Source organism: Mirounga angustirostris, unplaced genomic scaffold, assembly GCF_029215605.1.
Source record: "Mirounga angustirostris isolate CCGP_5_RB_7025 unplaced genomic scaffold, mMirAng1.0.hap1 SCAF_16, whole genome shotgun sequence".
Lineage (NCBI taxonomy): Eukaryota > Metazoa > Chordata > Mammalia > Carnivora > Phocidae > Mirounga > Mirounga angustirostris.
The window spans coordinates 49715915-49841648 of NW_026991724.1; the positions used below are offsets into that span (position 1 = coordinate 49715915).

Below are 125734 nucleotides of genomic sequence, written 5' to 3' on the forward strand. Positions count from 1 at the left end.
AAATCAAAGTAAGAGCTCAGAGAAAGGTGGCGTCGCTTATGCAAATTGCATCCCTGTGCCCCTTGTTTCATAAAAGGGGAAGAATGCAAATTTTTTCTCCGTCAAGATAAAAAAGCAACACCCTGAGCAGGTCCTGTTTATTCCCATCACTTTGCGGCTAGAGCTTCCATCACTCCATCTCCTGAGGTCCCTGCCCGGACACAAGTGTAGTGTCTATCACCAAGCATCCCTGAGGGTCAGGGAAGGCTTCAGAAGGGGGGTGCCTGAGCTGAAACTGGAATCACAGCTAGATGAAGAGTTAGGGGGAACAGCATTCTAGGTAGGGGGACCTGCATGTGCAAAGACCCGGAGGCCAGGGCAACTGCACAGAGTTCGGTCTGCCTGATGCAGACAATGAGGGAAGAGTGGTGAGAAGAGTGTGGAGATGTAGGAGGGTGCCAGGCAAGGGGATCTGCGCTGTGTCCTGAGAGCACTGGGGAGCCACAGAAGGCTTATGGACAGGGGAATAGAAAAGTCACACCAGGGGCGCCTGGGTGGCTCAGTCGGTTAAATGTCTGACTCTTGATTTTGGCTCAGATCATGATCTCAGGGTCGTGAGATTGAGCCCCATGTGGGGCTCCATGCTCAGCGGGGAGGCCACTTGAGATTCTTTCTCTCCCCTTGCCCCTCCCCCCAACTCTCTCTCAAATAAATACATAAATCTTTGTAAAAAGAAAAATGACACCAGCTGCCGACTCAGAGATAAAACCAGTGGAGGTACGAGGAGGGCAGTGAGCCCCCCTCACCCACCCAGAAGGCCCTGTAATGGGACAACTCCCAGCTCTCCACTTTTGACCTTGGCTCTGAGACTCAAGCTCGCTGTGCCTCAGTTTCCCTGCCTATAAAACAGACTAGTGCTGACCTCAGAGTTGTAGAGGGGACCAGTGAGGTCGTGGTTGGGAGAATCTGGCACAGTCCCTGGCACACAGCCAGCATGGGGTGTCAGCTGCCCCCCTCCCCCAGAAGCTGCCCTTCTGCGACCTGTCACACCCGGTTCCAGAGCCCAGCACTGTCTGTATCTGGTGCTGCTGCCCTGGGAGTCATTACCCTCGCTACCACTTCTCATTCCAGGAGAGAGCTGATGTTTTCACGTCTGTTCTGTAAGTGGGTATTTCTGATCCTTAGAATGTAACCACTTACCGTATTGCTTTTGTTTTTAATCTTTAAAAGACATATTTACAGCACCCCAAGGACTTGCAATTACAGAGGCAAGAATGGTAACAGTGATGATAATTATAAATGTAATGTCAAGCATTGATTTGGCAGTCACCTTGTTGGTACACTGTTCTGAGCACCCTTTATAAGCATTAGACCAGGACCTTCTCAACATCGGCACTACTCACATTTGGGCTCCAATGCTTCCTTGTTGCTGGGGCTGTCGTGAGCATGGTAGGAGGCTGGTCAGTCTCCTTGACCTTTACCCACTGTGTGCCGGTAGCATCTCCCCCACCCCACGTCATGACAACCAGAAAGACTTCTAGACATTGCCAATGTGCCCCGAGGGGAGCAAATCATCCCCAGTCGAAAAATCACTGAAGGCGGGCACCTGGGTGGCTCAGTCGGTTAAGCGACTGCCTTCGGCTCAGGTCACGATCCCGGAGTCCCGGGATCGAGTCCCGCATCGGGCTCCCTGCTCGGCAGGGGGTCTGCTTCTCCCTCTGACCCTCCCCCCTCTCATGTGCTCTCTCTCTCTCTCATTCTCTCTGTCTCAAATAAATAAAATCTTAAAAAAATAATAATAATAAATAATAAAAAAATAAAAAATAAATAAATAAGGGGCGCCTGGGTGGCTCAGTCGGTTAAGCGACTGCCTTCAGCTCAGGTCACGATCCTGGAGTCCCTGGATCCAGTCCCGCAAAGGGCTCCCTGCTCAGCAGGGAGTCTGCTTCTCCCTCTGACCCTCCTCCCTCTCATGCTCTCTGTCTCTCATTCTCTCTCTCTCAAATAAATAAATAAAATCTTTAAAAAAAAAAAGAAAGAAAAATCACTGAAGGCATCATCATTCCCATTTTATAGATAAGGAAACTGACGCTCGGAGAGGATAAGTAATTTTCCCAAAGTCACCAGAGCTAGTAAGTTTTGGGACTTGCTCACTGGCAGTCCAATTCCGGATCTTACATTCTGGTGTGTGTGCATTTTTTTTTTAAAGATTATTTATTTATTTATTTATTTGAGAGAGAGAGAATGAGAGACAGAGAGCGTGAGAGGGAGGAGGGTCAGAGGGAGAAGCAGACTCCCTGCCGAGCAGGGAGCCCGATGCGGGACTCGATCCCAGGACTCCAGGATCATGACCTGAGCCGAAGGCAGTTGCTTAACCAACTGAGCCACCCAGGCGCCCCATCTGGTGTGTGTGCATTTGTGTGTGTGCACATGTGTGTGTGTGCATGTGTGTGTGAAAGACTATTGAGAACATTTATGCTCTCTTATTTCCTTTATTCAAATTTTACTCAATTTTTGAATGGGTTGTATATTGCCACGGTTTAAATCTCAAAGATATAGAAAAGACCTTGAGTGAAGTCTCTGTCCTATCCACCCACCCAGTTCTGAGCCTTCCCTCCCCGCCATCACACACAGAGAACCACTGTTTTTGTGTATCCTTCCAGGGTTTCTTTGTGTGTTTATAAGAAATGCAAATATATATTTACTTTTCTCCTGTTTTTACACCAAAGGTAGCATACCATAAGAACTATCCAGCAGCATGCATTTGTAACTTAACTACATACTCTGGAGATCTTTACTTCTCAGTTCATGCCATTCCGGAGTTCTTCCTCATCCTTTTGTACAGGTGTATCGTTCCACTGTGTGAATGGACCATAATTTATTAAATTGGTTCCCTATGGACGGGCACTTGGATATTTCCAATCTTTAGCCATTATAACTAAGGTTTGACAAATGACCCTGCCCGTTAGTCTTTTTTTTTTTTTAAGATTTTATTTATTTGAGAGAGAGAGAATGAGAGACAGAGAGCACGAGAGAGAGGAGGGTCAGAGGGAGAAGCAGACTCCCTGCTGAGCAGGGAGCCCGATGTGGGACTCGATCCTGGGACTCCAGGATCATGACCTGAGCCGAAGGCAGTCGCTTAACCAACTGAGCCACCCAGGCGCCCCCCCCCCCCCCGTTAGTCATTTTATATTGAGAAAGTGTATCTGTAGAACACATTCCCTGACGTTTAGTTTCAGGGTCAGAGGATATGGAGGGCACCCAGGTGGTTCAGTCAGTTAAGTGTCTGACTTCGGCTCAGGTCATGATCTCAGGGTGCTGGGATCGAGTCCTGTATCAGGCTCCCTGCTCAGCGGGGAGTCTGTTTCTCTCTCTGTCTCCTGCTCCGCCTGCTTGTGATCTCTCTCTCTCTGTCAAATAAAAATACAGTCTTTAAAAATAATAATAATAATTTGCATTTCTCTTACCATGAGCACAGCTGAATATTTGACATTTCTATTTTATTTTATTTTCTATGAATGGCCTACCCATATCCTTTGTATATGTTTCTGTTAGGTTGTTGGTATTTTTCTTATTGATATCTCAGAGCTTTTTACATATTAGCAAAATAAGCTCTTGGTCTGTGAGATCTGTTGCAAATCATTTTTCCCGGTATGTCATTGTTCTTCTGACTTGGTGGGTGGTATTTGTTTTTTTCCACTTGGCTGAAGTTCTTTACATTTTCATCTCAGGTGTTTCAGTCTTTTATGGCTGGACCTTGTGTTCTTACTGAAACAGCCATCAATCCAATGAGAGGCAGAAGAGTGGGGTGGGTAAGTGCATAGGGTCTGGAGCCAGACCCTGAGAATTTCACTCCAAGCACTAAGCCATGTGGAAATTTAATTAAAGGAAGTGAGAGCAACTGGGGATGGTGGGACACACTCACCAGTCTACTTTACTGACAGAATTTTGCCTGCCTGGGTGTGGCTCACAGCCCTGCTGTTTATCACCTATGACATCCTAGACAATGGTCTTCAGTTCTCTGAGCTTCCATTTCCTCAGTCCTCCTGGGGGTATAATAATTGTGTCACTCAGGGTTGAGGTAGGAAATGGTCTACTCAAAAGGAGTAATGACGGGGGTTAATAAAGGGACTATTTGCAGAGGTGTGGGCAAGACATAGGTAAACCCACCTGAGATTGTGCAACACCCAGGGACTAGCCACAGCAGAAAGCCGTTACTACCTCTGTGCTAGAAGCCGTGTAAGAGGAAGAGCAGACCCCCAAAACCCAAAGACAGTGGTGTATGGAGAGGGACACCAACGGCAGCCTTATTAGAGGGACAGAGCCGACCCATGTTGATGGAGCAGGGAGGGAGCTGTGGGACCAGCTACTTCAAGGTCACTCCCATTGGCAGAAGCCAACCCGAAGCAAAAGACATGGGGACCTGATGATGCAGCTCAAAGAAGTCAGCCTTTCAGGAAGCAGAGCAGGGCAGAGGTCAGAGAATGGATCTGCAGGATACCCTGAATAATGTGTGCTTGGTGGGGTCGATGAAGGAGTAAGTAAGATAATATATGTTCATTGCTTAGAAGAGTGTCTGGATTGTAGGAGGTGCTCAGTGAATGTTCCCTTTTATTTCTTTTTTTTTTAAGATTTATTTATTTGAGAGAGAGAGAAAGAGAGAGAGTGAGCAAGCAGGGGGAGGGGCAAAGGAAGAGGGAGAGAGAGAGAATCCTCAAGCAGACTTCCCGCTGTGTATGGAGCTCGAGCCCAGGACCCCGAGATCATGACCTGAGCAGAAATCAGTAGTCAGACACTTAACCAACCGAGCTACCCAGGCGCCCCCCCTACACTATTTCTGTCATTATCACTGTTATCAGCTCTTGATGTGCCACACTCCTCGCCAGCTCGGGAAGGTTTATTTGCTGGGGCATCATCTCGCCTTTGGTCCCATTTGCTCCCTCTGCTCTCTCCTCTCCTTTCCCACATCCTCCAAGGCATCCTGATTGCATCCTGCACCTGTTCTGCCTCCTTGGACCTGCCTGCCCCCGCATCTCCAGACCCCTTGACCGAAGGAGCCAGTGCCCGCCTGCCTGTCCCCAGAAGCCCGAATGGTGTTCTCTCCACTTCTTGGTTCCAAGGGCACAAGTCCCGGCCAGAAACCATGATCTTCTCCCCTGAGGGCTACCCAGGGCCCAACCACATCGGCCAGGAGACACTGGATACCCAAAGCAGCCTGAGCATCGGAAATGCAACAGCTCAAGACACAGTGCTGGAAACCAGCAGAGGACACAGGAGTGCGACAGAGCAGACACTTGGCCAGGGTGAGTGGGGCCGAGAGGGACCGAGTTCTCAGGCAGAGAGAGCAGCGTGGGCAAGGCTGGAGGGGCAAGAGAGATCTGGAGAGCACAAGAAATTGTGCGCAGAACCGTATAGGGGGTGCAGGCCATGCGAGGCCATTGGCTTTTCAGCGTGACTTGGGAAGGCAGGTAGAGCTGGTGGTCTGCAGGGCTGGCCTGAGATTTCCACTCAACAAAACACTTACCGATGCTGATTCTTACATATGCATCAAATCCTTTTTTAGTGCCTTCTCTGTCCTGGGTGGGGCTGGGCTCGTGGGCAGGGACATGCAAGAACCTAGTCTAGGAGACAGGTAGGGCTCCCCAGAGGAGGGGCCATCCGAGCTGGGACCTGTAAAGCCGATCAGGAGTTTGCCCCGTGAAGAGTGGGAGAAAGTTCTCCTTTAGAGAGACCAGCTGGAGTCAACACCAAAAAGCAGGAAGGACAGGCTGCAACTTACTGAGCCCTCGCTACTCACCAAACACAGGGGATTTCACAACGACCCAAGAAAGTAGATGCTCCGAGCACCAACCCCACTGCACAGGTGGGGAACTAAGACCGAGAGGTGATGTCAATGGCCTGTGGTCACCTAGAAGCAAAAGGCCAAGCTGGGATTCTACAGGACTCTCTATGGTCCTGGAGCTTATCTCCTTTCCCACGGTCTCTCTAGCCCAGCACCATCTTCAGGGTACCAAAGGTGGGAAGAGTTCCCCCACCTCCCGTGCCCAAGCCATGCTCAGCCTGGAGCTTGTGCAGCCTCTGAGATCAGGACAGCCTTGCAAAGACGTGGCTGCCCCACCAGTGACTTGTGTCCTTGCAAAGGTACTTCCCATCTGTGTACTTCAGTGTCTTCATCTGTAAAATGGACTCATGGTAGAACCTACCCCATAGGGTTGTGTTGAGGATTTCAGTGAGCAAATCTGGTGTTTTTTAAGCTTTTTCAGTCATGACCCACAGTGAGAAATGAACTTCACATCATGACCTGGTGTGTACTTGTATACACACACACACATGCGCGAGCACGCGCACGTAAGACACATGTCATAAAATAACAGTTATTGCTACGAGCAATGCATTCTGATATTTTCTATCATAGTTCATGTCACATTTCAAGTGCTGGTTACAACTTTCTTTTTTTTTTTTAAGAGTTTATTTATTTATTTGACAGAGACATAGCGAGAGAGGGAACACAAGCAGGGGGAGTGGGAGAGGGAGAAGCAGGCTTCCCGTGGAGCAGACAGCCTGACGCGGGGCTCGATCCCAGGACCCTGGGATCATGACCTGAGCCGAAGGCAGACGCATAACGACTGAGCCACCCAGGAGCCCCTGATTACAACTTTCCAAATGATTTCGTCCAAGCATGGATGGGTCTCACTCACTCATAACCGGCCATGAGTTAGCATGTGTTTGGAATGGTGTTTGGCTTCTAGTAAGAGCCAGATCCGAGTGGATATTACATTGATTCTTGTTTCTACACCTGGTGGGCTCTTTCTCCTCCTGCCAGGCTTAGCTGATTCACCACCTCCTCCAGGAAGCCTTCCATGGGTTCTTGGTTTGAGCTAAAGTTCTTTTCACTTTATCATATTGCATTGAAATTGGAAATCAGCTCAGTGTGGAGGCTCCAGGTACTCACCACGACATCAGACTTCCAGGCTCAAATACTCGCTGTGCCTCTCTCTGACCATGAAGCCTGAGCCTAAGAACCCCTGGACCTCAAGTCTTTAACCTGGAAAGAGAACTATTATGGATGCCCCATCTCTGTAAAGAGGGTTCCCAGCAGCCAGGCGCAGGTCCCGAGCCTTTGGAGACCCCCTCTTGACTCCTCTCTTTCTCTCCAATCCATCAGCAAATCCTGTGGGCTCTGCTTTCAAACTAATCCAGAATCCAGCCACTCCTCCCAGCTCTTCGGCCTCACCCTGGGTCAGCTGAGGGCTGGGCAGCTGGGATATTTATATACCAGCCCATGCCAGTCATCGCGTAGCGCCCTGGCCTGCTTCCACCTTGGCCAGAGCAGGCTCTGGCAGCCGGAGAAAGTGCCCAGGCAACAGGTGCAATGTGGCAGTTGGAAGCGGTGAGGGTGAGGGTAAACGCCCCGTGTCTGGAGCAGCACTGGGCACCCATCAGGAACTCCAGACACATTTGTTGATGAATGAATGAATGAATGAATGAATGTCCCTGTGTTGGACAAAAGGAGTGCTCAGCCTCTTTGAGGGGCCTCCATCCATGTGGCCTTGCTCTCTGTTTGCACAGCCAGCTCCAACGGAGTGATGCTGCTGACATTCCCTTATGTCTTCGAGGGCGTTATCCAGAGTGACCTCAACTACTCAGTGATCCTGGAGTGCCTGGCTCCTTCTATCACCCCCAAGCCCACGCTGCACTGGACCTTCAACGGGAAGCCCTACAAGACTGGGGCTATGCTGATCATCCGGAGGTTGTCCCTGGAACATCTGGGCACCTACGTGTGCACGGCCAAGAACAGCCAGGGACAGTGTTCCTCCTATCCTGTGACCCTCTCGCTGCCACGTGAGTCCCCCCGCCCCCACCCCAGACTTCTGCATCCTTGGTTGCATTGAGCCACCTACAGAGCGGTCCACTCTGAGCCCCTCTCCAGCCAAGATGTCATCCCGTCCTTCCATCTGCCTGGCAGAGTGGGGATTATTAGCCCATTTTACAGAGGCTGCAGCTGACAAAGATGAGCTCGAACAAAAGCTCAGCTCAGGATCTGGAGCCAGCGATCTGGATCCCGGCTCCAACTATTGGCTGGCTGTGTGAACTTAACCTCTCTAGGTCTCAGCACATACCTGCAAAAAAAAAAAAAAAATGCAGGTGATAATGAGTGGTTCTGAGCACAGGCTTTGGAGTTTGAATTCTGACTTCACCACTTCCTAGCTGTGTGACTTTAGACCACTGCCTTGACTTCTCTGTGCCTCAGTGTCCTCATCTGCAAATTGGGAAAATAATAGCGCCCACCCTGAAGTATAGTTGTGAGCATTCAATGAGATAAGGAGGTGAACAGCTTAAAATAGTAGAGCCCAGCGTTACTGGACACGAGTGAGTGCTCAGAAAGCATGAGCTAGTATCGTGGCTGCAATTACCATTATCCATATTATTATTAATTTTGTGACTATTACTGTATGCGGTGGCACGTGTGGAGCCCCAGGGGGCAGTAACAAGAACAGCCTGTTGGGATCAGGAAAGTGGTCTGGGAGCTGGTTAAACCTGGATTCAATTCCCGCCCTTGTGCCTTCCTGGCCAGGTGACTTAAGATAAGTGACATCCCTTCTCTGAGCCTCTGTTTCTTCCTGTGTATAATGGGGGTGACTGTGTATACCTCTGCAAGATTGTCATAAGGAGCAGAAATAATACATGAATGAGGCCAGCAGAACACCTGTTGGAAAGGAGGTGCTTAAAGGGCACCTGGCTTGTTCTGTCGGGGGAGCATGAGACTCTTGATCTTGGGGTCGTGAACTCAAGCCCCACGGCGGGCGTGGAGCCTACTGAAAAAAAAGAAGAAGAAAGAAAGCAGGTCCTTTAAATAGCAGCTATCCTCATGAATATTATTTTTCGTGTATTTATGCATGGAGGACGAGAGGCCTGGAACCAGCTAAAATGGTACAGAGGACCTGGCCGGTAGAGAAGTAGGGGAGGGACTTGGGCAGCAGGGAACACATGAGCAAAGGTCCAGAGCATGGAAAAGGCAAGGGTGATGGAAAGTCTGGCTTGGCTGGGTCCCAGAGAGCTGCCATTTCTTCCCAGCCAGGCTCTAGCAGGAGCTTCAGGATTTGGTTTGGGGGTGATTCACTGGGAGAAAAAAGTTTAAATCCTGTAGCAGCAGGTGACTCTGTTATGTTCATTGAGAATGACTTTCAGGTCCCCCTTTATTCGTCCATCAACTATTCTGGAAATGTTTATTGGCTGCCTACTACCAGCCCGTGCTGGGTGGTGTTGGGGACATTCTGGAGACAGCCCGGGCCCTGTCCCCAAACAGTAATGTTTGAGTGGGGGACAGACTGGTGGGGGACAGACCCGTCCACAAACAGTAATGACCAGAGTGGGCAAGACTGGGGTGGGGGAGCCAAGGGGCCACCTGACCCAGCAAGCGGGTCAGGGAGGGCTTCCTGGAGGAGGGGACATCTGAGCTGGTACTAGGATACATAGGAATTATCCAGGCCAAGGGGAGGAAAATGGCATAAATAGCATTCTAGGGGGTACAAAGGCCAGGAGGTAGAAGAGAGAGGTGAGCTCAGAAATTGAGTTGAGTCCCATGGAACTAAGTTAACAAGGTAGGGAGAGAGAGAGAGCTGAGGCTGGCCGAGTGGCAGGGCCTCAAAGGCCAAAATGAAGGATGCTTCCTCCCCAGGTCCTGGGAAGCCACAGCAAGGTTCTGAGCCGGGGACGAACAGGGTCAAGTTTGAGCTTTCCACAGACCCCTCTGGCTTCTAGGGGTGGGGAGCTGGGAGGGGAAAGGACTGGGGCAGCAGATCCAGGAGGAGGCTGGGGTGGAGGCCAGAGGATGGGAAGGAGAGGGTAGACTGAAGACATGCTCAGGAGGTGAAATGGTGGGAGGCGGCGGTGTGGAGGGAGGATGGCTCCTCCAGTCTCGCCCCTTCTTGGTCCGCAGAAGACAACGTGGATCCCACAGACGCTCAGCCCATCGAGCCAGACCCCGTTCTCACCGTGTCAGGAGGAGCTGCTATCGGCCTCCTCGTGGCTGGAAATATAGGGGCCATGATGCTGATAGGGGGCATAAGCCTCACCATCGTCCAGAGCATAAGGTATGTGCTGCCTTTCACCTCTGTCCACTGCCTGACATCCGCTCAGCCCCCACAAGACACAGCTCACTCTGCAGCAAGACAGAAACCCAACCAGCAGCCTCATCCAAGAAGCTTTAGACTCAGGGAGGAGGATACCTACCCCTGACGCATGCACCCGAAGTGACACCGGGGAACAAAGAGACAGAAAAGGATTCCGGAGCTCATCTGCCTAGGTTCGAATCCTGGCTCTATTCCCTACCCGCAGTGAGGCCATGGGCAAGTTGCTCCCACTGTCTGTGCCTCAGTTTGCCCATCTGCAAAATGCCATCCTTGAGGCTGTTGTGAGGATGAAACAAGCTACTATTTCTAAAGCATCCACACCTGTGCCCGGCATGTGGTCAGTGCTGTATTCAGTCCTTCTACACATATCAATCCAGTGCACACCCTGCTGGCGCTGGGGAAACCCTGGGAATAGCAGCCGGAGTCCTGGACCTCAGGAACTTGCATCCTAGTCAGAGACACCAGCAATTCACGTGATGACCAAGTAAAATATTTTTTTTATTTTATTTTTTTAAAGATTTTATTTATTTATTTGGCAGAGAGAGTGAGAGAGCACAAGCAGGGGGAACAGTTGAGGGAGAGGGAGAAGCAGGTTCCCCGCCAAGCAGGGAACCCGATGCGGGGCTCAATCCCAGGACCCTGGGATCATGACCTGAGCCGAAGGCAGACGCTTAACCATCTGAGCCACCCAGGTGCCCCGACCAAGTAAAATATAGATAGCATGTTGGATAATGATGAGTGCTAAGCAGTGGAGTAAGGCTGGGAAGTAAGGCCAGGGTTGGGGTGGGGTAGGGTTTAATTAAGTCAGTGAAGGCCTCCCCAAGAAAGTGACATCTGAGCAAAGACACTGAGCAAAGGAGGGATGGATGTCAGTGGATGCCTGGCAGAAGGGCATAGCCAGCAGGGAAAATAGCCAGGGCAAAAGGCCCTGAGGTAGGACTTCCCTGGTGTGTTCAAGCAAAAGCAAGGAGGGCAGCGTGCCTGGAGTGCTGTGAGGAATGGAAAGAGAAATAGGGCATGAGATCAGGGAGGGAATGGGGGTGGGGGTGGACAGAAAGTGTAAGGTCTTGCGGGCCATATAAGGACTTGGCTTTTGTTCTGAGTGACATGAGAGCCACGGAGGGTTTAGAGCAGAGGAGGGACGGGATCTGACTTTTATCCGACTTGCATTTCATTCCTAGATGTATTAGCTATTACTGTAATACTATAATATCTTACCATGTATTGAGCACCTATTATGTGCTTGCTAAACATTATTCTATTTAATGTCCACAAGAGCTCTGCAGGTGTTGGGGGGAAGGGGGAGGGGCGGTGGTGGATAAGAAAGAAAATCTTGTTTTTGTCCAAGAGGAAACTAAGGCTCAGAGAGAAGTGACTAGCCCCAGACCCCACAGCTAGAGAGGAATTCAAACCCAGAACCCTGCCTCATTCCTAGTTCTCGCCCCTAACCTCAACTGCCTCTTCTCCTGCCATAACAACACAAGCCTTCATAGCTTATGTACTGCACGCTGACATGGTTTGCAAAGGCCTTGTGGATCAACTGGCAGAGGCTGGGGCCAAGTCTCCAGTCCCTGAGTCCCATGTGGAACCTTCCAGGGGTGAGGCAGGGCCAGGCTACTGCCTGAATCCCCTGCATCCTCCTCCTCACTGTAGCAGCTGCAACTTCCTGGGCCCTCAGTAAGTGCCAAGAGCCCTCAAGTCACAACTACTCCAAGGGATGGGTACGTTCTTGTCCTCATTTTCCAAGTGAGTAAACCAGAGAAACTCACCTTGCCCAGGGACACAGCTGACAAATGGCTGACCCTGAACCAAACCCAGATTCAAATCCAAAATCATGTTCTTAGAGGGGAAGGATGAGACATCCAGTCCCTGCCTCCACGAGCAGGCAGGAGGGGTCATTTCCTGTCCTCCCACAATTTTGGCCAAGACGTATGATGACGGACGGACGCTGACGGCAGCCAGGAGGAACCAGCCTCTTCCAATCATGGCAACCTTGGAGATGAGGTCATGAGGACAGGCGTGGCTGTCTTGTCCCTCCCAGTGGGGAGGAGCAGTCCTCGGGAAAGAGGGGTGTGGGCTGAGGGGAAGCCCCACACACATCCACCACATCCACCAAGGGCCAAAAGAGATCCCTGTTGTTTGCAGTTAAGGCCCTGGGCCCTGAAGCCAGGCTAACTAACCTCCTACCCTATCTGTAAAACAAGGATAATGGTAATTCCTACCTCAAAGGGAAAGTGTGCAGATTACATACATAGCAGGGGTAAAGCACTGCAAATAGTACCTGGCAATGGTAAACCTTCAAAAAGTGTCAGCCACATGATGATGATGATGATTTCTCTCTCTCTCTCTCTCTCTCTCTCTCTCTCTCTCTCATTATAGGACTAACAGACAAAGAATACAGATATGCTGCTGAAGTGGGCACTTGTCTGTCAGCCTCAGAGGTGATGCTGGGAAGGGCAGCAAGAGAATCCTGGGGCTGGGACAAGATGAAGTTCCTGGGGGCTCCAGATGAGACCTCCTCCCTCCTGATCATTTGTCTTTGGGATGTTCTCATCTTGCTGAGAGTCCCAGAGACTGCCTTTCTCTCCCTCTCCCCAGCTGCCAGTGTCCCACCTGCCCAGCTCACCAAATGCTTGGAAACCACCTACACAAGCAGTCCATATTTCATAGAATTTGTGGGCTGAGAGCAAAGGATACTCACTTAAGTGGGTCAATAAAAACAAAAGGAGGAATTTAATACAAGGATCCAGGAAGACTTCCAAAACTCCAAGGGTGTATCAGTTAGCACCTGCTGTGTAACAAACTATCCCCCACCAAATTTAATGGCTTGAAAAGACAGCCATGGATTTAGCTTACAATTCTGCAGGGTTATCAGTTTGGGCTGGGCTCAGCTGGGCCGTTCTTCTGGTCTCTGCTGGGCCCACTCATGCACCTGTGATGAGTTGGCAGTTACCCAGGGGCTGTCTGGACTAGGACAGTTGTCTGGAACAATTAGCCTGTCCTCCATATCATCTATCATTCATTGCAGGCCGACCCAAGCTTGTTCACATGACAGAGGTAGGATTCCAGGAGTGAGAGCAGAGGGGCAATGCCTTTTAGGGCCAAGGTTAAGAATGGCACATCATCATTTCTGGGGCACCTGGGTGGCTCACTTGGTTGAGCAGCTACCTTCAGCTCAGGTCATGATCCCAGGGTCCTGGGATCAAGCCCCATGTTGGGGGGGGGGGTCCCTGCTCAGCAGGGAGTCTGCTTCTCCCTCTCCCTCTGCCTCTCCCCGCACTTGTGCTCTCTCTGTGTCTCAAATAAATAAAATCTTAAAAAAAAAAAAAAAGAAGAATGGCACATCATTATTTCTGCCACATTCTTCTGGCCAAAGCCATTCACGTGGCCAGCCCAGATTTGAGGGTTGGGAAATGGACAACACTTCTTGATGAAAAGGAAAGAATCCGTGGCCATTTTTTTCAAGCTCCCACCGAAGCCAGTGTGTGATCAGAAAACAGGAACGCTGCTGGAACCAGGGCAGGGCAGTAGTTTGCTGCCCCTCTCGGCCCCCAGCCCTCGCCCCTTGTCATCCTCTTCTCTGGGTACATGGGATTCCACAGTTCTCTCTCTGTCTCTCTCTGCATGTGGGTGCTCAGTGTTTCTCCATCCACGTGGGAAAAGACTCAATCCCATAACTTCTAAGTCCACAGAATCCCTTTGCCTTGCCCCCAGAACCCCTGGAGAAGGCATCTGATTGTCTCACTCGGGTCAGGTGTCAACCGTGGTCCCATTCCTGTGGCTGGGATGGGGGCCGGGAGGATTCGTATAAGCAGAGTTCAAGGGGCTTAGCCCTGTCTGTGGGGGCTCGTTGCCCAGAGAACAGGAGAGGTTTTGCCTTGTAAACTGGACAGACACCCCAAAATGTCTTCTAGACATGCAGCTTATTTTTGCTACTTTTCAAAAAAGAAAAAAAAATAAACTAGAGCAGAGAAGTGGGGGAGGTGGTTACAACCCTCAGAAGTCCATGGCCCATTTGTAAATAAGATTGACCACTTGATTTTGAGCTGTTGGAGAATCCTGGTAGATGGCAGGCTGAGGGGAAAGGCGTATGGATGAAGCTCCGCTGTGGATGCATCTAACATCTGAGGAACATCAGTGCTTTTGTGACCAACAAAAAGCCACCTATCACGTCATGATGATTAGCAGTAATAGGAGCAGACCTGAGTTCAAACGTTGTCTGCCAAGGGCTGTTTCTGTGTCAGCCCCTACACTACATACCTTAGGTGATTCAAGGGTCATATCATCTTCACCGAACCCACTGAGGAAAGGAAAATCCACCCCCATTTTCCTGACAAAGCAGGGGAGGCTCAGAGAGAGGGTAAGTGACTTGCCCAGGGTCACATGGGTGGCAAAAGGTGGGGAGCTGTTCTCCAAGCCAGGTTGCCTGGCTCTGTTTCCAATCACCGCACTTTCCTGTTGCTCGCTCCTTGTGGCCAGAGTCCCCTTCCCCTTCTTTCATGAGCTCCCACCTACTGTATCAGGTCGTGGTCATTTTGCTCGCGTACACAGGATAAAAGTGATGCTCAGAAAGGACAAGTGACTCACCTGAGGTAACACAACCATGCATGATGCCAACTCGAGTCTACCCAATTCCAAAACACGTGCCTTAGACCAGTGCTGTCCAATAGAAGTCTCTGTGGTAATGGAAATGTTCTATACCTGCACCGTCCAATACATGTGGCTATTGAGCCCTTGCAATGTGGATAGTGTAACTGAGGAACTAAAATTTTTACTTGTTTTTAACTCAATTTAATTTTAATTTATATTGCCACCTGTGGCTAGGGGCTATTGTACTGGACAGTGCAACTCTAACTCCTCATTGTTAAAAATAAATAAGCCCCCCAGCACCCATATGTGTAGATCACTGACTCTGGGGTCCTTGCCCTGGTCTGTCCAAGGGTTCAGATTTGCTTGGAAATCCCTAATATCTAACCAGTTCCTTTGTCACCTAAGGCATCCTGCTGTACCCCCTTCTCTCCTCCCTTTTCCCTCCACTGTTAAAGAAGAAGTCAGTCATTTCCTGCTTGCAGGGTGACAGGTTCTTGCAGCACCAAGTCTGGCCAGGTCTCAGCAATGACACTGCAACCACCCCCCAAACAAGCTGTCCTCCAGCCAAGCCTGTAGCAAGTCTGTTTCCCTTGCCCGCTGGAACAGCTGAGAATTTTTGTGAAGTCCCTCCCCACTCCTAAAGATAAACTGGGCACATTTCCTCAAAGAGACCTCCTGACGACCCCTGTTATAAATTCAGTCTGCTGGTGGAACTCTGTCCGAGCACTGTTCTGCTTAATGGCATTTAACCACATTATGTTGTTAAATATTTATTGGTGTGAATATTTAATATTTATCCCATCCACTAGATTGTCAGCTCTGCGATAGCAAGATCTGTATCTGTTACATGGTATGCCTTGCTACAGCAGGCTCACCATGGAAATCAGGTTTTGTGTTGTTTTTTGGGGTCTTGGGGGGGTTTTTTTGGAGAGAGCCAATTTACCAACACCCCACTGAAAAATGGGTGCCCAGAGACTTCATGAAGCCATCCGGCTAGCCCTGTTTGAATACCTCTGGATTCTTTGTTTGGTTTTTTTTTTTAAGATTTTATTTATTTATTTGAGAGAGAGAATGAGAGAGAGAGAGCACATGAGAGGGGGGAGGGTCAGAGGGAGAAGCAGACTCCCCGCTGAGCAGGGAGCCCGATGTGGGACTCGATCCTGTGACTCCAGGATCATGACCTGAGCCGAAGGCAGTCGCTTAACCAACTGAGCCACCCAAGCGCCCAGCCTCTGGATTCTTTGTACATGAAAGAAGAAACACCCTCTTTCTTATTTAGGCCACTGTTGCCTTAATTCCGTGGTTCCTTGCAGCCCGTCTAATACCCGTGGATACATCTAACCCTAAGATTTAAGCAATAAAGTCAAGGATTTAAATGACACTTGGTAAAACAAAGCTTGCATGACTAGGAGGGAGCCTGGACCACACGTAGGTGTGGAGGAATTGGGCCACAGTGAAAATGTGAGCCGAGAACAAGCAAAATCATACCCCAACGTCCCCCCAGGGGGGGTGGAAAGTGCTGTCAAAAGTAGGAGACGCAGGATAAGAAAATGAAGAATCCCGCACCTGTTCTTATTCTGTGACTGTGTAGACACCACACACTTTGTATCCAGGTAGAAGACACAAACAAAGAAAACCTGGAACTTTCCTCCTCTCTCCAGGCATTCCATACATCCCAGGCAGCCATATCGGTTGTCTTGAGGACCACAGGAAGAATCAAAGAAGGAAGAAGTGGAAGAAGGGTGATAGAATTTCTAGCTGTAACCTCTGGCCATAATTCCTCACCATTTTCACATCCATTTTGCCAGGGTGCATTCCTCCTCAACTACCACTTTTTTTTAAAGATTTTATTTATTTATTTGACAGAGAGAGCACGAGCAGGGGGAGCAGCAGAAGGAGGGAGAGAAGCAGGCTCCCCGCTGAGCAGGGAGCCCGACGTGGGGCTCAATCCCAGGACCCTGGGATCATGACCTGAGCCGAAGGCAGACGATTAACCAACTGAGCCACCCAGGCGCCCTCAACTACCATTTTTGATAGATTGGAGTGGCTACTCTAAGTATACTGAGAGTTCTGGAAACCCACCCATGCTCCCCAGGAAGGAGTGCTGGTACCAAGTATCAAGACTGATGTTCCTGGGAGCCTGGAATACAGTGGTGACGGCAGTCTCGTATTTGTCTCCCATGCTTACCAGCAATGAGTCAGACTCTCTGTCACCCAGAAAGGGACAAAAAGAACTTACTTCCGGTTCAAGACCTGCCCAAAGTATACCATGATCCACAATTATAGAGGCACAGCAAGATTCCTAGGCTACTTTAGCAACATCTTGTTCATTCATTAACCCAACAAATATTTATTGAGGATCTTCTGTGTGACTAGATGCTGGACACGGCCCAGAACAAGACAGACATGGCCTCTTGCCCTCACAGAGTTCAAAGACTCCATCTCCAAAATCCAAAACTCCAGCCCATTCCTTGCTGAAGTCCTCAGCCCTCCCTGCTTCCCCCCACCATCTCTTCCCTCTTGGAACATACCCAAACTCTCTTCCTCAAGCTCTCAAGCTTGCACTCTCCCTCTCTCTCTCTCTGTCTCACACACACACATACACACACTACTTTATAAGTAAGTTTCCTCTAAATTCCAGTATTGACAGACAACATAATTGTATGTGCTAAGGTGGGAAAGAGGACTAACAGACAAATAACAGTCAGATCAAATAATTGCTAAAGCCATTCATTCATTCATGCATTCATTCATTCATTCAACATGCCTTCCTCCGGCCCCTGGTCCATGTAGAGCCCTGTGCTGGGTAGCACTGGGGACCCAGGACTGACCACAGCAGCTGCAGCCCTGCCCTCCCAGGGCTCACCATACAGTGGGGGAGACAGAACCATCCCCAGCAGTGACAACCCAGAGTAGTTCAGGCTGGGATGTGGGAGCCCAGAGGGGCCTCCAGATCCAGCCTGGGGGTCCAAGAGGGCTTCCTGGGGAAGGGGTCAGCTGTGCTGGAGAACACATTAAGATGATAAACAAGAGGGTGCCTGGGTGGCTCAGTTGGTTAAGCGACTGCCTTCGGCTCAGGTCATGATCCTGGAGTCCCGGGATCGAGTCCTGCATCGGGCTCCCTGCTCAGCGGGGAGTCTGCTTCTCCCTCTGACCCTCCTCCCTCTCGTGCTCTCTCTCATTCTCTCTCTCGCAAAAAAAAAAAAAAGATGATAAACAAGAGCAACCATGTCCCTAGAAGGTATTATTTATGCTAAAGGGTTTTAATGCATCATTTCTGTTTATTAACCCAAACCCTGGAAAGTGGATGCTATTATTAGGTCCATTTTATTTATTTATTTATTTATTTATTTAAAGATTTTATTTATTTATTTTGAGAGAGAGAGAATGAGAGAGAACACATGAGAGGGGATAGGGTCAGAGGGCAAAGCAGACTCCCTGCCGAGCAGGGAGCCCGATGCGGGACTCGATCCCGGGACTCCAGGATCATGACCTGAGCCGAAGGCAGTCGCTTAACCAACTGAGCCACCCAGGCGCCCCTATTAGGTCCATTTTAGAAATGAGGAAGTTGGGGCGCCTGGGTGGCTCAGTCAGTTAAGTGTTCAATCCTTGATTTTGGCTCAGGTCATAATCTCAGGGTCGTGGGATCAAGCCCTGCGTCTGGGGCTCTGAGCTCAGCGGGGAGTTTGCTTCAGATTCTCTCCCTCTCCCTCTGCCCCTCCCTGTCCCGAGCTCGCGCTCCTCTCTCTCTCTCTCTCAAATAAATAAATACATCTTTAAAAGAAAATAGAAATGAGGAAATTGAATTCTCACTATCCTGGGCCCTGCCTCCATGGAACTTACAGCTTAGGAGGCTCAGGAACACCAGAGGAGAGATTGTTCAGCATGGGGCACCAGGAAGGCTTCCAGGAGGAGGCACCGGCTCAGTCGTGAACTGAAGTGTGAGTAGCCATTGCCAGGTGGAGAACAGAGGAAACGTGTCCCGGTCTGAAGGTGAGCAAACACATATATTTAGAGGGATGGCAAGGGCTTTGGTCTGGCTGACTTGTAAAGTGGAAGAAGAAGTGACATCATGCTGTCATCAGGGGCCAGGTCATGTGGGAGCTACAATCCAGACCTTGTCCTTCGTACAACAGAGAGATGCCTCTCAGAGGGTATGGCTCTGATCAGTCACCAGTGGTAGAAGTAGGCTGGGAAGGGCAGGTTTCATATCCTACCTTGGGCTGTGAGAGGCCTGCGGGATTTGGAAGGGAAGAAAGAGGGAACCCCCTTGCGGAGAGGTACCACTACACCCCTGCACCTCAGTGGACGTGGGGGTGGGAGCTGGCCGGAGATGACAGAGAGGAAATGCCCACTCTGGTGGCCAGCCTGTTGTTGGGGAAGGACAGGCAGGGTGGTGGCGGTTTGGAGGTTTCTTTCCATCTTTTTTCCTTCCTAACCTCAGAGTGTAGAAGATGAAAAGTCTGCCCCGGGACACCAAGAATAGTTTCTGCCGTTTGTGGAACACCTGAACAAATTTACTTGTTTAACCATATAACTTACTTTCAAATAACTTATTTAACCATCACCACGTGGTTTTTAGATTCCCCTGTTTTACGGATGAGAAGAAAGGAGGCAAGAGAAATGATCCGGGTTGTTGAGGATCACCAGCTACTCCTAATTGGTGAAACCAGAATTTGAAGCAAAAGAGTCACACTCCGGACCCCCACTGCCTCCCCTCCCTTCCCTCTCCATGCTCTCTTTCCCTTCCCCAACTCCTCCCCTCTCCCCTCCCTCTTCTCTCCCCTGCCCACTCTTTCTGCCCCCCTCCCTCCCTCTCCCCCCCTACCCAGCCTCCAGTTCCTAGATCAGACCCTTGGGACAAAGCTTCGCATCTGAAATTGTAGAGGCTCCAGTTTACTGCCTTGAGGGTCTCCAGGGAGTAAGCACTGCACCGCAACCCTCTACCTTGCTGGCAAGAGCACTGGCTAACAATTTGGCAATATCCTCCCAAACCACAAATGTGCATGCCCTTGGACCCAGCCAATCAGCTTCTAGGAATGCGTGGAACTGATTCCGTCCCACAGTCCCACACCGGGCAAATGGCGTGGACGTGGTTACTCGGGGAGCCACCCTCTGCGCAGGCAAAGCATTGGAAATACCCAAAAGGCCCATGCACTGAGGATAGGTTCAAAACTGATGGTGTGTTCATGCACAGGAACACTTTGACTAAAGGAGAGTGGTCTCAAGGAGATCCCAGACCGCCCCCAGGGCTCAGAGGTGGGGAGGGGTTCCAGGAGGGGCTGTCTAGGGAATGGTAGAACATCTTGCCTCAACCCACCCATTCCAACTGGCAACAATCTCCCCCCATCATGCCCTCACTGAGGTTCATCGAGACCTGAAAGAAGACATTTACCTGAATTCAGCGATTTTGATAGCATGGTGCTTTTGGCCTTCCCAAGTATTTATTGACCCAACTTTTTGGGGGTGGGGGCAAGGGAAGGCTAGGAATACTAGCCACCGAAGGCCCTCCCCCTCCCACTGACCCTCCACTCATCCTAGCCCCATCCCTGAGACCCTCCCTTTTCTTGACCCTATCTCTTCCTGCATCCTTAACCTTCACCCCATCCCTGACCCCGGGCTCTGCCTTGACCCCACTTTTGAGCTTCTGAGGGCCTGTATCATTCCCTTTACATGACTTTGTTTAAGACCAGGGCTCTGATGGCTTGTTTTCAGACCGAGGCTCCGTTCCTGTCAAAGAGGAGTCAGATGTCCAGTGGAGAAGGGTATGGGATGAGTATGGGAAGTATGGTGGGCCCCAAATCTGAAGCTCAAACATCAGTGGAGGAGGGGGCAGCCTCTGACCATCCAGAGCTCTGAGAGGAGGCTCCCCATGTGCAGTAGCTGGGGAGCCCTGGAGGAGGGGGAACCCCAGAGAGAGACAGCATGGTCCAGAGGAGGAACAGAGCAGGGGCCACAGGTTCCAGATTCAGAGAGAACTCAGCACACCAGAACGAGAGTGCCAGAAAATTCAGAGATTTCCCAGAGACTACTGTCTATGTTTCCATTCAGAAATTCACCTACATCCAGGGCGAGAGACACCAGGCATCAGAACCACCCTCCCACAGCCATGCGCCATGAGTGGGCACCAGCTCCAAGTCAGAGACATCAGCGGGAGACAAAACCCTCCAAACTGACCAAAGCCTAAAAGGGGAACTGTCCAGAAAGATAGAGGGATGTCACAGAACAAGGGTCAGAGCTGCTAGGGGGTACTGGTGGGGACCATAGCCAGGATGGGCACAGCTGGGGAGCAGGCAGTCTCCCAAGCTCTGTGTCTGAGTACTTGGCGCTCTGGGTCTCTCTGTCACCTCTCAATTCTCTCACATCTCACTCTCTCTATGCTTGTCTTCCTCTCCTCTCTTGGTCCCTCATATGCATCTCTTTCTTTGTATCTGTTTCTCTCTCTCCCTACCTCCCAATCACTGCCTCTGAGTGTCTCTATTTCCCTCTCTCTCTCTCTCTCCCTCCATCTCTCTCTCATCCTTCTCTCTGTTGTATGTGGCTCTAGGACCATCATCATCACCAGACAGGATGGTGTTCTCTGCATTAATCTGTTAACATCTGTTTCCCTCCAGTAGAAAGTGGGCTTCACAGAGGCAGAGATTTTTGTCTGTGTTATTTTCTGCTGCCTTCCCTGTGCCGGGAATAGTGCCTGGTTCAATAAATTTATGTTGAATGGAGAATGGGTGAATCATCATTCTCACCAACATTATTATTCAGTGATAATCTGTAAAAACATTGATACTAGTTGTTATTGTTACAGCTACTGTCTATTGAGTACAAACTGTAATACCTGGAATTGGGCGAAGCAGTTACTTGCTTAAGCCTTACAAACCCTCCCGTGAGGAGAGTACTGTTATCATGTCCATTTCTCCGAGGAGGAAAGCGAGGGGAAGCAGTTTGCCCAGTATGAGCCCAGGCCTTGTCTGCCTTCAGAGTCCAGAGGGTTTAGGCCTGTTGGTTAAGAACTCGGGATCTGCAGATGCCTGGGTGGCCCAGTCAGTTAGGCGCCTGTCCTCGGCTCAGGTCATGATCCCAGGGTCCTGGGATGCAGTCCCACATGGGGCTCCCTGCTCAGCGGGAAGCCTGCTTCTCCCTCTTCCTGCAGCTCCCCCTATTGTGCTCTCTCTCGCTCTGACAAACAAATAAATTAAGTTAAAAAAAAAAAAAAAAGAACTCTGGGATCTGTCCTGATTGTAGGTTGGAATGTCAGCTGTGGCACTTAGCCGCCTTGACCTTTAAAAAGTGAAGTCAGGGGCGCCTGGGTGGCTCAGATGGTTAAGCGTCTGCCTTCGGCTCAGGTCATGATCCCAGTGTCCTGGGATCGAGTCCCGCATCGGGCTCCCTGCTCCTTGGGAGCCTGCTTCTCCCTCTGCCTCTCTCTCTCTCTCATGAGTAAATAAATAAAATCTTAAAAAAAAATAAATAAAATAAAAAGTGAAGTCAGTCAGAGAAAGACAAACACCAAATTATTTCACTTAGGTGGAATTTAAGAAACAGAACGCCCGTAGCGGGGAGGGAAGCGACAGGCTCTTAAATACAGAGAAGGAACCGGGGGCTGTCAGAGGGGAGGTGGGTGGAGGGGGGATGGGGAAAACAGGTGAGGGGGCTTAAGAGTACACTTGTCGCGGTGAGCACCAAGAAATGTCGAGAAGTGTTGAATCCCTACACTGTACACCTGAAATTAATACAACACTCTGTGTTTCTTTATACGTCACGGAGAAAGAAGAAAGCCCCCGCCCAGTCCGCGGTAGCCTGGGCGGGTCTCTCCGGCGGCGGCGGCGCGCAGGCGCGGAGGCGGCCCCGCCCCCGCCCCGCCCACTCGCCCCGCCCCGCCCCCTGCCCCGTCCGGCCGGGTCTGGCGGTGAAAATCGGGGAACTTCCCACGCGCCTGTTCGCTACCGCGGCTGGGGTGCTGCGGGTTCTAGGCTGCCGCTCCCAGGAGGCGGCGGCGGCGGCCGAGGGAGAACGAGCCCAGCAGACCAGGGAGGAGGCTCGCCGGGAGCGGCGACCCAGCCGCCGGAGGAACCGAGCATGGCGTGGCCGCCGCTGCTGTGGCTGATTCTGCTGTCGCTGCCCTGGGTGCCCGCGGAAGCCGGTGAGTGACCCCCCCCCCCCCCGCCCCGCGGCACGGCGGCCGCTGCTCCCCCTCTCCCTCCGCACTGGCGGGATGGTCGGCCTCCCCCGGGGCTGGAGGAACGAACGGGGCGGGGGCTCAGCCTCCCAGAAAGCTGCCGGAGTTCCTTACAGTAGAGCCATCAGTCTAGGAAAGTCCTAGCCCACAGCGGAGAATGAATGACTCATGCCCAGACACCTCACCTCCCGCTCCTGCTCGCCTTGGCCAGACCCCAACAGGCTGTGCCCGCTGACCTCGTCGGAGAATGCTTTAAGGGGCTGAGTCAAGAGGGCGGGGCACACAACCCGTTCCCCCTTCTGACCCCAAATGTATGGTTCTAAGAGCATGGCCATTCATTCCTTCCTGCATGCATGCGTTCATCCCACACTCGTTTACTGAGCGCTTACTGTGTGTCGGGCAGTGTTCCAGGCCCTGGGGATACAGCTCTGAAGTCAGACGGCCCTGGTTTCAAGTGGGCTTTTGGCATTTAATACCTGTGTGAGCTCGGGAGAGCTTCCTAAGCTCTCTGTGTCCCTAAAATGTGTTGGGGATGGTGGGGGGAGGTGGGGTGGAGATTCTACCTACCTTGTAAGACTGTGTCTTGGGAGGATGCTGAGCAAAGTCGGATGCACTCAGTAAGAACAATAATGATAATGATAATTCATATGAACATTATTAATACTGAATGCAGACTTGGGGAAGCCACAGTCGCTCATCTCATCGTTTCACAAAAGGTGATTCCAAGAACACCAAGCACTTCTCCAGAAAAGAGGGGCCTGAGGCTTGAGGAGTTCACGGAGGGCCACCAACTCAAACCTCTCAAGGAGATTCCCAGTATGAGTCCCACTGTAACCTCCGTTTACAGATGAGGAGACTGAGGCACAGAGAAGGGAAGCGACTTGCCCAAGGCACCAGCAAGAAGTAGCAGGTCCAGTGAGTGAACCAAAATAGTGGACAGAGCCCCCTCTACCAGGACAGGAGAGCCTGGTGCCCAGGAGCCAGGGCGCAGGGTAGACCTAGGCAAGTGGCTTGACCCTCAGAGGTGCGCTTGACCTCTCTGTCCAGTGGGGATGAAAATATGAGTGCACATCTCATGGGGCCGTGGAGAGGGTTGCAGGAGGCCACTTGTAAGGAAGCAGCTCAGTGTCTGGCACAGAGAAGGACCTGAGTGTGGCCGTTAAACTTCACCCAATGTTATCTTCATGGCAACCTTGCCAGGGAGGAGACCTGCCATCTGGTGGATGAAAGCACCAGAGAAGGAGCCCCACATGCCTAGGGCCACGCAGCACATCAGTGGCAGAGTGAGCATTCAGACCCACGCTAGCATGCTCACCACTCCCCGATTGCCTGTGTCCAAACCCTGCCTCCTCCACACAGCACGCTCCTAGCACCCCTGCCCGTTACCTCCCAGCTTCCTCTTCCGCATAACACAATAATATTCACCTTGACAGAGTCATTGGCACACGCTAATCCTCTACGTAGATTTCATTGCCTGGTCCACCCAGCAACCCTATTATGCTGTAACCACCCGCAGTTTACAGATGGCAAAGCTGAGACTCAGGGGAGTGAAACCACCTACACCCAGACTCAAGCTGCTGAGTAGCAGTACCGGGGTTCAAAGAACTTACCTCCTTCCCACCTTCTCCACTATCTTTATTATTAATAATAAGAATGGATAGCATTGTGTTTATTTATAGCAGTAAGAGCCAGGACATATTGAGGACCTACTATGTGCTGAGGCCTGAGGCTGAAAGATTTTAATATGGAGCCTGGTGGGTTAGAGGTCAGGACTCCTGAGTGCAGACCGCAGGGTTCAAATCCCTCTTCTGCCATTTACCCTCTCTGTGACCTGGAGCAAACAACCGGCAAACAACCCTCCGCCTTGGTCTCCCCATCTATAAAGTGGAGCTGATGGTAGTACTTGCTTCAAGGAGCTGTTTAAGGACTAAATGCTGGGAAATGTGTGAAGCACTCAGAACAGCCTGTGTTAACTGTTATCAGTCCCGCGTTACAAACTAGGAAAAAGAATCGGAGAGGTTAAGTAACCTGCCTGAAGCCTCACAGCAGAGGTCGGAAGGGATCCAAAATCCTTGAGTTATAATCGCCTCGCTTCTTGTGCCAGGATCCCCTACAAACCTTCTCCCAATCAGGGTCCATGCATCATCATCATCATCATACCATAGTTCATGGATCCTAAGGCTTAGAATTTCTGCCCCTTTTCCCACCCCTCAGTCGGAGGTGCTCTAACAGTGGTATTGGTGACACTGGGCTGATGAAAACGTTCTGGAACTAGATAGTGGTGATACTTACATACACAACGTAATGCCACGGAACTGTGCACTTTGAAATGGTTTAAATGGCAGATTCAAGTTTTTCACCACAGTATTGCCCACAATTTAAAGCAGCAATGGGGAAATACGGTAATCACAGCGCAGCCAAGCTGCGCGGACGCGGACGGGTAGCAGCAGCCCCGGTCCAGCCCCGGAAGGGCCTCCCGGGCGCCCCTCGGCGCCCCTCGGCATCCAGACCCGCGGACGCCCGGGTCTGACCCGCCCCGCGTTTCCCCGCAGGGCCCGGCACGGTCGGCGTGGTGGCACCGGCGCAGATGCGCGGCCTCCTGGGCGACACGGTCGAGCTGCCCTGCAAACTGCAGCCGCTGGAGCACGAGGTGCGCGTGACGCAGGTGACGTGGACACGGCGGGATGCGGCGGGGGACGACCTCAACGTGGCGGTCTTCCACCCCACACAGGGCCCCAGCTTCCCCGAGCCCGGCCGGTTGGAGTTTGTGGCCGCCAGGCCGGGCAAGGAGCTGCGGGACGGGTCGCTGGCCCTGCGGGGCTTGCGCGCCGACGATGAAGCCAACTACACCTGCCGCTTCGCCATGTTCCCCGAGGGCAGCAGGAGCGCCCGCACCTGGCTCCGCGTGCTCGGTGAGCAGAGGAGTGGGGACAGAAGAGAGCTGGGGGGGGGGGGGGGGCGCTGGGGGAGGAGGAAGCGCAGGGATGGAGCGGGGAGATTCTGTGGGGACAAAAGGAGGAGATGGGGCAAAGATAGCGGCGGAAGGGGCTGGAGGCTAGGAAGAGAGTTGGGATCCTGGAGAGTAAGGTTAAGATCTTGCAGACTGGGGCGCCTGGGTGGCTCAGTTGGTTAAGCGACTGCCTTCGGCTCAGGTCATGATCCTGGAGTCCCGGGATCGAGTCCCGCATCGGGCTCCCTGCTCGGCAGGGAGTCTGCTTCTCCCTCTGACCCTCCTCCCTCTCATGCTCTCTGTCTCTCATTCTCTCTGTCTCAAATAAATAAAATCTTTAAAAAAAAAAAAAAAAAAGATCTTGCAGACTGAGGGCAGAGCATGGGGCGGGGGCGGGGGCGGGGCAGGGAGAATCCTCCCCGGGGCCTAGAAAGCACGGACGGAGGCCAGGGTTTGCCTCCCAGGTGGCTACCACCAGCTTGGCAAATGCTTTCATCTCAGATTCTCCCTTCCTCGCCTGTAAAATATGGTTAGTAACACGAGTGCTGCCCTCAGAAAGCTATCCCGAGGGTCTCGGGAGTTTATGCAGCTGAACCTTAGAACAGGGGCCCCTGTGAGCTCCTGATGGCTGTCAATCATTGTTACTCCCTTTGGTGAGGAAGGGAGAGTTGAAATACACAGACGGGAAGGAGGCTGATTTTGACACCCAGCAGAGGAGGCTTTCCCCAGCGGGGGCCCAAATGCCCTCCCAGGCATTGTCATGGACGCATGGTTCATGTTCCTGAGAAGAACATTTCCCCTTTGAAATTAAGTCTCTGTGAAGTGGAGATCCCTCTGAGGATTAGTAAGAGTTGACTCACCGTTCGAGTGCGTGCCAGAACTGATCCAGGCCCTTACAGGAATGACTCCCCTGTGAAATGCTTGGAATGGTGCCCACAGCACCCAGCCAGAGGCAGCACTTGTCATTTCTGCAAATCTGGGACTTCAGGGCTTCGGGATGAGAGTAACACAGAACCAGTGACTGGCCCCGGGGGGACCAGCTCCCGGCATCTAGCCTCACGGGCGCCCTGGGCTGGATTGGAGGAGGCTGTGCTGACTTTCCTGTTAGTGGGGCGTCTGCGGAGGACAGAGCAGGGGAATGAAGGATGGCAGCTCACCACGGCTTCAAAGCTGTCTTGGTGGCTCTCAGTGGCCCACTTCACACTGAAGGTGCAGCTGTCCCAGGTGGGGGGGGGCTCTTGAAAGGTTACATGGTACTTCCGTCGTGGTTAGATGTGTGACCAGGACCACCCAAGAGAGCAAGCAAGACCAATTGGAAAGGTGGAAAAAATTGCAGTTTGAGATCTCTGCAGCTGAGATATCCTCTTCTCTGGCTGCCGCCAGAAATTTAGTAGAGCAGAGGGGCACCTGGGTGGCTTAGTTGCTGGAGCGACCGACTCTCTATTTTGGCTCAGGTCATGCTCTCAGGGTCGTGAGATTGAGCCCAGCATCGGGCTCCATGCTGGGCATGGAACCTGCTTGGGATTCTCTCTTTCCCCCAGCCCCTGCCCCATCCCTGCTCAAGCCCTCACTCATGCCCATTCTCTCTCTCTCAAAAAAAAAAAAAAAAAAAGGGCACCTGGGTGGCTCAGTTGGTTAAGCGACTGCCTTCAGCTCAGGTCATGATCCTGGAGTCACAGGATCGAGTCCCGCATCGGGCTCCCTGCTCGGCAGGGAGTCTGCTTCTCCCTCTGACCCTCCTCCCTCTCATGCTCTCTGTCTCTCATTCTCTCTCTCTCAAATAAATAAATAAAATCTTTAAAAAAAAAAAATTTTAGTAGAGCAGAAACAGGTTGGGCCCATGCTACTAGGAGATGGTCAGACGCTACCTGATTTCAAAGGAATATGAACAAGTCATCCTAACGCTGTGGCCAGAGGATTGGCACCAGAACAATTTCATTATCAAAATCTGAATCGAGCATTCTGGTTACCCCCGGACGGGGCGCCTCTGATAACAATCTACCCAGCCAGGTAGTACAAGAGCAGAGAGGGTCTAGCCCTGGGGCCTGGACCGTTCCTGACTGCTTTAGAGTAGGCCACAGACACCGAGACCACCAGAGCGGGAGAACCAGAGCAAACATCCTTTTGGAGGCATCGTGAACCTGAGGAGACCATCATGATAGGAGATGTTGGTGGGGCTCAGAATGTCAGCATTCCGGGTATCTTAGGAACAACTGGGAAATATGGAGCAGCAGACGAAAAAAAATTAATCTACCTCCTTACTTTGTGAGAGCGTCCCTTGGACTGTAGGCCACATTCTGGAGCATCTACCATGATCCCTTAGGTGAATCAGAAGAAGCTGCAAACACAGCTTTTCATGTCTGGAATGAATCCCTCCCCAATTCCTTGCCAACATAGATAGACCTGGACCAACCCTCCTCTACTGTACATTAATTAGGAAGAAAGGTGTTGAATGGCAGCCAGTCCTTAAGCCTTGCCTATGTCTTTTTTTTTTTTAAAGATTTTATTTATTTATTTGAGAGAGAGGATGAGAGGAGAGAGAGAGCACATGAGAGGGGGGAGGGTCAGAGGGAGAAGCGGACTTCCCGCTGAGCAGGGAGCCCGATGCGGGACTCGATCCCGGGACTCCAGGATCATGACCTGAGCCGAAGGCAGTCGCTTAACCAACTGAGCCACCCAGGCGCCCTTGCCTATGTCTTTTATTTTTGTGAAAGATGATGAGACCCAAAGAAAGGGAAAGCTGAGATTTTATGCCATGCCTTTTAAAATATTCATCAGTTAGGCAGGGCTGGGAGGGAGCATCTACCCCAGAGAGTCAAGTTCTCTGCTGCCTCCTCGCTGGTACACTGTGAATAAAATTGAATGGGGTTTTGCAAATTATAAAATAATGTGTTGAAAAGCGCGTTTGGCTGTAGTTTTAATACTGAGTTCAGCTGTGAAATCCATCAGACGTGCCGAGTGAAGTACAAGTCAGGAAAAGCAAGATAAATTGACCTTAAGCCCAAGTGATCAAGTGAATTTGCTTTAACAGATGTGGAAAACGAGATAACCTACTAGATTATTCCCAGCACCTGTGATTTCTTTTTCTCTTCATTAGCCAGAGATTGACTAATTTAAATTTAGAAGCTGATTTTAACTTAAAATTTCCATGAAGAACCTATTCATTGCAGATGCCTATTATACTGTGTAATCATTGTTTTGGAAATTTTATGTAAAATTAAAACTACCAGGATTTTACCCCCCCCCAAAAAAAAACCCCCACAACCAGTGAGTCAAATTTAAGAGAAATCTCCAGTCCATAATGACACTACACTAACAAGTAATAATGAGGAAGGAACCAAGCGGAGCCCCAGGTTTGGGAATCACCAGAAGAATGAAGAAGAGATGGTCACATGATGGGTTTGGAGTCAGACCTTGTGTGAAAGCCCAGCTCTGTCCCAAAGAACTGTGTGACCTCAAGCCTGCCTCCCCTTCTCAACTTCCAGAGCACTGCTCAGACCTCCTCTCGTCCATGAAGCCCTCCTTCATCACTCCCCCAACACTGGGACACCCCTTCTGGGCTCCCCCATCCCAGCCTTGCCCGCTCTGGGTTGCCACTTTCTGGGGAAATCTGTCTTCCCCTTGGACTGTATACCCTCTGACGGCAGGGCTGGGGCTGCCTCGGGCATTGCTGGGTCCCCGGCATTGCCCATCCTCCAGCCAGGCAATGTATTCAATTCCCAATAATAATAATAGCATTTACTGAGCACTTCTTATGCTCCAAGTACCATTTTAGGAGCTTTAGCTGCCTATTCTCATTGCCTGGGATCCTATCATTATCTCCCATTGACAGACAAAGAAACGGAGCACGGACGTGCCCAAAGCCACCCAACGGCTCAGGGACAGAGCTGGGATTTGAACCCGGCCCTCCGGGCTGCCCCGTTCTGCTGCTGCGCTGTTTGTTGACAGACTGCAGGCGGGGACTGACCGGTCCCTTTTGCTCCTGTCCACAGCCCAGCCGGAGAACAAGGCTGAGACCCAGGAGGTCCCGCTCAGCCCGCTCAGCCCAGATCCTGTGCCTGTGGCCCGCTGCGTCTCCAGTGAAGGTCGCCCGCCCGCCCGGATCTCCTGGTCACACCTGGATGGGCAGGCCAATGAGAGCCAGGTGCCAGGACACCTGCCCGGCACGTTCACCGTCATCAGCCTCTTGACCCTAACTCCCTCAAGCCAGACAGATGGCAAGACTGTCATCTGCACAGTGGAACATGAGAGCTTCAAGGAGCCCGTCCTTCTGAGCGTGACTCTCGCCATGCCTTGTGAGTGCACCCAAATGTGAGCAAGGATGAGGACCGCTCCCCGACTGTCCCCACCCCCACCCCCACATTGTCTACATGGGGCCCCCTTGGACCACAAATACTGTCCTTCATTGTCTGTACCAGCTTCTGAGGCCACAGTCAATGCTGTAGCCCGGCTTGTCTCCCCTGGCCCTCCTGGCCTCTGTCTACACTGACACCCCACACTGTCTCTCCCGGCTCCCTTGAACATGGCCTACACACACTGCCTCCACCTGCTTCCCTAGGCAGCTGTCTACACTGGCCTTACCCACATCGCTATGCTGTTTCCTGCATTGTCTACAACTCCCTTGTCCATTTGCTACATTGCCTCACCATCGTCTACACTGGGTGTCTGAATATTGCCTCCTGGGCAGTTGCTACACTGATTCCCTCCGGCACTGTCTACCCTGGACACCCTCAACGTTGCCACTGGGTCTAAGGGAGGAGGGGATCAACACTGGCTCCTCTCCGTAAAAAAAACACTCTGTCTCATTGGCCTTCCCCGTGAGGACCTTGGAAAGTCTTCCCTGTCGATCACATTTGGGATGGATCGACAGCAGCTGAAGCAGGGCCATCCAGGGTTCTTCCCAGCAGGACTCGTCAGAGCCTTGAATATGCTCCTGTGTGTTATGGGTGTCTAAAAGGCCTTTTCTAAGAGGACACCCATGGCATGCCAGGACCTGGCTACCCAGAAAAATGACTAGAGAGAAACAGGTCCCCAGAAGCCTTCTCAGCACCCTGCTACCTCCCACCATGCTGAGGACTTCTGGCCTGTTCTCTGGGGGACTCCATTGCCCCAGACTCCTCACGGGCCTCTCTGTCTTGGGCTGTTCCTGAAAACCCACTGAGGCCTTTTCTCATCACGACATGATCCCACGTATCTTCAGGCCCCTGTGAAGGGTCCCTGTCTCTGAGCCTGTGTGTCTGTTTCCTCCAGACCCCCCTGAGGTCTCCATTTCCGGCTACGATGACAACTGGTACCTCGGCCGCAGCAAGGCCACCCTGAGCTGTGACGTTCGCAGCAAACCAGAGCCCACGGGCTATGACTGGAGCACGTGAGTCCTGGGTGGTCCTGGACTCCCAGGTCTGAGGGAGGAGGGGCTGGGGGCCCAGACTCTTGGGTCTGAGGGAGGAGACAGGTACAAGAAAGTGAAAAGAGAGAAGTCGACGTTAGGCCCCAGTAAAATTTCTGTCTTGTATGCACAGTTTATGAGGAGGTTTAGTTCAGGTTCACCGTCACACCTGCTCTTTTCGGTTGTCTGCTGTGTGCGGGTCGGTGGTCACCTCATCCCGTGTGACCCCCACACTCCGGGCACAGGCAGCACCATCACCGTGCCTGGGGTCGAAGATAAGTTGGGCCCCAGTAGGGACCGCTCTGCACGGGTCCCACTGCCACAAGGGCACCCAAGTGACTCCAAATTGATCCTCTTAACCTCTGAGCTGTGCCACCTCCACCTCCTCGGTCACCTCATGTAACCCACTCAATCACTTCTGACGGAGCAGGTGCTGTCCCCATTCTCTAGATGAGGAAGCTGAGGCGCAGAGCACTCAGATTTCCTCAAATTCATAGCAAGACTAGGCTGAAGAGTGGGGAAAGAAAAAAGCAAAGGGATTGATTGTTTTACGTAATTCGTATCAGGCTTTTGTTCTTATTACAAAATAACTTGTGGCCATTGTAGAAACTTAAGACAATCCAGTTATAAGCAAAAAGAAGAAAATAAGACAAAAATACCCACCGTTACCCTTTGTTATATACCCCTCCCACCTTTTATTCTCTACGCTTCTCAACAAAAACTGCCGTAGGCACCGTTTTGAAACTTTGCCTTGGTCTCAGGATCGCCTTCCCGCATCACGGCACGTAGGTCCCCACCCCCATTTCCCCCAATAGTTCGTCAGGTGAATCCGTAGACGTACAGAAAGGATGTAAGACTTTCCCAGCGAGCACTCAAGAACCCACCCCATGGATTCTCCTGCTCACCTTTTACTGGATTTGCCCAGTCGCATCCATCAGTCTGTCCCTCTCCCCATCCATCTGTCTTCTACCTGTTATGCACGTCAGAGTCCCCACAGCCCCCTTTTTGGTGCTGCTGGGATCCCATTCCATCCGATGTGCATGCCATCAGTTACTTAACTAACCCCGGACGTGGGATACGGGGCTCGCTCGTCCCCACTTGCAACCATGCAGATGGCACGGTGGCGCCCATCCCCCACCGGCCACCTCTGTGGATAGCCACAGCCGTGTCTCTACAGTCAGTCAAAGGAGTCACGGTCAAAGGTTTTCCAGTGGCGTTGGCAGACGCCTCTCCTTGTCCTGCCTCAAAGCACCGTGATCCAGGCTCGTGCGCCACGGGGCTGGGTTTCCAGGCCGGCTCTGCAGGACGCCCAGAATCCCATGCTTGCGTCTTCTCTGTCCACTAAACCGAAGCGTTTTTGACTGTGTGCTGTGTGCCAGATCGCACGGGCCAACGTGCCCCGGTAAATAAAACAGACCAAGTTCCCTCCCCTCCTGGTGCTTCCACTCTAGTGGGAGAGGGAAACAAGAAACAAAACAACGCTGTGAAGTCCATGGTGCGTCAGATGGGGATAAAGGGATAAAGGCTGCGGGAGAGGTAAAGCAGAGGGTGGGGGCGCATTGCAGTTAAAATCGGGTGGCCAAGAAAGGTGTCGCTAAGGTAACATCTGAGCAGAGGCCTGAAGGAAGGGAGGATGAGCTGGGTGCGTACCCAGGGGAAGAGCATTCCAGGCAGAGGGAACAGCAAGTGCAGAGACCCTGAGGTGGGAGCCTAACTGGAGTGTTCGAAGATCAACAAGGAGGCCACCGTGGACACAGAGGAGAGGGGAGAGTCATAGACTGTGGTTGGTGGTATCTGCAGCCAGCGCACGGGGTCTGTGGCTGCGTAAGCACTTTGGGTTTACGCTGAGTGAGGCGGGAGCCACGGGAGGGCTCTGAACAGTGAAGGGATGTGAACAAGTTAGTTCTAACAAGATCTCTCCAGCCGCTGCATGCGGGAACAGAGGGGGCTGTGGGGTGGCGTGGAGGCAGGGAGCCCTGTGAGAAGGTGGCCACGGAGGCCCAGGAGCAGGGGGATCAGCCCGGGGTGGTGGCCAGGGAGGCCTTGCAGAGCAGTCAGAGTCTGGAGAGGTTTTGGAGTTGGGGTGGATGGCACCTGCTGATAAGTGGGATGTGGGTATGAGAGGAAGAGTCGGGAAATTCCAGGGTTGCTCTCAGCTGAGATCGGAGATGGCGTGAGTGTACAGTGAGAGTTCACACCTGCCGCTTCCTCCCCCATCTGTCTCTCCCAGGACCAAGGGGCCCCTGCCACCCTCTGCTGTGGCCCAGGGCTCTCGGCTCCTGATCCAGACCGTGGACGAGTCCATCAACACGACATTCATCTGCCGTGTCACCAACGCCCTAGGGACTGGCCAGGCAGAACTGACCATCCTGGTCAGAGGTGAGGAGCCCTTTGGGTGGCGAGAATAGAGGGACCGAAGGAGGAGGTCACAGCAGGATTCCCTCTGAGGGAGGAGTTAGGAGGTGGTTCCTGATTAAGGGAGTCCTCAGACACAAGAATGCTTTCTGATTCCCATCCTTCCCCTAACCCCCCTCATGAAAGGACCAGTGGAAGGACCATGAAAAGACCAGCTCTACTCTCTGTTAACTCACCATCTATACCATTAGAACTATTGTACAGCCCCCTGGATACACCCCCTCTGCAAACCCAGGCTTGGGTAGCTGTGTGAGGCTTGTCCCCAGGGACTCAGAAAGGCCTTTCCAAGCATCTGAGGCAGGACTCTCTATCAACTGCAAATGATAGAAGCACAACTCAAAATGATCTAAGCAAAAAACAGGACTTTATTGAAAATGCACCTTCAGGTAGGGTTGGATCCAGATGCTCCAGCCATGAAACCCAGGAACTTTCCTTTCCATCTCTTGTCTCTGCTTTTCTCTGTGTTCTCAGGGAGGTGAGATGTCCCTCGGCAGTTACAGCCTCCCATCTTACCAGTTTAGTAATCCCAGGGGAAAGAATACACCACTTTCATTAGCTCTAGCCAAAGTCCCAGGGCTGAGTGTCATTGGCTTAGCTGGGGTCCCAGCACTCCCGTGAATCTATCACAACAGCCAAGGAGAATAGAATGCTCCGATCGGCCAGGCCTGGGTCAAAGTCCCATCCTAGGAACCAGAGGGTGGAGTCAAGTCCTCCTGAACCGTGACCAGGAGAGGCCGAGCGGTAACTTCCTTAAAGGATAAGGAGTCATGTTTTGGGGGCAGGTGAAGACCCCAGGAGCCTCTGAACCTAACCCTGCTTCCTTCTTCTCTTCCAGAAGAACCTCCCAACCAGACGCTACAACAAGGCTTGTCTGTCGAGAACATCATTATCCTGACTGTGGGAGTCGTGGTCGGTCTGGCCCTGCTGGGGTTCCTGATTTATTTCCGGCTATTTCGACGCCCCCGTGAGTCCCTCCTCTTTGGCATATCTCCTGCCTGTCGGCTGTGAATGAGCGTCACCACAGCCGCCATGCTTGGCCACCTACTATGATCTAGACTCAGCCCCGAGTACGGCAGCCCCCCGCTGAATCCTCAGTACCGTGAGCTTCCCCCATCTGACACAGGAGTACACCAAGTTCAGAGACTCCTGTTCATTGGATCGTTGATTCCTTTTACAAATGTTTAGGGAGGAGGGGCCGCAGCTGGCGCCCTGATCCCAGCTCTTAAGGGCCTGATGCTCTTGACTGAAGGGCTCTGCACAGGCGGTTCCCCTGCCTGGACCACTCTCCCCACGGCTCCTTCTGGTGAAGCCCTTTGGCTTCATAAGAAGAGCTGCTGAAGAGCTACGTTTTGCAGAGGACTTTCTGCGTGCCGAGCGCCGAGCCCCGCTGTATAGATGAGGAAATGTTTGCCTGGAGAGAGGAGGTCTGCCAGTGGGAGGGCAGTTCTGGACTACAAAGCTCGTTCCCTCAGCCACTAAACCAAACTGCCTCCTCACGTCCCAGCTGGAGGCCGCCTCCTCCAGGAAGCCCTCCCCAATTTCCCAGAGTGAGCCAAGCACCTGCTCTGGGCTTCCCAGCCCCAGCCCTTGCCCACTCTGGGACATGCCACTGTGTGGGGGCTCATCTGGCTCTCCCGTGAACTGTGATCCCCAGGAGGACAGAGCTAAAACTGTCATGGTCACAGCTATGTCCCCAGCCCCGCCTACCACTTGAGGAAGTGCCAAGCGTGGCAGCTCTGGAGCCAGACTGCCTGTGTCTGGGCCCGCATTCTACTGCTTTATTTTGTCATCAAGGGCAAATGACCTAACCTCTTTGACTCAGTTTCCTCCTCTGTGAAATGGGAGTAAGCATCCCTGATCGTGCATGTGAAGCAGTTAGCGCAGCATTTGGCACATCGTAAGCCACGCACTAGGTGCATGTAGGCTCAGATTCCTGTTGCCTCCAGTATGATCACCATGGTTAATAGGAGCTCCGTGAGAACAGGGATTCGGGGCTGTTTTGCTCGCAGCTACATCTCCAGCACCTAGAATGCACCTGGCGCAAAGTAGACATTTCCTATTTGCTGAATAAATCCCTGTTTGATGGTTGAGGAAACTGAGGCACAAAGTGTCAATTGCCCGAGGTCACACAGCTCCTCAAGGACAGAGCTGGGATTTGAAACCTTCTATCAGGTTCCAGAACCCATGCTGAATAAATAAATATTCATTTATACTTGATAACTGCATGCATAGCTGGGTGAGGCACATACCCCAGTCCTGTTTTACAAATAACCACTGTGGAGAGTGGCTCCCCCATGTCAATAGCAGAACTGGGACTGAGAATTCAAGGGGCTCTGCCACCCACATGTGTCCTCTCGCCATGCTGTCTAGCATTGTCATTCCTTCCTGACAACTTCTCCTCCTCTTTCCCTAGGTCGGGACCAACACAGCTCTTCTGCTAATGGCGTAAGTGTGGTGGTGGGGCTGAGGAGGGTGTGGGGGTCTGCACGAACCCCAGACTAATTGCATGGACATTCCCAAGGAGGGGACAGTCATCTCTGGGCACCTGCATTGCTTAGTCAAAAGCCAGCATGGTATCAGGAGCCAGGTCCCGGATCTTTTCTCCCGATGCCTCGAGCCGTACTTCCCAACCTTTCCTGCTGGGCAGACTCCCCTGAAAAGTTTGCTTAAAAAATGCAGGTTCCCAGGCCCTGCCCCGTGAGCATCTGGTCTGGTGGGTCTGTGCTGGGGCCTGGGGATCTGCATTTCCATAGGTGCCCCTCCCCCTCCCCACTCATGACCACACCTTAAGAAATGCTGCCCCAATCACTTCTTGGCCTTTTGGCTAAGATCAACTGAGGAGGCGCTGCCCTGACTTCCAGGGAGAGGGGAGGGGACAGGCCTGCACGCTGGGCTCCAGTGGGCAGATTCTGTTTGGAAGGGCCCTGAGGCTAACGTCTGAATATCTGCCTTCTAGTATGCCTCCTATACGGCTGTGGACGTCAATGCCAGGTCTACCCAGGATCCACCGACAGAGAGCACAAGGTGACAGCGTCAGGACTGTTGGAGAGAGACACTGTGGCTGGGGCGGACTTGGACCTCGCAGCTGGCCCCTGGCCCCAGGGGACGAAGTCTCCCTCCAAAGAGACTGGCCACCCTTCTCATGCCAGACCTCAAGAATGTCCCCTCCGCCCTGCATTGCAGTGGCAGGTGCAAGTTCAAGTGCCCGCATGACCCCTCTCGGGTGCAGTCATGCGCTGGAAGGAATCGCAGCACTCAGGAAAGCCGTTGTGCTCACGGTTACGGTTTATTACAATGAACAGATGGGGTTAAGGTGAAAAGCCTTAACCTGTGAAAAGCCACATGGGGCACCATCCGGGAGAGTCCCGCCACCAGCTATCAGTTTACACAGACAGTGCTGATTTCTCCCAGCAATGATGTGTGACAGCACACAGAGTCTCGCTAACCAGAGACGCTCACCTGAGCCTTGGTTTCCAGGTGGGACCCCACAGACTATTCCAACTGCCAGAAAATTTTTGTAAGAATTTGATTTTCTAGCCTTGAGCTTCTAAATCTATGTATCCGTGGCATCCCTGTGGTTACAAGAAAGAGCCACTGACCCTTGTCCAGAAGAGAACCCGAGGCTGGAGCTCAGCTGCTCAGGGCTGTTCAAGGAGCAGGAAAAATGGTGGACATGAACTTGAAGGATGTGAGGTCCTGGCACCTTCTGCCAAGACTCAGGTCCCAGAAGAGCATCTGTAGCCAGCGTGCTGGGCTTGGCGGGACCCCGGAGAATGGGAGCCAGTAACCCACCAAGGAAAGCAAAGTGTCAAAAACAAGGAGGAAGAGGTCCTGGAGGAGCAGAAGCCACAGCTGTGCAAGACAATGGACGGCCTTCAGACCAGGGAGGATACAGCCTAAGGTTCCGGAAGCAGAGCTGCTCAGATGCAACGGACCCGTTTCCTTTATAACAGACTCTGATCTCAGGATCAGGCACCAGAATTCCTCTTACAGCAAGACCCATCTGTTGGTGAAGTACTTGGCAGGAAATAAGACCGTGGGCCAGGATGCTAAACTAGAGCATGAGGCATGAGCTGCTGTGCAAGAGAAAACAAGTCCTTGGGATCTGTTCTGGACAGAAGGGAGAGTGTGAACAGAGAAGAATGGGAGGAGTGAGGGGCAAGGGTGTGGCAAGGCCCATCAGGCTCCACAGTGTCAGGGAGATGCTGCTACATAAACCCTTGTCCATCCCCAGCCACAAATACTTTATTAAACTTAATTTATTACACCTTGAGTGGCTGTGTGCAAGGGAGGACTTTTGCAGGAATTGGGGAGGGGCTGAGTTTTGTGTGGATTTCCAGCATGTGGGACAGAACCAGAGGTGTGGGAGCAAGAACGTGAATCGGGCAGGGGGGGGGGTGCCTGGGTGGCTCAGCCAGTTAAGTGACTAAGTCTTGATCTCAGCTCAGGTCTTGATCTCAGGGTCATAAGTTCAAGCCCCACACTGGGCACGGAGCCCACTTAGAAAAAGGCAAAAGAAGACCCCAGGGACATGAGCCCCCAGGTTTCTCAGATGCCCTGGGGAGAGCTCATCTTATTTCTCTCTTAATATTTTTAACTAGGTCGTATATAAACATCCCCAAATCCAAAGTTATAAAAAGCATCAGGGATCCACTTTGAGTTAATTTGCGCATAGAGAATAAGGTGAGAGTCCAGCTTCATTCTTTTGCTTACGGATATCCAGTTTTGCACAACCCTGTGAATGTGATTAAGGCCACAAAACTGTACACTTAAAAATGCCGGAAATGGCCAATTTTTGTCATCTCTATTTTCCCACAATTTTTAAAAATAATGTAACATACCAAAAACCACCAAAAATACATCTTATTTTTTTAAAGATCTTATTTATTTATTTATTTGACAGCGCACAAGCAGGGGGAACAGCAGGGAGTGGGAGAGGGAGAAGCAGGCTCCCTGCTGAGCAGAGAACCCGATGCGGGACTCGATCTCAGACCGTGGGATCAGGACCTGAGCCGAAAGCAGACATCCAACCAACTAAGCCACCCACGCACCCCCCGAATAGTACATTTTAGAGGGGGAGTTATGTCACCACAAGCTTAGTGGCTTCAGACACAAAATTCTTCTCTTACAGCTCTGGAGGTCAGAAGTCCAGAGTCTTGGGCGCCTGGGTGGCTCAGTTGGTTAAGCGACTGCCTTCGGCTCAGGTCGTGATCCTGGAGTCCCGGGATCGAGTCCCACATCCGGCTCCCTGCTCGGCAGGGAGTCTGCTTCTCCCTCTGACCCTCCCCATTCTCATGTGCTTGCTCTCTCTCATTCTCTCTCTCTCAAATAAATAAATAAAATCTTTAAAAAAAAAAAATGTCCAGAGTCTTACTGGGCTAAAATCAAGGTGTCAGCAGGGCTGGTTCCTCTGGAGGCTCCGGGCGAGAATCCGTTCCCTGCCTTTCCAGCTTCTAGAGGTGCTGCCAGCATTCCTTAGCATACAGCCCATCACGTGCCTTTCCTCCTCCTGCTCCCTCCTCCCTCCTTCCTCCTCTGACGTCCTTGCCTCCCTCTTCCCTTTAAAGAACCCTGTGATTACACCGGGCCCACTCGGGTCATCCAGAATAAGCTCCCCATCTCAAGGTCCTGAACTTAATCACACCTGCAAAGTCCTTTCGCCATATAAGTGAACATATCTTATCTACCACGCCCACCAGGATAACCATGGCATTACTTGTCAGGTGAGGTTATTGCACAGAGAACAAATATATATTCTTTTTTCCATACTAGGTAACATCTGACACACCGTTCTGCACCTTACTTTTATTACTAGGGTTTCTGGAAATTCTGAGAGAGTGTCTTCTGTCTTTTTACAAAAAGCCACATAGTGGGGTGCCTGGGTGGCTCAGTCGGTTAAGTGTCTGCCTTCAGCTCAGGTCATGATCCCAGGATCCTGGGATCGAGTCCTGCATCAGGGCCCCTGCTCATTGAGGAGTTTTCTTCTCCCTCTGCCCCTCCCCCCTCCACTTGTGCTCTCTCTCTCCCAAATAAATAAAATCTTTTTTTTAAGCCACATAGTTGGACACCTGGGTGGCTCAGTCGGTTAGGCAGCTGCCTTCGGCTCAGGTCATGATTCCAGGGTCCTGGGATCGAGTCCCACATCGGGCTCCCTGCTAAACAGGGAGCCTGCTTCTCCCTCTCCTATTCCCCCTGCTTATGGGTGCACACTTGCTCGCTCTCACTCTCTCTCTCACTGTCAAATAAATAAAATATTTTTTAAAAAATTTTAAGCCACATAGTAAGTACTCCACAGGGGGACATCCAGGACTTTTTCAACCAACCCCTTATTGGACAGGTGTTTGTAGTATTTCTGCCCCTCTACCCCTGGAGGTGAAATTGCTAGTCAAAGAGCATGTGCCCCTGTTGTTGCAATAGATACTAACAACTTGTCCCTGTAGAAGTCTCTGTTCCCGGGGCGCCTGGGTGGCTCAGTCGTTAAGCGTCTGCCTTCAGCTCAGGTCATGATCCCAGGGTCCTGGGATCGAGCCCTGTATTGTGCTCCGTGCTCTACGGGAAGCCTGCTTCTCCTTCTCCCACTCCCCCTGCTTGTGTTCCCTCTCTCACTGTCTCTGTCAAATAAATAAATAAAATCTTTAAAAAAATAAAATGGTTAAAATGAGGGGTGCCTAGGTGGCTCAGTCGGTTAAGCATCTGACTCTTGATTTTGGCTCAGATCATGATCTCAGGGTCGTGAGATCGAGCCCCATGTGGGGCCCCATGCTCAGTGGGGAGTCTGCTTGAGATTCTCTCCCTGCCCCTCTGCTCTTCCCCTCTCTCTAAAACTAAAAAATATAATAATAATATAATATAATATATATAATATAAAATATAACGGTTAAAGTGATCAATTTTATGTGTTAATTTTATCACAATTTAAAAAAAACTTTAAATTTTTATAGAAAAAAAAATGTTTCCATTTCCCAGCTCTTAGGGGCAGAATTTTTAGGAACCAATTAAATTCATGAAGTGAAGGATGGGTGAATTGTAAAGAAAAAAAATAGTATCTTAACTTTTTTTAAAGATTTTATTTATTTATTTGTTAAAGAGAGCGCACAAGCAGGGGAGTGACAGACAGAAGGAGAAGCAGGCCCCCGCTGAGCAAGGAGCATGATGGGGAACTTGATCCCAGGACCCTGGGATCATGACCTGAGCTGAATGCAGCCGCTTAACCAACTGAGCCACCCAGGCATCCTGTAACCTAAATTTTAAAGAAAACAGTTATTTAATGACCCCCGTTAAAGCACAATAAGGCAGACTTTCTTCAAGGGGAGGGGCTGTTGCAATAGGATCACAGCAATGGGATCTTGTGGGGGACTGGCAGGGGATTAGACTCAGCTCTGAACACAGCAGGGGCAAGTGGGACTTTATAACCAAGGAGCAGGGGATGGGGGTGCAGCGGGTGGGACTTTACTAAGAGGTAACATCAGGGATAAGGGGGATCCTGGCTAACCTGACCTGACAAGATTCTTGCTGAAGGCAGGCCAGGGTGATCAGACATCACCCGGAGAGTGGGGGTGGGGGGTGGGGGGTGGAGGATGAGGAACCTGATCAGACGTGGAGAGCAAGCAGCTATGAAAGGTGGGTTAACTGTCCAATTAAACTGACTTAGGAGGATACTTGCCAAAACTGGGCAAAACAGACATGAACACAGAAGTCCAAAACTCAGGCTTCGTAGGAAGAGTGCATGGGAGCCTAGGTCGAGTCCAGCCAATGAGAGAATCTCCATCAGTATATAAAAATGTGATGGTGAGGATGCTTCAGGCGCCAAGAGCAGAGAGCGCCCTCTCTCTCCGACACTCCCCAGGCTGGGATTCAAAACAAGGAACCAAAGTGTCTGTTTCTATTCCAGGCACCATGTGTGGAGTTCAGCTCTGCTACTCTGCTGTTTGTTCCGTTTTCCGCCATATATTGGCATCACCCTCAGGCTGGCGCCAAGATGGCTGCTGCATTCCAGCCATTGCAACCAGACCCAGACCTGGAAAAACAGACCACCTTGTGCTGCGTGAACTTTCCCAGCAGCCTTCTCTCAGCTATCATTGGCCAGCATCGCCCACTGCTCAACCAATCCCTAGCCAAAAGGAGGAGACTGCCAGGGAGGCTTGGACCAATCAGGACCTGTCCTCTGGGGCTGGGGAAAAACCCAGAGGAAGGCTGCCGAACGGAGCACCGAAGTCTGGACCTCTAGTATTTATTAGCGGTGACTCTCTCTGGGTAGTTGGAAGGTGGGTGAATTTTACTCTCTTCTTTTGGAAGAGAAGCTTCAGCACCTGGAAAATTCAGAATAACTGGCTTTGCTTTATACGCTGCCTAGCACTGCTTACAGAGCCTTTGCTCCAGGGGGTTAGGGGTGATAATGTATCAGAATCCCTCTGATCCCCTAAACTCCTCTGCTGCTGCAAAACCAAATTCCTACCAGAATGAGGCTGGTTTGGGCAATTTTGTTGCAGCCCAAACTTGGAACTGTCTCCCCTAGGCGGCTCCACTTGGAAACAATGGCTGGGTTTGCAAAAATCTCTCTCTCTCTCAAGCAGATAGAGGAAATTTCCAAACTGCAGCCAGAAGGACTGAAGGTAAATCCCTGTGAACACGACAGTAAACATCGTACAAAACCTTACAGACATTAGGGACTTTTCAGGAGGTGGGGGATCAGTAACCCCTCCAGAGAAAATGCACTTCCCTTGAGCAGGGTCCCAGAGGGGCAGGGAGAATTCAGGAGGTAGCTCAGGTCCAAAGACAAAGTCAGCACTACCACCAGGAGACAGCTGTTGGGGCATGAGCATCTCCTTACCCCTCCCAGCAGCCCCGTGAGGTGCGGATGCTTGTCCCCATTCTCCAGAGGAGAGGTGAAGTCATTTGCTACCAAGATCCCACAGCCAAGTGGTAGCAGAGGCAGGCTGAGAGTGAGGCTCCCCAGCTCGCCACACGGCTGGGCTGGACTCTGCAATTGTTCAGCCCGCCTGGGCCACGTCACCCCAGCCCAAGGTGGATCAAAGTCAAGACTTCTCTCTCACTCCAACCTGGGGACCCTGGTAAATGCCATCACCTCCGGCAATCTGGTGACATACACAGGCAAACTGCTACTGAGTTATGACACCCCAACCTAGCGTTCTTCCCAGAGACCCGGAAACCTCCCCTGGTGCTGCCCCCTTCAGATCCGTAGACAAGCGCTGTCCAACAGAGATTTCCGTGATGCTGAAGGAAATGTTCTGTAGCTGCGCTATGAAATGTGATAGCCACATGGGATAATTGATTAACTTGAAAGTGACCAGGTCGAGAAACTAATTTTGTTTGTTGGTTGGTTTTAAAGATTTTATTTATTTGAGAGAGAGAATAAGAAAGAGAGAGCACATGAGAGGGCGGAGGGTCAGAGGAAGAAGCAGACTCCCTGCCGAGCAGGGAGCCCGATGCGGGACTCGATCCCAGGACCCTGGGATCATGACCTGAGCCGAAGGCAGATGCTTAACCAACTGAGCCACCCAGGCGCCCCTTATTTATTTATTTTTTATTTTTTTATTTTTTATTATTATTTTTTTAAGATTTTATTTATTTATTTGAGACAGAATGAGAGAGAGAGAGAGAGCACATGAGAGGGCGGAGGGTCAGAGGGAGAAGCAGACTCCCTGCTGAGCAGAGAGCCCGATGCGGGACTCGATCCCGGGACTCCAGGTTTGTGACCTGAGCCGAAGGCAGTCGCTTAACCAACTGAGCCACCCAGGCGCCCCTCGAGAAACTAATTTTGAAGGTGCTGAATTTTAATTAATTTAAGGGTCTATTTCAGTCACCTTAGGTGACTGTCTATAGTATTAGCACAACCCTGAACCCTCCATCACCTAGACCCTGTCCCAACAGAGCTCAAAATTCCAATTAATCCCTCCTTCTTCCCCAGCCTCACCCCCTCCTACTCAGTGTCCCCTCAGCCAGGATTTTTAGCCTCCAAGCCTTGCATGTGCTATTTACGTTGCTTGGCAAACCTCACCCCCCGCCCCTGCGCCCCACCATCTGTCTCATTGCTACTCCCACTCCAGGTCTCTGTTCAGATGTGTCTTCCTCCAGGAAGGCTTCCCTGCCCCTCAGGCTGAGTGAGGCACCCCTTTGGGCTCTCCCGGCCCCCTGGGCTCCTCCGTCCCACTGCTGATCACTGTGGATCATTGCCCTGGGGATCGGTCTGCTCCCTGCAATACAGACACAGAACTGTGAGCCCCGCTGTGGACTGAGGACAAAGCAAGAACCATCTCAATCACCACTGTGTCTGCAGCACCACCCAGCACAGCGTTGAGCGTAGGGAGTGTTGTTGGAATGAATGAATGGTGGATGCTTTTGAAAAACTGTGCTAAGAGCTTTAGAGTGAGCCAGCCAAAGGTCAAGTCCCATCTCCACCTACTGGTAGACTTGCCTCCTTCCTCGAGCCTCTGTTTCCTCATCTGTGAAATGGACGCAGTTATGTGTGGTTGGATGTTGGATGAAGCAGTTGTGTTGGGCCTCTCTGCAGGGACCTGCCTGGCCCAGGGGGATTGCTCAAGCAGAGACTGCCACGACTCCCTCCCATTGTGATTACTGCTAATGTTCCTGACAGTCACACGAGTGGGAAGAAGAGGTTGAGGGGATTAAGGGAGGAGTCCAGGGAAGCCCCAGGAAGGTCCCCAGTCACCCTGGAAAACTGGTTCAACCGGTGTCTGCGCCCATCCCAGAGAGCACAGGTGAAGCCTCTGGAGCCTGTGGAAAGGGGGTGCTGGGGCTTGGCCGGCCTCGGCCATGTCTAGAAGGCACCCCCAAGACCCCCACTGAGCTGGCCTACTTCCGACAGCCAGGGCCCAGCCCTCCAGCCCCATCAGTGTCCACAGTGGCCCCTTGGCATCTCCACGGGACACCAAGATGGAGATTCCCGAGAGGGCCCAGTGCCACTTCTCAAAGGGCCTCCTGCTCTCAGGTAAGGGGGAGCACCCCAGGGCTGAGGGGGGAAGGTGGGACTCAGCCCAGGGGTTGAGGTCTCCTCTCAGAAGAAGAGAAAGATTGCCAGGGAAGATGAAATTATTAGAGTAAGATGGGGGGGATGCTGGTTTGAGCCGTAGAATCACAGCCCCATACCCAATTTTACCTATGGAATTTTCTGGACTATCAGGACCAGGAAGATAAGAATGTTGTTTGTTTGTGGGGTTTCTTTGGAGGAGGGGTGTTTTATTCTTTTGTCTTATTTGCAATATCATACATAATGATCAAACTGCTACAATGTTCACACCTATTACTGCAAATTCAAACCCCAAGGAAAACTATTCCCGGGAATTTACTGAGGTCAGGGTCAGGCTGCCTGGTACAAGGCCAGACCATCATGAGGACAGGAATTTATCTGTATTTGTTTCCCTGTTATATCCCAAGTGCCTAGAAATCTAGGGAATTTTAGATATATCATATATAATTGGTACTGTAGCATAAATAATATGTAAGTCTGTAAGTCCTGGTTAGATGGATGAATGAATAAATTCAGAGAGTCCAACTGTTTAGAGGCAGACCACACATCATCTCGGCTGCCCCGAGATCCGCTGGACTAATGGGATGAGAAATGTGTGGCTTTCCTATCTGGGTTCCCACTCCTGAACCCAGTGCAGACATCACTCATCAATCCCAGCCCTGTTTCCAATGAACAGCGGTCAGAGTCCTTGTCCCCAGATGAGGACATATAGGGAAGAAAATGCTTTTGTCCCTGCCCAATGCTTCTGACCTCAGGCCACCCCTGTAACTCCCCACAGCCTCATTCCTGGCCCTCTGGATCCCCCAAAGCTCCTGGGCTGCCCTCCACATCCAGAAGATTCCAGAGCATCCTCAAAAGGACCAGAACCTTCTCCTGTCCGTCCAGGGCATCCCAGGCAACTTTCAGGACTTCAATTGGTACCTGGGGAAGGAGGCCACCTGTCCGTCCAGGGCATCCCAGGCAACTTTCAGGACTTCAGTTGGTACCTGGGGAAGGAGGCCAATGGTGGCACGATGTTATTCACCTACTTCCCTGACCTCCAGCGGCCCCAGAGGAACGGCAGCGCCATGGGGCAACGTGACATCGTTGGCTTCCCCAGTGGGTCCAAGCTGCTGTGTCGCATCCAGCCCACAGACAGCGGCACCTACCAGGTAGCTGTCACCATCAATCCTGACTGGACCATGAGGGCCAAGACCGAGGTCCAGGTGGACGGTGAGTGTTATGCTGCTGAGGGAGAAAGTGGGTAGGCTCATGCACCCCGATGCCTGCCATGGGTCAGGACCACTGCCCTATATTAACTCATTTGTATCTTTAAAAACAAAACAAACAAACAAACAAAAAGTATGAGGGGCACCTGGCTGGCTCAGTCGGAAGAGCATGCAGCTCTTGGTCTCTGGGTCCTGAGTTTGAACCCCACACTGGGTACAGAGCTTACTTAAAAATAAATAAATAAATAAACTTTAAAATTAAATTAGGGGCACCTGGGTGGCTCAGTCGGTTAAGTGCCTGACCAGCTCAGGTCATGATCTTGGGGTCCTGGGATCGAGTCCTGTGTCAGGCTCCCTGCTCAGTGGGGAGCCTGCTTCTCCCTCTGCCCCTCCCCCCACTTGTGCACACACAGACTCTCTCTCTCTCAGATAAATAAAATCTTTAAAATTAAATTAAATTTTAAAACCCTATGAAATGTGATATGCCATTTACATCTCAATAGAGCTGGGGGAATAAAATCACTTCTCAACCCTCCCGGGCAGACTTGGTCATTAACCATCCATGTCCCCAGAGGACTCTGATCATCCCATTACCTCTGTGATTTTCATAATGTGCTCTGATGCATCACATTCCAAACATGTCTCACTAGGAGAGTAATTCTTCAAGGTGAGAGAGTGAAAATATACTTGTCCTTTTATCATCCAGCATCTACCACGGTGCGGGGGGATGGGGGGGGACACGCAGTAGGTTCTCAGTTAATGTTTGTTGAATAAAGAAATAAATGAAAACTTTCTCTTTTCTTTTGAAGAGAGAGAGTTGGTTGGGGGGCCAGAGGGATAGAGAAAATCTCAAGCAGGTCGTGGAGACTGACTTGGGCTCGATCTCATGACCTGAGCTGAAATCAAGAGGCAGACGCTTAACTGACCGAGCCACCCAGGTGGCCCTGAATGAAAACTTTCAAAACCAAAAACTCCATGAGGCAGCCCCATTATTGTCTTCATTTTACAGTTGGGGAAACTGAGGCACAGAGCGTGGTATGGCTGGGATTTGATCCCACGAAGTCACAATACCAGAGTCTGGGAGCTTAACTACTTCCTCTCAAAGCAGAGAAAGAAGGAAAAAAAGTCTCCTTGCCTTCATTCATATGTGGGATGCCAATAACGAGCATGTAAATAATAAATTAAGATCATATTTTGGAGACATTAACAATAATAGTTATCGCTAACATTATTTAGTGTTTATTACATGCCTACTATATGTATAACTCATTTACTCCTCACTGCTGCCCTGTGAAGTGGGTAATATTATTGGACTCATTTTACAGATGAGGAAACTGAGGCACAGAGAGGTTATAATTTCCCCAGTTTAAAAAAAAAATTAAACAGGATGATGTGATATGGGATGGGAGGTCATCAAGAAGGAGTGACATTTGAACAGAGGAAAGGAAGGGAGCCCTGAAGATTTCTGAGGGACAGAGTTCCTAGCAGAGGGAACCGCAAGTGCAAAGGCCCTGAGGTAAGGCTAGCTTAGTGTGTTCAAAGCATATAGACAGAAGGATGCCATGGCTATAAAGCAGTGAGCAAGTTGGGTGTTAGGAGTTGAGATCTGAGAGGCACACAGGGGCCAGGCTTGTTGGCCGTGGGGAGATTGAAAGAAGCCACTAGAGGGTTTTAAACAGAGGAGTGATCTGATTCCTCCAGTTTAACCCAGTCATGGTTAAGTGTGGGCTGAATCTCCATTCTATCCAGAAAGAAGCTGAGGCTCGGTGGTTTAAGGCATGCCCTGAATATTAGGCATCCAGCCATCGAATCAGCGACAGGGTTGAGATTCGAATGCAGGACTGCCTGAATGAGACACATAGCTGCCTCTGCAAATGCTGAGCTGCTCATTCACTTGTTCCTTCAGCAAAGCTTCCCCCAGTGCCTCTTCCTCAAGGCCGCCTCTGCGTCCAGACTGTACTGGGCTGTGCTGGGGATGCAGTGCAGACTGAGGCTGCCCTGGCCCTGCCCTTACAGGGCTCACAGCCCAGCGGGGGAGACTGATATTAACTAATAATCACACACACAAAATAGATCATTATGCACAGTGCAGGGACCGTGAAGGAAAGGCACATACGGGGATGATGAGAGTGTAAATCGAGGGGTATAAGGGAGGTTGCCCTAGGAAGGTGATCCTTCAACAAAGCTTCAATGATGACTAGCAGTCCTAAGTAGAAGGGAAAGGAGCTTTGGGAGGTGTTTGGACAGAGGGCTTGGTCTGTGCAAAGGGCCTGTGGCAGGAAACTGTAGGGCTCATGAACTGAGCTGGCAGGAGGCCAGCATGACTGAGGCAAAAGAACAGGAGGGGCATCCTCGGAGGCCAGAGCAGCGGGATGTATTCAAGCCAAGGCTCAGGTTGTAAGGACAGAAGCTCTCTGCAACTGACTCACAGTGTAGGGAGCCTTGTAGGACCCCAGGGTAGCCTCCTGGGATGTTGGTTCCAAGAGCCCTGGGTTCACAGCTGTCTCCTCCAAGCCTAGAACAGGGACAGACACGCTGTTGCATAAATGAATGGGTGGGGAGCCCTTCAGAGCTGATGGGAAATAGAAGTTGCCAGAAAGGCAAGTGTCCCCTGCTCCTCCAGAGGGCGCCACCTCTGGCCTCATCTCGGCTCAGGGGCTCCATTCTCCTCTTCATGACCAGGGATTCCTGCCAGGCCTGAACTGGGTGTCAGCCCAGGCTTCTTTGCATATTCTGAATCTCCTCTTCCAAAATGCAGAGACAGAAAGAAAGACAGCTGGAGAGACAGACAGACAGATCAAGATAGAATTTGGTTGGTCTAGGGCGCCAAAGTGGCTCAGTCAGTTGAGCGTTCTACTCTTGGTTTCAGCTCAGGTCTTGATCTCGGGGTTGTGGGATTGAGTCCCCTGCATAGGGCTCCAGGCTCGGCGGGGAGTCTACTTGTCCCTCTCTCTCTGCTCCCTTCCCCCCCACCCCGCGCTCATGCTCTCTCTCCCGTGCTCTCTCTCAAGTAAATGAATAAATAAAATCTTTAAAAATAATAATAATAATAATAATAATAATAATAATAATAATAATAATAATCTGGTTAGTCCAACCTGGCCTGTGGTTTCCTTCGCCTTGAGTGAAGGGTCCACCCTTTGTCCAAGGGGGTGGGATTAAGTAGGTCAAACAAGATGGGGAGCCAGATGCCGGGGATCAGGGCGGGGAAGATGAGCAAGGACTCAACACCTGCTCTCCTCATAATAATCATAACATATATATCTATTATGGTTTGTTCACCACTGAACCCCCAGTGCAGAGCAGTGCTTAGCATATATTAGTTACTCCGTAAATACTTGTAACTCCTTCTCCCAGCTCTGAGCACTTACTGTATGCCAGGCACCTCCAAGCGAAGCCCTTTGCTGACCTCACTTCATTGCATTCCCACAAGACCCCCGTCAGGCCCTGGGATGATCCCCATTTTATAGAGGGGCAAACAAACAGAGACCCAGAGGGCCCACCACCACGCAGCCGGGGAAGGCAGGAACCGAGGCCCCCGCTGGGTCCAAGTCCATGTCCCTGGCCCTCTGCCACCTGGCTTTTTCCCAGCCCCAGTGGAATCCACCCCCTCATGGGAAATGCCCTGGCTTCCCGAGGGCTGAACACAGGGAGCAGGGAAGCAAAATGATTCAGCAAAAGGAAGAGCAAAGGAAAAGGCGGAGGGGATGAGCCATAGGGTTGGGCACGTCCTCATGTCAGGTTGGGTCACCTCAGCAGCCAGGGCATTTCTATTTGAGGACAGCTTTGGCCCCAAATCCAGCCCCTGGCGGTGGGGAGGCAAGGCGGGGGGGGGGGGGGGGGATGGACTTGGCTGGGAGCTCTTCCTGTGTCCCGGGTAATTCCCACACTTCACCTGTCTCAATTGTGAGGGGATTCGGTATGTCTTTAGTGGCTGCAATGGGAGCCAAGCCTAGCAGGCATGTACAGAAAAGGGCTTAATGAAGGGTATTGCAGGCTCGCAGGACCCCAAGGAGGCTGGGAACCGGAAACAAGATGTAAACTACTTGCAGAATTCTCCTGCCTGGGCCAGCATTGCCCAAGGGTCAGCCCTGGGTCCAGAACCCCTGCCTGGGCACTGGGAAGCTGCATTCATTCAACAAACATCTATTGAGCACCTCCTGTGTGCCAGGCACTGAGGGTACGAAAGGTACAGACAGAGATCTCTGCCCTCGTGAAGTTTATCTGCTGGTGGGCATGTCCCTGCCCAGGGACCTGGGTCACATGACACTGTCCCATGGAAAAAGAAGCTAAGAAAGCCAGTCTCTGGCAGAACTCCCAAAGGGGAGGATTCACAGCTCAGGGCAGACTGAAAACACAAGAAAGGCCCAGGACACATAGGTCCCCTGTGTACCGATGAGGAAACAGAGGCTCAGAGAGGTCCCACAGCCAGTAAGCAGCCAAAACCAGGCTTGGAAGCCAGAGCGGGATCACGGTCATTGACAGCTGGTGTCTGTTCTCCTGTAAATCCAGTGGTGGGGACTTGGGGGCCTTCAGGCAACCCTGTGCGGGCTCCCCAAAGCCTTCTGGGCCCTCTGACACCCAAGGCAGTTAATTACAAGCCCGGCACCCCTTTACTGAACATGTGCAGAGTGCTTCACACACATTTCTCCTTTGTGTCCTCCCTGCCATGGCAAGATGATCCCCTTACACAGTTGGAGAAACTGAAGCACAGGGAGTTTAAGTAACTGGCCCAGGTCACTGAGCTAAGGGGCAGCAGGTGCAGGACTTGAAGTCTGGACTGCGGGCTCCAGAGCCCACACTTTTAGGACTTTATTCTGCCTCATCATTAACAACCACTAACTGGCTGGTGTCATGGGTTTATATGACCTTTAGTCAAATGGCCAAACCTTTCAGAGCCTCTGTTCCCCTAAAATATCTGTAAGATGGGGGCAATCACACCTCCCACTGTGGATCGTTGTGAGGACTGGCTGACAAATCCATGTGAAGCTGTGGAAATCAACCAAGTCCCTCCAATGAGAAAAGCAAAGGCCATTTACTCAGAGCTTGCTGGAGTAAGGGAGTCAGCCCCTGTCACTTGCATCTGGGCAGAGATTCAAAGACAGGCAGATGGATGGGAAAGCTTCATAGTGGAAAAAAGAGAAGGCTTCAGCTGTGCCCTGATTGGAGGTTGTTGGCACGGGGAAGCTGGAGGCAACTGGTTACAGTGCATATTTGGCTTTCTTAGGAGCTGGTCCTAAGTTAGATGCAGGAACAAGAATTAGGGAAGCTGTTGGTTATTAATCAAGTCCTGGCCATTTAGTGTCAATCCTTAGTTGGACTAAGAGCTCCCAGCCAAGTCCATCCAAGTCACTGTTTGTCTTCCTGGATTGTCACTGGAGATAGCAATCTGGCTTCCTGCAAGTCTGACTCAAAGCAGGTTGGTGTCGTGGGCTGTTTGTAAGACGGCTGGTCTTCTAGGCACGTTGGTCTTCGCTGCAGGTTGTGGATTGGAATTCTATTTTTATATACAGTCTGACCATTGTCCACTTTTATAATGGTCTCTCAAAGCACTTTTTCAGATGTGTTTGTATCTACTCAAAAATACACGTGGATAAATCTGACCCACAGAAGAAGACCCAGATGATTCTTTGTTGGTAGAACTGATAGATGATCCCAGTGCCCAGTAAAGCGAAAAGCCAAAAAGAAAACCTTCAGTCCTGAAAGAAGAAACAGAATGCGGGGCTCTGTTCTAGTTACTTCTTGGTGCAGAGCAAACTCAGTGGTATAGAACAGCAACCATTTTATTATGTTCATGATTTCTGGGATCAGGAATTCAGACAGGGCACAAAAGAGATGGCTTCATGATGTCTGGGGCCTCAGACAGGAAGCCTGCTTCTCCCTCTCCCACTCCCCCTGCTTGTGTTCCCCCTCTCGCTGTCTCTCCATCAAATAAATAAATAAAATCTTTAAAAATAAATAAAATAAAATGGGTTTTAGACACTTTGAACGGACAAACTTTTAGGGAAATGAATGAAATAAGCAAATATTGATCGATTTAATTACACACACACACACACACACATATATATATATACGTATATACATACGTATATATGGTGACACTCCAGTCCATTTGGAAATAATGGTCTTCACTCCAGTCATGCAGAGCCTGATATAGTTCCTTCCCATCCTTCAAGGGCTCCTGGGACACAGGCCCCTCTTTTGGAATCCACACAGAGCAATCATTAGGAGCTCAGATGGCCCAAGTGTAATCCCAGCACTGCACCTTCTGTGAGCCCTTGGACAGGTTAGCTCACCTCTCTGTGCCTCAGTTTACTCACCTTAAATGGCACAGATCCTACTTTGTTGGATAATTGAAAGAACTCTGTGTGTGTGTGTGTGTGTGTGTGTATAAACTCATTCAATCTTCACAACAACCCTACAAGGTAGATACTCTTATTGTCCCCATTTCACAAATGGGAAGAGGCACAGAGAGGTTGAGTGATCTGCTCAAGGACTTGAACCCCCAGCATTCTGACCTCAGAGTCTATGAGCTTAGCTGCCAAGAAGGGCTGGGATATAACAGGTGTTCAGCTTGATATTAAAGGCTCAAGGTCCTCATGGTGGGGGTAAGAAGTCAGGTAGGCTTCATCCCAAACCTGGCAGGTAGTGTTTCAGAACCCCATGCATCAAGACCCTATATCCCACACAAAACAGGGCCCAGAACCGAATTCTTTCCCTAAAAGGATGGAGGTGTCAATCAACTGAGGTGAGAAAAAGCAGGCAGGTGGAGTGTGGTGGGGGAGTGGGTCAGGAGGTAGGTTTTAGATGTGCTGAAGATGGTAGGAAATCTTAGGAAAGCAGAGATTTTTGAGGTGGGGTGAGCCGAGGAGTTCCAGCCAGCGATGTTGAGTTTTATGTGCAGCAGAATCAACTGGATAGTTGGATGCTCAGCTCTGAAAAGCAGGAGAAAGCTCTGGGTTGGGGAAAGGAAACTGCACATCACTGCTCTATGGACAGTCACTGATGCAGGGGTGAGGCGATTGGGGAGATCCTTCCAGGACATCTCACAGACCTCTCTTTCTCTCTCATACCCCTCAGAAAAGCTTAAGGAGCTGCCCATTACACACCTGCCCCTGAGTGCTGGGATCATGACTGCCATCATAATTGGGTTCCTTGTTGCTGGGTCCCTCTTCATCGGGTGCATTGCCCCTCTCCTGTTAACAAGAGACTGGAGGGGCCAGAGCCACAGGTACAGGGGCCCCAGGCCTCTCTCTCCTCTCTTCTTCCTCTTCTTCCCCACCCCTTGGGTCCCACTGACTGATTCTTCCATGATTCATGTCATCTGACTCATACATAATCTCATCAAATCTTGGAACTCTTGAGGTGAAAATGATCTTTCTATCCTGTATTAGACAGAATTCTGCACTGCAAGGGACAGAAACCCTACCTTTGAACGGGCTTACAAAAAATTAGAAAATTTTTTGGTCCTGCATGAGCTTCAGGTATGGCTGGATCCAGGGACTTGATTTTGTCAAGAGACTCCTCCATACACCTCTCAACTCTGCTTGTCTCTGTGGTGGCTTCATTCTCAGTCAGAACCTCCCCTTGTGTGTGATAAGATAGCTCCTAGGGGCTCCAGGCTTATATCCCACCAGCTCAGCAGCCACAGAGGGAAGACCACACCTGGCTCCTGACACCTCCAACAAAAACCCCAGGGCTGCTTCTCACTGGCTTAACTCAAATCACATGTCCTTACGTAGACCAACCACTGTGGCCAGGTGCTGGAATATCCTGATTGGCCAAACCTGGGCTATTTGCACAGCTCTGGAGTCAGAGAACAACCCAGCTCCACATGACTAAATGGATTCAGGGTGGGGAGGGTTCCCCGCCCACCCCCACCCCCCCCGGACCCAAAGCGGGGTGGGGAAACAGACACTATTGCCAAAGAAGCAGAGTGGATGGTGGGCAGGCAAAGGCATCAGATGGTGCCTACTTCTGTATGGGGGAGAGAGGCAGGGGCCTATTTTTCCCAGGAAACAGTCTATTCATGGAAAATTCCTTCCTTATGAGATCAGCCTCTTCAGAACTTTGTCTCCTGACTTTGGTTCTGAGCTGCTTGCAAATGTGTAGTTTTTCTGCTCTCTCTAACCCCGGGGAAATGAAGGCAGCACCCTTTTCTCCTCCGCCGCCTCCTTCATTTTTGCAACTTTTCTATAAGTTTGAAATATTTCCAAAGAGAAATTCCTCTTCCTATTCTCTCCCTTAGGTGCTGTGGTCTCTTGATCTCTTTCTCCCAACACGCTCCCATTTAGGGGTGGCAAACAGCTTTCACTTCCTACTATGTGCCCTAGAGAGCTTGGTGGAAAGGGAGTTGGCGGTGGTGTCTGAGTGCGGTGGGAACGGATGCTGTGATTGATTAATCATGTCTGCCACGGCTGTAACAAGGGTATTGGAATAACCTGAGCCATCCCTGTTAGCCCTCCTTCTTAGCTTGCAGGTGGTATGAAAAGAGGCAATGCTGGTCCGTAACCCTCCTGGGGGCTTCCCAGGTGTAGTCTGAAACCAGCCCCCAAACACAGAGGGCTGGAGAGGCAGGCCTCTCCAGGTTGGCATATGGCAGTTTCAGTAAGCAAAGGGGGGTGCCTGGGTGGCTCAGTTGGTTAAGCGACTGCCTTCGGCTCAGGTCATGATCCTGGAGTCCCGGGATCAAGTCCCGCATCGGGCTCCCTGCTCTGCAGGGAGTCTTCTTCTCCCTCCGACCCTCCCCCCTCTCATGTGCTCTCTCTCATTCTCTCTCTCTCAAATAAATAAATAAAATCTTTAAAAAAAAAATTAAAAAAAAATAAGCAGAGGGAACTTACATATGAGGCTTGTCTCCGGGGGCAGCAAGATGAATGGATCCCCACACCGACCCTCCAAATCCTTCTTTTTTTTTTTAAAGATTTTATTTTTTATTTATTTATTTGACAGAGAGCGACACAGCGAGAGAGGGAACATAAGCAGGGGGAGTGGGGGAGGGAGAAGCAGGCTTCCCGCCGAGCAGGGAGCCCGATGTGGGGCTCGATGTGGGGCTCGATGTGGGGCTCGATCCCAGGACCCTGGGATCATGACCTGAGCCGAAGGCAGACGCTTAACGACTGAGCCACCCAGGCGCCTGACCCTCCAAATCTTACAAGTTTATAAAGAAGCCCCAACTGGGCTCAGCCAGGCACACCATGCAGCTGTCCTCAGTCAGCATCATACACCATCTCAAGGCCACGTCCTTGGAACAGCCTCTGGGAGCGGAAAAGGCAGGAACCCACACTCCAGGGACAGGGGAGGTGGTGAGAAGCCTCCGAGTGCCCGTGTCTGGTTCACGGGTCAATCAGGGGTCACATCTTTTTCATGCCTGTCCCCAAAAACGATGGGGCGGATTTGACCCTCGGTGGGTAGTTTGCCGTGGTCTCTAGAGACAACTAAGGCTTAGAGACATGAAATCATTTGCCAAATGGCTTAGAACTGGCCTGTGAGTGGTAGCAGGTCCCTGAGATGGGAACCCACACCTGAGTGACTTGTAAGCTCCAGAACCAAAACTGGACTCCACTCGTCCGGACCTGCTGGCCGGCTTTCCTTCTGCTACTGCCAGTGATTCTCAGAGAATCTCACAGATCCTCAAAGTCCTGGCAGGGCCAGAGGCAACTTGATGTGGCATTCTGGGCCATAGTATTAAAAAATAAATAAAAATTAAAAAAAAAAACGCAAAATGAAAATATTTCAATACGTGGAAATGTTTACAAATGAAGGGCCGTGATGCATGCACCTTACCCTCAGATGGTTCAGGAAAACAAAATATGCATGGGAGAAACAGAAGGAGAGAGAGAGCAGACACTGAAGCAAATGGAATAAAAACAATTGTTTGATGTGAATAAAAATTACACAGATGTTCTTTGTGCCGTTTTTGCAACTTTTCTATACGTCTGAAATATTTCCAAAGAGAAATTCCTTTTCCTATTCTCTTTGTAGCATTCTGACTATGGCAAGAGAATATCTCATTCTGGTTCTAGTCAGCTTTTAATGCCCTTCTAACACTTGCTAGCTTTTCCCAAGAGAAAACTAACAACCCTATCGAGCCACAGATTTAACCCACTGTTTGGCCTTTCTTCATTTTCCCCATCACTTTCTACTTACGTCCGGTTTCATTACAATATGGCAGCATCTGACTGTGTCCTGCTTCCACTCCCACCCCCACGGTCTGTTCCCCATTCAGCAGCCAGAAAGATCCTGTGAAAATCAGTCAGCTTAAGTCCCTCGGAGTCGAGGCCAAAGTCCTCACCATGGACACAAGACCTAGCTTGACCTGCTGCCTCCCTCTGACCTCACCTCTAGCCCCTCTCCCCCTCACACTCTCTGTCCCAGCCATACTCCTCTCTTTGCTGTTCCTGTTCCTGCCCCAGGGCCTTTGCACATGCTGTTAGAGCTCTCTTCCCATGATTTCTGCAAAGCTGGTCTCCTTGCCTGCATCAGGCCTTTGTTCAAATGTCGCCTTCTCCGTGAGGCACCCCCACACCATCCTACTTGAAATTGCACACACACCCCCTCCACCCTCTGCCTCTTTCCATCTTCATTTTCCTATAGCATTTTTCACTCCCTGACATTCTACTGTCAGTCATTTACTGGATCTCTCTCTCTCTCTCTCTCTCTCTCCCCCTTAGAGTGCCCACTCCAGGAGGCCAGGGCTCTTTGTCTGTCTTGTTCCCAGCTGTGTCCCCAGTGCCTTCAATAGGATCCAGCCCATGGTCCATGTTCTGTAAATATGTGTTTAGTGAAATAATGAATTTGCTGCAGTGATGTCGAGTGTACTTTTTAAATAAAGGTATTCAAGGGGCACCTGGGTGGCTCAGTTGGTTAAGCGACTGCCTTCAGCTCAGGTCATGATCCCGGAGTCCCGTGATCGAGTCCCACATTGGGCTCCCTGCTCAGCGGGGAGTCTGCTTCTCCCTCTGGCCCTCCCCCCCTCATGCTCTCTCTCATTCTCTCTCTCTCAAATAAATAAATACAAATCTTTAAAAAATATATAAAAATAAAAAATAAATAAATAAATAAAGGTATTCAAAAGAGCTGATTCAAAGAGAAATATTAAGGAAATCGTGAAACAGGTGGATGGAGCAGAATCATCTAGATGGTCTGCCTAAATAGTGACATTAGGGAAACATTACTCACTGGCATACGGTGGCAGCTGGGGAAACTGAGGAAGGGCTCTGTGGCTGGAGATTATGGGAGAAGAGGCGGGGATGGGGCAGGTCTTGTCCTAGCTCACTCTGAAGCAGGGACCATCTCTCTCTCTGATGGACTGATGGGCTTTCCAGTTTCTCTGAGTCTCTCTCCACCCACCTGAGGGATTACTACCCTAATATTGGTTCTCTCCATATGTCCCCAGGTTGACACCCACAGAGAAGCCAGAGGTGCACCCCAATCACAATGCTGGTAAGCCAGAGGTCCCTGTGGCTAAAGCCCCTCCTCCAGGCTTCTTCCTCTTCTCCCCACCAGCCACACACACCCTTGCCCTCCCTCACTAGGGGTCTCCCAATCACTTGCCCCACCCAGACCTCTCTGGGGCTCCCCAGACTCAGCCCACAGACTCTGAGGACATCAGCACTCATGCCAAACCTGCTTTTCCTCCTCTTCTCAGTGCCTGGCACATCCAGTCTCGATGGTTCCACTCCCGGGTCCCCACACCCAACTCTTTGCTGGGCTCCCCGCCTCCAGGCTGGCCTCCACCCCATCCCCAGACAGAGTGCTTCTAGAACTCTCACCCTGTCACTCCTCTGCTCAGAGGCCCTCCATAGCTCCCCAGGGTCCTTAGGACAAAGTCAGCCTCTTTAACATGGCTCTCTAGACTCCCATAAACTGGTCCCCACTGTCTTTCCTGGCTTCATTTCCCACATGTAACAATCCCATCCTCAAAAACAAAACAATATAAAATAAACTATATATAATCCAGACAGACCAAATATATCACAGCTCCTCAAACATGGCAGGCTATCTCCTGCCAGCCACTCCCTCCTGCATTTGCATAGTTCTCGCTTCTCTTTCCAGTCTCAGATGTCCCCTCCTCCAGGAAGCCATCCCTGACTCCCCTCCAGGAGCCCTCTGGGCTCCCCCACTTGGCCCTACCCACTCTGGGTCATCCCTATCTGGGGATAGATCTGTCTCCCCCACTGGACTCTGAGCCCTGGGAGGTCAGGGCCAGCGCTGCCTCAGTCTTGGCTGTGTCCCCAGCACAGGGCTGGGCAAGGAGAGGGATTTGCACAAATGTTAGCTGAATAAATGACCATTGACAGCAGCTAGCATGGGCCTGTGGGCCGCGCATCAGCCAGTTCCGCCCTTGTCCTCTGCTTCAGGTGACCAGAACATCTATGAAGTGATGCCATCTCCGACCCTCCTGGTGTCTCCCCCCGGTGACATGAGGTCCATGAACACCTCCATGGTGAGTCCCACCCCCTTCCCCAAAGCCCCACCTGCTGCTTCCCCCAGGAGTTCGCTGTGGCGCTGGCACCTTGTCCCCACACTGCAGGAACGTGGCTCACCCTGGGATGCTCCCTACTTTAAAACCACCGGGAAAAGGGACTGGAAGGACACAACATAAGGAGCATTAGTCTCTGGGGCGATGGGGACTTGGGACTGGGAAGCCAGGTCTGTCCTCACAGCAAAGGTCCAAGGTAGGAGGGTGTCGGGATGCTGGGGGCCTGGCTCACCCGTGCTCTTCCCTCGCAGCCCCTGCCCCAGCAGCAGCCAGAGCCGGAGAACCACCCCTACCAGGTGTGGAGCCGGAATGAGGGAGGGGGTCTCGATGGCGGTGGGGGGGGCATCCTCACCAACCGCCCACCTGCTCTCTGAGCTGTAGCTCCCCCGGAAGCACAGCACAGTCTCTCCCCTTCTGGGGTTGTACCTTCCTCCTTCTTAGAAGGATTCCAAGGCTGCAGGTCCCAGCCCGTCTCCATCCCCTCCTGTCTGCCCCTGGATCTCTGTGTCCATGCGTCTGTCTATGTTTCTCTGCATTTCTGTACACCTCTCAGGGCATCTCCTGCTCTTGCTGTCATTCTCTGGCTCCCCATGTCCTTTTATCTTTCCCTCTCTCTCTCTATCTCTTCACCCATCTTTGTTTCTTGATGTCTCCCTCACTCTCTCTCCTTCTCCGTGCTCCTGTCCCTCCTGGCTCTCCATCCCCGTCACCCTGTGTCCACCCCTTTCTCTGGCCCTCCCAGTACCTGGTGCTTCCTGCCTCTGCACGCCTCTCTCCTTCCACCATTCTCTCTGGGTGTGTTCTCTGCCCCCCCCTCCCCCGTCCCTCAGCCTCTGCCTGGCTCCCCCGACCCCCACCCACAATCCCTCTCTTCCCCTCCCCCCCAGGACCTGCTGAACCCTGACCCTGCCCCTTACTGCCAACTCATGCCAATCCCCTGAAGAGGCCCCCGGAAGAGCGAAAGCCTCAGACCCTCCCCTGGGGGCCTGGTGCCCACAGAGAAGCCACACCAGAGACCCCACAGGACCAGGCCACCGCGGCCAGAGGCTGACAAGGTGGACTCAAATGAAGACACAGCACAGCATCAGGCACAGGCAAGAGATCATGATGGGCCCAGCGCCTCTCTGACCCTCTGAGTATATAACCCGCCCTCAGCTCTGGTCCGTCCAGCAAGCTGGCCTGGGCCTCATGCCTGGGAAAGGCAGGCTCTTGCCTTCTCCTAACCCAAAGTACCCCCCCCCACACACACACACACTGGATATTTGGGGGTGAGGAGAGTGGTCTCAGGCCTGCCTCAAGCCAGACCTCACAGGCTCCTACTCGCTGGGCTTCTACCTGTCGGCCCACAATGCCCCACCCCTGCTCCCTGCTTGTCCTTGGAACCCCTTCCCCTGGGGACAAGGCAGCCCCCCACCACACAGGCCCCAAAGGATAAGGCGCAGGGAGGTCTGGCCTCCCAGGCCCGTGGCCCCCAATGACAGTCCTGACCAGTGACCACAGCTGTGAAACCCCTTCCCTGCTTGAGAGTCAGTCTCTCAGAACCTGTGGCCAATTTCTGCCTGTTGTCCCCAACCCTGAATCATACCAAGGCCCTCAGGGCAACAGCTCCCTTTCCTACCCCCTCCCAGCACCCCCATCCCAAATGTGGGCCCAGTCTGTCGCCCTTAATTTATTCACTCATTCAGCAATAAATAAACCATGTGTTATGCACAGTTCTGGATCCTGCAGCTTTGACAGGGAACAAAAGAGACAAAAACTGTTCTCCTAGAGGAATGCTGTGGCAGAGGAGACAGTCAGCAACAAAGTAACCAACGCACGGAAGCCACATAAGGATCTGGAGGGAGAGCATTCCAGGCAGAGGAAGCAGCAAGTGCAAAGGCCCTGAGGCAGGAGTATGCCTGGGGAGTTTGAGGAGCAGCAAGAGGCCAGGGTAGTGGGAGTGGAGGAAGGAAGGGGGAAAGGGTGGGAGGTGAGGTCAGGGAGATGGGGAGCAGCAGATAGTTCAGGGCACAGAGTCCCCCCACATAAGGCACAGCAGACTGTCACTTTTGCTCTGGGAGCTGAAAATAAAGACTGTGTGGCCGGGGATGCCTGGGTGGCTCAGTCGGTTAAGTGTCTGCCTTTGGCTCAGGTCATGATCGAGCCCCACATCTGGCTCCCTGCTCAGCGGGGAGTTTGCTTCTCCCTCTGCCTGCCCCCACCCTGCTTGTGCTCTTTCTCTCTCTCTCTCTCTGACAAATAAATTAATAAAATCTTTTAAAAAAGACCATGTGGCAGGTTGAATAAAGTCGTGTATGTGCTAACGCCCTGTGAATGTTACCTTACACGGCAGAAGGGACTGAGCAGGTGTGATTGGGTGAAGGATCCTGAGATGGGGAGATTATCCCGGATGACCTCTCTGGGCCTGAAATATAATCACAAGGGTCTTTGTGAAAGGGACCCAGGGGGAGAGAAGGAGCTGTAAGAAAGGAGACAGAGATTGGAGTGATACCGGACTCTAAAGATGGAGGAAGGGCCCCAAAGCCAAGGCCACACGGAGTCAGAGTGACGTGATGGGAGAAAGACTTCACGGGCCTTTGCTGGCGTGGAAGACAGAAAGAGGCCACGAGCAGAGCCCAGAAGCTGGAAAGGACAAGAATCCAGATCCTCCCCCAGAACCTCCAGAAGGCAACCCAGCCCCGCCGACACCTTGATTTTGGCCCCGTGAGACCCATTTCGGACTTCGGACTTCCCCAATTGGAATCGAATAAATTCCTGTTATTTTAAGCCACTACACACTTGTGGGAACTTGTTACAGCTGCCACGGGAAATTAACGTAGAGGATGAGGACGAATTCGCAGGAAGGGAAGTTGCATCTCCTGCTGACTCATTACTCGAATACTCCCTGTAAGGATTTCTCCATCCCCAGACCTCTAGGGACACCCTGATCTCCTGCTTCGGAGAAGGTCAACCAGGTCAAGGCATGGGCAGGGTCGGCCCCAGCACTGGCCACTCTGGTGCAGAGTGTCTGCCTTCCTCTCCTCTTTTCCAGCAACCCCTCGTCAAACCCCAGTATCTGTTCTTTCCTTTTCCTCAGTAATAGGGTTTTGAACCAAGAGCATGGCTGCTGAGCAGAAAAACTACATTTCCCAGTTTGCCCTGCAGCTTGAGATAGCCATGTGACTAATTCCCGGCCAATGGGATGTGAGCAGAAGTGATACCTGCGCACAGTCCTCAAGTTACACCCTTAAAGGGAGAGCATTTCCCCCTTCCCAGAGGCTGAAGATGGGGTGGTGAGAGCCATCTCGGATCACATGGACAGGGGCGCACAGAGCCAGGTCAGAGGGAGCTGGGGCAGGGACAGCAACGGGGACAGAGCCACCACGCCAGGTTAGATAAGTTACCTGGGAGAGAAAGACTTCTCTCTTGTGCAAGCTACCATTACTTTGGGATTCTTTGCATCCACGTCCTTCTAAAACTTGATTCATACAACCCCCACCTTCATGACGACAGTATTGGGGCGCCTGGGTGTCTGTCGTTAAGAGTCTGCCTTCAGCTCAGGTCATGATCCCAGGGTCCTGGGATCGAGCCCCGCATCGGGCTCCCTGCTCCGCTGGCAGCCTGCTTCTCCCTCTCCCTCTGCCTGCTACCCCTGCTCGTGCTCTCTCTCTCTCTCTCTCTCTCTCATACTCTCTCTCTCATATTTTCTCAAATAAATAAAATCTTAAAAAAAAAAAAAAAAGAATAGGCAAGACCGATATGCACGAACAGCCCAATCAATACGCCATCATGACTCACACCAGAGCCCACATTCTCAACCACTATGTCTCCCTGAGAAAACTTCCCAGGAAGACCTGCTCTCCTCCACCTCTTCATTCAATGACTCATTCATTCATTCAGCAGGTGCTGGACCAGGGTGGCGGGCATGGCTGGGGGACGAAATACACAGAGCCAAAAGATATTTAGAACAAAACATTGACAGAATTTGGTCCTGGGTGAGATGTCCGGGGATGAGGCAGCAGGATGTCACAAACGTGTTGGTTCATCAGCTCAACAAACATTTATTGATCACCTGCTGTGTGCAGTTGTTATCACCAAGGACACAACAGAGATCCCTGCCCTCAGAGAACTGACAACCAATGGCATCAAACATAATTTCCAGGGGAGTGATGTTACGAAGGAGAATGAGCAGGTGCCCAGAAAGCTGGGGGTGGGGCTGGAGTGCGGGAGCCCTGCCCCGTGTCTGACTTGCTGATGGAAAGCAGGGGCAGTGGTGGCATTCACAGTGCAAGAGGGTCAGGTTTGCAAGGAGGGAAAACACGTCCACGTGAAAACTTGTACACAAATGTTCACAGCACTGCTCATAATAGCCAAAAAGTGAAAACAACCCAAACGTCTGTCAGCGGGTGAATGGAGAAACAAAACATGGTGTATCCAGATAGTGGGATATAGTGCGGCCATAAATAAGGACCGAAGTACTGGACCATGCAACAACGTGAATGAACCTTGAGAACATGATGGTGAGTGAAAGCAGCCAGACACAAAAAGTTACATATTGTCTGATTTCATTGATGGGAAATGTCCAGAACAGACAAATCCATAGAGACAGGAAGCTCAGACAGCTGAGTGGTTGCCAGGAGCTGGAGGGACAGAGGGATGGAGAGTGCCTAATAAGGGGTACAGGGTTTCTTTTGGGGGGGATGGAAATGTTCTAAAATTGATCATGCAGATGGTTGCACAACCCTATGAACATATTAAAAAACACTGAATTGTACACTTTAAATGGGTGAATTGTCTGGTATGTGAATTATATCTCAATAAAACCAAGAAAGAGAAGCGAGGGAGAGAGGGAGGGAGGGAGGAAAGAGGGTAGGTTTGGGAAGTCGGTTTTGAATTCATTTCGGTGTGTTGGGAGAAGGCAGCTGGAGACCCGGGGGGCGGCGAGGGGGGGACAGTGAACATAGGTGCATCCTGAAGCATGGCCGCCCCAGAAATGTCATCTTTTATCACTGGTTGGGATTTAAGTTGGTTGGATCCGTCCTTTCTGCCAGACTTGCAGGCAGGGCCAGTGTCAACGCAGAGCCAGCAGGGGGCAGCAGAGGACCACGCAGACCCACGGACCAGCTCACTGGCTGCTTGGAGGACCTCCCCACCCCACCTCGGGGCACCTGTCCCCAGCCTCTGGCCCTTTGTTTACCCTTCTGAGAGCCCAGAGAATGCACCCAGTTGCCCAGACCCAAAACCTGGGCTCCTCCTTCCCTCAGGGAGGGGTAAACACCAGAACCTACCTCCTAGGCCTCCTGAGCTTGGGATCTCTACAGCCCAGCCCTGGGCCAGGTTGTGTCTCCCCATCACCTTTCCAGCCTCCTACCTGGTCTCCTGCCCCCTCCTATCCTCCCACCACAAGACAGCCCAAGGGAGCTTTCTAAATCCCAAACTCAGTTCTGCCCCTCCCTGCTCGGAACCATCCATGGCTCCCCAGTGCCCTTAAAGTCCAGGCTTCTCACGATAGCCTGCAGATCCCAGGAAGTTCTGGCTCCTGGAGTCCCCTCAGCCTCCCTCTCAACACCCTTGACCTTCACCCCCACCCTGTGGTCTGGGGTCTATCATCCACCACACTGAACTGCTTCCAGGCCCTCCACATTCTGCTCCCTCTGCTGGGAGCGTGGCCACAGGCACGGTGCTCCACCCTGCCGGCCCCACCCCCATTCATCCTACCGGTCTCAACTCAGACACCTCTTCCTCCAGGAAGCCCTCCCTGACTGTCAAGCTGGGTCAGGTCCTTCTCCTGAGTTCCTCTACCTCAGCCCTGCCCACTCTGGGTGGTCACTGTCTAGAGATTTGTCTTGCCACTGGACTATAAGCCCCGGAAGGGCAGAGCCAACCAAGGCTGCCTGGGTCAGGGATGGGTCCCAGCGCCACCCAGCATGGCAGGCACAGGGCAAGGGCTCGGGAAACTTACGCAGGATAAGTGAATGTGTGCGCATTCTCAGTATCTATATATCCTTCCCTTCCTGTACCTGGCAGTCCCCACTCATCCATCGACAGACGTTCTCTGAGCCCCTGCTGGACACCCAGCTCTGTTGAATGAGCCCCACCCGGGCTCCAGAGACATAAGAGCAAGCGGACGAGCCCCTCCTCTCGGGAAGCTGGCCGTCTCGGGGGAGGCAACGGAACCTGCCAGGCACTGTGCTGAGTGCTTCACGTTTGTCAACTTATTTGAGCCTCACCGCGATTTTGTGAGGGAAGTGCTAGGACCAGTCCCATTTCCCAGATAAGAAAACTGAGGCATAGAAGATTCAGGTCATGCGGCGTAGAAAATGGACACACTGGGAATAGAGCAAAATCTAACACCCGACTTTCTCCTCTACTCATCCCAGTCCGTAAAGAAGGACCAAACGTAACCCACGGCCACCACTATGGGGTCCGCGTGTCCAAGCAGAGGGGTCTGCCTTCCACATGAGGGCCCATGGAGAAGGCACTGCTCACCCCAAACAGAGAGGCATCACCAAGGGGGGGAACTTGAGGCACTGGGTGAAGTGTTGGGCCCGATTTGGAAGACACCAGTGTCCTCGGCTGGGACTAGGAGCCCCCCCTAGTCCTTCACTCTCTCCACCCAAGCTCTGCCCCCCAAGGCTCAGTGCAGACCCCCACTCCCTTCCTCTGAGCCCTGGGCACCACTAGATTCTCAGGGCTGTGGCTCCTCGTTATACAAATGAGGAAGTGGCTGTCTGGGGAAGGAAATGGGCTGGCCCATGTCCAAGACTGATTATGATTCATGGGGAAAACCCTTCCCTCCCGAACTCAACCCCTTTGTAGGCAGAGGGCATTGCCCTCTGAAAGCGTCTGTCTGGCAGGGCCAGGCGGGTGGAGGTGGACCTTCCGCAGGGGTGTAGCCCCCGAAGGCCATGCAGCAGGCCTCTCCCTGTACCTGGAGCCCATGGGTTTAGACCAGGGGATCTTTATCTGCTAAATGCACTGGGGTTGCGTGGAAAATTTAGCTTGAAGATAGCGTCCCACTGCGGGAGTCAGCATTTCAAAATATCGAACCCTTTCTGGATTCTGGCAGGAGGAAACTTTCGGGGTGGTGAAGGTGTTCTCAAATGAGATCTGGTGATGGCTACCCAAGGTGAACTTTATGCTCTGAAAATCACGCCCCAGGGGGGAGTGCCCGGCTGGCTCAGTCGGTGGAGCGGGCGACTCTTGATCTCCGGGTCATGAGTTCGAGCCCCACGTGGGGCGTAGAGATGACTTAAAAAAGAAATCCTGAAAAAGACGACAAAAAGAAAGAAATTCATGCTCCCAGTGAAGCTAAGAAAGAGATGATATTTATGAGACTGGAAATCTGAATACTGACTAGGTATTTGAAGATTTTTTTTAAGATTTTATTTATTTATTTGACAGAGTGAGAGCGAGAGAGAGAACACAAGCAGGGGGAGTGGGAGGGAGAAGCAGGCTTCCCACAGAGCAGGGAGCCCGACTCGGGGCTCGATCCCAGGACCCTGGGATCATGACCTGAGCCGAAGGCAGACGCTTGAAGACTGAGCCACCCAGGCACCCCTAGATATTTGAAGATATTAAGGAAGTGTTTTTTGTTCATCTTATTTTCACATGTTAGGTGAAAATATGACATTGTGGGGTTTTTTTGTTGTTTTTCTTTTTAATGAGTCCCTATGTTTTAGGGATACAGGCTGAGGTATCTATGAATAGGATGATAAGAGGCCTGGAAGTTGCCTTCAAATACTGTAGGTCAGACATGGGTGGGGGAAGGGAAGCAAGATTGGAGGGAGCTGGGGGATGGGCAGAGAGGCATTGCTCTCCCCTCTACTTTTGATGAGTGTGTGGAATTTGGAAATTTTCCAGAATAAAAAGTTATTAAATTGTTTTTACCTAACTCTAAATCCAAATCCACCCCTTCCCATATTCCTGATGAATAAAATGAGGCTGAGAGAGAGAAAGGACATGTAGCCAGGTGCCCCCCCCCAGGTCCTTCTGACCCTTGTCCCCCCCCCCGCCCCCCGCGTGCCCCGGGGAAAGCTGGCACTCTCTCTCCGCTCCCCTCCACCTCCCTAACTCCGGAAAAGTCCAGCTTCTCACACTTACCAATCCAGCCCCCTGCAGCCCCTCATTCCAGACCTAGATCCTTCTCTTCTGTCACTCATTGGCCTTACCATCACCCCACTCACCTCTAGCGGGCCATCTTGCATCTTGCATCTTGCATCCGTCCTACTCCCTAGGTCCCCTGCTCTCCCTGTAAGTACCTTATCCCATGGCCCCCTCCCTCACTCAGCTCCAGCCACACCAGCCGCCTTGCTCTCCTCACACTCACCAGAGACCTTCCTGCCTCAGGGCCTTTGCACTCGCTGTGACTGCTGCCCCAAACACCCTTCCCCCAGATGTTCGCAGACCCTGTGTCACCTCCTTCGGGTCTCAGCTCACATGTCACTTCTTCAGAAAAGCCCTCCCTGACCTCCCTAGCTAAAAGAGCAACAATCCCCGTCACTCCTATCCTCTGGCCCTACTTTATTTCTTTATAGCAGTTATCTCTCCTTGACATGATATGCTGTATCAGTTTTTTTGATTAATGTTCCTCTCCCTCCAATAGGATTACGCCCCACAAGGAAAGGGATGTTGCCTGTATCCCCAGCACAGCCCGGCAGATAGTTGGCACTCAATAAATATTTGTCGAATGATTGTAGGACTTGGAAACCCCCCCTCTTCCCCCGTGAACGAGGTGAGAGGAAGGGGGGGATAGGATTCCAGGCAGAGGGAAGAGCCTATGCTAAGGTGTGAGGCTGGCCCCTGCAATCCGCCTGTCCCCCTCCTGCATGGTAGCCCAGGTCCTCTTCCGGGGGAGGGGAGGACTTTGGGGGATCTGGGGTCCCTTCTCCCCAAGGACAGCCTCCCCAGGCCCGAGCCCAGACCTTGCCTGCCAGGCAGGCACAGGAAGCCACACCCTGAGGTCAGGTCCATGAGTAAATATTGCAGCACCCAGGCCTTCTCTCAGCAGATAAGGGGAGGTGGGGAGCAGGGGTCAGAAACCTGCTTTGGCCTCGCTGAGGGATTAGCTCCAGCCGACCCCTCAGCTCCAAGGTTTCTGCCTGAGGAGGATGGGACAGGGGTCCAGCCACAGGGGCCCAGGATAGTTTCCATCTAACAAATACTGATTAAGTCCGCAGTGGGTGGGGTCTCAGGCGGGCTCCCCAGGGAGCTAGTGACGTGGCTGGTCAGATAAGAGGGCAGGGGGTGGCGGAAGAGCTGACAAAACAAGATCAGGGAACCTTGTCCCCAACCTGCGGTGCTGGGCGAAGATAAGACTCACCCACTCCAACCTCCTGAGGCAATGGCCCTGAGCCTCAGTTTCCCTGGGCTGCAAAACGGATCCTCGGGGAAGGAGGGAGAGGGGGTGCCTGATGAGGGAACAGGTAAAGCCAACAATGTCAAAACGAATGATAGCATCGGTGTAAACCAGATCCGTGCGATCCGTCCATTCCCCTCCCCCCACCGCCCCGTCCCCGGTCCAACCACCGCCACCCCCTGTCCGTTCCAGCGCCTTCCGACAGAAGGAACACCAGCCACATACACAAAGAAGACATCCTGGTATCACATGAAGAAAAGCACACACACGCACACACACACACACACAAACAGGTGAAATGAATTTATTTAACCCAACATATGCAAAATGTTATCATCTCAACATGGAATCAACATAAAAAATGAATTATCTGGGGCACCTGGGGGGCTCTGTCATTAAGTATCTGCCTTCGGCTCAGGTCATGATCCCGGGGTCCTGGGATCGAGCCCCGCATCGGGCTCCCTGCTCCGCGGGAAGCCTGCTTCTCCCTCTCCCACTCCCCCTGCTTGTGTTCCCGCTCTTGCTGTATCTCTCTCTGTCAAACAAATAAAATCTTTAAAAAAAAATAAAATAAAATACCATGAATAATAACGTCAAAAAAATCAATACCTAGGGGCACCTGGGTGGCTCAGTCATTAAGCGTCTGCCTTCGGCTCAGGTCATGATCCCAGAGTCCTGGGATCGAGCCCCGCCATCGGGCTCCTCGCTCCGCAGGAGGCCTGCTTCTCCCTCTCCCACTCCCCCTGCTTGTGTTCCCTCTCTCGCTGTGTCTCTCTGTCAAATAAATAAATAAAATCTTAAAAAAAAAAAAGAAAGAAAGAAAAAGAAACTTCAGCTCTCAAGCGAACCAAGGATCCAGGCTCCTGTCCAAGAGCACCAGAGGAGAGGCAGGGGGGTGGGGGCAGGGGGGTGGGGGCTGGGGGCGGACCTGGAAGGACAAGGACAGCAGAGAGCCGTCAGCGTGACCCCACAAGGGGTAGGGAGCCACGACAGAGCCTGGACGAAAGCCTGGATGTGTCTCAGGCCTCCCAGAGACACGGCCTCATCACGCTCCTCAACCAGATAGCGAATCACCAGAAACCCGGGCCTCCCTGGAGACTCCTGTCTCTGTCATCCACACCTGGTGTCCGCTTCCACAAACACCCTTTGAGCCCCTGCTCTGTGCCCGACCCTGTGCTGGGCAGCAATGGGGACACAGTAGTGACAGCAATGGCCCAGGTTCTGCCCTGCCGGGACTCAGTCCGGAAGGGGAGACAGGCCCACCCCTGACTGTGAGGACCCACGGTGGTCAGGGCGGGGACTGGGGATCCCAGGGTGTCCTTAACCTAGCCTGAGAGTCCAAGAGGACTTCCTGGAGGAGGAGGAGTCAGGCAGGTAATGGAATAGAGCAGAGGGAAGCAGGGATCTGCTGGGTGGAGAGGGCATAAGACAGAATATCTGGAGTATAGTTCCCGGCAGGAAGGGGTGTCCACGAGGCTGGTCAAGCCAGCGGGGGCTCGGCCATGCAGGGCCTCATGGGCTGCACCAAGAAGCTGGGCTTTCTCCTGAGGGCACTGGGGAGTCATGGCAGGTGCTAAGCACCATGGAAGGAGGGAGCGTGAGACCAGGGCCAGGGACCTGGGAGAACTTGCAGAGGAAAACCAGACCAGGGGGCGGGGGGATGCCTGGACCAGGGCAGAGGGCACAGGGAGGGAGAGGAAGGCACATATGGAAGAGAGATTTAAGAGCAGGTGCAAAAGGGTGTGGTGCGCTGGGAGGGGCGGAAGCGTCAGGGACACAGCCCTGGGTCTCTGTGTCCCAGTGACAGGTGGATGGTGGCGCCATCCCTGATAAGAGGAAGAGGAGGAGCAGGGCTGGGGGAAGATGCCAAGGTCAGTTTGGGACAAGGTGAGTGAGCGGTGCCCAGGGACACCTGGGGGGAGGCATCCTGAATGACGCCGGGACGCCGTCCCAGGGCTCAGGGGAGAGGCCTGGGTCAGGACAGAGAAGGATGAGGTAAGGTTGCAGGCGGGGCAGGGGAAACAGGAGGGGCCAGGGCATCTACACCTCCCGCCACCACCCCCATCAGAGCCCCGCCCTGCCAGGGTAGCTCAGGACACCGGGCAAACTAGGAGGAGCAAACCAGGACGGGTGAGCCACAGGGACGGCTCCTGCCCAGACACAGGCCGCTGGGGACTGAGAAGGACCAGGACCCAGAAGCCATCAAGACATCAATAAGAACACATCTGTCAAAAACATTCTTTCCCCAGACCCCCCCACCGCCTCTGCCAACCTCACCTTTCCGGAGACACCGTCCCTGATCCCCTCCCCAACCTCCAATTTAAAAATCACAAGCCCCCTTCCTGGCTTTAGTTTTCCCCAACAACACTTAGGTCCATCCCACACAGAATAGAGTTTATATTTTATTTTTTAAATATTTTGTTTATTTATTTATTTGAGGGGGGAGAGAGAGAGCACAAGCAGGGGGACCAGCAGGTGGAGGGAGAGGGAGAAGCAGGCTCCCCGCCGAGCAGGGAGCCCGACGTGGGACTCGATCCCAGGACTCTGGGATCATGCCCTGAGCCGAAGGCAACACTTAACCGACTGAGCCATCCAGGCCCCCTCGAGTTTATATTTTATTTGTTTACCCCATGAATGTCAGCCCCGAGAGGGCAGGGATTTTATCTACTAGCACCTAGAACAGTGCCTGGCAGACAGGAGATGCTCATTCAATATTTGTTGACTAAAACAGCCCTTTGGGGTGGGTATGGTCATTGTTCCCATTTCTCAGATGAGGACACTGAGGCCCAACAGGCTCCATAACTTGCCCAGGGTCGTGGAGGTAGGGGACAGTGGACTAAGTCCAGGGCCTGCACCTTTAATAACAGTCACACCAACCAGACCTCGTGTGTGCGGCCCCATCCTGCCAGGTGCTGGCCATCTCACTACGTGCTCTCAACAACCCTGAGCAGGGTCTACCCTCAGCCCTGCTTCTCAGGGCAGCAAATGGAGACTCAGCAAGGGGCTGCCTCCAACCCCACTTCGGGTAAGTGCAGAGCCAAGGTCAAAACCGGACTCTCTCTGGCCCCAAGCCCTCCACACGCACACCTGAGAGGCAGGGAAAACAAGGCCGAAGAAGGGAAGAGAGAATGTGGGTTTCTCAGCCCCGTGGGGGAGGCCGGTAGGGAGTGGAGCCCCAAAGAAAGTGTGTAGCCGCCCCGCCCCCTTCCCCCTGTGTGGCTTTGGAGACAGAGCAGGGTTCATATTCCCTCTCCCGGCAGGAACTTGAGCAAGTCAGAGCCCGTACCCGGTGCCTCAGTTTCCCTATCTGCAAATGGGGGTTCTAACAGGGCCCACCTCGCAGGACATCCCGAGAGGACAGCTGAAGGTCACCCACGGTGCAGAGGCCGGGAAATGACAGTCACTGCTCGTTGGTTTCATTCCTCGGTGACCCCCAAGTTCACCAGGGAGGCCGAGGCCTGGGCCCCGGGTAAGAACTGCCCTAAAATCTTCCCCCGCGCCGCCGCCTCCTCCTGGCGACCTGGTTCTTCTCCTGGTACCAAACCCGGGCCCTTGGCACAAAGAAGGTTAGGCAGCACCCCAGGAGGCCTGGCCGGGTCGCGGCCCCTGGCCCGTGCCTGCCACACCCACTCTGGTACCCACACGGGGCCCCAGATCCTCGGTGACTCGATCCCTCCAAATTCAGGTGATCTCCCCCAGCTCCAAATCACCGAACCCTCCCAGGTCCCGCGCCAGACGGAGCCAGGTCCCCACCAGCAAGGGCCTTGGAGCACGGACACACGAACACCACCGCCTTCAAGACCAGGTTGGGGGCGAAAGATGGCGCTGACCGGCTGCAGCTGGCTCGTCCTCAGTGGTGAGCGAGAACGGTGCTCCCCACAACCTCAGCCCCCCGATGGCCTCGGGGAAGGGCGGGGATCTCCAGCCCGGGTGAGGGCAGGTGGGAGCCAGATGTCCTGCAGGCTGGGTAGGGAGGGCATCGTTTGCTTCTCCGGGAGGCACTGGCATGGGGCTGGCCAGGGACGGCCACCCAGAGAGGTCTGCAGGGCAGACCTCAGAGATTTCTAAGATCGGGGCGTGAGCTGAGGCAGGGGAGCCTCTGAGCCTCCTTGGAAGCTTGGCTGGGGTGAGCTCTAGCCAGCAGCTTGGCCTCTCCCTGAGGACGTGGCTTTGGGCAGGCAGTCGCCTTCCCCTTCTTGGCCTGTGTCTTCATCTATGGAACAGGCTAAACACACAGGGACGTTTGAAGGTCAGAATAAGCAACACTGGCTAGCACTGGCCGTGCCCCTGGAGCTGTTCTAAATGTCTTCCGTGTGTGAACAACCACCCTAGATGGGAGGCCCACTCACGACCCCCCACTTCATCGACGAGAGACCTGAGGCTCGGAGAGGGGAGGCCACTGGCTGGGGTCACCCAGCCAGCCGTGCAGGGATGAGTGCTCGACCCAGAGCCCTCACCCCTAGCCATGGTTTCTCAGCCTGGAAAGTACCAGAAACCAGGCCAGCCATGCAAGCACTTCTTCCCCGGAGAATCGCCATGGCCACCCATTCCAGGCAACCAACCGCACACAATTCAAACCCGATCAGCCCTGACCAGCCAGTCGGGTTTAGGGCTTATCTCCCGGGGTTGAAAGGAAAAGGGCGGAGTCAATTCAGCACACCCCTACTTTCTGCTGTGGTCAGGCCTGGAGAGGCAGAGGAAGAGCACTGGACTGGGAGTCGGGGCCCAGGGGCTAGACGGGCCTGCCTGATTGTGTAAGCCTCAGTTTGGTGACTCTCACCCTGGGAAAACCCTCCGGGCCCCATGAAATCCAAAGGTCTTGTGGGCTGAGCACGTGCTACAGCCCGTCAGATCCAATCCTCAGGCCTACTGCAGGACTGAGACCCTCCAGCTGGCTAGCACTTATTGAGCACTCACTGTATACCAGGAGCCCATGTCTCCTCCTTCGTTGAATGGGGGCTGTGGTCAAGCCAGCCTCAGCTGACCCCTCCGGCTCCTTCTCCTCAGCCGCTTTCCTGAGCGTGGGGGCCGAGATCTCTATCACCCCCGAGCCTGCCCAGCCAGCCGAGGGGGACAACGTCACATTGACTGTCCACGGGCTTCTGGGGGAGCCGCTTGCCTACAACTGGTATGCGGGCCCCACCCTCAACGTGATTTACCTGGTGGCAAGCTACATCGTAAGCACGGGCGACGAGACCCCTGGCCCAGCCCACACAGGGCGGGAGGCCGTGCGCCCCGACGGCGGCCTGGACATCTGGGGCATCCTGCCCGGGCACTCGGGCACCTACATCCTGCAGACTCTCAACAGGCAGCTGCAGACAGAGGTGGGCTACGGATACTTGCAGGTCTATGGTGAGACACCCCCCCCTCCCTCCGGACTCCCCTCTGCCAGAGCCAGCCTTCCCACCTCCTTCCCAGTCCCTCTTAAAATATATATATATAAATGTAAAATCATCAAAAAAAAGACAAAAGAACATTAAAATGCTCACCTCCTTCAGGATGGCTTCCAGGACTACACCTGCCTCCTATCCCGTTCTTTGCCCCTCCGGCTAGGGGTACAGGGACACCACCAGGGTCCAGCCATGCCCCTGGCGTGGGGAGGGGGGTGGCCGGGGGAGCAGGCAGTGCCCGGCCCCCTCCCCCTCTGTCTCTTGCCCCACAGAGATCCTGGCCCAGCCTGTGGTCATGGCCAATGACACGGCACTGGTGGAGCGCCGAGACACCCTGCGCCTGATGTGCAGCAGCCCCAGCCCCGCTGAGGTCCGCTGGTTCTTCAATGGCGAAGCCCTGCCCATCGCCGTCCGCCTTGGCCAGTCCCCCGATGGCCGGGTGCTGACCCGGCACGGCGTCCGCAGGGAGGAGGCTGGAGCCTACCAGTGTGAGGTCTGGAACCCGGTCAGTGTCAGCCGCAGCGAGCCCATCAACCTGACCGTGTACTGTGAGTCCTCCTGGCCCCACCAGAAATACGCAGTGCCCAAACCTCATAGATGGGTAAACTGAGGCCAGGAGAGGGCGCCTGAGGGCACACAGTGAGTCAGGAGGTGAGCTGGGTTTAGGAGCCAGGGATCCCTCTTAAAATGCACTTGACCCATCTCCCTGAGGACTAAAAAACACCCTAGAAATGGAATAAGCCTTCAGTCTGAACCAATACCTGCAGGAAGGGACACAGGGCTGGTGGGTTTTGAAAGGGAGGCGGGAAGTGAGTGGTGGGTGGGAGGAGAGATAAAATTTAAAAATGTAACCAAAGCGTGGAGTCATTCCCAGGGGCAGCAGATATGCAGTGTGGAAGCCGGGGCAAGTAAATCGCAGAGGTACGCAAGGGCTGCTGATGTAGAAAAACTTAGAGCCTAGAATTCTATGGCCAGGGAATGCTCGATTTAAGAAGCACTGAATTCTAGACTCTGAGAATCCTAGAAACTCGAGAAGCAGAGATTCTTAGAATCGTAGAGTAGAATTCTAAAATCTTAGAGCTACCCAATCCTAGAATGTTAGAAACCTAGATTTCTAGAATCTTAGAATCCTAGAGCCTAGAAGCATTGACTAGAAGCATTGACTCTTGCACTGATTCTTGGAGGCCTAGAATTCTAGACTCTTAGAGTGGCTTACAAGAAACTGATAGTCTAGTCTTCTTCTTCTTCTTCTTCTTCTTCTTCTTTTTTTTTTAATGGGGCCATAGATTTCGAAAATATCTTGAAACTTTGTCTGGCCCCACGCCCTCTTTTTACAGAAGAGAAAACAGATCCCCTGAAAAGGCAAAGTGATTCTCAAGATCCTAGAGCAAGTTAGAGTTCTGTGTGGGATCCAAAAAGACCAGAGCTTTCTCCCACCGCTAGGCCCACACGTTCCCAGGGGCCCAGCCTGGTGGAGAGGAAGCCAAGGGTGCCCACCTCTACACCCCTGTCCCTCCACTGCCCCGTCTCTCTCCCTCCTGCCCCCACAGTTGGCCCAGAACGCGTGGCCATCCTCCAGGACTCTACCACCCGCACGGGCTGCACCATCAAACTTGACTTCAACATGTCCCTCACCTTGTGGTGCGTGTCCCAGTCCTGCCCAGAGCCCGAGTACGTGTGGGCCTTCAATGGGCGGGCCCTCAAGAACGGGCGAGACCACCTCAACATCAGTAGCATGACTGCGGCCCAGGAGGGCACATACACGTGTATTGTTAAGAACCCCAAGACCCTGCTTTCTGGATCTGCCTCAGTGGTGGTCAAGCTCTCCGGTGAGTCGCCCCCAGCCTGACCACCACCCTCTCCCCACGGAGGCCCAGGTGGACCGTGAAAGGTTTGGCCGCTGCTCCAGCAGTTAGGGTACTCTTTGCCCAGCAGATAATTGAGAAGTAAGAGAGTCTTAACTCATTCTTTGGCCAAGTGACAAAGTGGCGTGTCAGGGGGACCCCTCTTCGTTCGGGTGACAGAAGGAGACAGCCCATACCTTGTCACCTGGAAAACGAACAAGGAATCAGACTCTTCCTTGAGGGGTGGCAAAGTGAGAAAGGGGCCACCTGTCCGCATTGTGCACGGGGCAGAGTGGGGAAAACATTCAGACGTCCCTTCATGTGCGTGCTCCTGTTCTGTTCTAAATTCAGCCTGCCGCCGCTGCTAAGAAGCTCGGCCCATTCCCTCCATGCAGACAGCTGAACTACCGTGCAGCCAACTAGATGATGCAGTTATCTGGCCCAGATGACTGTGTGTGCAAACGCACACGCGTGCATACACACACACACATGAACACATGGAAAATCACAGCCAGTTGTTGGCAAGTGAAAAAACACAGCCAGGGAGGCATTCTCTTGCCTCTGTCCTCAAACAACCTGGGGGCTGGGGGTAACACAGACACAGCTGGTGTTTTGAGAGCTATCAGGATCCTCAGGGGACACGTTCTCATCCCCTGGGGATGGTGGCTTTGAACATTAAGGCCTCGTTAATTCTGCCTTGGTTCCTTCCCAAGTGGCCGCCATCCCCCAGGGACAGTGGGAACAGTCCTTCCCTCCTTCCCTCCCCCCTCCCTCCTACTAACAGGCTGGGTCTCATCCAAAGGGTGGATACTGTTTCACCCAAAGCAGAAATGGCATCCCCAGAGGTAAGTGTACCTCCTGCCCCACCCACCTGGTGCCTTGGCAGCTGGTCTTGGCAAGAGATAGGGGGGTATACCAGATGACCTCAGGTGCTGCCCCAAGCCCTGCCTGCGCGGGCCGAGATGGGGGGTGTCCAAGTGTGCAGGTATGTGCAGGGAGTGGGTACAGCGCCCCCCAAGGGCCTCCTGAACGGCCAGCAACCCTGTGGCACGTGCCAGGGAGAGACAGAGAAAAGGGAAACATCCCCCGGCCCCCATATGGGGGAGACTCTGATCTGATGGAGGAGACATGGTCTCTGTTCTTCCAGAGATGATCCTGGAATAGGGAAGCATGACTTCCTTATTCAAGGAGCTGCCAGTCAGAGAGAAGAGGCAATGCCTCACACTCCATGGGTTTTCAAGCAGTGATGGACGAGACATGACACTCACCCTCAGTGAGCTTCCAGTCAGATGGAGGAGACAGTCCACACCTGAGTACATTTTGTAGTCTGATGGGAGAGATGTGGTCTTGAGGAGACATGGCCCTTTCTTTTTTTTTTTTTTTTTGAGAATTCCTAGTCTGATGGGGGAGACACAGTTCCCACCTCTGGGTTACTCCCAATCTGATGGGGGAGTACAAGCCCCCCCCACTTTCTAGGAATTTCCAGTCTGATGGGATAGACATGCCCCCGATCCAACTTCTGGGGTCCCCAGGCTGATTGGAGAGACCCAGCCCAATAATCTGGAATTTCAAATCTGATGGAAGAGACATGGCCTCCCACCCTCTGGAATCTTTCAGTTTGATAAGAAACTATTGCCCCCACATTCTGAGGTCTCTTGGTTTGACAGAAGAGATACAGCCTGGGGTACATAACTCCCAACTATCTGATGAGGGAGACAAGGCCCCCATATTCTGAGAATTTCCAGTCTGATGGGGGAGATATGCCCCCCCCCATACTCTAGAATTTCCAATCTGACAGGGGAGACATGGCCCCTACATTTTGGGAATTTCAATCTGATGGAGGAGACATGGTTTGACTCTCTAGGGTCTTCTAGTTAAATGGGAGAAATATCCCCCAAGGGCTGGAAATTCCTAGTCTAATGGGGGAGAGAGCCCCCCCCACCCTCCGGGGTCTCCCAGTCTCAACAATGCTTCCTGGCAGGCATTGTCGGGACACAACACCCCCCGCCCCCGCTACCACACAAGTCAGCTCCCTCCTCTGTCTCCTTCCCAGCACCCGGCACGGGGGGAGCACCCGCGAGCTGTGGGGAGGCATGGAGAGCTGGCTGAGGCGGGGAGGGGGACGCTATGCCCCGTGCAGGCCCAGCTGACCCAGCTCCCCCACCCCCACTCTTTCCCCAGCGGCAGCAGTTGCCATGACAATTGTGCCTGTGCCAACCAAGCCGAAGGAGGGCCAGGACGTGACACTGACCGTCCAGGGCTACCCCAAGGACCTGCTGGTCTATGCCTGGTACCGTGGGCCGGCCTCGGAGCCCAACCGGCTGCTCAGCCAACTGCCGTCCGGAAACTGGATCGCAGGCCCCGCGCACACAGGCCGGGAAGTGGGCTTCGCCAACTGCTCCCTGTTGGTGCAGAAACTGAACCTCACGGATGCCGGCCGCTACACGCTCAAGACCGTCACGTTGCAGGGCAAGACCGAGACGCTGGAAGTGGAGCTGCAGGTGGCCCGTGAGTGTGCCCGAGGGGGCAGAGGGCGAATCTTTTCAGACAGAGGCTCCCAAAAGGGGGTTTTGCCTCCTCCATAGGCTGGGAAACACAGATCAAGGGTGGATATGCCTCCCCATCGAAAGCAAGTGCTGTGTCTCCGCCATCTGACTTGCGGATCTCCAAATGGAGTTCTTTCCTCTTCCGTCCAACTGATGACCTAGACTAGGGGTAGACGGGCCTCCTTCATCAGACTGAAGGCCACTACAGGGACCTTCCATGGCTTCTCTTCTCTCATACAAGAGGTTCACCAGACTGAAGGTTTTCAAAGAGGAGACATAGTCTGAGGGTAGGGCATCCTTTTCCTGGCAGATGGGTAGACTCCAAAACAGGAGATATTGCCTCTGCTACTATATTGGGAAAATAGGCTAATGATGGGAGTTTACCTCCCCCATCAGACTAGATACACAGTATGAGGGTAGATCGTGCCTCCCTCTTTAGACTGGGAGATCCTAGACAATTGGGATTGTGTCTCATCCTTTGCATTACATTAAGAGTGAGGACAGAATTTCTACCGTCAGAGGGTGGAATTTTTCTCTCGAAGTGAAATCCTCCATTAGGATAGAGGCTTCTAGATGGTGGGAATTGTGTCTCCTCCCTCAGACTAGGAGTTTCCAGTGGTCAGGAACAATGTCTCTTCCATCAGCCTGACAATTCCCAGATGTTGAAGACCATATCTTGCCCATCAGACTAGGGACTCCCAGAGTCAGGGGCCATGTCTCCTCCATCAGACTGGGAGCTCCCAGAATCAGGGATCAGGTCTCCTCTATCAGACTGGAAGCTCCCAGAGTTAAAGACCATGTCTCCTCCAATAGACTGGGAGCTCCCAGAGTCAGGGACCATGTCTCCTCCATCAGACTGGGAGCTCCCAGAGTCAAGGACCATGTCTCCTCCATCAGACTGGGAGCTCCCAGAGTCAAGAACCATGTCTCCTCCATCAGACTGGGAGCTCCCAGAGTCAGGAGCCAGGTCTCCTCCATCAGACTGGGAGCTCCCAGAGTCAGGGACCAGGTCTCCTCCATCACACTGGGAGTTCCCAGAGTTAGGGACTGTATCTCCCACATCAGACAGGGAGCTTCCAGAATCAGGGACCAGGTCAACCCCCAACAGACCAGGCATCCCTGCAGGCCCAAGAGGCCATGTCCCTGAGGCAGATTTCATCCCATTAGACCAGGAGCTCTCAGACACTGGGAACTAGGTCATTCTCCAGTCTGGAGTCTCATCTCCCCCATCAGACCAGGTACTTTTGGAAGCCCTGAGTCAGGGATGGCATCTCCCAGCTCAGACGGGAAGCTTCCAGGATCAGGAAATCAATCACTGCCAGGTACCCCCTAGACACCCTCCTTCATCAAACCCTGGTCCCAGGTCAATTCTGAAGGTAGAATGCTCTTTGATGGCAGCCGACCACCCCACCCCACCCCCCACCACAAAGGCTCGGGATTCCTTTTCACCCTGTCTCTCTCCTCACAGTCAACCTCCCTTCCCCGAATGAGGACCAACGCCACCTTCCTGAACCTGAACCTGGCACAGGCTGAGCGTGGGGGCGGGGGGAGCGGGGGAGGCTGGGGGTGGGCAGGGGAGCAGGAGGGGTGGGGGCACTGGGACCTGGTCCTCTATCTCCCTGACAGCCTCTTCCACCCTTTTCCCCCACCCCCTCCTCAGCCCTCGAGTAGCAGCATAGCTGCGGCCGTGGGGACCTCGGAGAGAAGAGCTCTTCACGCCATCCATCTCCCCATCTCCTCCCCCTGGGTGGAGGACCACTCGCTCCCAGTGAGGACGCCGGACTGACCATGGGGCCGTTCTCCTGCTTCCACACTAGAGTTAGAACTGACAGGGCCCTGCTCCTTCCCTGAGTTGCTGGAGAGCCAGAGGCCATAAATGTCCTGGTTAACACATGCGCGTGTCAGCCTCTCCTTCTATGACCGCCAACCCTGCCATTGCCTGGTGGCCACACTCGCCTCCTTCCCTACCCGAGTTTATTCTGAGTTTAGGTGCATGTGTGCACAGGGATACCTAAATGACAATGAGGCAAGTTCCTACTGCTCAGTGTCAGGGCCTCAGGCTCTTCCCACACCTCTCCAGGTTATATCTGATGGTCCTTCTTCCCAGTGGGCCAAAGACTGCTCCTCCCTGAGACACCCAACAGAGCTGGGTTCTATAGGACATGACCCTCCCCTTTACTGCACCTCACTCCACCTGGGCCCTGAAGCAAGACTGCTCATGCCACAACAAGCAATGACCAAATTTCCCATGAAGGGTTCCTTCTATTTAACCAAAGATGCTCCTTTGTGTCCTCCATTGCCCTGGGATTGGCCCCCCCACCCCATGTCTCTCTCAAACATCACCTGCACAACCCTAAAAATATCTCCCTCCTCTTCTAAATGCAAATGGGGTAGTGTGGGGGTGAGGGGTGGAGAGCGGGGGAGTGGGAGCCAGAGAAAGGGTGTCTTCTAACTCCTGTCACTACTAGGACCTGAGCCACAGGCCCCACTCAGCCAGATGTCCCACTGCAGACAGATTCTTGGTGTTGGTCAGAGCAGTGATCACAAACTCGGCTTGGGGTAGAAAGAGACGTTTAGGCAGGGATAGAAAGGCTTAGTAGAGAGATTTCCTAGAAACTTTCAAGACAGCCTTTCTGAGTATGGCCATGTTGAGATGGGATTGTGGGTGGTGAAAGAGCTCCAGAATGAGGGTTATGACTTATGGATTATGACCCACCATTTGCCACGGATTCACTAGACCCTCAGTTTGAACATCAGCAAAAAGGTGTGGGCTTAGGGTAGACTAGAATTTTTCAAACCATTTTATAAGCCTCAGAGCCCTTCAAATGCAAGCTTACATGGCAGGTCAATATATTATTTGAAATAGTAATGCAATAAAAGTAGATATCAAATCAAAAGCTACAGCCCTCTCTCCCCCAAAGTTTATACATAGTTGAAAAAAATTCCCCAAATGTAAATTAAATAAACCTTGCATTACAGAGGCAATTACAATGCAAAATACCAACCGGAATCAAATGCCAGCGAAAACACTAGATATAGAAACCTGTGGGATATGGCCAAAGCCACAGTTGGAGGGGGAATGATAGCCTAAAAGGATTAAATGCAATGAGAATACTAAAAAGAAAAGAGCTTGAAGATGAACAAAATAAGCTTTCCACTCAAGAAACTAGAAAACGTTCACAAAATACACCAAAGGGAAAAAAAGGTAAGGAATGTAAAAAGGTAAAAAGCAGAAATGGATGAAATATAAAACAAAACAGAGTTAGTCAATAAAACCTAAAGCTGCTTCTTTGAAACTGCTGATTGACTAGACAAACTTTTTTTTTTAAGATTTTATTTATTTATTTGAGAGAGAGAGAGAGAGCACATGAGAGGAGGAAGGGTCAGAGGGAGAAGCAGACTCCCTGCTGAGCAGGGAGCCTGATGTGGGACTCGATCCTGGGACTCCAGGATCATGACCTGAGCAGAAGGCAATCGCTTAACCAACTGAGCCACCCAGGCACCCTAGACAAACTTTTTGCAAGTGTGATGAGAGACAGAGAAGACTAATATCTAAATATCTAATATCTAAAATAAAAGAGGGGTTGCCTGGCTGGCTCAGTGGGTAAAGCATGGGACTCTTGATCTCAGGTTATAAGTTCGAGCCCCACATTGGGTGTAGAGATTACTTAAAAATCTTTAAAAAAATAAGTAAGTAAATAAAAGAGAAACTGGTCTGGTTGCAGTTGAAGGGTGGTTCCTGTTTAGATGCACAATAAAAATATGTATCAAGGAAAGAGAATGTGGGATACCTGTGAATAGCTCCCCACTCAACCTCCCTCTCCCGAGATGGCAAGCACGGCCTCTGGTAGAGGCAGCTGAAATTGTCAGGTACTCACTTCCCCAGAAGGCTTTGCAGCTACAGGTGGCCATGTGAACAAAATCTGGCCAATGAAGGAAGGAGAGAGCCGGAAGTCCCGCCCACTGCTTCTGCCCCACCTGAGGGAGGCGCTAGGAGAGCTCCACGGAGTTTGACAGCTATTACCTGAACCAGTGGTCTCCAATATGAGGTTTCCAGGAAGCGCAGATGGATTTGAGCCCGGACTCTTAGCCCCAATATCACCCAGCCCCCAAAATGGGAAATGGCGCCCACATTCTCCCCACCTCCACCAAGTTCACATAAGAGTCAGCGACATATATAGGGTCGGAGCCTAGGTCTATCAGTTAGAATCCCTCTTCAGTGGCAAGTAAAAGACTGGACATAACTCAAGACAAACAGAGAGAGAAGACTAAAATACAGGATGAAGGAGAAACTGTGCAGGCAGATGGGTAAGAGGAGCTTACGTGGATAGAAGACTATTTCTCTCTTACATGAAAAGTGCCCAGAAGCAGATTGTTCAGAACTGGAATCAGGGCTCCATGGTGTCATTAGAGACTCGGCTCCTCCTGTGTTTCCACCCCATCATTCTCAGCTTGGGGTTTCCACTCCCCTGGTCTCCTCGTGGCCCAAAATGGCTGCTCGAGCTGGCTCGTCAGTGTTCCAGGAAGGAAGTGGAAAGAAAGGGACAAAAGGCAAACACAGCCCCACACAGGTTATAGACAGTGCCCCTTTTAAGGAACCTTCCTAAAGTCCCAGCCTACAACGTCCACCTACATCTGATTGGCCGGCGCTTAGTCACATGGCCACCCTAGCTACAGGGGAGGCTGGGACATGTAGTCTTTTGCCTGGGTCTATCGCTGCCCCCAGACGACCTCAGGGTCCCGCTATCAAGAAAGAGAGGAAGAATGGATCCCAAGAAGATCTGGCAGCCTCTACCATGCCAGACCTTGGAAGTCCCACTTCCCCAGCTGGACAAAACGGCCTTTCTCATCTAAGCCCAAAGGGAGATCACCACAGGAGCCAGGGTTTGGGAAAGACAGTGGTTGTGTTCAATTGGGGGTTGCTTTGTGCAATGCAGAATGAGGCCAGTGGGAGGGACGGCAGCTCAGGTTTCTAGGTCGGTGGGATTCCATATCCTCAGGGTGTGGAGGCTCAGATGTCCCCGGGACCAAAGGTCCCCTCCATCTAGGCATCTCTGGGCTCCTGAACTGAGTCCTTCGGGCTGTTCAGTCCCCTTCTGTTCACAGCCCAGGAAAGAACAACAGGAACCACAAAATAAGACTAGCTCCATGAGCATGGATTGTCCTTTTGCATACACGTTCTCAATGCATTTCTACAACGACCCTTTTGAGTCCTCGCTGCCAATTCCTCCATTTTACAGAGGAGGAAACTGAGGCACGGCTTAAAAACCTTGTTCTGGGTCCCACAGTTCCCACGGCTGTTTTGTTCCTCAGCAGGGCAGGCCGGTCAAGGGCACAGGCTCAGAGCCCAGATGGAGCAGAGTTGGCCACTTTTAGCTGTGGGACTTGGGGCACGTTGCCCTCTCCTAGAGTCGTTGAAAAGAGTCACTACAAGTAAAGGATCTAGTGCAGGCAGATGGAAAAGTCAAACATAACGATTTTTCAGACTACTGGGTGGCTCAGTCAGTTAAGCATCCACCTTCGGCTCAAGTCTTGATCTCGGGGTCCTGGGTTCGAGCCCCACGTCGGGGCTCCTTGCTCAGCGGGGAGTCTGCTTCTCCCTCTCCCTCTGCAGCTCCCCCTGCTTGTGCTCTCGTTCACTCTGTCAAATAAATAAATAAAATCTTTTTTTAAAAAAAAGATTTTTCTGTAAGGTCTTCTTCTTGGGGGGCTCCATTAATCCTACTACACAGGTTTGCCTCACTTGATGCAACACGTGATGTTCTTGAAAATTGTAATCACTGAAAATGGTTTCCAAGAAAAAATAATAAATGCGTGGGAGCTTTTAGAATCATGATGTTAATCATCACTGGTTCCGGGGTAACGGGCTCTTAGCACAGACTTTCTGACTTGCTCCTTTGAAACGGGGCCACATTATTATGGGGATGTTTATTAAAAACATACATCCCAGGGGCGCCTGACTGGCACAGTCATTTAAGCATCCGACTCTTGATTTCAGCTCAAGGGGTGATCTCAGGGTCATGAGATCGAGCCCCGCATGGGGCTCCACACTCAGCACAGAGTCTGCTTAGAGTTTCTCTCTCCCTCTCCCTGTGCCCCTCTACCCGCCAAAATAAATAAATAAATAAATCTTTAAAAAAAAAAAATACACATCCCAGGTCCCTGCCTGGCTCCAGGAAATCTGTGTCTCCAGGGAAGAGACATGGAAGCTGAATTTTTTACATAAATAGCCTGGGTGATCTTTGTCAACTGGGAAGTTAAAGGATAGATGCAGGGAGTGTTTGACACCCCCCCCCCCAAAAAAAAGGAAAGAGAGGCACAAAGAGGAGGAGGCAATGTGCCCAAGGCTACTCAGCCAGGAAGGGGCAGGGCCACAAACTGGCCCCGAGGGGGACAGGAACCAGCCCAGGATCACACAGAAGCGGGGGAGGGACAGGAACCGGGTTCACACAAAAGGTTTCAGACTGAAGGCTAAGACTGGGGCTCTCCTCTGCCCCAGGAGGTTGAGAGCTGGTCCCCCTCACCTCCACCCAACAAAGCCACAAAGCCTGGATGGTGCCCGGATGGTGCTCGGGTCCCTGGATTCCACCAGCCTGTGGGTGGGCTCCAGACTCTGACCTGCCTCTGCCCCCAGGCCTCCCCTGTCACCTAAGAGGCCTTTTCTCAAGTAACCTTCTGCAGTGGGGAGGGGTGGGGTGAGGGCAGGAATGACCTTGAGGCCAGAACACACAATGGCCCAGTCGCTGTCTGGAGCCCGGCCAGTGACAGGAAGGAAACCTGCCCTGTTTTTCTCCCTTGGGCTGGAATGTTGATCCAGGATGGAGAGAGAGGAGTGTGAGCAGAGAGAGGAGGAGGGAAGAGAAGGAGGGAGGAGAGGGAGGAGAGATGAAGGAGAAGGAAGAGAAGGAAGAGGAGAAGGGGGTCCTGGCACCAGGGTGCCAAGGCCAGACTTTGGGAACCAAGCAGGGAGTCTGCTCCGCTCCAGCCCAGCCTGACACACAGTGCAGACAGAGTCCAGAGAGGACATCTGAGCACCGTAAGGCTACACAGGACCAGGGCAGCCAAAGGGTGTCCCCATTGCTGCTAACCACAGGCAAGAGCTCCCTGCGTTCCCACAGTGACCTTCAGAAGCAGGTGTCAACCCTCTCATCCCTCAGAAGAGGAAGGCCCCCTCTCAGAGGCCCCCAGAGGTAAGGTCACATTTCTGGATCATCCCCCGTTTTGGATCACAGTCCATATCCTTCGCCTCGCCTCTCACTCCACTCTGGGCACACAGGCCTCCTGGCTACTGTTTGAACAAACCGCACAACTCCTGCCTCAGGGCCTTTGCACTGGCCTTTCCTTCTGCCAAAAATGTTCTTAGCCTAGATACCCGAGTCACTCCATTCAGGTCCCTGCTCAAATATTACCTCCTCACAGGGGCCCCCTGAATACCCAGTGTTGTCTAGCTTTGTCCTTTACAGCATTTATCACACACACACACACACACACACACACACCAACTTTATATTCCATATCTCTTTCTTCACTTGTGCACTGTCTTCTCCACCAGACTGCGAGCTCCACAAGGCAGGGATTTTCTCGCTTTTGTTCACTGCAGTGTGTCTGTCATTTAAATTGGTGTCAAAGAGAGCTGGTTCCTTCTAGAGGCTCCAGGGCATTACTCGGCCTACCACAGGGTGGGACCTGAAAGCTCAGAGGAGCCGGGTAGAAAGTTGGCAGGGAAAAGCATTTCAGGCAGAGGGCACAGAATGTGCAAAGCCTGGGAGGCAGGAAACCAGGTTCAAGGCCACTATGGCTGGAGTGGTCGTGGGCCACCGTGAGGACTTTGGCTGTCCCCTTGAGTGGGAGCCATGGAGTGGGGGGAGTGGGCGGTGCTGGACAGGCTCCGTCTCAGGTTCTAACAGGATCCCTCTGGCCACACAGTGGAAGAGATATAAGAGCAGGGAGCCCGGTGAGGAGGCGACAGCAGTGGAGACAGGAGGAGTGGCAGCTGGGCAGGGGAGGGGTGGGGAGGCCATGCAGATGGGGATAGAACAGATTTTGAAGGTGGAGCCGACAACATTTGCTGATAGACAGGACACGGTGGAGGGAAAAAAGGAATCAAGGGGTCTCCAAGCTTTGGGCCTGAGCTGGTGCAGGATGGAGGCTGGAAGGAAGGCTTGGGGTGTTTGAGAGGCCAGTGAACTGGGAAGCGGCCCCGACCCGAAGGCACACGGGCTCCAGGAGGGAAGTTGGCACCAGTTGTGGACTGTGGTTTTCACCCACCTCGAGGGGCCCCTTATCCTCTCCCCCAACTTCCCCTCCCGCCGGGTGGAGCTGGCCTTGTTTGTTTCCCTCTCCGTCATCCGTTTTATGATGGGGAAGGCTGGTTTTCCCCTAACCCAGCAGGTACCTCTTCCCTCTGCCTGTCCCTGGCCCTCCCGCCTCGGGAAGCCCCGCGCCGGCCTCCTGAAATGTCCCTGCAGGACAGGGCCCCTGCCACCCCGTTCATCCAGCCAGATGGGACCCAAAAGGGGAAGTGGGTCACCCCTAGTCACCCGGCCTGTGGTCAACTCCGGCCTTCGGGGTCTCGTCTCCGCGGTGCCCCACCGCAGCCCTGGGAGGCCGCGGGGAGGAACCAGCAATTCTTTCCACAATTCACATGGGAAAACTGGGGCTCCGAGGGAGGCCTGAGCTCACCCAAGACACTCCACGAACAGGGGAGGCGGAATCGAACCCAGCTCCCCGACAGCAGGACGGCTCTGTCCTGAGCTCTGGGGAGAAGGCAAGGGGTAAAGAGAACCCAGCCCTGTCCTGCCAGCATGCAGCAGGGGTCCAGACTTGTCACAGACGATGACAATGCAGCATTGGTCAGGGCTGAGGTGGCGGAGCCCAGGAGACTGGGTCGGGGAATGCCTGACCCAGCCAGGGCTCATGGAGGGCTTCCAGGAGGAGGTGACCTAGAGAGTGAGCAGGATTAACAGGTGCTAAATGTTCCAAGGAGAGGGAACAGCACAGGCAAAGGCCCAGGATTGAGAGGGAACCTTGGGGGCTTCTCAATGACGGTGTCCCTCTGCTGACCAAACTCCCCTGTGACTATGCGGGCAAACTCTTCAGCCTGGCTTCATTCATTCAAACAAACATTCCCTGGGGCAAGTAGTCAGTGTCAGGCCCCCATGGAGACACAGCAGTGACTCCCACTGCCCCTCAGACTGTGATCCTAACCTGGGGCATCCGGGAGGGGCTCCTGCAGGAGGAGGCTTCTACTCCAGACCTCACAGGAGGGAGGCTGGGAAAGAGGCAGGGAAGGGTGTTCGGAGCCGAGGGAACAGGCCTGACGGTAAGTTCCGAGGAGGACAAGCCGCTCGTGGTTCAGCTGAAGCACAGGGTGGTTTGGGAGAGGCTAGAGAGGCCACCCCTTGTGGTCTGTGGGTGGGTTTCCTTCCAAGGCACTGGAGCCATGGAAAAGTTGTGAGCAGGGCGACAGGCAAAAAGGTAGACTTGTAAGTCAGAAAGACCTCCCCAGCTTCCACGTGGAGGGTGAACAGAGGGAAGCCACAGAATCACAGGTGGGGTTTTGCAGTGGGGAGGAGACTGCCACCCGGGTCCGTGGGATGGGATCCAGGACTTGGGAGGGGGGCACAGCGGTCCTGCAGCTGGGGATGGGATGCCTGGCCCACAGCCACCCCTAGGTGGCGCCAGCACACCACTACGCTGGGTCTGAGCCCGCAAAGGGCCCTCAGGCCCAGAGCCCAGCACAACCGCCCCTGGGTCAGGGGAGCAAGTCTCGCACGCCCCTTGCCTCCCGGTGTGTGGGTCCGGGCTCCCTCCTGAGCCGGGGCTTGCGAACAGTAAGATTGCAAGCACAGAGGCCGCTCAGACCCCAGGGCTCCAGGGTAGAGCTAGCTGAGCCGCACACGTGTTCTGTCATCTCCCTGGAAGCTGAGACCCTAGCACCTTGCCTTCCCTTCGGGACAGGAGGATTTTGACCCCTCCCATAAGACTGGGGTTGACCTGTCTCCTCCGCCTGATTAGAAACTCATCGTCTCACACATCAGAATGGGGCCTCCTTACTTCCCCCCAACCGACTAGAAATCCAGACTAGATACTTGCTCGTCCAGGGAAATGGGATTTATCTTCTCTATCCTGTTTGGGAAATTCCGCCTCCCTCATCAGACTTGCTGAGGGCTCCTGATGCCCCCAATCAGCTGGGTCTCCTTGTTTCCCCGCATCCGAGGGAGGACATCTTTGTCTCCTGGTTAGACCAAAGGGGAAGACTCTTCTGCCCTTGCAGAGCTTTGTGGGGCCTTCTATCCATGGAAGGAATCGAGCCCGATTTACGGAGAGGGAAACTGAGGCACAAAGTGGCAAAGCAGCACGGCCCCATCGAGCTGCAGATGCGCTCTTTCTCCCTTTCCCCCCTTCCCCACACTTGCCCTCCGCCCTCCCTGCGCCCTGGGTAACTCCCCTGGCACTGGGAGTAGGGGAATTTTGCCTGCTGGCCTCTGTGCTTGCTTGCCTTTATCAGCAGCACCCGCTGGCCCCGGGATAAAGTCCAGAGCTGGGCTTGGGGCTTAGGGCAGGCAGGGAGGGAGGGAGGGAGGGGTGGAGGCCTAACCGGCGGGGGGGTGGGGGGGGACTCCCCAGAAGGACAAGCCTTCACAGCTGGGGAGGGTAGGGGATGGGCTGGGAGGGTAAGGGAAGGGTGAGGTGGCACCCATGTCCCTGCAGGTGGTGGTGGGGTGGGGTTCGAATCTCCCCACCCCAGTTGCTGACTGTGTGGCCTTGGAACAGGGACTTTGCAGCCTCTCCCGGCCTCAGTTTCCCCAGCTGTGAAAAGGGTATGATACTTCTCTGGGTGGGTGTGAAGACTGTCTGAGTTCATGCAAAAGAAATCCTAGGGACAGTGGCTGATCGTGGCCCCTCCATCCCCCCTTTCCCCAGAAGGTTTCCTCCTAAATTTCTGGAATTGACTCTCTTTACCCCCACCTACTCTCCCAACCCAAGCCACCTGCACGGCTGGTCTCGCTGCACAGCCAGAGAGGTCTTCCCAAAATTCAACCCTATCCCAGCTCAGAACCTGCTATGGCTCCCCAGTGCCCTCAGAACACTGGTGCTATTCCAAGGGCACAGGCCTACTAGGCGCTGTGTGACCTGACCACCATTCGCCTCCACCCTCCTTTCTGTCTTTCTAAGAGATCCTTGTGCTCTCTACTCTTTCCAACATTTCCCCCTCACTTCAGGTCCCTGCTAAAACATCACGGCTCCAGGAATGTCATCCCTGATCTCCACAAACCAGGCCTGCTTTCCCCCCCGTCCTCGTTCTCTGTGCCCCGCCACACTAGCTCCCACCATGGTAGAAGGAACATGTATTGTGGTGCCACCTTCAAAATAGCCTCTAAATCCTGCCACTTCTCCCCATCTCAGCTGCCTGACCCCCCACCCAGCCCAGCCCAGCCACCCCCACCTGTAGCCTGGACCATTACAGTCCCCTCACTGGGCTCCCTGCCTCCATCCTTGCCCCCCACAGGCAGCCAGAGGGACCCTGTTAAAGCCAAAGTCAGGCCACATCCCTGCCCTGCTCAGAACCCTCCATGGCTCCCATCTCCCTCTGAGCAAAAGCTAAAGTCCTTGCAGTGGCCCACCCGATCTGCTCAACACACACCCCCGCATCTCCCTAAGCTCACCTTCACTCCCCCCCAGCTCACCCTGCCCCAGCCACACTGTCCTCGGACAGCCAGGGGGAACTGCCTCAGGGCCTCCGCACTTGCTGTTCCCTTGGTCTAGGACACTCTTCCCCCAGACGTCCATGGCTCCTCTCACCTCCTTCACGTTTTTGCCCAAATATCACTCCTTATAGGGTCCTCCCTTGGCCACTCAATTTAAAAAACATTTTTTAAAGAGGGGGGGTCAGGCGGAAAGGGAGAGAGAATCTCAGGCAGACTCCCCGCTGAGCATGGAGCCCAATGAGGGGCTCGGGGCTCGATCTCATGACCCTGACGTCATGACCTGAGCCGAAATCAAGAGTCAGACGCTCAACAGACTGAGCCACCCGGGTGCCCCCAAAACATGCTTTAAAACACTCCCCACCCCAGTCCCTCGCCAGCTTTATTTTTCCCCACAGCAAATAGCTAACACTGTCTATACGTTCCTTGTCTTATTGACCATCTGTCTCAGGGACCGGACTCTGACTCCCCGAGGGCCGGAAGCTGATCCGTTCGCCACCAGAACAGGGCCTGAAATACCTGTTGGCACAGCAAGTGGCTTGTGTTGGTATGTGTTTATTTCGAAGAGGTCAGACACTCACAAGTTTCAAAATCCAAAAAGTACAAAATGGAAGTCACCATGAACCGGGGGGCCCCTCCCGCCCCAGCCCTGGTCCCCACTCCCGGTCTGTTTCATTCCAAAGATTGTGCACCAACAAGAACATCTAGGCTTACATTTCTTCCCCCCACTCCCACCCTGTTTATGCCAATGGGACACACTTGGAGCCTGCCCTGCATTTTTTTTCTCCAGCAGCATATCTGGAAGATTCCACTGCTCAGCCCAGGAAGCGCCTTTATTTATTTTATTTTATTTTTATTTTTTATTTATTTTATTATTTATTTTATTTTATTTTTTATTTTTGCAAGCAGCTGCATGGATGGTGGCCGCAGTGGACGGAGCTTTTGTCACAATTATTATTTATCAAGAGTGGCGCACCTGGGCGGCTCAGTCGGTTAAGCATCTGCCTTGGGCTCAGGTCATGATCCCGGGGTCCTGAGATCGAGTCCCGCATCGGGCTCCCCGCTCAGCAGGGAGTCTACTTCTCCCTCTCCTGCTCCCCCTGCTTGTGCTCTCGCTCTCTCAAATAAATAATAACTAAAATCTTTAAAAAGAGAGAGCGATTGCGAGAGAGTGGCGCGGCTCGGCGGCCAGGAGCTCAGATCCATGTCACAGACCCCGACTCACGTCACAGCTCGGCCACCAGCACCCCTTGCATACTGCTGGCAGGAGCGCAACCCAGAGGAGCCACCTTGGAAGACGGTTTGCCAATTTCCCCTGAGGTGAAACATACACTTCCCATATGACCCAGCAATTTCATTCCCGGGTATTTACACAAGAGAAATAAGAACCTATGGTCACCCAAAAACCTGTATGCACATGTTTATAGCAGCTCTCTTCGTAATCACCAATAACTGGAAACAACCCAAATGTCCTTCAGCCAGTGGGTAAATGAGCAAACTGCGGTCCGCCCACGCAGCGGAATTCCAAGTGACAGTGAGAATCAGCCGGTTACCGACACACACGCGACCACACACATGAATCTCGGATGCACGGAGCGCAGTCAAAGCATCAAGGCTCCAAAGGCAACGTTATTCCACGAATAAGACATTCTGGAAAAGGCCAAATGGTAGGGACGGAGAACAGATCACTGGCGGCTTGCCAGAGGGGGCACGGGAAAAGGTGCAACCACAGAAGACCAGCAGGAGGGGATTTTGGGGGGTGATAGAAATCATTTGCAATGGGATTCTGGTGCTAGCTACGCAGATGCGTGCACGCAGCAAGGCTGATAGAACAGTCCACCTGAAAAAGTGAATTTTGCTACATGCAAATTTTAAATAATTTTTTATTTGCCAGAGACAGAGAGAGAGAGACAGAGCACAAGCAGGGGGAGTGGCAGGGAGAGGGAGAAGCAGACACCCCGCTGAGCAAGGAGCCCCATGCGGGGCTCTAGCCCAGGACCCCGGGATCATGACCTGAGCTGAAGGCAGACGCTTAACCGAGTGAGTCACCCAAGCATCCCAAATTTTTTAATAATATTTTAAAGGCCACATACTGTATGATTCCATTCCTATGACATTCTAGAAAAGCAAAACTATAGAGATTAAAAAAAAAAAAATCAGTGGCTGCCAGAGACTGGGAAATCCAGGGAGGGTTCTACTGCAAAGGAACACTGGGGTAGTTTTGGGGTGATGGAAATGTTCTGTATCTGGCTTGTGATATGATGACAGGACTATAAACTTTTATCAGAACTCATCCAACGGTACACACTTAAAATGGGTGCGTTTTATTGTATGTAAATGATACGTCAATAAAGTTGATTTTTTTAAATAAAGTTGATTTTTGAGAGCTTATCTCCCCTTGCCCTTCCCTGGCTGTGTGAGCTTAGGCAAAGCCCCTAACCTCTCTGTGCCTCAAGTGAAGGAGGAGGGAGACGGAGCGGGGGAGAGAATCGAATTCAGGGGGGGAGTTGAGGTCTCAGATCTCACCCGTGGGTACACAGGTACACGCCAGAAACATTTATAAACGAAACAGAAGGTCTTTGTGAGCCTTTGGGGTAGAACACGGACCTGAGCTGGTGACCTGGACGGCTCCTGTGTCTCAGGAGGGCGGGTCCTGGACTGAGCTCTGTCAGGTCTTACCCGAGTCCCTTTGAACCACTGGGCACTCCTTGGTTGACCTAAAAAAGCCAGTGGAGCCGTCCCTGGGTCCCAGAGGGACGGTATCAAGGGCACAATTCAGAGCATTGTAAGATCGCCTTTTTCAATCTGCAGATGGGGCTGACACACCCATTCCCTGAGGTCTCAGCTGCTTGGGGCAGTGTTTGTGGGTACATACAGCCCGAGCCGCGGGGGGCCTGTCCTCACAGCCTCACACACTGGGGAGACTGGGCTGCTCCCCAGACAGGGACGGGACATTCCAGAACAGTTGGGGCTGCAGTAGGAGAACCCAGGGAGGGCACCCAACCCAGCCTGTGGAGAGAAATCAGGGAGAGCTCCCCGGAGGAGAGGCTGCTGGAGTTAAGGTCCCTGCTATGGAACCCCTACCGCGTGCCCTGGGTCGGATCTCAGAGGAAGAGGCGTATTTTTTGGCTGCTGTGGAAAGGGCGCGTGTGGGCAGGAGGGTGGGGGGGAGAGGCCGCTATTGAAAGCAGGGGTGTAGGTGGGGACAGAGCGGGAGATAAGGCGGGAGGAAAACGGTGCCTGGTGCAGGGGCGGCCTCCCTGGCAGGAGCCTGGACTTTCGCTGAGGCCCAGGTGGGAGTAGCTTCTCCAGGATCCACCCACACATGCTGGGAGGACGGGTGAGGGGGGGCAGTGGAAATGAGAAGTGGTGGACACAGCCTGCATGGAGAATGCGAGCAAGTAAGCCTTGTCCTCAGGCCTACCCCAGGCCCTTCCCACCCGGAGTCAGGGGGCCTTTGCCCCTGGAGCTTCCCGGGTTCCAAGACTTTAAGACAGTGTGTCAGAGATTTGCCAAGAATGCATTTCTATCATTCTTTAGTTCCTAAGCCTCTCTGATCTGATCCTTCTTCGTTCTTAAAACTCCACTGGTCTTTGCTCCTCACGTTCCCCAACTGCAAGCTTCTCTGAGCCTTTGATCCTTTGATTCTAGGATTCATTCATTCGCTTCGAAACTATTTATGGAGCCTCTCTGCTGTTGTCTGGGCTGAGGATATGGAAAAGAACAAAATGGATAAGATTCCTGCCTTAGGGGAAACGACACTTACTGAGCGCTCGCCATGTGCCAGGCCCCATTCTAGGAGCACACGTGTAACTTGTTTAATCCTTCAGCCAACGAGGTGAGTGAGAGACCCCTACCATCCCCATTACATGAATGAGGAAACCAGCCACAGGACTCCGGAATGCCTTGTTCCAGAAAGGCTGGGACTCCAGAATTCTTTACCCTTAAGATTTTAGGGTTTTAGAATTTTTTTTAAAGACTTTATCTATTTATTTGAGAGAGAGAGAGATCACAAGCGGGGGCGGGGGGTGGGGAGGGAGAAGCAGGCTGCCCGCCGAGCAGGGAGCCTGATGCAGGACATGATCCCAGGACCCCAGGACCATGACCTGAGCCAAAGGCAGACACTTAACCAACTGAGCCACCCAGGTGCCCAGGGTTCTAGAATTTTTTGGCATAAAGATTCTGTTGAGCTTGGATTCAAGTAGACAATGGACACAGGAAAAGGTACTCAACCTTGATGTTGAGCCAGGAATTGCAAATTAGAACCACCCTGAGACGCTTACACACACACACACACGCACGCACGCACACACACACACATGCATACATGCAATGTGACTCATATTTTAAAAGTCTGGCCAGAACTAGAGCTGGCAAGGAGATAGGGCAAGTAGAACCCGCAGCAGACATGGGAAATGGGAGTAAAAATTGGTGCAGTGGGGACACCTGGGTGGCTCAGTCGGCTAAGCATCTGCCTTCGGCCCAGGTCATGATCCCAGGGTCCAGGGATCGAGTCCTGCGTTGGGCTTCTTCCTCAGCAGGGAGCCTGCTTCTCCCTCTCCCACTCCCCCTGCTTGTGCTCTCTCTCTCTGACAAATAAATAAATAAATCTTAAAAAAAATTGGTGCAATCACATGGGAAAACTGTCTGGCCATATCTTGCCCTGCTGGACATAGACCCATCATCTGCCCCATCCTATGACAACTCCGCTCTCGGGGAATGCAGAAAAACGGGTGCTCCCTGGCACCAGGAGATACACACATCCTTGTCAAAAGAGTCACTCACGGGGGCGCCTGGGTGGCTCAGATGGTTAAGCGTCTGCCTTTGGCTCAGGTCATGATCTCAGGGTCCTGGAATTGAGGCCCACATCGGGCTCCCTGCTAGGCGGGGAGCCTGCTTCTCCCTCTGCCTCTGCCTCTCTCTCTCTCTCTCTCTGACTCTCATGAATAAATGAATAAAACATTAAAAAAAAAAGCCACTCACATGTCAAAATCACACACATGCCCGTCAATAGAAGAATGCATTAACAAACTGTGGTATATCGTGCAAGAAAAATAGGACACAGCCATGCACACGAGGGCACTCCCATGGACACAAGAATCTGCACATACCTCACAGGGATACCACTGAATGCAAGGAGTCACGTCTTGCACTGTAAGATCCCTTTATTAAAAACGCAAAACTGTAGCGGTCAGGTGTATATTCATAGGCAGCAAAAGTATTTTATTTTATTTTTTTAAAAGATTTTATTTATTTATTTGACAGAGAAAGACACAGCGAGAGAGGGAACACAAACGGGGGGAGTGGGAGAGGGAGAAGCAGACTCCCTGCCGAGCAGGGAGCCCGATGCGGGACTCGATCAAGGGACTCGATCAAGGGACTCCAGGATCATGACCTGAGCCGAAGGCAGTCGCTTAACCAACGCGGGACTCGATCCGGGGACTCCAGGATCATGACCTGAGCCGAAGGCAGTCGCTTAACCAACTGAGCCACCCAGGCGCCCCTAGCAAAAGTATTTTAAAAAGCCATAAAACCATAAAAGAATATATGGGTTACTTTGAGGGGAGGGCAAGTGTTGTGATTTGGAAGAGGCACAAAGGGGCTTCTGAGGAACCGGCAAAACCATTTCTGACTACAACTAGCTGTTCCCTTCATAATAGGTCATGAAATGGGGCATTATTATTTTATGCAATGCCCCCCTTATATTTCATCATTTAAAAATACATATATTTTTTTAATCCCGCAATTCCACATCTCTCTGGTCCTCAGATGACTTGGTTCTCCAAGGGGGCAAAATTCCTGAACCCGGAGGCAGGAGGGGGGCAGCTAGAAGCCACAAGAGGAGAACTGGGATCTGAAACACACAATACGATCTGATTTTCCCAGAAGTGAGCAAATGTACTGTGACGACGTGTAACCACAGGAGGCCAAAGTGACAAGTTCCGAGGTGGGTGATGTCCAAAGTAGACACCACAAGCCAACCGTCGCCTCCCACCCGCTCCTGCAGGGCACGGCCATAGGGGCTCCCCTTTTTTCAGTCTCCCACCAGCCAGCCCAGGGCTAGGTGCCCCGTGGGCACATCCTCACCAATGTGTGGTGCCAGCCGCACGCTTTTCAGATGTGCAAACAGCTTGCCCGGGGGGTGCGGAGCTGAGAGGCAGCCATGCTAGGGTTTGCTCCCGGCTGGTGACCCCGTGCCACAAAGTGAGGGGCTGGAGACACACACCCCCAGTCCTCACTCTCCCCGGAAGGTGTTGGAGGGTGGGGGTGGCCCCCACTGGGGCGGACGATGGCTGGGGACAGGGGAGGTGAGTCTGCCGTGGCCCAGGCTCAAATGAGGAAGAGCCTAGCATGACCTCGGTTTTCCCAGGAGCCCAGGGAACTTTTGCATCTGTATTTTTAGGCCCTGGTGGCCGCAGGGATGGTTGTGGCCTCAGACTGTGGGAGATGCCGACTTCCAGGAAAAAGGCTGGCTTTTCAGGAAGGGTGCTGTCCCTTCCTATGGGATGGGCTCCGTGCTCTACCCCGGGGAGTGGGATTGGAAAGGCGGGGGATGCTCCGAGTTCCTTGGGGGAGGCTTGCCCCATCTCAGGGAGTGGCTAGGTTGGTGGGAGACAGAGATACTTCCCCAACTCAAGTCTCTAGAAGCAAGCACTAATCTGATGGAGGAGGCAGGCAACAGCTCCCTCCCGGGCAATTCCTACCTCGTTTTAAATACTGGGGACAAGATTAATCTCACTCTCCCAGTGCTCCTGGTACACCGGCCGATTCAAGCTACGCAACTCAGTGAGATAGTCTGATGGAGGAGGCAGGAGGCAGACTCACTCTCAGGGAATTTTAGTATGATGGTGGAGGCGTGCCCACTTTCTCCTTGAAGCTCTAATCTAATACTCATCTGAATGTCCCCTGGAAGGGGGCAAAATGGCTCCCCTCAATTGAGAACCACTGTCCCGGGCAGATGAGGGAAACATGCCGCCTCATTTCCAAGGAACTCCCAGTCTAATGAGAGACATCCCCCAGGCACCCAGCCAGAGAGAGTTCTGGGTCCGATAGGAGAGGCACCACTCACTCTCAGAGATATCTAATCTGAAGAGATGTCACACCCTTCTTGTCAGGGGGATCCTAATCTGGTGGAGGAGAAAGAATGCAACTCAAACGCACCAGGAACTCCTACACCGGTGGGGAACATGTCCCCCACCTCGGGGACCTCCCAGTCTGATGGTGGAGGTCTTTCTCCCATCCTTGGCAAGCTCTAGTTTGATGAAGGAGGCAGCCTTCTTTCTTGTACATTCGCCCTCCTCCCTTGCCCACTGAATGAGGGTTCCCCCTCCCCAACTCTGGGGTGTATCCTAGAATCAGGGAGCTTCTGCGGGAGGACACCACGGTTTCCCAGCCCTGGGACTTCCCTTCATTGGTCAGCCCAAAACCAGGGCGCCACGGGGGTCAGACATGCCTGCCCTGCAGCTCACCTACCCGCCCCCCAACGCCCCCCCCCCAGCTCAGCCACTTAAGGCAATCACAGTAATGGGACATCACCCGGCTCTTTTTTTTTTTTTAAGATTTTATTTATCTATTTGACAGAGAGAGACACAGCCAGAGAGGGAACACAAGCAGGGGGAGTGGGAGAGGGAGAAGCAGACTCCCCGCAGAGCAGGGTGCCTGATGCGGGACTCGATCCCAGGACCCTGGGATCATGACCTGAGCTGAAGGCAGACGCTTAACGACTGAGCCACCCAGACTCGTGAGCTTCCTGTGTCCCAGCCTTGTTCGGGGCTTTTCCACCCCTGACCCCGCCAGTGCCCTATTCTGGGAAGGACAGGGTCCACCCCCACCTTCCAGACCAGGCTCAGAGAGCACGGACTGGCCGGAGGCCACCTAGCCGGAAACTGGTAGAGTGGAAGGGAGACCCAGATTTGTCTCCGTTCCGATGGATGAGTAGGACGCATCTGTGCCAGGTAAGCGCACCAAAGGCTTTCCTGCTGACTCACAGGAGCCTCCCAGCCATCACGTTACTCTTCTCCTGACTCAGAGGGGGAAACTGAGTCTCAGCGAGATCAGATGCTGCTCTGAAGCCACCCAGACAGAGACAATACCCGCCCTCAGATTGTCTGACTCCCACGGGCTGTCCTCGCGGATCCGGTCCTCCAGAAAGCAGACGCTTAGAGGCAGGAGGGCAAAAAGTTAGGGAGAGCCATCCATGAGGAAGGGAAATGGGGAGGCAGGATTGGGTGGGGGGAAGGAACCATCAGGCCACCACGTCAGCCCAAGGAAGAGCCCCTGCAGCAGACTGCCCATTAGAGGAACCCCACAGTAGGCAGAAATGGCCAGAACCCCCTACCTCACCTGGCTCTGTCAATGGCCAGAGGCTGCCCGGGAGATCGTGTCCCCGACTGGCAAGCCGAGGCTGAACTTGAAGGAGCCAACTGTGGGAGGCTGTCAGCCAGCCATCTGCACGCCTGCCACAAGTCTTTTCTTGAAGGGGGATCCAAGCAGCGTGCTTCTGTGGCAGCCCCTCCCATACCTATATTAATAATAGCAATCATGGAAAAATGATACCTTCCATTTACTGAGAACTTAGCTCCTTGCCCACTTGAGCTGATGTGCGTTAACTCCTGTGACCCTCACAACAACCCCGTGAGGATTCACTGCTTTGTCCCCGTTTTATAGATAAGGAAACTGAGGCTCAGAGAGGGTAAGTCACTTGTCTAGGGTCACACAGCTGGTAAGTGGCAGAGCTGGTATTCGAACCCGGTTAGACAGTGAGCCCCCCATTGACAGATGAGGACGCTGAGGCCCAACATGACACTGCCTACTATCTGTCTACCATCACCTCCCCGGAACCCCTGAGACCTTCCCCAAACTGCCCCCCCCAACCCAGGGCAGATGCCAATATCCCCAGATCTCTCCCACCCCATCACCTTTGTCTGATCAAGGCAGTGCATGGGGCAGAGGGTGTCTAGTCTCAAAGCCTGAGGAGAGATGTTGCAATCCTCTGACTCAGCATCGTGCGTGCAGACCCAGCAAGAGGGAGAAAGGGGAAGATTAAGTCTTGGCCAAGGCCCCAGATGGGCTGATCCTGCTTGGTGCCAGGGATTCCAGAAGCTGCCAAGGCCCCAGGGTGGGGAGGAACCAGGAGGTACAGGGCAGGCTGCAGGAAGCTGGCCGGCATTCGCCCCTGGGGGTGGGGAAGGGGCAGCCTCTGGGAGCGGAGCTCTCTGCAGACCCAAAGCTGTGTGTGACCTTGGGCAGGGCCCTCCGGCTCCAGGCTCGCATCTGTTTTCCTCTGCCTTTGTAAATTCGCTCGCTCTCCCCAAACCTCTCTTAAATGGAAATCTATACCTTCCTGCTGCACTGTGACCTTCCATCAGCTTGACCTCCCTCCCCTGTGCATGGAGGCAGGAGAAGAGCCTGCAGAGAGACCATAGTCCCTGCAAACCTCTGACCACAACTTTGCCTTTCTGGGTCTGAGTTTCCCCTTCTACACCCTTCCCACCCAGGGAGGGAGGGTGGGGTCTGGAGTTAGAGAGGAGAGGTCTCTAACTGCGGTCTCTCCAGATGGCACCCCTCCCAGGTCAGTGGGTGCAGCAATCAGGGCATTGGGGATACAGAGACCTGGCGGAAAAATCTCGATCCTCCCTCCAATCCGTCCCTTGCCCTATGACCCTGGGGCAGTGACTTCCCTCCTCCGTGCTTGCTTCTTTCTCTGTAAAATGGGGCTTTTGGTTGGATTTCCTCACAGGGTGTCTAGAGGATTGAGTGGGCCAGTTCCTAGTGGGAGCTCAGCCCAGAGTGAATGGGCCCATCTTGTCTCACCTCTGGATGGAGAAGGGTGACAAGGAAGGCCTGGCCTGAGGAGCTAGGCAGGCAGTATGGAGACAAGAACAGACATCATGCATTCCGTCATTTCTTCTGCACACCTGGTCTCAGTCGGCTCAGCAATCCTGTGAGGCAGGAGCTGTTATTATACCCAACTATAAAGTCACAACAAAGGCACAGAGAGGGAAAGCCACGTATCCAAGGTCACACAGCTCTCACATGGCAGAGCACGGTCCCAGACCCATGTCTCCAAGCCCCGCAGGGGGACATCCTAATTTCCTCAGTGAAGTGGGTCCAGCTGTTGAGACTCTGTGATTAATTTTTTTTTAAAGATTTTATTTATTTATTTGACAGAGAAAGACACAGCGAGAGAGGGAACACAAGCAGGGGGAGTGGGAGAGGGAGAAGCAGACTCCCCGCCGAGCAGGGAGCCCGATGCGGGACTCGATCCAGGGACTCCAGGATCGTGACCTGAGCCGAAGGCAGTCGCTTAACCAACTGAGCCACCCAGGCGCCCCGAGACTCTGTGATTAATTGATAATAATTATCACGGTTCCTGTGGTTATAATAAGACAAGTCATAATTGTAGCCACATTGCATCCAGCGCTTCCTATACATCAGGCTGGGCAGAGTGGAAGCAGTCATTTCTTGATTTAGTCTGTTTTATGGTAAGGAAGCCACGGTTCCATGAGGTTAAGTAAGTGCGTGGAAGTCACACAGCTGATGAAGGCAGAAGACAGGACTTGCACTCAGGCCTCAGCTGGGAGCAAAAATTGGGGCAGAAAAAGGCCCAGGAATTAAGCTGATGGGAACCTAGGGTCTGACAAGCACCACCCTCCCCTCCGGAAGGCCCCCAAGAGCTAGGAAGCTGCCCCAGGCCCACAGCCTTCTAGCTGAGCCTTGAACAGGTACAGCCTTGGTCCTTCCTTCCCCCAGGAGGATGCAGGGGAGGATGAGGAGGGAAGAAGCAGTAGGAAGCTGGAAAAGATTTGGACAGATACAAAGGGCGGCCGGCAGGAGACAAAGTGGTTAGACACAATGTAGGACTTCCGGGCCCTCTCTGGGAAGTTTCTGGGACTCATCCAGGGGCTGCCCCTGCCAGCAGGGGGCCTCCAGAGCTCAAGCCCAGAGAGGGGAGACCCTAGTTCTCCCCGCCTGGGGCACAGGGAGCCAGGGGGGAAAGGAGGGGGCAGCCATCCTGGTTCCGCATCCTCCATTCCCGACACTGGAGGGAGGCGGTTGTGGGAGCTGGGACTTTCCTGAGCAGTAGAAGATTCTGGGAAATTAGACAGCTGTGGGGTGGGGCTGACTCCAGGCCTCCCTTCCCTTCCCTTCCCTGGGTCCCTGCTTGGTCTCAAGCACGCCTCTCTTCCCTCTGCCCCAAGGAGGCCCTCTTCTAACTGCTCCTCCTCCCTCAGACCATGCTTTCCATCCTCAGACCCTCAGGTCTCCCCCCCCCCCTCAAATCTCCTCTTCCCTCAGAACTCCCCCCCCACCCCCAGCTCTCCCCTCCTCCCTCAGAGCTGCTCTCCCCCCTTGGTCCTCCTCAGACTTCCTTAGACAGTGCGCCCTCCTTCAGACCTCCTTCCCCTCTCTCAGGCCCTCCTCCCTCAGACATTCATCCTCTCCCTCAGCCCCTCACCTCCTCCCTCAGACCTTTTCTCTCTCCCTTCTCCCCCTCCCTTAGACCATTTACCTCTCTCAGACCTGTCTTCCACCTTCAGGGCCTCCTCCCTCAGACTTTTATCCCTCATCCATCCTCAGACTAAGAACCCCCAGCGCGCGCTCTCTCTCTCTCTCAGCCCTTCCAAACCCTCTCTGGGCCAAGTGCAGACACACCACCCCCCAACCAGTCCAGCCTAGGCCCACCTGCTACAGGAAGACAGGGAGTACGAGGAACTTGGGTGTCCTTCCAACCCTACCTCCTAGGGTACGAGGAACTTGGGTGTCCTTCCAACCCTACCTCCTAGGGTCACCACCTTGACAAGCCCCGCCCCTCTGAGGCTCAGCTTCCCCTTTTGTGCAGCGGGGTAGCGCTCCAGATAGGACCTGTCCACTGTCTGAGCGTCCCCTCAGGCGAGGTCTGGGTGGATGAGAACACCAGCACCCAAACTTTCCAACCTAATTCCTTCCTTTGAAGCTACTCCAACACGGGGAGGCCAGGGATGATGTTGGCCCCATTTGCCAGAAGACCAAACTGAGTCTCAAGACAAAGGACTTGTCTGAGGTCCCACGGGGAGCAAGGAGTGGAGGTGGGATTTGGGCCCAGACCTTGCCCCCAAATGTTTCCCCATTACAGGGGCTAAGGGACCCAGAGAGAGGCAGAAAGGAGAGAAGGGGGAAGGGGTGAGGCCTCTCTCTGCCCACAGCTGCTCCTCAAATCCCTGGTTAACGATCCACTCGGGTGGGGCCGGAGTCCTGGGCAAAGTCCCTTCCTGGGGACCGGGGCCCCACAGCGGATTTTCAGGGCCCCAGAGAGACGCTGCTAGGGAGACAGAGACACAGACAGAGATTGGGAGACAAAAAGAGAGAGGGGGCGGGGCCGGAGACGGGGAGAGGGAGGCCAGGGATGGATGGAGGGACAGAGTTGCAGAGACAGGGGGAGACACAAAGAGAACCAGGGGGACCTGCGTGCCTCCTGGACAGATCCGGGGTGCAGCCCCCATTCCTCTGCGCCACCACCCCCCCGCCCAAGTCCCCAAAGCCTCCCCCTTGGCCTCCCGTAACTCGGTGACCCGGACTCAACCCCAGCGACAGCCCCGCCTCAAGGGAAATCCGGGAAAGCCCCGCGCCGCTGGGGTCCCTCCCCGGGGCGGAGAGAAGGGAGGTAGGGGAGGGGCCCCGGAAAAGGCCCGCCTCTGCCCCTCCCCGCCCACCCGCTCCAGCCTGCCTCTGAGTCATGCCCCCAACCCGCCCGGCCTGTTCCCCACCCACCAACCCCACCCGGAGGGGAGGGGATTGTGGGGGAGAAGGGGTAGCCAGACTGCCACCCCCACCCCCACCCCTGGCCCGGGCTGTGGTCGCCCTGACTCTGGTCTTGTGTCTCCGCGTCTCTTGCTATCTCTCTGTCTCTCTTTCCCTTGGTCTCTCACGGTCTCTTCGCCCAGAAGCTCGGGCTGGGTGCAGGGATCCCTCAGGGCGAGACACATCCAGCGTTTCTCTGTGCACTTTCCCACCGCACCCCACCCCCAGCGAAGTTCAGACCCACGGTCGGGACACCTGGAGGACGCAGAGATGGCGACAGGGCAGGCAGAGGGACGGTGCCTGGGCGCCTGCCGAGAGCGGTCCCTGACCTGGGGGTGTCTTTTTTCCTCCCGCAAAGGAGGAAACGGCTCAGCGAAGGGAAGTGCCTGGTCAAGGTCACCCGGCGAGGAAGTGGGGAGTCGGGACTCGAACCCGCGTCCTAGTGAGCCCAGGGCCTCCTGGAATCCCTCCCTAGGGGAGAGGCTGAGGGCAGACAGCACTCGAGAGACGGAGAGATAGGGAGAGACACAGAGGCAAGAGAGACAGAGGCAGTGAGAACCGAAACACAGACGGAGGGACACAGGGAGAGAGACCGAGACCCAGAAAGACACCTATCCGGACGGGAGAGTCAGAGACAGTCAGAGACTCAGAGATACAGAGAGAGAGAGAGACAAACAGCCGGGAAGACCAAAACACTGAGGCAGCGACTGAGAGAGGCCCGCAGCCGCAGGGGTGGGGACCCCCGCCGCCTGACCCCGCCTCCCGTCGCCCCCGCCCCCACGTTGGGGCCCAGCCGCCGGGGGCGCCGCGGGGTCGGGAGGGGGCGGGCGCGGGGCGCGGCGCGGGCGGGGCCCTCGGCGAGCCGCTCCGCGAGGCGGCGGGAGCGGCGGCGGGTCCAGGAAACCCCTGGGGTGGACGGGTGGCCCCGGGGGGGGCGGCGGGGGGGCCGGGGGCGGGGAGGCGGGCGACCGGTACCGCCCCGGCCGACAAAAGTCCCTTCAGTTCAGCCGGCGGCAGGGGAAGTCCCGGCGCCCGGCGCAGCCACCCTCCGGTGCCGCCGAGCCGAGCCGCGCTCCGGCCGCCCGCTCGGCCGCCGTCTCCGGCGGCCCAATGCCCCGATGCCCCGCGGGGGCCATGGACGAGGGGCCCGTGGACCTGCGCACCCGGCCCAAGGCCGCCGGGCCCCCCGGCGCGGCGCTGCCGCTCCGCAAGCGCCCCCTGCGCGCGCCCTCCCCGGAACCCGCCGCCCCCCGCGGCGCCGCGGGCCCAGCTGTCCCCCCGGATCCCCTAGGCGGCGGCTCCGACCCCCCGGCGGTCCCCGCGGCCCCCCACGGACTGGCCCGGCCAGAGGCGCTTTACTACCAGGGTGAGTGGCTCCCACGGGTCCTGGCCAGATGGGGGTCAGACAGGGCATAGGGTCACCAGAGCCAGGGAACAGTTCAGGACGCAAATGCAGGGGCTCCCAGGGAGCTGAGAAGCAGGCGGACAGAATCCAAGGTCCCAAGGACACAGATATGGGGTTCCTGGGGAGCTGGGAGGGGGCAGAGCCTGAGGTCCCGGGGACACAGTTATGGGAACATCAGGGAGCAATGTCTTGGGACACAGATATGGGGGTCCCAGGACGCTGGGTGTCAGGGGGCCCTGGGGGACAGAGCCCAAAGTCCGAAAGCCACAGATGTGGGGACCCAGGAGACAGTGCCTAGCGGTACTGATATGAAAGTCTCTGGGAATCAAGGGGGCAGAGCCTATAGTCCCAAGAACACAGAGTTATAAGCTCTTTAGAACCCAGATATCTAGGATTATGAGGACTCAACGCTTAGGCCCAAGAAACTGGGGTTCTTGGCATCCAGATATGTGGTGTCAAAAGGAGTCAGGGAAACAGCGACTCAGGTTCTAAGAAGACAGATATTAGGGACGTCAGCATATCAGAATCTCAGGAACCTGATATCAGGGAAGAGTGGGAATCAGGAGAACAGAGTTGGAGTTTTAAGCACCCCAATATCTGGAATCACAAGGATGCAAGGAAACAGGCCCAGATAATGGGGGTCCTGAGGAGCCAGTAGGACAGAGATCTCGGGTTCTGGGCACCCAGTTATGTATGGTCACACAGCCTCAGGGTCTCATCTGAGGTCAGGAAGTCAAGGGGTCACAAAGTCACAGCTTGGGGATGGAGGGGTCTAGGAATGGGGGACAGGACTGGGAAATTCTGGGACTGAAGGATTTAGGGCCAAGATGAAGAATTTAGGCAAAAGGCTGCAAGGCACCAAGGTCTGGTACTGGAGATACGAGGACCTGCAAACTTGGGGGTGCACGGATGGCGGCCCCCAAGGATCAGGAGATGACAGAAGGCCAAACACCATTCTCCCCATCCTATCTCAAGGAAGGGGCATCCCCTACCACAGGTGTGCCACATCACCCATCCCTGAGTGACCCCAAAGCTGCAGAGAGCCCATGCCTCCACTGCGTGTGTACATGCCTCCACTGCCCCCTCCCCTTTCCCATTCCCTGGATGAGAACCCAGGCCTCCGTTTTCCCCATCTGTATGATGGGTGGAAATGGCTTCGACCGCTGCCATGGTTGGTGTCTGACTCCACTCCTCTCTCCTTCTGACCCACCCTTCTCCCCAACTCTCTACAGTCACCCACACCCTACACCTAGTGCTTCATCCATTCTTACCTCCTTCAACCACAAATTTACTCAGCAAATAGGCCCTGGGGTCCCCCTGGTGGGTGATGATGGGGTTCAGGGCCATGCCTACTAGGAGACGGGGAGTCAGATTAGTGAAAAGTGACAACAGTGACCAGGGCTCACAGGGGATGGTGAAAGGGGAAGCCGCCTGAGCCCAGATGGATGTGGAAGGCCAGGTTGTCTTGGGCCTTTATGGCCCAGTATGAAATGCAAAAGGTACCTAGAAAAAGGGGCAGGTGACACAGCAGGTGCGAAGGCCTGGAAGCAGGGGTGGGCTGAGGGTCTGCGGGCTTGGCCTCACCCATGTCCTTTCTCTGTCCAGGACCTTTACTGCCCATTTATCCCACCCCGACTATGGGCTCCCTCTTTCCTCTCCTGAACCTGCCTACACCCCTGTACCCCATGGTGTGCTCCATGGAACACCCCTTGTCGGCTGACATCGCTGTGGCCACCCGTGCAGATGAGGACGGAGACACGTGAGTAAAGCGCCCCCCCCCCCCATGAATGCCGGCCCTGCACCCACCTCACCCACCACAACACAGGGGCACCCAGCTTGGGCTTTCGAGTTCTCTCAACCTGTTTCCACTGCAGGCTGTGACTTGGAGCAAGGCTTCCCCCCCACCCCCACTCTGCGCCTCAGTTTCCTCTTCTGAAAAATGGGCAGTCTGAGAGCACTTACCTCCTAGGATTGTTTTTGAAGCAGGGGACTTCAAAATTTTTATCAAAATCCAAACATGAGAGGGGTGCCTGGCTGCTCGGTCGGTAGAGCATGCAAGCTCTTAATCTTGGGGTTGTGAGTTCAAGTTCCACGTTGGGTATAGAGATTACTTTTAAAAAATAAAATATACCCAAAGATACCCAAAAATTCTTTAAAAAAAAATCCAAACATGTGAAAGATACTTCACTGATTGATTTGTTACGTGAATTATACACGTTAAGCTCTTAGCACTGAGCCTGGTAGGTTATAAGTGCTCAGTAAGTATTAATTAATATTATTGTTATGATTACTTTATGCTAAACCCAGCACACATCCACACATAGAAGTTTGAAATAAAACTTGCACAGAACAAAACAAGAGTCACCCTTACTAGATGGGCTCCACTCTGTATTTTCTATTCTAGTCTGTTTCATGGTCATAGAGGTCAATTAATTTGACGATCCCTTTAAACTGATTTCACACATCCCATAGTTTCTCCCCTGTGGTTGGGAGAACGTGCCCTTGAGGCTGCTGAAAACCCCTGCAGGGGAAGGGTCAGCTCTGTGCTTAGCACTCAACACCCTTGACCATGCCGATAATTATTTTATCCACCCAGGTTTGAATTTCAGCTGGCCACTTTCTCGCCCCTCTCTGCCAGAGTTTCCCCCTGTAAAAACAAGAACTATAAGCGTGTGAAAGTCTGTGAGGCAGACAAGAGATCGCTTCTACCAAGTGCCTATCTGGGAATTGGTAGGGATGGAAAGGACAGGCTCACTGCTGCAGAAAATGGGGGAGAGGGGGAGGCCTCCATCACTGGCCAACTTGGTGACTTTACATCCCTGAGCCTCGGTGCCCCTTTCTGGAAATCGGGGCTCATATCGGACCTACCAAAATTAGGATTCAGTGCAATGATGTACACACGCAGAGAACATAGAATAGGGCCAGGCACACAGTAGGTCCTCCACACAGGGGAGTGGGGCAGGGAGTGTTCTCACAGAGCTCCCCAGGGGCTTCTGGGCCATTCTGTGAGTCCTAGCAGGAGAAAGTGCCTGAGAAGTCTAAAAGGCTGAATAAAACTAGTTCCCTCCCACTCTGGGTACCTCTGGGGTCATCTGCGAAATAATTTGTATCTGCCCCCAGGGGTGATTTGTTTGCAGCCTGTGAATGCAGGGTGCAGAAGGCGACCTGGCACACCAGTCTCAAATCCTGCGCCCCACCCGCCCTCCCCCGCTCTCCCCCCTCTCCCCCCTCCCCTCCAAAGCAAACACTTCAGCCTCAGCTGCCTGTTGGGGGAAATCCCTTCCCGCAGAACTTGACCGCAGCCCAGCTGCTTGCCTCCCCCACGTCAGCAGCCGTCACTCACTCGCAGCCTCCCCCTCCTGGCGTTCAGTCTAACCTTAACCCCTTCCGCTGGGGCCAAGACTTTACCGGAATGGACAGCTGGCTAGCCTGGGGGTGGGGGAGGGAGACACGCTAAGTCTGGGTCCCCAAAGCAGCCAAGCTTAGTTGGGAGCCTGGACTTCTAGGGACTGAAGAGAGCAAGAATCTCGGGGCATCTGGACCCTCAAGAGGTCAGGCACCGGAAAGCTAGAGGTCTCGGTCTCCAAGAGAGAGGGGAGGTGTTCTGAGTCCCAGAGAGCAGACGTCGGGGTACTGTATTCCTTGACCCCTGGGGGGTTAAGGAACAGGGTATAGAGCAGCTTGGGGATCTATAACTCCCAGGGACTGGAGAAGTTGGTATCCGCAAAGAGTTAGGGCACAGTATAACCGGGTCCTAAGAGATCTCAGGGGTGGATGCCGGGATCTGGGGGATTGGGAGCCAGCTGGAGTCTGAGCCCTGAAGGGTGGAGTTCCAGAGGGGCCCCTAGGCTGGAAAACTTGGGGTCCTTCCCCCCAGGGAAGCTTGGGTCTCTTTGGCTGGCCTCCCTCCTGCTCCACCCCACGCGAGGATGGAAGTGGGGGTGCCGGGGGTGGCTGGGGTAGATCCCCGGCGGGAGGCTTCCCTCCCCGGGGAGCAGGAAGCGGAGCCCCGCCCAGCAGACCTGTTACTGGAAGTCCGAGGGCTGGGCCGCCCCTCCCGTCCCCACTTCCTCCAGCCCCGCCCCACCCCCTGCAGCCCGCGCGTTTATGGGAACTCAGGCCTGGACGGTTTCTCTGAAATCATTCGCTCCCTCTGCCCTCGCTTAACCCCGCCCGCCCCGAGAGGGACCCAGGCCAGGCTTCCTGGGAGATGAAGGGAGGGAAGGGAGCCCTTCTCCGGGTCGCACCCCACCCCACCCCCCCGCCCCGGCCCAGGTCCGGCCCCTCCCCCAACATTTTCCTTTTAAATTTGGCTCTCACGGATCGGGATCTCCAGGTTCAGCATTTCACCTGCAGAGCTCCTGTGGGGAGGTGGGCGCTACCGTACGGAGGAGAAAACCGGAGGGCCACGTGACTTTGCTCTAGCACACACAGCTAGGGAGGGTTGCAGCCTAATCTGCACCCCTGGCCTGCTTGGCCCCCCAAAGCCACCACCGCCCCCCGGGGAGAGGGGGGCGAGGTTGCTGCAGGATCTCTCCACCATCACCAAAGCACTTAAGAGAGCTGGTTTACCGTGTGGATTTTGGAAGCACATCCCACAGTGGGGAGAACCCCTGTTCACCTGCCTTAGCAAGGCTCTGGGTAGTAAGAGGCAGTGGTGGGTGAGAAAGTCGTTGCTCCAGTAAATGGACGTCAAGAGAACGGTCTGCAGCCTGTGTGTATGCGGTCACCCTTGTAAGCTCAGTGCTAATGTCCCCCCCCCACACACACACAGAGTCATCCCAGATTGCCCTCAACTCTAAATGGCTCTTCCAGGTTTGGGGCTGTGGGAAGGAGCCCGAAGGGTATTGGGAAGCAGGACTGGGCAGAAATTGGGCTGCTGGGAGTCTCAGCAGGGCCTTAGCTGCCTCACGGGGACGGGAGCAGCTGCAGCGGCCTTTAGAGATGGGACCAGAAGGCTAGGCCCTCTATGCCAGCACCGACAGGTCACTGGATGCCGTGGGATGGCAGCTGCCCCCCGCTCAGGACCCTGGCAAGCAGTGCTTTTCAGCGGAGGGTAATTCCCAGAGAGAGCTGAGAGCCGACAGCCTTCCCAGAAGCTGGGGGAGTGAGTCCTTCAGTCCAGAAGGGGGGATCTGGGTCGCACAGCCCCGGGTGTCCAGCACAGTGACTCCATCCCAGTCCATCCCACCTCCCCTCTGGGCAAAAATCCCTCCAAGTAGATGCACTGGGGTTGGAGGCTGAGCATGACTCGCAGTGACAACTGCTGAAGAGAACTTCCCACTCAGATCACAGATGAGCAAGCCGGGGCCGGACGGGAGCGGTGGGAGCATGCTCGCCAGCCTCAAGGATGGCCAGGGATCACCACCATGGATTCATTTATTCAGGGCATGCTTATGGAGCACCTGCTGTCAGCCCCAGCCGCACTCCGGGGCACGGGGCAGGGACCAAAGCAGACAAAACGCCCTGCCCAGGTGGCGCTGACATTCTAGAAGGGGAGATTCAGACAGGAAACAAAGCAAACTGTACAATGTCGGGTGATGATGTGGAGGAAAATTAAGCAGGGGAGGGGGGGAAGGGGAGTGAGCCGTGGCCACACCATTCCGGCAGAGGCCCAAATGCGGGGAGCAAGTGGTGCAGATGATCTGGGGGATGACTGTTCCAGGCAGAAGGAACAGCCAGTGCAAAGGCTCTGGGAGGCAAGCAAGTGTGCTTATTCTGTTCGAGGCACAGCAAGGAAGCCAAGCAGAGCGAAGAGAGCAGATGGAGAAGAAGCCAAAGGGATTGAAGAGGGGGAGGCAAGATCACAGAGGGCCTGTTTGGCCCTGATTCCGAGGGTTCTGAGCAGAGGAGGGACCTGACCTGATTGAGGTTGCAAAAGGGTCTCTCTGGCTGCTGTGTGGGAGACAGACAGCAGGGCAGGGGTGGAAGGAAGCAGGGAACAGTCCAGGAGGGAGGAGATGGTGGCTGAACCAGGATGGAGGGGAGTGAGGGTCAGGAAAAGTGGTTGGATTCTGTATACGCTTCCAAAGTACCCGGCACGTGTTGGACTCGGCACCGCGAAGTGTATGGGGGTGAGAGGTGACCAGCCCCTAATGCTTGTGATCCCCCCCTCCCCAGGCCACTCCACATTGCCGTGGTGCAGGGCAATCTGGCAGCTGTGCATCAGCTGGTCAGCCTCTTCCAGCATGGGGGCCGGGAGCTGGATATCTACAACAACCTCCGACAGGTGAGCCTGGCGGCCTGGATCTGATGGAAGAGAGGCCTGAGGGTCTGGACTCCTGAGTCCTAGGAGCTGGGGAGTCCTGAGGAGCTGGTGGGGGGCAGCGGTGGGGAGCCTGACTCTTGAATCTGATCGGAGGACTGACTCCAGATTTCTGGTACCTGGATAAGACTGGAGCTCGGGGTCAGGACTGGGACGCAGGGCAGGGCACAGGTCCCTCACAGTCTCTGTGCACCCCCCTCCCCCCCAGACACCGCTACACCTGGCAGTGATCACCACATTGCCATCCGTGGTCCGGCTGCTAGTGCTGGCTGGTGCCAGCCCCATGGCACTGGACCGCCATGGCCAGACAGCAGCCCACCTGGCGTGTGAGCACCGCAGCCCGACCTGCCTGCGGGCCCTGCTGGACAGCGCAGCCCCGGGCACCGTGGACCTGGAGGCCCGCAATTACGACGGTGAGCTCCTACCCCGGCGCCGGGTGGGGCTGTCTGGCAAGACCTGAGGTCTTTCCGGGCCTCCAAAGCCCCAGGCCCAGGTTAACCGAGTCTTCCTGTACCTCAGGGCTCACCGCCCTGCACGTGGCCGTGAACATGGAGTGCCCCGAAGCCGTGCTGCTCTTGCTGGAGCGCGGTGCCGACATCGACGCGGTGGTGAGCGGACGCGGGCCGGGGGTGGGGCCAAGAGGAGCCGGGGCGGGGAGGCGGGGCGGGACCCCCAAGGGGCGGGGCTTGCGTGGGAGCCTGCGCGAGTGGGTGGGTGGGGCTTCAAGTATCTAACCCGATTGAGATGCTGGACCAAGCGGCTGGGATACTGGCAGCCGGCTGATTGGGCCGAGCTTGGAGAGGCTCAAAGACCTTCCCTCCTTTCTGCAGGACATTAAAAGCGGCCGCTCCCCGCTCATCCACGCAGTGGAAAACAACAGCCTTAGTATGGTGCAGCTGCTGCTGCAGGTGGGTACGGTCCCTGCCCTTGGCCTCTCGCCCACCCCTTCCTCCAGCACCAGCCCAGCAGTCGCCCCGTCCCTGGCTTCCAGCTCAGGCTCCCGCTCTTGCGCCGCTTCCAGATCTGTCCCTTCCTTCTAGGCCTCGTTATGTCAACCCTATGCTTCACCCCCCCGGCTGCCCTCTTGTCCCGGGACTTCTCCCTGTCCTCCCCCGTCCCCCAAATGAGCCGGGCCCGGCGCAGACTGCCTTGCTCACCCTGCCTTCCCGCTTTGGCCCTTTATGCGTCCTGTCCCTTCCGCCCCGCCTCGACTCTGGACCTTTCCTTTCTCTGACTCCGCCCCTACTTCGGCTGGCCGGGACCGTGGGCCGATCAGCGGGAGTCCAGCCCGGGTTGATCCGTTCGCCAGCCCGGTCCCGCTCCGGCGCACCTTGGGTTCTGGCTTCCACCCTTCTGTCAGCCACCGCGGATCCAGTCCCGCCCCGGTCCTGGCGTCGGTCCGGGCCACCAGCCTGCGTCCCCCGCCCTTCGCTCGGACCCCATCCCGGCCCCGCCCCTCCCCTGGCCCCGCCCCGTCCACCGCCCCGGCGCGGGTCCGGCGCGGCGGTGGCGGTCCTGACCCGTCCCTCCCGCCCCGCAGCACGGCGCCAACGTGAACGCTCAGATGTACTCGGGCAGCTCGGCGCTGCACTCGGCGTCTGGCCGCGGGCTCCTCCCGCTCGTGCGCACGCTGGTCCGCAGCGGCGCCGACAGTGGCCTCAAGAACTGCCACAACGACACGCCGCTCATGGTGGCGCGCAGCCGCCGGGTGAGTGTGCGCGCTGGGAGGGCAGGTGCCCGAGCGCCGGTCCGCGTGGATGCGACACCTCGGTGCGCGCGCGTGTCTGTGCCGGTGCGTGGGGCGGGGGGGGGGGGCGTAGCGGGACAGCCTGTGGGTCCCAGCGAGCTCTGACAGGGGACATGGAGGCACGAAGCAGACCCCGTGCACGAAGAGAACGGAGAGAGGGAGAGCAGTGTGGGCAGGAGTAGCCTGATGGTGACCTCCCATCTTCCCACAGGTCATCGACATCCTGAGGGGGAAGGCGACCCGGCCTGCTCCTGCATCACAGCCAGAGCCCTCGCCCGAACACAGTGCCACCACCTCCCCTGAGAGCAGCAGCCTCCTCAGCTCCAACGGTGAGAACCTAGCTCCCGCCACCAGCTGTCCAGCTTGGCCTCCCCTGGACCCTCCAGGCCCCCAGCGCCTGCTCCCCCAGAACCCTCCAGGCCCCCAGCGCCTGCTCCCCCAGAACCCTCCAGGCCCCCAGCCCCTGCTCTCCCAGCCCCTCCAGGCCCCCAGCCCATCCTCCCCCAGAACCTTCCAGGCCCCCAGCCTCTGCTCCCCCAGCCCCTGCTCCCCCAGCCCCTCCAGGCCCCCAGCCCCTCCTCCCCCAGGACCCTCCAGGCCCCCAGCCCTGTCTTCCCACAGAGCCATGCAGGCCCCCAGCCCATCCTCCAGGTCCCCAGCCCCTGCTCCCCCAAAACCCTCCAGGCCCCCAGCTCCTGCTCCCCCAGCCCCTCCAGGCCCCCAGCCCCTCCTCCAGGCCCCCAGCCCATCTTCCCCCAGAACCCTCCAGGCCCCCAGCCCCACCTCACCCAGAGCCCTCCAGGCCCCCAGCCCCTCCTCCCCAAGAACCTTCCAGGCCCCCAGCCCCTCCTCCCACAGAGCCATGCAGGCCCCCAGCCCATCCTCCAGGCCCCCAGCCTGTCCTCCCCCAGAGCCCTCCAGGCCCCCAGCCCCTGCTCCCCCAGAACTCTCCAGGGTCCCAGCCCCTGCTCCCCCAGAACCCTCCAGGCCCCAGGCCCTGCTCCCCCAGCCCCTCCAGGCCCCCAGCCCATCCTTCCCCAGAACCCTCCAGGCCCCTAGCCTCTGCTCCCCCAGCCCCTCCAGGCCCCTAGCCCAACCTCTCCCAGAACCCTCCAGGTCCCCAGCCCCTGCTCCCCCAGAACCCTCCAGGCCCCCAGCGCCTGCTCCCGCAGCCCCTCCAGGCCCCCAGCCCCTCCTCCCCCAGGACCCTCCAGGCCCCCAGCCCTGTCTTCCCACAGAGCCATGCAGGCCCCCAGCCCCTCCTCCAGGCCCCCAGCCCATCCTCCCCCAGAACCCTCCAGGCCCCCAGCCCCTGCTCCCCCAGCCCCTCCAGGCCCCCAGCCCCTCCTCCCCCAGGACCCTCCAGGCCCCCAGCCCTGTCTTCCCACAGAGCCATGCAGGCCCCCAGCCCATCCTCCAGGCCCCCAGCCCCTGCTCCCCCAGAACCCTCCAGGCCCCCAGCCCCTGCTCCCCCAGAACCCTCCAGGCCCCCAGCCCCTGCTCCCCCAGCTCCTCCAGGCTCCCAGCCCATCCTCCCCCAGAACCCTCCAGGCCCCCAGCCTCTGCTCCCCCAGCCCCTCCAGGCCCCTAGCCCATCCTCACCCAGAACCCTCCAGGCCCCCAGCCCCTGCTCCCCCAGCCCCTCCAGGCCCCCAGACCCTCCTCCCCCAGGACCCTCCAGGCCCCAGTCCTGTCTTCCCACAGAGCCATGCAGGCCCCCAGACCCTCCTCCAGGCCCTCAGCCCATCTTCCCCCAGAACCCTCCAGGCCCCCAGCCCCGCCTCACCCAGAGCCCTCCAGGCCCCCAGCCCCTCCTCCCCAAGGACCTTCCAGGCCCCCAGCCCTTCCTCCCACAGAGCCATGCAGGCCCCCAGCTCATCCTCCAGGCCCCCAGCCCGTCCTCCCCCAGAGCCCTCCAGGCCCCCAGCCCCTGCTCCCCCAGCCCCTCCAGGCCCCCAGCCCATCCTCCCCCAGAACCCTCCAGGCCCCCAGCCCCTGCTCCCCCAGCTCCTCCAGGCCCCCAGCCCCTCCTCCCCCAGGACCCTCCAGGCCCCAGTCCTGTCTTCCCACAGAGCCATGCAGACCCCCAGCCCCTCCTCCAGGCCCCCAGCCCATCCTCCCCCAGGACCCTCCAGGCCCCCAGCCCTGTCTTCCCACAGAGCCATGCAGGCCCCCAGCCCATCCTCCAGGCCCCCAACCCCTCCTCCCCCAGAACCTTCCAGGCCCCCAGCTCCTCCTCCCCCAGGACCCTCCAGGCCTCCAGCCCTGTCTTCCCACAGACCCATGCAGGCCCCCAGCCCCTCCTCCCTCAGAGCCCTCCAGGCCCCCAGCCCTTGCTCCCCCAGAACCCTCCAGGCCCCCAGCCCCTCCTCCCCCAGAACATTCCATGCCCCAGCCCCTGCTCCCCCAGAACCCTCTAGGCCCCTGTGCCCTCCTCCAGACCCCCAGAGAGGGCCGGGCCAGTTGGGTCTGGATCCCGTGGCTCATGACACCCACCCCCCTCTTCTTCCCACAGGTCTCCTTTCTGCGTCACCCTCCTCCTCGCCCTCCCAGTCTCCCCCCAAGGACCCACCGGGATTCCCCATGGCTCCCCCCAGTTTCTTCCTTCCTCCCTCATCTCCACCTGCCTTCCTGCCCTTCACTGGGGTCCTCCGAGCCCCTGGCCGGCCAGTGCCCCCCTCCCCAGCTCCAGGAGGCAGCTGAGAGGGATGGGGGGGCAGATCTCAGACTCCTGTGGAGGGACCTCCCTGCCCTGTGGGGTCAACCCTCCTAGAAACTGTGAAGACCTCACTCTGCCCCCCCCTTCAGGACCAGGATTTGCACAGAGCCACAAGCCTCTACCCATAAGGCCCTTCTTCTGAGCAAAGATATTCTCCCGCCTCATCGCCCACCCAGGACTCTCAGCCCTGTTATTCTCAGGCACCAGTCCCCTGTCTGGAATTCCACCCAAATTCCTTCTCCTCCCCCACCCCCCCAGAGCTGGTGGAACCAGGGGATAGTCACTCCTCTCCCCCCCTCCACCCGGATGGATGAGGAGGGGGAGATGGGCCGTATACAGGCACTGATAACGATGTAAATTATTAGGCATTTTGGTTGGATTTCTTTTGTAATAAACTATTTTTGTACCATACCCTGCCGGGGCTGGGCCTCTTGCGTGGGGAGGCCTGGAGGAAGTGCATCCAAGTGTGCACAGCTGGTCGTCCCTCTCCCGCTGACCCCAGGAGTGACCTTGTGAGTCTCCGGCTGAGGATGACACGTGTGGGTGACTCTGGGACTTCCAGCGTGTTCCTTCTTGTGTCACTGTGCCATCCTTTGTGGGGACGATACAAGTGCGTGACATCTTTCTGGGAGACCCTTTTGGATTCCACAGTGACCCTGGCTGTCTGCATGCGTGTGCGTTTCTGAGGTTCGTGGGTCCCTGGGGTATCGCAGCTGACCGGCAGGTGACTGATGGTCTCGGGGCCTGTGTGTGCGTGTGCAGCAGTTGTGAGTGTTCCCAACGTTGAAACCTGTGGTCACCCTGTGACTATGGGTGCGTGACTGCCTCGCTCGGCGTGCCGCGTTTTCTATTCGGTGATTCCAGGGCCCCGCTGACATACTAGGTTTGGGTTTTGACTCTGTGGATGTGTGACTTGGGTATCACCCAGGGTTTGCCTTCATCTTCTGTCACCCCCGTCACAAAGCACCAGCCATTTAGCAGCTTAAAACAACTGATTGATTCACTGGCGGTTCTAGAGGGCCGAAGTCCAAAATCAGTTTCACCGGCCCAAGGTCAAGGTGTCAGCAGGGCTGGTTCCTTTCCAAAGCTCTAGGGGAGAATCCATCCCCTTGCCTTTTCCAGCTTCTAGAGGCACTTGCGTTCCTTGTCTCATGGTCCCTTCTATCACTCTGACCTCTTGCTTCTATCTGCACTCCTTCTTTGTTTTTTTTGTTTGTTTGTTTGTTTTGTTTTTAAAGATTTATTTATTTATTTGAGAAAGAGAATGAGAGAAAACACATGAGAGGGGGGAGGGTCAGAGGCAGAAGCAGGCTCCCTGCTGAGCAGGGAGCCCGATGCGGGACTCGATCCAGGGACTCCAGGATCATGACCTGAGCCGAAGGCAGTCGCTTAACCAACTGAGCCACCCAGGCGCCCTCCTTCTTTGTTTTTTTAAAGATTTTATTTACTTATTTGAGAAAGAGAAAGAGAGCAGGAGGAGGGGTAGAGGGAGGGAGAGAATCTCAAGCAGACGCCCCGCTGAGCACAGAGCCTAACGTGGGGCTTGATCTCATGACCCCGAGATCATGACCTGAGCCAAAAGCAAGAGTCAGACGCTCAACCCCGTGAGCCACCCAGGTGCCCCTCTATCTGCATTTCTACCGGGATCTCCCGCCTCCCTCTTAGAAGGAGGACCCTGCGATTATACTGGACCCACCCAGATAATCCCAAGTTTCTCTCCTCATCATGGCCCTTTTGCCATTTAAAGTCACTTCCTCAAGATTGCAGGGATTAGAACATAGATATCGTTGAGAGCCTTTATTCAGCCGACCCCAGGCTTCAGTCGGAGAAGCAACATTACTAGGAGGTGGGTATACGGATAAGAGACTTGTTACGGGGATCTGAGCATCGGGAAAGGAAGATGGATGGACGGTGGGGGAGACCAAGGACAAGCTGGAACCCCCAAGGAAGGACTCAAACCCCCATTGGTCCCCACTGCCCCCAACCTTGATGAAAGCGGTGTCCTGTGGGAAAAGCTGGCAACCATGGTCCCATTCTATTGGTGAGTGACCATGTGTGTGTTTACTTCTGAGTGATGGTGACTATCTTTTTTTTTTTTTTTTTTAATGGGGGCCTCCCTGAACCTCTGGCTCTTCGTCTATCTTGGCCACTGTGATATTTCTGCTGCCACCACTCCATGACACGTTGTGTCTTTGGGGCCAACTGCCTTAACATCTTCCCGGGAGACAAAGTTGGGTCCCCCTGACTTAGCTGGCTATACGTCTTGGTCTGTGTTTGTGACCACGTGCTGCTGTTTCTGAACCTACTTCTGGGCCACAGTATCCCTGCCAGGGCCTGACCTTGGAGGGTCCACTGGGCTAAGGTCCTAAGGGCTGTTGTCACAAATGGCCACAACCCAGGGGGCGTAAAACAACAGGAAGTTATCCTCCTGTAGTTCTAGAGGCCAGGAGTCTGAAATCAAGTGGTCGGCAGGGTCACACTCCCTCTGACGGCTCCATGCCCCTTCTAGCAGCTGCCGGCCCCCCGCACTCCTGGGCTGTAGCTACAGCCCTCTGTTCCCCCTGCCTCTGTCTTCATGTGGCCTCTCCTTCCTGTGTCTCCTTCACAGGTCTGGGTCTCCTCTTCCATCTCCCGTAAGGACACAGGTCAGTGGGTTTAGGGCCCACCTAGATAATCCAAGATGATCTCATCTCGAGATCCTTCCCGTGATCTTATCTGCAAACACCTTCTTTCCAAATAAGGGCACGTTCACAAGTTCTAGGGGTTAGGATGGGGCCGTATTTTTAAGGGGGGAGGGGCGCACCATTCAACCCCCTACAGAGTGTTACTCTTGGGCCCCGCAAACAGTGGTGCGTGAGAACTTCCCGTGTGATAAGCCCCCCGCCCACATAAGGCCACGCACAATGACCGTCTCTCCAGCAGACCGTGAGCTCTGGGAGGGCAGTGCCAGGCGTCCTTCCCTGCGCCCCCCCCCCCCCCCCACAGCAGCCAGCACACTGCCTGGCCCGGAGCAGACCCTTGAGAAGTGATGGCCGAGGGAATGAGCCTCCTCCACCCCCACCCCTACCCTCCACATCACGGCATCCATGATTCTCTGTGGCTGTATCTGGTCCCGTGTCACCCTGTGTGACCCGTTTGAGGGTACGAATAGAAATGTAGGAGCGCCTGGGTGGCTCAGTCGGTTAGGCATCTGCCTTCAGCTCAGGTCATGATCTCAAGGTCCTGGGATCGAGCCCCTCATCTGACTCCCTGCACAGCCGAGAGTCTGCTTCTCCCTCTCCATCTACCCCTCTCCCCTGCCCATGCTCTCTCTGTGTCAAATGAATAAATACAACCTTAAAAAATAGTAATAAGTATAAATATTAGTAGCCATTTATTGGCCATGACAGCACCCATATTCCAGATGAGAAAACTGAGAACCAGAGAGAGCAAACCTCCCGTCCAAGCCCAAGTCTACGCCTCCAAAGCCCATGCTCGTAATCACGGGGCCCTCTCGCCATGTAAGAAACTCGTGCGTGGTTGTGTCTATTTTCACTGCGCACACAGGTGTGAGCTACTGGAAAGGATAAAAAGTGGGTGTGTCATTGAGAGTATAGGCCCTGGAATCAGAACTGAGTTCAAGTCCTGCCCTTCCATTTCCTGGCTGTATCTCCTTCATCAGGTGACGTCACGGCCCTAAGCCTGTTTCCTCATCTGTAGAAAGGAGGCACAATAATGGCGTTCACCTTGCCAGTTTGTCGTGAGGATTTTTTTTTAAGATCTTAAAATCTGAGCGGAAGGCAGATGCTTAATCCACTGAGCCTGGGAGGCACCCCTGTCGTGAGGACTGAACTGTGTATAGTGCTTTTAACAGCGTGGTGCTGAGAAAGAACTCGATAAATGGGAATTGCTGTGGTTATCATCTGGGAATTGGTTTGGAGGGTGGCGAGGCGAGGGGAGGAAAGAGGATGGGACCTATTCTTTGTTTTGATGGAAAAATGAGGTGATGAAGGGCGCCTGGGTGGCTCAGATGGTTAAATGTCTGCCTTCGGCTCAGGTCATGATCCCAGAGTCCTGGGATCGAGTCCCGCATCGGGCTCCCTGCTCCTTGGGAGCCTGCTTCTCCCTCTGCCTCTCTCTCTGTCTCTCATGCATAAATAAATAAAATCTTAAAAAAAAATGAGGTAATGAAGTCCTAGCCTAGATGTGTGTATTAGCTAGACTTTTTATTCAGCGGTTCTGACAAAAACTAAAAAAATAGAGTGGCTTACATAAGATGGAAGTCGATTTTTCGCTCATGTAAGGGTCCAGTTAACACACTCAGGACTAGAATAGTAGCTTGAGAATGTCAGAGATCCAGACTCCTACCTTGCTGCTCGTCTGCCTTCACCTCACATTTGTACCCTGTGGTCCAAGATGGTTGCTCCAGGGCCCACCATCACATCCACATCCCAACCATTGAGAAGAAAAAAGAAAGTCAGGTGTATGCCCCTGCCCTTTAAACTACAACCCAGAAATTATACATATCATGTTCTTTTGCCTAGAATTTAGTCATATAGCCACAGCTATCACAAGGGAGACTGGGAAATGTCATTTTATCTGGGCAACATATACCCAGCTAAAATTCTGAGGTTCTGTTATAAAAAGAAGAGGGGAGAAGGGTAACTAAGGGACAAGCATATCTGTCACACCAGGGCTCTGCTACCAAATGGCTATGTGACCCTGGGTGAAATGAGTTTATCATCCTGAGCCTCAGTTTCCTCATTGGCAAAATGGGATTAACACCGGCCACTCAGGGTTGAGTTGATGAGGATTTTTTTTTTTTATTTGAGAGAGAGAGCAGAAGTGGAGAGAGAGGCTGAGGGAGAAGAGAAGCAGACTCCCCGCTGAGCAGGGAGCCCGACGTGTGGCTCAGTCCCAGCACCCTGAGATCATGATCCGAGCAGAAATCAAGAGTCGGATACCCAACCGACTGAGCCACCCAGGCGTCCCAAGTTGATGAGGATTTAACGAGACTGTGGGTGCTTAGCACAGGGCCTGGCCGATTATCAGCCTGGAGTGTGTCTGTTGGGAATCTCCTTGTCCTTGTGAGTCCAGGATGTGGGTCTTTGTGTGTGAGAAACTATCCCCGGGTTCAAGAGCTGAACCCGGCCCTGACCTTGGTAAGTTACTTCTCTAAAACAAAGGATCTGGCTTCTCCACACATGGAAATTCCCTCTCAGCCTCCTGACCTTGGGACTGGGCGCGTGCGTGTCCTTACACACCCATCCCCCTTACATACCCATCCCCCTTCCCCTGCAGAAGGGCAGACTCCTAGGAGGAGGAGGCCCATAGACAGAGTCTCCAGCCCCACCCCCCCAGACCTCACAGAATTAAGCACACATCCCTCAACCACTACCACCAAGACAGCTGTCCTTGTCTCTGACACTCCTAACATTCTCAAGCGAAAAGTCACATTTTCAAACGCATTTCTCGGGGGCCCCAGCCCCTGCTGCAGGTTTCACTTGTTATCACCACCATGGGTAAATCCAGACACTCAGTCAGAGAATGTCTCTTCCAGGTGCATGCGTGAAATCTGCCAAATGTTAAATGCTGGTGCCATTCCTGAAAAACAAATTTTAAGAGCATGTGCATGAAGCAGAACACATCTGCTGGCTAGGTGTGTTTGCAGACCCTCATGTAAGCCAAACCACCACTTTACAGAAAGGGAAACTGAGGCCCGGAGACGGTAAAAAACTGATTTGGTGAGCCTCTTGAGTCCAGGGTTCCAGGATTCATTATAACCAAGGGATGGAATCTGTCACTAGTCATGGAATGACCAACATCCTGTGCCTTCTGAGATGCAGTCTGGGTCTGTGCCCCCCAGCCCCCTCCGAAGGACACGGCATCTCTTCTAGAATATTCCTGCCACCAGAATCTAATGACAAGGAAATATCAGACAAACTCAAACCCAAGGGGACATCATAACAAAAGAACTGGCCCAGCCTGTTCAAAAATGTCTATTTCATGGAACACAAAGAATGTCAGAGCCATTGTACCAAAGAGGACGGGAAACTGAATACAACTCATGACCTCGGTTTGGACACTGGACTGGAGAAAAACAGTTTTGCTCTGAAGGATAGTTTGGGGAGGCGCTTAGGTGGCTCAGCCGGTTAAGTGTCTGCCTTCCGCTCGGGTCATGATCCCAAGGTCCTGGGATCGAGTCCCCCATTGGGCTCCTTGCTCAGCGGTAAGCCTGTTTCTGCCGCTCCCCGTTTTTGTGCTCTCGCTCTCCATAAACTAAATAAAATAAAATAAAATAAAAAAGGAAGGATAGTTTGGGGACAACTGGCACAGTGAGTCTTGGCTGCACTGTTAGAGACTAGTCCCTTGTCATTGCCAAGCATCCTGATTGTGAGAACCGGACCGTGAATGGGTCTGAGAACATCCTTATGTGTGGAAATGTAAGTGTTTGGGGGCAAAGGGACATAATGTCTGAAACTTACTCTCCAATAATAGTTCGGAGGGGAGAAAAGCAGAGAGAGAGCCCATGATCAAGCCCGTGAGCAATTGTTAACCATTGGTGAATCCAGGTACCACACAAAGGGCACACGAGAAGTCTTTGTCCTATTGTTGCTACTTTCCTGTAAGTTTAAAAATGATTTCCAGGGGCGCCTGGGTGGCTCAGTTGGTTAAGTGACTGCCTTCGGCTCAGGTCATGATCCTGGAGTCCCGGGATCGAGTCCCGCATCGGGCTCCCTGCTCGGCAGGGAGTCTGCTTCTCCCTCTGACCCTCTTCCCTCTCGTGCTCTCTGTCTCTCATTCTCTCTCTCTCTAATAAATAAATAAATAAAATCTTTAAAAAAAAATAAATAAAAATGATTTCCAGGGGCGCCTGGGTGGCTCAGTCGTTAGCGGCTGCCTTCGACTCAGGTCATCATCCCAGGGTCCTGGGATCGAGCCCCGCATCGGGCTCCCTGCTCCACGGGAAGCCTGCTTCTCCCTCTTCCACTCCCCCTGCTTGTGTTCCCTCTCTCGCTGTGTCTCTCTCTGTCAAATAAATAAATGAAATCTTAAAAAAAAAAAAAAAAAAAAAAGATTTCCAAAGAAAAAAATGCGAATTAAAAAGTCAAGGTTTGAAAGTTGGAGGTTTAAGGCTCTGTGTCTCTACGAGTATCTAAGTCTGTGCATGCATCCGTGGTCAGAGTTTGGGGAATTGGGAGGGTGAACTTGCTGCTTCAGACGCGCCCTTGGGGCGTGACGGGGGCCTTAGGGCGTGGTTAAGGGGTGTGGCCAGACTCAGAGACCTGGCTGGGATGAGAGGCAGGCCGCAGCCTGGAGGGCGGTCAGAACCTTGGGGCGGGGCCAGGGCCTCGGAGGTGTGGCCAGAGTTTGGGGGCGTGGCCTGAGAAGCTCGTTCCCGAAGGTGAGTCTGTACTTGGCGCGCCCTCTTGTGGCTATCCTCGGGTCTAGCCTCCACTTTTTAAGAAACAGCTTTATGTTTTTAGAAAATTTTTAAAAATTAAAAAATAAAAACAGCTTTATTGAGACATAATGCATACACCATACAATTCAACTATTTAAAGTGTACAGTTCAATGGTTTTAGTAAATTCAAAGAGCTGTGCAATCATCATTACAATCAATTTAAAACCATGTCTTCACCCCAAAAATAAACCCCATACCCATTGGTGGTCACTCCCTATTTCTCCCCAATCCCTTTCAGCTCAGGCAATCCCTAATATACCTTCTGTCTGTATAGATTTGCCTATTCTGAAGACTTTATATAAATTTAATCATACAGGGACGCCTGGGTGGCTCAGTCAGTTAGGTGTCTGCCTTCGGCCCAGGTCATGGTCCTAGGGTCATGGGATCGAGCCGGCATTGGGCTCCCTGCTTGGCGGGGAGCTTGCTTCTCCCTCTCCCTCTGCTGCTCCCCCTGATTGTGCGCCTTCCCTCCCTCTCAATCTCGATCTCTCTCTGTCAAATAAATAAATAAAATCTTTAAAAAAAATAAATACGGGGCGCCTGGGTGGCTCAGACGGTTAAGCGTCTGCGTTCGGCTCAGGTCATGACCTCAGGGTCCTGGGATCGAGTCCCGCATCGGGCTCCCTGCTCCTTGGGAGCCTGCTTCTCCCTCTGCCTCTCTCTCTCTCTCATGAATAAATAAAATCTTTAAAAATAAATAAATAAAATAAATAAATAAATAAATAAATACGTGGGGCGCCTGGGTGGCTCAGTCGTTAAGTGTCTGCCTTCGGCTCAGGTCATGATCCCAGAGTCCTGGGATCGAGCCCCGTATCTGGCTCCCTGCTCCGCGGGAAGCCTGCTTCTGCCTCTCACACTCCCCTTGCTTGTGTTCCCTCTCTCGCTGTCTCTCTTTCTGTCGAATACATAAATAAAATCTTAAAATAAATAAATAAATACGTGTAATCATACAGTATATGGTATTTTGTGACTGGCTTCTTTCACTTAGCATAATGTTTTTGTTTTGTTTTAATTGTTTAAGTAGGCTCCACGCCCACCATGGAGGCCGATGCTGGGCTTGAACTCACAACGCTGAGATCAAGACCTGAGCTGAGAGCAAGAGTCTTGAGCTGAGATCAAGAGTCTGATGCTTAACCACCTGAGCCACCCAGGTGCTCCTAGCATAAGGTTTTTGAGGTTCATCCACTTCATGGCATTCATTCCTTTTAATGGTTGAATAATCTTCCATTGTACGGGTACACTGCTTTTAATTTACCCACTTACCAGTTAATGGACATGTAGGTTATTTCCACAAATATTTGCAGGGATGCATGTTTTCAGTTCCCTGGAATATATCCACATAGGAGGGGACTTGCTGGGTCATACAGTAATTCTATTTTGCCATAGATAAACTCTCTTTATTTCCTCTACTTTGAGGAGCTGCCAAATTGTTTTCCAAAGCAGCTGCACCGTTTACATTCCCACCAGCAGTGTATGAGGGTTCCAATTCCTCCACAGCCTCCCCAGTACTTATTATCTGTCTTTTCCATTACAGCCACCCTAACAGGTATGAAGTGGTAGCTCATTGTGGTTCTGACTTTCATCCGACTGATAACGATGTTGCGGATCTTTTCGTATCATTCATTGCTTTGGGATCCACTATGCGGCTAGATGAACTCTTAGCCACTTTGCCATATTTGATCCAGATTTTTCAAATTAAGGCATTAATGACATGGTTGAAGTCTTGGTGCATCCTTCGATGAAGGACGTTGAAGTCTTGGTGTGCCCTGCATGTCATGTTCAGCATGACCTCCCATGTTTTCATACCATGACCACATAGAGATGCATCCCCAAATAATCTACAGCATTGGTTTTGCAGGCTTTCAAGCCTGATATAAACAACATTGCCCTGTAATCCTTCTGCACCTGTTTATTATTATTATTATTATTATTATTATTACTCATTACATCAGTTTCCTAGGGCTGCTGTAACCAAGGACCGCAAACAGAGTGGCTTAAAGCAACAGAAATTTATTTTCTCCCCATTCTGGGAAGTAGTAACCCAAAATCAAGATGTTGGCAGGGCTGTGTTCTCTTTGAAGCCTCGAGAGGAGGATCCTTCCTTGCCTCTTCTTAGCTTCTGGTGTTTGCCAGAAATTCTTGACATTCTTTGGCTCTGATCTCTGCCTCTGACACCATGCGGCTTTCTTCCATGTATGTACCTGTGTCCGTGTCCAAATTTCCAATCATGTTGGGTTTACGGCCGACCCTAATAGTATGACCTCATCTTAACTTGGTGACATCTGCGAGAACTCTACTTCTAAATAAGTAGACATTCTATTTCTACATGTTGTTCTAGTGGACTTGAATTTGGGGGTGGGGCGCACTATTCAACCCAGTACACTCATCATTATGTTTTTAGGACTCACACTATTGGTATGTGTGTCCAATTCATTCATTTGAACTGCTGTGTGGGAGGCCTTTGTGAGAGTATACCGCAATTTATTCATCCCTCCTGCTGGTGATGGCCTTACCTTGTTTCCAGTTTTCTCCACTTCTGACAAGACTGCAATTAACATTTTTGAACACGTCTCTTGGAGTTTCTTAGGGCAGTAATTTTCAAACTGCCCAAAAAGATCCATTAGTGGGTTAGTGAAATCAATTTAGTGGGTTGCAAACATGATTTTCCCTTTAATGAAATGGCATTAAATAGAAAAGAAGCTATTGTAACACATGCACATAGGGTAAGGATTACCCTGTGAAACTCTTTCAGGTGTATATCATGACCCAATATAAGCAAACGTGTTTAAGAGCCACGGAGGATGGATGTAGTCAGCAATGGCCCCGCACTCTGTCCAAGGTCTGATGGATGCTGCCAAATTGCTCTCCAACTCATTTGTTCATTTACACTTCCATCAGCTCCTCATCAACACTTAGCATAGCCAAAAATCTGACTTTTTGCCAAGCCAATGGGCTTTCATCCTATTTCTGGAAGAGGAAACAGGCTCAGAGAGGGCAGAAACGCCAGGAGCTGGACGACAGACTCCGCCATCCTGACTGCAAAGACCCGGTCTCTGCTGGGTCTGAGATGCAACGTTAAAGATCTTGTAAGTGAAGAATTATCAGGAGTCTAAGGGGACACCTGGGTGGCTCAGCCGGTTAAGCATCTGCCTTCAGCTCAGGTCATGATCCTGGGGTCCTACGATCGAGTCCTGGACCTGCTCAGCGGGGAGTCTGCTTCTCCCTCGGCCTGCCACTCGCCCTGCTTGCGCGCTCTCTCTCTCTCCCTCTTTCTCTCTGTCAAATAAATAAAATCTTAAAAAAAAAAAAAAGAATTCTCGGGGGTCTAAGACAGAATGAAGGCTGAGTGGGGAAAGGGGTTTAGGATGAGAGCTGAGGGTCCTCCACCTCAAAGGGATGCCTGAGACGCAGGGACTGCTCAGCCCACAGCATCCGGAGTGGGCTGACGCAACAGGTTATGCTGTTTGGGGAGAAAACCCCCCACGCTCTTCCAGCCCTGAGCCTACCCGACGCGCCTTGACCCCCACATTCTTTTTCTTTTCTTTTTTTCTTTTTTTTCTTAAGATTTTATTTATTTATTTGACAGAGAGAGCACAAATAGGGGGAGCGGCAGGCAAAGGGAGAGGGAGAAGCAGCCTCCCCACTGAGCAGGGAGCTCAACTCAGGACTCTATCCCAGGACCCCGGGATCATGACCTGAGCCGAAGGCAGACGCTTAACCGACTGAGCCGCCCAGGTGCCCATGACCCCCGCATTCTTGAACCCCATCTTCCCGCCTCATCTCCTGGGGGTCCCAACTCCTCTGGAAATCTGGGTGTCTCGACTCTAGGCTGATTTCCCGTAGGCCCCTCACTTGGGGACTCAGGAATTATGTTGCCAAACTCCTGCTCCTTAAGAAACCCAATCCCTGCTACTAGGGGACCAAGGGGTCTGGTCATGCTATGCTTTTCTTGTCCAGGACAAAAGGATCGCCCTGTCTCCCCGACCTTTACTCCTAAAAATTTCAGCTCTCTGACCTTTAATCCCATGCCACAGCCAAAGATCCAAACCTGCGTCCAAAAGTCCTAAGAGTGCTCCGTTCCAGCCCCAACTCCCCGAAAGGTTTGGTTAGCTAAGCTCCCAGCCCTACACCCAGCCGCCAAAAGCCTCAGGTCTCCCCCAGCCCCTCCTCCACTGCAACCTTGGGACCCAGCCTCCAGTCGGTCTCAGAAGCGGCCCAGG

The 125734-nt window shown here is 53.6% G+C and overlaps 5 protein-coding genes, 1 long non-coding RNA gene and 1 other non-coding gene across 8 annotated transcripts in view; 6 read left to right on the forward strand and 1 right to left on the reverse strand.

The window, feature by feature from the left end:
• IGSF23 (immunoglobulin superfamily member 23) overlaps window positions 1–13404 on the forward strand; it is a 16758-nt gene extending 3354 nt beyond the window's left edge. The window contains exons 2-5 of the mRNA XM_045892175.3: window positions 4956–5282; window positions 7549–7821; window positions 9920–10073; window positions 12492–13404. Coding sequence (XP_045748131.2) covers window positions 4956–5282; window positions 7549–7821; window positions 9920–10073; window positions 12492–12525 — 788 coding nt within the window. The 3' untranslated portion in view covers window positions 12526–13404. The remainder of the gene's footprint in view (window positions 1–4955; window positions 5283–7548; window positions 7822–9919; window positions 10074–12491) is intronic.
• Window positions 13405–22586: 9182 nt separating this feature from the next.
• Window positions 22587–37899, forward strand: PVR (PVR cell adhesion molecule). The gene is made up of 8 exons (XM_045891711.2): window positions 22587–22839; window positions 25428–25787; window positions 29818–30120; window positions 31076–31193; window positions 33442–33590; window positions 34462–34590; window positions 36040–36071; window positions 36583–37899. Exons 1-8 carry the CDS (start codon window positions 22776–22778, stop codon window positions 36652–36654), a joined length of 1227 nt encoding a protein of 408 aa, XP_045747667.1. The 5' UTR covers window positions 22587–22775; the 3' UTR covers window positions 36655–37899.
• Window positions 37900–38038: 139 nt separating this feature from the next.
• Window positions 38039–62093, forward strand: CEACAM19 (CEA cell adhesion molecule 19). The gene is made up of 9 exons (XM_064581248.1): window positions 38039–44595; window positions 45413–45567; window positions 45633–45846; window positions 52926–53076; window positions 56519–56602; window positions 57244–57290; window positions 58208–58293; window positions 58581–58625; window positions 59217–62093. The coding sequence occupies exons 1-9, from the start codon at window positions 44541–44543 to the stop codon at window positions 59268–59270; spliced, it is 891 nt and encodes a 296-aa protein (XP_064437318.1). The 5' UTR covers window positions 38039–44540; the 3' UTR covers window positions 59271–62093.
• LOC123856253 (small Cajal body-specific RNA 16) lies at window positions 44855–44993 on the reverse strand. The gene has a single exon (XR_006793670.1). It is a non-coding gene; the product is annotated as a small Cajal body-specific RNA 16 (non-coding RNA).
• A 9392-nt stretch (window positions 62094–71485) lies between the features above and the next one.
• CEACAM16 (CEA cell adhesion molecule 16, tectorial membrane component) lies at window positions 71486–77588 on the forward strand. The gene is made up of 5 exons (XM_045890400.2): window positions 71486–71522; window positions 72674–73018; window positions 73329–73604; window positions 74607–74885; window positions 77082–77588. Exons 1-5 carry the CDS (start codon window positions 71486–71488, stop codon window positions 77483–77485), a joined length of 1341 nt encoding a protein of 446 aa, XP_045746356.2. The 3' UTR covers window positions 77486–77588.
• Window positions 77589–92378: 14790 nt separating this feature from the next.
• On the forward strand, window positions 92379–94454 carry LOC135362900 (uncharacterized). Its single transcript, XR_010408308.1, has 3 exons — window positions 92379–92555; window positions 92806–92992; window positions 94420–94454. It is a non-coding gene; the product is annotated as an uncharacterized LOC135362900 (long non-coding RNA).
• An 8356-nt stretch (window positions 94455–102810) lies between these two features.
• On the forward strand, window positions 102811–114481 carry BCL3 (BCL3 transcription coactivator). 2 transcript variants are annotated; one of them, XM_064581888.1, is made up of 9 exons: window positions 102814–103300; window positions 104945–105098; window positions 109460–109568; window positions 109813–110017; window positions 110124–110212; window positions 110435–110512; window positions 111145–111312; window positions 111563–111680; window positions 113867–114481. In XM_064581888.1, the coding sequence occupies exons 1-9, from the start codon at window positions 103045–103047 to the stop codon at window positions 114052–114054; spliced, it is 1365 nt and encodes a 454-aa protein (XP_064437958.1). In that variant the 5' UTR covers window positions 102814–103044; the 3' UTR covers window positions 114055–114481. The 2 variants fall into 2 exon arrangements, with proteins under 2 accessions (XP_064437959.1, XP_064437958.1); XM_064581889.1 differs by lacking the exon at window positions 111145–111312 and having other exon boundaries at window positions 102811–103300.
• Window positions 114482–125734: the final 11253 nt, after the last annotated feature.

Excerpts from the sequence above, each read along its gene's own strand:
- PVR (XM_045891711.2), top strand. The coding sequence starts at position 22,776 with ATGGCGTGGCCGCCGCTGCTGTGGCTGATTCTGCTGTCGCTGCCCTGG. Across the intron at positions 22,840-25,427 it reads CTGGGTGCCCGCGGAAGCCG|GGCCCGGCACGGTCGGCGTG; the intron begins GTGAGTGACCCC and ends GTTTCCCCGCAG. Across the intron at positions 30,121-31,075 it reads CGTGACTCTCGCCATGCCTT|ACCCCCCTGAGGTCTCCATT; the intron begins GTGAGTGCACCC and ends TGTTTCCTCCAG.
- CEACAM19 (XM_064581248.1), top strand. The coding sequence starts at position 44,541 with ATGGAGATTCCCGAGAGGGCCCAGTGCCACTTCTCAAAGGGCCTCCTG. Across the intron at positions 56,603-57,243 it reads TCAATAGGATCCAGCCCATG|GTTGACACCCACAGAGAAGC; the intron begins GTCCATGTTCTG and ends ATATGTCCCCAG. Across the intron at positions 57,291-58,207 it reads GCACCCCAATCACAATGCTG|GTGACCAGAACATCTATGAA; the intron begins GTAAGCCAGAGG and ends CCTCTGCTTCAG.
- CEACAM16 (XM_045890400.2), top strand. The coding sequence starts at position 71,486 with ATGGCGCTGACCGGCTGCAGCTGGCTCGTCCTCAGTG. Across the intron at positions 73,605-74,606 it reads CATCAACCTGACCGTGTACT|TTGGCCCAGAACGCGTGGCC; the intron begins GTGAGTCCTCCT and ends CTGCCCCCACAG. Across the intron at positions 74,886-77,081 it reads AGTGGTGGTCAAGCTCTCCG|CGGCAGCAGTTGCCATGACA; the intron begins GTGAGTCGCCCC and ends CTCTTTCCCCAG.
- BCL3 (XM_064581888.1), top strand. The coding sequence starts at position 103,045 with ATGCCCCGATGCCCCGCGGGGGCCATGGACGAGGGGCCCGTGGACCTG. Across the intron at positions 110,513-111,144 it reads TGGTGCAGCTGCTGCTGCAG|CACGGCGCCAACGTGAACGC; the intron begins GTGGGTACGGTC and ends CCCGCCCCGCAG. Across the intron at positions 111,313-111,562 it reads TGGTGGCGCGCAGCCGCCGG|GTCATCGACATCCTGAGGGG; the intron begins GTGAGTGTGCGC and ends ATCTTCCCACAG.